At 41.0% G+C, this 144179-nt stretch overlaps 1 long non-coding RNA gene and 2 other non-coding genes across 5 annotated transcripts; 1 reads left to right on the top strand and 2 right to left on the bottom strand.

Moving 5' to 3' along the window:
- Positions 1-36049: 36049 nt before the first annotated feature.
- On the bottom strand, positions 36050-111091 carry LOC124720064. Of its 3 annotated transcripts, XR_007006054.1 has the most exons (8): positions 111027-111091; positions 110689-110937; positions 73413-73481; positions 67211-67279; positions 55911-55979; positions 47427-47483; positions 36551-36690; positions 36069-36123 (listed from the first exon to the last, which is right to left on the bottom strand). It is a non-coding gene; the product is annotated as an uncharacterized LOC124720064 (long non-coding RNA). The 3 variants fall into 3 exon arrangements; XR_007006053.1 differs by having other exon boundaries at positions 36050-36690; XR_007006055.1 differs by lacking the exons at positions 110689-110937; positions 111027-111091 and adding an exon at positions 92287-92333 and having other exon boundaries at positions 36050-36690.
- Positions 111092-126047: 14956 nt separating this feature from the next.
- Trnat-ugu lies at positions 126048-126122 on the bottom strand. The gene has a single exon. It is a non-coding gene; the product is annotated as a tRNA-Thr (tRNA).
- Positions 126123-126510: 388 nt separating this feature from the next.
- Positions 126511-126584, top strand: Trnai-uau. Its single transcript has one exon. It is a non-coding gene; the product is annotated as a tRNA-Ile (tRNA).
- Positions 126585-144179: the final 17595 nt, after the last annotated feature.

Genomic DNA, 144179 nt, shown 5'->3' with positions numbered 1-144179 from the left:
TATCAAGTAACGTAACAAATGTTTGATTCTCCTTCCAATATGACAGTTTTGGTTAATACTCCACATGCCTACAGGACTTTGCAATGTTAACACAGCAGAACTCAGACATCTGTATAAGTGTAGAGAAATGAAAACAGTCATATGAATGCCTCACTTTTGTTCCGACACAGTTCAAGACTCGGGAGAAAAGTTTTACACCTGGTGTTCTACATGGCAACTTCACACACAAGAACTTTTTGCCGACACTACTACCACCTACATAAGTAAGCTTTTCCTGTGTCACTTTCAAGTAATGCACTTAAGCTATTCCTGATTTAACTGGAAGATCTGTACTTCCCACTTTCATATCAACAGCCTCAAAATGCATATTGTAGACTTCGGGATATGTTACAGGTCAGTGTCACACCAAGATTGTGGGGAAGGGGGGGGGGGGGGGGGCGGCATGTCACTCTCCAACAAGTGTTTACCAGTAAATAAGTGGCGGAAAATTACGGGTATAGGACGGCTTAACATGTGGAAAATGAGATTTTTATTATTCACTCAATGTATTTAACATTTATTATTCCTTTAAAATCGCACAACAACTTCAATAAAACACTTTAATCAGTCACACACTTATTTCATAATTATTTCACTTTTAAACTGCAAATCCTCTAAGAGCTGTCTTGAATCTTCACGAGTCTCTCTCAACAGCCTTGATGTGGATAGATATGTACAGCAACCAGTAATCAGTCAGAACTGTGTCTGCAAAAACACAAGGATTATTAAACAATTTTTGCTGTCACTTTACTAGCAATATAATTGACAGAGTAGATTGCTAATATTTGCTATATCACATTTGCTAATATTTGCTATATCACATTCGCAAGAACGATCTCACTGAAGTAATTAAGTCCATCAAAACGCTTAGAAACTAACCTCTCCTCTGACGAAAACGGTCTAAAGACTGGCAATTTCTTCAGATCTGTTGACAATGATATTTTGAATTATCACTTTACTGAGTGACTGAAATGTAGTTCAGGTACCTATGAACATAACAATATGTTAGAATTCATTTTCTAAACACGAACTATTACAGTACTGTGCGGCTACTTACATATTAATTACACTATTAATATTTTCACAGTTGTTTCTTTAATACAAAATTAAAGCCAACGGAAGAATAAACGTAAAACATACTTACCAATGACAGGTTTGTTGAGATGCAATTTTCTGTGTGGACAGATGTAACTTTTTCATACTGTGGTAGTGTGGTACGTCGCAGAAATCGCAGGAGTCACAGAAATCGCAGAAGTAGCAGAAGTCACAGAAATCGCAGAAGTAGCAGAAATCGCAGAAGTAGCAGAAGTCGCAGAAATCGCGGAAGTAGCAGAAGTAGCAGTGGCGGAGGGATACGCGACTTAGGTTCCTTAACTGCGACTCTTAACTGCGACAAATCACAGTTAAGAATAACAGATACTGAAAAGTAGCATTCACAGAAATCACTGATATCGGAAAATCGCAGTTTAGCCCATCACTACAGACCATCATTCACATACATTGGAGTGCACAGACTCTAATGCAGTCTGTGCCTGCCAAAATTTAATTGAAACATGTCAGTAAGGACGACCAGCAACCATACGATTTTTTTTTTTTTTTTTTTTTTTTCTTTATTGCAATTTGGACACCCCATACAAGGTGGGCTGGCAGCGGAACAGTGTACTCCGCTCTTCAGCCATAAGCAGTACAATAAAAAAGAAAGGGAGACAGACAAGTAACAGAATGGCGGTTTAAAAAACAGGAGATACAATTGTTAAAACACTTGATGAAACAAACAAGAAAAACCGTCGGCACTGGGCACAAACACTGACGATGTAGATGACACACGTGAACGAAGGAGCGTGGATGGCGAAAAACACTGAGGCACAGACACGACGGCACAGACACTAAAACGAGGGCGATGATCTCCGGCGCGCGAAAGTTCACGAGGCGTGTGCGAGTCCGGGGACCTGCCAAGAGAGGAGGAGGAGGAGGAGGAGGGGGAGTGGGAAAGCGAGAGGGGAGACCAGGGACGCCACGGGCAGGGGAAAGAGGGGGGAGAGAGGAAGGGGGAGGGGAAGCCCGGAAGAAGAGGGGGGAGGGAGGGGATGGGGGAAAAGGAAAGAGAAGGGAAGGGAAGAGAAAGGAGGGAGGGTGCCGAAGGGAAAGGACACCAGGAGGGAGGGGGGGGCAGGGTCAAAGTTGATAGGAGGGGTAGATGGAGGGGACGAGGACATCATCAGGGAGAGGGAGCTGGCGGAAACCACCTTGGGAGAGGGTAAGGAGGGTGGAGAGATGGAGACCAGGTGGGACGTGGGAGTACAGGCGCGGCAGCGGGCGGGGGTGGGAGAGGATCGGGGAGACGAGCGGGTGAGGAGGATCGAGTTTACGGGAGGTGTATAGGATTCGTATCCTTTCGAGGAAGAGGAGGAGGTGGGGGAAGGGGATAAGGTCATACAGGATCCGCGTGGGGGAAGGGAGACGGATGCGATAGGCAAGGCGGAGAGCATGGCGTTCAAGGATTTGGAGGGATTTATAAAAGGAAGGGGGGGCGGAGATCCAGGCGGGATGGGCGTAACAGAGGATAGGGCGGATGAGGGACTTATAGGTGTGGAGGATGGTGGAGGGGTCCAGACCCCACGTTCGGCCGGAAAGGAGCTTGAGGAGACGGAGTCGGGAACGTGCCTTGGCTTGGATTGTCTGGAGATGGGGAGTCCAGGAGAGGCGACGGTCGAGGGTGACGCCAAGGTACTTAAGGGTGGGGGTGAGAGCGATGGGACGGCCATAAACGGTGAGATAGAAATCAAGGAGGCGGAAGGAGGGAGTGGTTTTGCCTACAATGATCGCCTGGGTTTTGGAAGGATTGACCTTGAGCAACCACTGGTTGCACCAAGCGGTGAACCGGTCAAGATGGGATTGGAGAAGGTGTTGGGAGCGTCGCAGGGTGGGGGCAAGGGCGTGGAAGGCGGTGTCATCGGCAAACTGGAGAAGGTGGACGGGGGGTGACGGCGGCGGCATGTCCGCCGTGTACAACAAGTACAGAAGGGGGGAGAGGACGGAGCCTTGGGGCACACCGGCGGAGGGGAAAAAGGTGTAGGAATCGGTGTTATGGATGGTGACATAGGAAGGACGGCGGGAGAGAAAGGAACCGATCAGACGAACGTAGTTAATGGGAAGGGCGTAGGTTTGGAGCTTGAAGAGGAGACCGGAATGCCATACGCGGTCATATGCGCGTTCGAGGTCAAGAGAGAGGAAGATTGCGGAGCGACGGGAATTGAGCTGTTCGGAAAGGAGATGAGTGAGGTGAAGGAGAAGATCGTTGGAAGAGAAGGACGGCCGAAAGCCACACTGGGTAACGGGGAGGAGGCGGTGCTGGCGGAGATGCTGGTGGATGCGGCGGGTGAGGATAGATTCCAGGACCTTGCTGAAGACCGAGGTAAGGCTGATGGGACGGTAGGAGGAGACGGCGGACGGCGGTTTGCCAGGTTTGAGGAACATGAGGATACGGGAGGTTTTCCACAGGTCGGGGTAGTAACCGGTGGACAGGTCTACATTGTAGAGCCTGGCCAGGGTGGAGAGAAAAGACACAGGAGCTTCACGAAGGTGACGGTAGGTGACACGATCGTGACCAGGAGCGGTGTTACGTTTGGTGCGGAGTGTATTGATGAGATCCTGTGTGGTGATGGGGGCATTAAGGTCCGTGTGTGGAATGTTGTCCAAGTACTGGAAACCAGGAGCGAGGGGAGGGATAGAGGTGTCAGTTCGATCGCAGATATCTGGGAAGAGGGAGTAATCGAACTGGGGATCATCAGGGATGGAAAACACATCGGACAGGTAGGAGGCAAAGTGATTGGCCTTACTAAGGGCGTCAGGGAAGGGGTGATCATCGTGGAGAAGAGGATAGTAGGGGGAGGGTTTAGTTCCGGTAAGGCGACGGAAAGCGGTCCAGAACTTGGACGAGTTTATAGGGAGGGTAGCAGTTAAACGGGTGCATGTCTGTCGCCAGTCCCGGCGTTTCTTGGCCGCGAGCAAATTTCGAATGTGTCGCTGGAGTTGCCGGTGGCGTCGTAGTGTGTCCGGGTCACGCGTGCGGAGGAAGGCACGGTAGAGACGACGGGATTCACGGAGGAGGAGGACGGCCTGTGGCGGTAGGGTAGGACGGTGGGGGTGGATGGCAACAGTAGGGACGTGGGCCTCCACGGCCTCAGACAAGGTCTGCTGGAGAAAGGAGGCGGCATGGGTGACATCATCGGGACGGCGGTAGGCGAGAGGGTGGCTATCGACCTGAGTGGAGAGGGTATCCCGGTAGGCATTCCAGTTGGCACGGGAATAGTCATGGATGTACTTAGGGGGAGGGTCATGACGAGGGTCGGGGCGGGGGGCGACGGCCGTCTGAAACGGTGAGGAGGACAGGGAGATGGTCGCTACCAATAGGCTCCAGGACATCCACCGTAATGCGACCAAGGAGGTTGGGGGAAGAGAGGATAACATCGGGAGTGGAGGTGGATTCGGGACGAGTGTGCTGGGGGATGGGGATGAGGTCGCCTTGAAGGGAGGAGAGGAACCGATGCCACCGCCGTAACTGGGCAGCGGAGCGACTATGGATGTTGAGGTCAGCGGCGATCACATAGGAGGAGAAGGTACGGTCGATGTGGGAGAGAAAGTCGAAAGGGAGAGGGGCGTTGGGGCGGACATAGATGGTGGCACAGGTAATGGTAAGGCCGGGGAAGAAGAGACTAAGGATCAGGTGTTCGGTGGGGTCGGGAAGGAGAGGCTGGAGCCGAACGGGGATCTGGCGGTGGTGGCCAATGGCAACTCCGCCACGCGCAACTGGGAGGGGATTATCGGAGCGGTGGAGGAGATAGGGGGAGGTGTGGATGGAGTGGTGGGGTTGGAGGAAGGTTTCATTGAGGAGGAAGGCATCCACACGGTGGGTAGCAAGGGTGTGCAGGAAGAGGTTCTTGTTGGCGGGAAGGGAGCGGATATTGTTGAAAAGGATACGATGCTGTCGCGCCATGATAAGGACTTATACGAGGGTGTCAAGGCGGGAGAAGGTGAAATGGGCCTGGTTATTGGAAAAGGTGGCGTACATTTTAAGGTGGAATATGGAACGGGCGGCGAGGGAGATCTGTTGTAAGGTGTGGGGGCGCTGAAAGGGATGGACGTTTTGAAGGACAATGGTGAGGAACCTGATGATGTCCTCAGCAGTGGGGGGGGGACGAAGGGAATTGCCAGGAGGGGTGGGGGCGTCCAGGGGACGGACAGGTACGGTGAGTTCAGGAGTGGTGGGAGGGGGTCGGGCTTTGCACTTTTGGGAGTAGGTGGGGTGGGGGAGGCTGCAGGTATTACAGGAGGGAGGGGATTGGAGGTTGGGGCACTGCCGGAGGAAGTGCGCTTGCCGACAATGCGGGCAGGTGGGGGCCTCGCGGCACTCTGCTGTTGGATGTGCATTGTAGCGCAGACATCTCTGGCAGCGCAGGGATTGAGGGGGGGAACGGGAGGGGTCGACCTTGTACCGCTGATTGAAGAGGAGGGCACCCTCCTTCAGGAGACGGTCAATGGAGGGGGCGTCCTCAGAGAAAACCCGCATAAGGCGGGTGGGGCCGGTCGCGTTGAAAATGCGGCGGACCGCCCGCACCTCCAGGGTGGGATGGGCCTTCAGCTCCGCCAGCACCTCCTCCTCCGTGATCGACGGGCTAAGCCGAGTGATCACGGCGGTGAGTGTCGGCGGGCGACGCGGGGGTTGGGGTTGGCGGGTAGGAGATGGGGAGGGAGCAGGGGTGAGGGAGGCGTGAGGACCAAAACGGGTGATGGGGAGGCGGGAGAGGATGTCAGTATGGAGGGTTGGGCTGGGGGAGGAGATAAGAACAGAATCCCGTCTGGGAGTAAGGAGAGAGATGGGGACGCCAGGGAAATGTTGGCGGAGGAGGAGGGAGAGATTCCGGGCCTCGAGGAAGGAAGGATCGGGACGGGACAGGAGATATTTGTAGAGACCGGGTGGGGAGGAGGAGGAGGAGGAGGAGGAGGAGGGAGCGGGGCCTGGTGGGGAGACGTCCATGGCATTTTGGGGTGGGGATGGCGGGCGGGGTGGAGCCTTTTTAGGAGCAGAGGAAGTGGAGGCGCCACTAGGGCGTTTGACAGCGGCAGATGGGCGGGTGGTGACAGGAGGGACGGGAACGATGGGGAGGTGGTGGGAAGGGACAGGTCCCGGCACGGACGCGGCAGTCGGCGCCGGAGATAGTGACTGTGACGGTGCAGGCGAATGTGGCAGTGATGGTGATGGTGACGATGATGACGGTGGTGGCGGTGATGGCGATGGCGATGGGGAGAGCTGGGCGTGGGCAGTGGCCCGACGGGCCACCACCCTAGCCGGAGCTGCAGTGACAGGCTGGGGGAGTGGGGGGAAAGGATCAGAACGAGAGGAAGAGGCGGGAGATGGGGAGACAAAGAGCGAGGGCGAAGGGATAGAGAGGAGGGGAGGGATGGAAGGAAGGGGTTGGGACTGGGCACACCAAGTGATAGTGGTGGAGGTGGCGGAATGGGACGTATACACGATGGCGGTGGTGGTAGTAGTGACGGTGGTGGTGGGGGCGGACATGACGACAAGAAGGAGAAAGAAAAACACAGCACTAAAAGGACAGGACACACACTGGGGGACGACGGACGGCGACGGCGACGGCGACGGCGACGGCGACGGCGACGGCGACGGCGACGGCGACGGCGACGGCGAGAGGCAAGGACACTGCTGCCGCGGACGGGGCCGGGGTGGCGGCGGCGGCGGCTGCTGCTGCTGCTGCTGCTGCTGGCTGGACTGCTGCTGGCTGGACTGCTGCTGGCACAGGAGGGCTGGCTGGCTGGCTGGCTGCGGGACCACTGCTGCAGGCCGGGACCGGGAACTGCTGGCTGGCTGGCTGGCTGGCTGGCTGGCTGGCTGGCTGGCACCTGGAACCCCTAGCACTTCGATTAGCGCGAAAATGGCACTATCGAAGGGCGGTAACCTTGCGGTGTACCGCCGGAGATGCAACCATACGAAGTTACTGAACACTATATAGCATTTGCCACAAACCGTGACAACGAGTATTAAACATTCTTCGAAAAAGTATTGTAAATCTTCATTCATTTACATCAACGTTATTACAGAACAAAGTATATACAGTTGTTGAGATTAGCGTTACTTCAGATACTATCCGATAAGACGTCAAAATTTCCCAGCTGTCTGTTGCTACTGGTCGGGGACGGCGGGCCACACAGCTGTTGCTGGGCGTCGCCAAGAGATGGCAGAGCGGTAGCCGGTCCTTGGCTCGCAGCAGAACGAGTAGTAGTAGTAGTAGTAGTAGTAGTAGTAATAGTAGTATTAACACCTGTATGCAAGAATGTCTACCTCTTTGCTAATACTTTGGTTGGCCAATAAGAGGCAGGCCGACGGCAAATAAAAAGCTCTTCTGTCAAAGTTCAAGCTAATTAAAACGTATTTAGAATTACTTAAAAACAGATGGCTATGACAGATGATTGTTCTTTTAATGCGTACCATACCCAGAAACAATGTCCATATCATCTCTGGCTCTATGCGGAACAAATACGTTTTGACGATCCTCACATTGAATTCTGACTGTCTTTCTCGCCTTCTCCAAATGTTTCTGGAATTCAGTTTCGACACTTCTCATAACACAAGCCTTATTTCTGGCATTATCACACTTCCAGCGCATTTGACATTTCTCAATCCTTTCACTAAATTTGTAGAAGCTGTCTGTTCATTTAAAAATCTTCCACAGTGGGCTACTAAATACACCCTTTGGAAAACGATGTTTCTTTTTTCCATTTGCAGTCTACCTCCATTCACAAAGAATCTCTCTCCAGTCATTCTTCGGAGAAGAAAAATAAGCCACATATAAAAACTGCATAAGACTAGTACAGTTCGGTGCAATGCAAATGAAATTTGTGTTGTTTTCCTCACACAGCCCCGTAGTTTTCATTAAGATGTGAGAAGAGGGATTATCTCTAATAATTACTCTCCGTCGTCCTATCTCTGAGGCAAACAGGAGGAAGTGAGTCTGAAACCAACTGTCAAACAAACTCTGTTCTAGCCACACAAATGTGTTCATTTGCATTCCTGGAGGCAGTGTGCGATTTGCAGGGGGGAGGGGGATTGGGGGGATTTCACTCCCTCTGTATCAGACCATCCCCTCCTCTGGCTTTAATTTATGCATCCCAACCTGGGATGTTCATTTCCCACGCACTGGAGTAAAACTTTACATGTAATTTAAATTTGTGGAGCTGAACACTGAAAGTTTTTAATACAGTCTTACTATTAATACTATTAATGTGTTTCCTTATTAATTTTGAAAAAGTGTTACGTAGTAGTTAACCATTTCAAAACATTTAGAACTAAATCATCATTCCCATGTCGTCATTGTTGATTTCGTCTAAGGTGCGTCATCCGTTTACTTGCGAGCATGCGAGGGAAGTAGTGTGACAGTCATACCGCAGCAGTCGTACCGCAGAGTTGGGTGACCTGGGGGCTGAAATTCCCACCCCGGGCCCTGACACAGTGTGGTGACCGTCCCGGTACCTGTGCGAACATTCACTGTTAGGCCAGATTTTGGCAACGGTATGGCGCGGACTAACGCACCTAGGACGAGAGAACACATTACTAAATACCGCACCATCGTCTGCATCTAGTTCCTGGGATACTATTTCGTGGATCTTCTCTAAGTACTCTTTTCTTCCACCATCGTTTTCTTTTTCTTTGGTTTTCATTTCCGTTGTTAGCCGCATGTGCAAGCACCAAGTAGGCCGACGCTGCGATACTTTATCATCCTTTATACTGCAAGACCGACACACGTGTGGCACAAATTCTGTTGCTTTGGTATAAATTAACCTGCCGCATGCGCCGCAAGATGTTGCCTGTTGTAGCATGCTACAAGACGTCACCCCAGCGTAAACGAGGCTTTAGAGCCAGGTCTGTATTGTATGATGGATGTGAGGTGTTGCATACGAAACTATAACCTACAATCAGATTCAAACGTAGTGGAGAACTGTGAAGAGGTGTCATCCTGCAGCAACATAACGCTCGCCCACATTCTGCCAAACGGACAGCCGACGCAATAAAGGAGTTGAGATTCGAGGTATGAAACTTCCTGGCAGATTAAAACTGTGTGCCCGACCAAGACTCGAACTCGGGACCTTTGCTTTTCGCGGGCAAGTGCTCTACCATCTGAGCTACTGAAGCACTACTCACGCCCAGTCCTCACAGCTTTACTTCTGCCAGTATCTCGTCTCCTACCTTCCAAACTTTACAGAAGCTCTCCTGCGAACCTTGCAGAACTAGCACTCCTGAAAGAAAAGATATTGCAGAGACATGGCTTAACCACAGCCTGGGGGATGTTTCCAGAATGAGATTTTCACTCTGCAGCGGAGAGCACAAATTCTGTATGACACATTAAGAGCAAACATGTGGGTTCATCAACAAACTAGTTAACATACCACAGAAAAACCTAATTTCAGAGTATCATGTCAAGAACTGAAACTTCCTGGCAGATTAAAACTGTGTGCCCGACTGAGACTCGAACTCGGGACCTTTGCCTTTTGCGGGCAAGTGCTCTACCATCTGAGCTACCGAAGCACGACTCGTGCCCGGTGTTCACAGCTTTACTTTTTGAATTCCCGTCGTATACCTGTATGTAGAAGAATTTTGTAAACAAGTTTTACCTATAATGTACTTTTAAAGATATAACAAGGGATGGCTTTTCTGATAATGCATACGTGTGAATAGTGAGTTTCGGCACTAACATCTATTTATAAATAACTGTTTAACCACGGGTAACGCCACTGTCCAAGCTAGTAACATATGTAATTATACTAACCACCTAAGACATCCCCTCTACTGGTAAAAGCACAAATCGCACACTGCGTTGATGTCGTTTTTCCGTGTGTGTGTGTGTGTGTGTGTGTGTGTGTGTGTGTGTGTGTGTGTGTGTGTCAGTCATGTGGATCCCTAAGAATTTGGTGTGGTGAATTCAAGAATTCGACATTACTGTCACTTAGTGTTACTGTTGGAGCCTGGAGAGTTCTGTTCTGAATGGTGTGGAAGGTTAGGCATACTGTCTGTTTTGCACTGAAGTCCAGTCCATTCGCTTCAAACCATGAGTCTAGTTGGATTGTATTCCTTTTTACTGCTGATTGGATAGATTCATCTGTATTTGATGTAAGGACATCACTATAGTCAGCAAATGGAAATGCTTTACTAGTGGATATGTGGGGGCAAGTAGAAGTAATGAGGTACTAAAAACTGATCCTCATGGCACATCATGTTTAATGACTTGTCTCAAAGTGACCACTTCTAGGAGTCGTGATTGATTTTATTTATGTGGACGTATTGTATTCAGTCTTCAATATAACTGCTGAGACAGCCATGGGCAGTGCCCCTTACCCACGCAAATCCAAATTTTGTAAGCGTATGTTGTGGTTTACTACATGAAAGGCCACTGTGAGGTCAAGAAAGACACCTATAGCTGGGAATTTTTCATCAAAAATATGTAGAGCAGTATCAAGAAATTCAAATTTTGTATCAGTAGCTGTTTTATTTTCTTGGAAACCATAATGGGCAGAAGAAAGAATTGCTGCTTAAAAAAAAAAAGTATAGGCATTGATCTGGGAAATACTTGAAAATTTTACACAACTGTGGCCAGAAAGTAGAAGTTAACACACTGATGGACACGCCCGGTAGCAAACACTAGCGATGTTGTTACTAAAAAAGCAGTTCTGCAAGGTATGATTACAACACTGCTCACAGGTGAGGATGCATAGCCTGATAGGCACTATAAACAAATCTGGATACAGATGTGGAGTGATAAGGTGGAATAAAGGGCATTGACATGGCATGAAAACCCATATGTTGCAGTTACAACTGCATAATTATTAAGGAACGTACCACTCGTGTCCTCCAGAGAGACTATGCCAGAGGTGTAAGGAAAGGAGTATAAATAAGGGAGCCCAGAGGCTCAAAGCAAGCAGTCATGTCACCAAACTTTGTGTCTGGAACCAGAGAGAGTAACGATTGTTGCAGGCCAACCGCAACAACCGTCTGCTGATGAATTTCAGCAACTGGTCCTCTGAACGAACCGTCAGCTCTGCTATAGAGATGTGCCACAGTCGTGGCGAGGCAGATCCCAAACTTCGTACTGCAGAGGTGTGGGCAGCAGGGGTCAGCCGTCCTTTGCTCTCTGGGCGATACCGTCCGACAGACTGCGAGCCACTGTCTGCACAGGCGGAGCTGGGATGTGATATCGTGGCCTCCCCGATTTGAGGCTGTCCTGTCACTGAAAGAGCTGCCCTGAGTGGGCGACTGGAGCTGCTGAGGCTTTACTACAGTGACGGATGCCGGCTGTTATACTTCGGTGCTATATGCGGTGAACGCAAGGAATGCTCGAGGGAATAACCAGCCGAGCTCCAGAGAGCAGCCTGGGGATTTCGACTCGGCCAACACGTGCTGCTGGTCGTGCCACCCAGTCCAGGACAGTAGTCATTTCATGACAAGGATGGAGTAGCCAGGTGCTGTAGCAGCAGAGCCAGCACTGGTGTTTGTGCCGACACATGTACACGTACTGCACCATCGTCGTAGGGACCGACAGAGGCACTGTGTATTCTTCAGCAGAATGTAAATCGATGCCAAACTTCTCTGTATACCTCTGCGTGCCCCGTGCCAGTGAGCTGTACATTTTGTAATTTGTCCGGGCACAATTTCCAGTGCGGCAGACCTGTAGTAGCTACTTGTTCTGTGTGTAAGCAAACTGAACATCTGGCTAGTAGCTGTACTCAGTCTAGATTCTAGATGAGCACTGATTCACCAGAAGAATTAATTAGTGGTTAGACTTTAGTGTGTGTGGAGAAGGGTTAAATGGGAAGTTTTCTTTTCATAGCAGTTGGCAATTGAATTGCGGTAGAAGTAAGAGTATGCAAATGGTGGAAACACTGGCTACTACTAGTGTGGATGCAGTTGCTGCTGTAATACAGTGACTACTCGTGTTAAAACATGAATTTGAGAACGAGAGGCAGAGAAAGTTCGAACTTAATCGTGAGTAGACACTGGGGAAGTGTCAGGTTCAGCATAGTTGGAATCAGCCGAAAGTAAGTCTGGGTTGACAGTGCCTTCGGCTCCGTATGACCTGGCACTGTTCGCAGTAATTTGTTGCTTCTCAGACGAGGCAATGGAGGATGTGATGGTTTTTAATAGGACATTAGGGATGCTGTGGAAGTGCACAGGTAGTCAGACAAAAGGACACTGTATGTTGATAGTAGGCATTTGGCAGGGGACACTGAGGCATATGCTGTATATCGTGAGACATCCAGTAAAGCACAAACGTGTAAGAATCGCGTCTCGCGAGCCTGCAGGAATCGCTTCGTGGTGTCGTCAGAAAGCGTGACAGTGTTGCCTGGTATCGAGACCTGTAAGCAGCTCTGTTGACATAACTGACATCATCACCTGTTGGCCACAGCCTTTATACAGACTTGTTTCAGTTGTCGTTTTGGAATGTCAAGCCACTCCAAATTGTTTGAACGAGGCTTCCATAAAAAGAATTAAATGTTGAAACAATCTTTGAATGTGAATAATCTCGATTAAGGTGACATACTAATCCGCAATATCATTGGAGTTACATAATAGTCTTACGTGATTGATTGAAGCCAAATGATTACAAATTATTGGTTGAATGGCAGAGAGTTTTATAGTATAACAAATATTATGCATTCAGGACAATGTTTTATTTATTAAGTGCAGCTTACTAAGACATTTACAGTAAGAATTTGTCTTTGCACCCATACAAGCAGTAGCAAATGTGGGAAAATGGATGAAATGTAAGGGATATGTAGTGAAATGCCTCTTACATTTTTCCAGTTTGTGTATGATATCTGTACTTAATATGCATCAAAACACATGTCGGATGCTTGCTTATTTTCTAATATATGTTTTTGGGCTTGACCTAGTAGCTTTATTTTTTATTATGAAAATGTGTTAGTTATGGGAAAGTGCATTTAAATATGGCGCAAACAAAATATTAGGCAAACACAGATATCTGTCTGTTATCACAACCTTTATTTCTCATCCACTGAGTTCCACAATTCCAGTTATCACTTTTCAACCTAATGTAGGCCTCAGGCTATATTACAATTAAACTTGTTACTCCAGCCAAGCATTCAAGGGAAAAGGGGGCAGGCTGGCATGAAATCCAATATAGTACTCTAGCTCAGATATGTGCTCTTACCCAATCTGTGTTACCGATATGCTTAAATTTAGATCGTTGTTGATCTGTAAACAAACAGCTATATGTCAATCATGTTTTCTTCAAATCCAGTTTATTTTTATGTGATGTTTTGACAAAAAGAGATGAATGAGGGATTTTTAATAGTATCTAAGCAATACTGAGATCTCCAAATTCTATGATTGTTATAGTTGCATGTCACTGATTGTCAGTGTGTTAGGTAGAGATAAATGTGAAATAAAACATTTTAAATAAATCATGAAGCTTTCGGTCAGTTTCAACTAATAGACAGTCACAATTTTCTTCCGTATTTTGATATATATACATACTACACAAACAACCAAATGATACATGGTATAGGGTACCTTGTACCACTACAAATCATTTTCTTTCCTGTTCCACTTATAAGTAGAGTGAGGGAAGAAAGGCTATCTATATGCTTCCATACGAGCCCTGATTTCTCATATATTCTAAATTTTCTCAGTAATGTTGTAGAAAAAGAACTCTGTCTTCCCTCCATTCTCATATTAGTTTGTCAAGCATCTTTATAATACTCGCACATTATTTGAACCTATCGGTAACCTTCGTCGATCCATAATGGAAATTTACCAACAGACGTATGTATTGTAGAAATTTATTTTATTTTATGAACTTCTATGTGCTACCCCCCCCCCCCCCCCATGAACCATGGACCTTGCCGTTGGTGGGGAGGCTTGCGTGCCTCAATGATACAGATGGCCGTACCGTAGGTGCAACCACAACGGAGGGGTATCTGTTGAGAGGCCAGACAAACGTGTGGTTCCTGAAGAGGGGCAGCAGCCTTTTCAGTAGTTGCAGGGGCAACAGTCTGGATGATTGACTGATCTGGCCTTGTAACACTAACCAAAATGGCCTTGCTGTTCTGGTACTGCGAACGGCTGAAAGCAAGGGGAAACTACAGCCGTAATTTTTTTCCGAGGGCATGCAGATTTACTGTAGAGAGCTGCATCAAACCAGTCTCAGGACTGAAGACCACACCAACAACAACAACATGTGCTACCCAGTTTCGGCATTACATTGATGCCATCTTCAGGCCCCATTCATCATACTCGTAAAATTGATATACACGGAAGGAGCCATATAACTTGATCCGTGAATCAATCGTCCTACAACAGCTTAACACCTGAGTCTGTGTCGCCTAGCCACCAAGAGCTGTTGCAGGACAATTGATTCACGGATCCTATTATATGTCTCCTTCTGTGTATACAGATTTCACGACTATGGTGAGTGGGGCCTGAAGATGGCATCAATGTAATGCCGAAAGTGAGTAGCACATAGAAATTAATAAAATAAAATAAATTTCTACAATGCATACGGCTGTTGGTAAATTATTGCATCAAGAAGAATATTGGTAACCTATCTAGAAGCCCATCTTCGAGTCACTTCAACGTGTTGCTTTAATCTGACCTGGTGGATATCCAAACATTAGGTAAGTACTCATGAATGGGTCACACAAGTGCTCTACATGGGTGGTCTTCCCCTCATTCCCAATCTTGCAAGACATATCCATCTTCCCAGAGGAAGGAACTAATGGACCTGAAAATTAGAAATGTTATTTTATTCTAGTGCTGTTCTTATCTCATACTTCACACAAAGCATTTCATAATTTTACAATGAGTATTGTCAGCCTCACATATAGCAGTAACATTAAAATCCTGTTTAATATGAACCATAGTGTTAAACAGCATATGCATCCTTGAGTCCAAGCATTATTTTTAATTATAATTAATTATAGAAGGAGAGGCTAATAAAGTAGTTTTTCACTTTGTATTTTTTTAATATCTTAGAATTTCCAGTTTTCTGCCTGGTACCTAGCAGCAAACTGTTTGACTGTTGTATTAGAATATAAAATTCTATCCTGAATCATAGACAGGGATGTGTAGTCTACATGAACAATATTTTTACTTCCAGCATTTTGCAAGTTCATTTCACTGAACATAGCAAAACTACCCCTGTTATTAACAACAAATACTATTAGTGAGTAAATATATTAACATGTAGGTGAGACTCCCAAGGACACTGAAGAGAGTTTTGTAAGGTGCTGAGCTATCAGTTTTACACAATAATCTGACTCATGTGGCTAAAAAGTTACATTAAACTTCCACATCAAATTTGTATAAAATCCCAAGATTTTCAGATAGCCTCAATCACCGTCAGCATGGACTAAGTCTGACTGTCATAGAACTGGTGGGGTTCACAGTTTTACGCCCAGTGGATGGCACATGATTGGCTAAATTACATCATGATGACAACATGGAGATGGCATATGCTAAGATGACAATCTCTGCATTCATAGGCTATATTAGTGTTGCTGTCCAGCATGGCTTGCAGTGCCATCACTCATATCGGATTATGACTATCATACAGTATAGATACCCAGATATACGAGTGGTTTGAAGACTTCTTATGTAATAGAATCCAGTACATTGTCAATGATGAAACAAGAGTTCCATCAGGAGTGCCACAGGGAAGTGTGATAGGACTGCTATTATTTTCTGTATATGTAAGTGATTTGGCAGACAGGGTGTGCAGCAATCTGCAGTTGTTTGTTGATGATGTTGTGGTGTATGTGAAGATGTCTTCATTGAGTGACCTTAGGAGGATACAAGATAACTTAGACAAAGTTTCCAGTTGGTGTGATGAATGGCAGCTAGCTCTAATGTAGAAAAACGTATATAACGCAGATGAGTAGGAGAAACTGTTGTGGAATGTTCGAAATACTGCATTAAAGTTAAGTTTTTTAAATAATTCAGCATAATGTAGCAAAGTGATATGAAATGGAACAGGCATGTTAGAGTAAGGTATTAATGGTAGACTTTGGTTTATTAGGAGATTTTTGGAAAAGTGTAGTTCATCTGTAATGGTCTCTGCGCAAAGGGCACCAGTGCGACATGTACTTGAGTACTGCTGGAGTGTCTGGGATCCCCACCAGGATTAAAGCAAAGGTGGGCTGCAGATTTTTTATGAACAATATGCAAGTATTATGGAAATGCTTTGGGAACTCAAATGGGAATCCGTGGAGGCAAAGCAACGTTGTTTTTGAGGAATAGTTTTGAGAAAATTTGGAGAACCGACACTTGAAGCTGACTGCAGAAAGATTTTACTGCCACTAATGTACATTTCACCACTAAGATCAGATGAGAGAAATTGGGGCTCTTACAGAGGCATGTAGACAGTCATATACCCCTCTCTCTATTTGTGAGTGGAACAGGAAAGGAAATGAATAAAATATCATCAGTTTCCAAGCCACGTCAATTTGAAAACTCCGAGGCAAGAAAATGACCAGTAGCGGTACAAGATACCCCCTGTCGCACTCCACATGGTGGCTTGCAGAGTATGTGTGTAGATGTAAGACTATGTAAAGTTCTCCTCTGCAATTTTTCTTTCTCAAGTGCATGTTTCCATGTATTGATTTAGTTATACTAGCTAATTTGAAACCGTTTTAAAATATTAAGTTTTATATTCAGATATATTAACTTGTGTGTGAGATTTGATCTGTTCTTGTATCTAGCTAAAACTAAAACCAAGAGCAAGTAAACAAATAAATAAATAGCTAGGTGTGTTACCAGTGTCTCTTGAAGCTGTGACCATACAGTCTAATTTCTACTGCTTCCCTAATCACAGACACAGTTGGAGTCATGGGCCTGAATCCTTGTCTGTACAAACAGCCTGTTTATTCATTAGGCTGTTCTTGGAAACTGCTGCTTTTAGTGTTCCTGTACTTAAGGTGGCAATGTTCAACACAAAAATTAGCAACAGTCTGTATAGAGTGCCCTTCATAACAGATACTGCAATTACAAGTAATTTTATAAATCCTCAGTACTCTGAGGCTAAGAGTATTTTTGACAGATCGTGTCTCTCTAATTTTCCTGGTTGGCCAAAAGATCGACCTGATTCTGTCGCCAGTTTGGACTCTACTTATCTTACTTGTTGTTGCACCACAGAGTGGGAAGCATTCTACATGCTGGACCACATGGCTCAGTTGAATGGTATCAAGCCTTGTTTTCTTTGACAGATTTGACCTAATTACACAGGCAGAATATGCACTGCGGTGGTGGAGGTGGGTTAGATTTTGCATGAGTAATGGAAAGGTGAACAGGCATGGGCAAGGGACGAACTAAGCTAAATAGGAAATAAAGGGGTGAGGGTGAGGGCTTGAGGTGATGAGATGTTCAAAGCCATAAGAGATTATATCACAACATTAAGATAATACTGTGGAATGCACATCCTAATGCATAACTGAAATTTTTATAGCACTGTACTATACGAGTTAATAGCAGCCCCACTTTCTTCACATAATTTGTTAGATAGCCAATACCTATATTACACAACATCTCAACAAATGCAAACAATCTCATGCTTGAATATAATAGAGGGAAACATTCCACGTGGGAAAAAATATATCTAAAAACAAAGATGATGTGACTTATCAAACGAAAGCGCTGGCGCGTCGATAGACACACAAACAAACACAAACATACACACAAAATTCTAGCTTTTGCAACCAACAGTTGCCTCGTCAGGAAAGAGGGAAGGAGAGGGAAAGACGAAAGGATTTGGGTTTTAAGGGAGAGGGTAAGGAGTTATTCCAATCCCGGGAGCGGAAAGACTTACCTTAGGGGGAAAAAAGGACGGGTATACACTCGCACACACACTCACACACATAATGCAAACACAAACATTATTTCAATACTACTCATGAAGATAAAAAAAGTCATTAAAAATAGAAAACAGTAGACAATATCCAAACACGGTGAGAAGAAAGAAAGCCTTCACCCGTCTGCAAAACCACAGGCCAGACCAGTTTCACAAGGACTGTATAACTGCACCCAGCACCTAATGTCTGTCAATACCAGTCATTATAAGACGACCTCTACATTTACGTGTTAGTGTTGGCAAATGCAGTCACCAGTACCAGGAACTTTCTGTTTACGTCTTCCTTTCATCATGCATGATCATTTTCCATTTAATCACCCACAATCAACTCCACCTTTTTTTCTTGCTCCCCTACCCTCACTTGCGCATCCCACCAGTAATCATTGTAAAAATAAATTGATGTGTTTCTTTTAACCAGGATGAGTGATTTGTGTTTAACAGATAGAATAGATGACATCTTATCAGATATGAAAAACAGTACTGTAATTTTAATGCTATTCATTGTGTATTCAAATGCATATCATTTTCTTATATATAATGTTGGAGTACATGATCTCTTAAACTATTGCTTCTCTTCATTGCATTTTTGGTGTTTGTAAATTTTAAGACACTTTATTGTAATGTGACTTCTATAGTGCAGTGGCATTATAAGTCAATAAAGATAAATTTGCCAAGGGCCCAATGCTTCTCCACAATCCTCCTACCTATTCCGGTGCATATTTATCCATGCTTCTTCCTATCCCGACTCGCTCATCGATTGTAAATAATATTATGTGTAATACATACCTATATACAGTTGCGATAATTTAATAACACATTAATGCACTATGAAATTTCACTTTCACCTTATTATGTGTTTTTGCAACACCTGATAGACTTACAGTAGGTCTCCCTCCCTTATTTTAAGTTTGGCAATGCTACAGATTGCTAGCTGTCATTTATACAAGGTGTGAAACTTTGCTTCTGCCATTTTTCCCCAATATTGAGGCTTTAATGAAACAAATTGGTTACACATGTGTCATTCACTGTATTTTCCATCGCTGGCCACTACTTTCTCCCATCTTTTGGGCAATGTACGAATCCCGCATCGAAAAAATTGTTCATCTTTTGAAGCAATCCACGAATTGATCCAATTTGTAGCTTCTTCATGAGATCGGAAGTGTTGGTCAGCCAGGCCATGTGCCATTGATCTAAACAGATGATAGTCAGAGGGAGCAATGTCTGGAGAACATGGGAGTCAGGTAGCGCTTCCCATTTTAATGTTTAGAAGATGAAAATTTACCTTTTAATATTGACAGCCTACAAGACGAAAGTATCAGAACACTCTTTGCAGCCAGGATGGAAAGGAAACTGGTTGAATCATTTGAAGGAAGTACAGAGGAAATATATGACTATATAAAAGCTAATGTGAAAATCATAGCAACAGAGGTGTTGGGTAAAAAAGATAGCAATCACAACCGTGCAGCAGAGTGGTGGTCAGAGGAACTAGAGGTCCTCATTAGAGAAAAACGAAATGCATTCCTTCAGTGGTTGAATGATAAATCAGAAGAAACAAGGTCAATATACAAGGAAAAGAAGAATGAAGTCACGAAAAAAATAAGGATGGCAAAAAATGAAGCATGGGAAAGAACATGTGCCAAGGTGAATAGCAAATTAGGATTTGAGAGAGCAAAAGAAGCATGGTCAATATTGAAAGGGCTTCGACAGGATACAAAAAGCAAAACTAATCTCCAACTGATAACACAAAAGGAATGGGAAGAGTATTTCCAAAAATTATTAAATGAGGACAGAGAAGAATATCTAGAAGAAGGAACAGGGGAAGATAAAGGACATGAAGATGATGAGATCCATATTTTAGAAAGTGAAGTACTTCAGGCGTTGAGAACAGGAAAGAATGGTAAATCACCGGGACCAGGCAATATCAATCTGGAGTGTCTGAAATATGGTGGTGACAAAATTGTGAAACTGATAACACAGCTCTTCAACAAAATGATACATGGAGACTCAATACCCAACGAAATGAAGCTAAGTTACATTAATACAATATTTAAGAAAGGGGATCACAAAATTTGTTCAAATTATCGAGGAATTTGTGTTACAAACACATTAATGAGAATTTTTGCGAAAGTAATTAAACTGGAAAAAAATTTTAGAACCCAAGAAGAACAATGTGGATTCACGGCTGGGAGATCATGTGTAGACCATATTTTCACATTACGACAGATTTTGGAGAAACATAGGGAAAAATCAAGTATAGGATTAATTTTCATAGATCTAGAAAAAGTGTATGATACTGTTCCAAGAAAATTACTTTGGAGAACACTACATATGGCAAACATAAACCCTTCCTTGATTAAAATAATAAAACAGATGTATAAAGATAACATTTGCCAAGTGAAAGTTGGTAATAAACTTTCACAGAAATTTAGAACAAGCAAAGGCCTTTTACAGGGCTGTCCCATGTCACCCTCATTATTTAAAATCCATATAGATATTAGCCTTAGAACATGGTCTCGTAAATGTAATAGTATGGGATTAGAAATAAGAGATGGAGTTTACCTACATCATTTATTATTTGCTGATGATCAAGTAGTCATAGCACAAGATGGGGAGGATGCTAACTATATGTGCAATCAACTAGCAGTAGCATACAAAACTTGGGGTTTGAAGATTAATTACCAAAAAACAGAATACTTGACTAATGATTCAGATGAGCTATACATTGAAGGAAAGAAAATCGAAAAGATAAACACTTTCTGTTATTTGGGATCCATTTTAGAAATCGAGGGAAAATCAGACTCAGAAATCAATAAAAGAATTAGTAGCGGACGGAGGGTCATTGGGATGCTTAACTCAGTCTTATGGAGCAGGAATGTAATGAGCAGAACTAAAAAATTAATATACAAATCCATATTAGAGAGTGTGGTTCTGTATGGAATGGAGACCTGGACAATTAACATGAAGCACATTAAAAAATTACAAGCTCTAGAGATGGACTTTTGGAGAAGATCGGCAAGAATCTCCAGGAAAGAAAAGATAAGAAACACCAAAGTAATAAGGAGAATGAAAATAAAAGAAAAAATATATGACGTAATGGATAGGAAGAAATTACAGTGGTACGGGCATGTATGACGAATGGAGGAAGCCAGAATACCAAAATTGATACTGGAGTGGGAACCGGAGGGGAGAAGAAGAAGAGGACGACCTGTGACCACCTGGCTCCAAAATGTACAGTGCACAATGAGGAGAACGGGCGCAGAGGAAGAGGACACGCAAGATCGAAACACCTGGAGAAATATTTTGAGAGTATAGTTTAAGAACGTTTATTGTTTGTATTGTCATTTCCAGGTAAATTATTATGTTGGAGATAAGCCTCTGTAATGAGGAAAAGCTCAAAATAATAATAATAAAGTACATTTTGACCTCTTTTGCAATGTGGAGTCATGCTGCAAAATCTCTTTATTGTGCCTCTCACTGTATTGTGGCCGTTTGTCTTTCAATGCGCCCGTCATTGTTTCACTTGGTTTTAACACCTCATAGTACAAGACGCCGAACTGGTCCCACTAAATGCAGAGCATGATCTTGGAGCCGTGAATGTTCGGTTTGGCCATCGACGTGGAAGCATGGCCGGGATATCCCCATTGTTTAGGGTTATCGTAATGAACCCATTTTTGTCCCCGGTTACAATGTGATGCAGAAATCCCTTCCATTTTTGCCTCTGATGCAACTGTTCACAAACACACAAATGCTGTTCACCGTCTCTTGGTTTCAGCTCACAGGGGACCCAAGTTCCTTCTTTTTGAACCATGCCCATAGCCTTGAGACATTTTGAAATGTTTTGCTGTGTCACTCCTACTAATCGTGCCAATTCTTCTTGAGTTTGAAGCAAGTCTTCACTCAGCAATGTCTCCAGTTCTGCATGTTCAAAAACATTCTCTCTTTCACCACTATGCTGGTCTGCGACGTTAAAATCACCGTTCTTGAAGCATTGAAACCGCTTGCAACACATTCTTTCACTAATAGCATCCTTACCATACATACTTGAGAGCATTTGAAGAGACTCAGCCGCTGTTTTCTTCATATTGAGACAAAACAGTAACGTATGATTCTTCAGTGTCACCTGGTGTATTTCTTGCTTGAACAGTCCACGGGTGTACTGTTCGAGCAAAATGGTAACACCTCCCACAAATGACGAGAATTAGGCTCGTACATTGACATTTTGAATCAAGAACAACTTTATGATACATACACAAATAGAGTAATGATTGAATGAGGTTACGCTGACCGAGGTCCAAGCTAACTGCCTGACATCTGCGATCTGTTTCTTTCGACCGCTATGTACATGGTGGCAGCCAGTCAAGGAAATTGGTTTAAAAAATGTATTTCAAAGGCGCAGTCAAATCTTTAGAAGTTTACTCCTAGATTAACTTATGCTGTGCCTACGTGACACAAGTCACCTGTCTTTCAAAACTGAGGCAGTTCTGTCAAGTTAAAGCTGCTGATAAGAGACACCCTGTGACCTCTGCTGAAATGTATTCACGCCATTGGTTTTAGCCAATAGTGTGTGTGGGATACAGGTCACGTGTCTGGATGCTAGAGTGTTCTGCGGTGTGGAACACAGTTGCCTCACTCTGTTGCAATCCAGACCTCGAGCAGAACAGACGTCTTTTTGGAAGGCAGAGCCTCTGGCTCTGCTTTTCATGACCAGCCACCAATGTAAGTTAACATGAACTGCTTCCCCTTCCATTGCCCGTATCAATTAAATGTTTGACCTCCTAGACCAGCCATAAACCTGCTAACTTCTGACCGTAGGCGCACCCCTTGTATGCCATACGCTGAAATATTATATCTTTCCTGTGCTGTCATTTAACAGCAGCCCTGGATGCCCACTCTCAAGTCCCGTCCACTCGACCTCCTGCACACTGTCGTCACGAAGCATATGTAACAACCTTCCCCCCTTCCCTGCCCATATACAGTATAGCTACTTAGCGTTGTCGCCACCTATCGGGAAACGGTGTTAGCAAAGTTGCACACGATGTATAATCTGAGATTATTTTGTACTCCTCCCACTGTGTTGTCTTGTCCTTCTGCCTTCCCTTCACTTTCCAAACCACCCTCCCTTACTCATACCACACGTATTAATGATGAACTTTTGTTGGGATGTGATCTTTTGTGCCTTTATGATTCTTAGTTATCATGAAGGAATAAACCCTTTACATTTATTTTATGGTGTTACAGTTGATTTTGTTAACTGTCCATCAAAATTTGACACTAGATCCTAGCACCCCTACAATCATGCTACCTAGTTATATGTTATGATTGCTAATTTTGTAATGGCATAGCACTGTCAGTTGAGCACCAATGTTACAATAGATAATACTTGACATAATGAGATTTTCACTCTGCAATGGAGTGTGTGGTGATATGAAACTTCCTGGCAAATTTGTGTGCCGGACCGAGACTCGAACATTGGACCTTTGCCTTTTGTTGGCAAGTGCTCTACCAACTGAGCTACCTATGCATGACTCATGCTCTGTCCTCACAGCTTTTCTCCCACTAGGAGATGAGGTACTGACAGAAGGAAAGCTGTGAGAATGGGGCGTGAGTCATGCTTGGGTAGCTCAGCTGGTAGAGCACTTGCCCACGAAAGGCAAAGGTCCCGAGTTAGAGCCTCAGTCCGGCACACAGTTTTAATATGCCAGGAAGTTTCAATTCTTGACATGATATTCTGAAATTAGGTTTTTCTGTGGTATGTTAACTAGTTTGTTGATGAACCCACATGTTTGCTCTTAATGTGTCATACAGAATTTGTGCACGTATGGCAGCTGTGATGTTTTTTGACAGTCTCAAGATGGGCATTGCCTAAAATGCATTAATAAGAAAATTTAAATTAAAATTGGGCTCTTCTTGTTAGTGACTCAAAACGGTAATAGATACATGCTCAGTTACTCATATAATCATCATGGGCCTCTTGAGTGACTTCAGCTTGAAAATTTAACTGGTAACTGCAATAAATTATCACTACAATTACATATCTTGCATCTCAAAACAGCTTCTGTGTTCCAGTTACAATATTTAGCTGTCACTTACCTGTTATTGCTTGTTTAACATTTAGTCAACTATCTGGTGATTAAAATTTTACATTCCACCTCATTTCCTCGTGCATTTATTAAAAAAAGGAAATAATTGAAAATACTCACAACTTAGAAATAATAGTACTTCGTTGTTAGAAAACCCACCTTTATTTGTTCTATTTCATGATCCTGCCATTGTTTGTTTCTACCTTTTTTAAAATTCAATCGTTTTACAATTTTTTGCTATCTTTAGTGTATTTAAAAATATATAGCAGGTGATTCATACAAGCTACTGAAATACCAAGATGAGTTGAATCACAGCACTCCCAGAAATTCTATAGAATGAGTTAATACTGTGGTTAAGATCACTTTACAGAGAACTCTCTAAACAATCATTTAAAGTCTCATGTTGCAGTTTACCACTGTATTTGGTGAGATGCCAGTGTTTATTTAGGCACATATATTATTGACTTAACATGAAAGTTCAGTGGTTTTTAGAATATATGAGATTTGAAAATATATTCCAATTATTAGACAAAATTTACTTCCTGTATTTGCTTTTAAAGTGCATCTGAATTCAATTATCCATACTCTTTACTTTCACTTGGTTCTTTTGTTTCACTGCATCAGTTCACTTCCTTGTATTTTATTGTTTTGACAAATGCCTGCCAACTCATCAGACCTAACATATTTAACCTGTAACTAGTACCACCAGATTGGCCATGTTTACAGCAAGGAAGTTAGTGACTACACCATTTTTTGTTTTAGTGTGGTGAGACTGACACCATCCTACTGCTTGAAAGATTGCTCTCCCAGACAGAAGGGGTGTTACATTCTCATAATGAAATGAAAGTAAGTGAACAGATATGTTAATGTTGAGGTGTAACATGAATTTATGAGGACCAGGAAGCTTGCTGTTGGTTGTGTTTCTATGTACAAAAGCTGTTGTATACGTGTGTCCACATAGCATGAAACTGGTTACAGATTGTGACACACACATCACAAACATTTGGAACTGGCCAAAGACCAAAACTGGCCAGTAATACAATGAAGGCATCTTGCACAATAACACAGACAGCCCACAGTGGTTTCTCGAAATGGTTTCGTCGTTTAGAAATGTGACAGATAAATGGTTCTCTTCAATAATAATAATAATAATAATAATAATAATAATAACCCCCGTGGAGGCCCGGGAAAAGGATAGGCCTCCGGTATGTTCTGCCAGTCGTAAAAGGCGACGAAATGAACAAACCACTAATAGGGCTAACCCCCCTTTTAGTGTGATTAGTTGGTTCAGGACAGAACTAATGAAGCCTCGGGCAAGCACTGTCATGGTCGGGGACGACGCTTGAACCCTATGCCCGTCCACAATGGTAACGACACTGCTAGCCACACGGAAAATGATTTAAATCCAAATAGAGGTGTTTTGCAGGATATGCTTCCTGCAACCACCCTAGAAGGAAAACAAAGACAGAGGATGAGATGGTCAGATGAAGTTAACTGACACCTCACATTCTGTTATTACCAAGCAACAAACTTTAGGAACCAACACAACTGGATACAGATCACAAGTATACACAAAATTTATTACCAGATACCCAGAATTAAAATTTTTAACAGAACAACGACTAGCTGATCAGATCCATGTAATAATCAAAAATAACAGGATACCCCAGTCAGAATTAGAAAACATCAAACAAAAAGTACAACAAATACTGGAACAAAATAATGTGCAATCAGAAGAAGAAGAAGAAAATACAGTAATGGACTCAAACATCCCAGAGCAAACAAACAAAGAACAACATGCATCAATTAAACAATCAGAGGAAAACAAAATCTTAAGACAGCCACCAGAATAAGCACAAATAGAACACGAAGTGATGCACATGTTAGATATAGAAGAAAAATTTCAGCTGACATATATAGAATACAAAGACACAAATACAGACATTAGACCATTCTTGCATAGACCACCAAATAACCCACAAGTTGAAACAACAATAACAACTATCAACACAATCATACACAACAAAATAAATGAAAATACAACTACGGAAGAGTTACAACTACTGGTTTATATAGTAGCACTCACTACACTAAATATACACACTAGGCAGAGATCAGAACAAACCAACACACAGAAGAAACCCACAAAACCAGCATGGCAACACAGGCTACAGATCAGAATAGAAAAACTGAGAAAAGACATCGGACAGCTAACACAATTTATAAGAAATGAAATATCAGACAAAAAACGAAAAAGGTTAGGCAAAATCTCACAACAAGAAGCGATAGAGCAATTAGATGAAAAGAAGCAGAAATTACAAGCATTGGCCAAACGACTTAGAAGATACAAAAAAAGTTAAAATAGAGGGAAACAAAACCAAACATTCAACACAAACCAAAAGAAATTTTACCAGACAATAAATAACACACACATTAAAATAGACAATCCACCAAACATAACAGACATGGAACACTTCTGGAGCAACATATGGTCAAACCCAGTACAGCATAACAGGCATGCACGGTGGATACAAGCAGAAACAGACACATACAAGATGACACCACAAATGCCTGAAGTGATAATTTTGCAACATTAAGTCACCCAAGCAATTAAATCTACTCACAATTGGAAAGCCCCTGGAAAAGATAAAATAGCAAATTTCTGGCTAAAGAAGTTCACCTCAACACATTCACATCTAACTAAATTATTTAACAGTTACATTGCAGACCCATACACATTCCCTGATACACTTACACATGGAATAACTTATCTGAAACCTAAAGATCAAGCAGACACAGCAAACCCAGCTAAATATCGCCCCATAACATGCCTACCAACAATATACAAAATATTAACTTCAGTCATTACACAGAAGTTAATGACACATACAACACAGAACAAAATTATAAATGAAGAACAAAAAGCCTGTTGCTAAGGAGCACGAGGATGTAAAGAGCAACTGATAATAGATGCAGAGGTGACATATCAAGCTAAAACTAAACAAAGGTCGCTACACTACACATACACCAAAAAGCTTTTGATAGTGTACCCCACTCATGGTTACTACAAGTATTGGAAATATACAAAGTAGATCCTAAATTGATACAGTTCCTAAACATAGTAATGAAAAATTGGAAAACCATACTTAATATCCAAACAAATTCAAATAATATCACATCACAGCCAATACAGATTAAGCGTGGAATATACCAAGGAGACTCATTAAGTCCTTTCTGGTTCTGCCTTGCTCTGAACCCACTATCCAACATGCTAAATAATACAAATTATGGATACAATATTACTGGAACATACCCACACAAAGTCAGACATTTGCTATACATGGATGATCTAAAACTACTGGCAGCAACCAATCAACAACTCAACCAATTACTAAAGATAACAGAAGTATTCAGCAATGATATAAATATGGCTTTTGGAACAGACAAATGTAAGAAAAATAGCATAGTCAAGGGAAAACACACTAAACAAGAAGATTACATATTGGATAACCACAGCGACTGCATAGAAGCGATGGAAAAAACAGATGCCTATAAATATCTAGGATACAGACAAAAAATAGGAATAGATAATACAAATATTAAAGAAGAACTAAAAGAAAAATATAGACAAAGACTAACAAAAATACTGAAAACAGAATTGACAGCAAGAAACAAGACAAAAGCTAAAAATACCTATGCCATACCAATATTGACCTACTCATTTGGAGTAGTGAAATGGAGTAACACAGACCTAGAAGCACTCAATACACTTACACGATCACAATGCCACAAATATAGAATACATCACATACATTCAGCAACAGAAAGATTCACATTAAGCAGAAAGGAAGGAGGAAGGGGATTTATCGACATAAAAAACCTACATTACGGACAGGTAGACAATTTAAGAAAATTCTTTATACAACAAGCAGAAACTAGCAAAATACACAAAGCAATCACTCATATAAATACATCGGCTACACCACTACAATTTTATAACCACCTCTACAACCCTTTAGATCACATAACATCAATAGATATGAAGAAAGTAAATTGGAAAAAGAAAACACTACATGGCAAGCACCCGTATCATCTAACACAGCCACACATAGATCAAGACGCATCCAACACATGGCTAAGAAAACGCAATATATACAGTGAGACAGAAGGATTCATGATTGCAATACAGGATCAAACAATAAACACCAGATATTACAGCAAGCATATTATTAAAGATCCCAATACCACAACAGATAAATGCAGTCTTTGCAAACGACAAATAGAAACAGTAGGTCACATCACAAGTGTATGTACAATACTAGTAAATACAGAATACCCCAGAAGACATGACAATGTAGCAAAAATAATACATCAACAACTTGCCATACAACATAAACTAATAAAACAACACGTTCCCACATACAAGTATGCACCACAAAATGTACTGGAGAATGATGAATACAAATTATACTGGAACAGAACCATTATAACAGATAAAACAACACCACGTAACAAACCTCACATGATACTTACAAACAAAAAGAAGAAATTAACACAACTAATCGAAATATCCATACCCAATACAACAAATATACAGAAGAAAACAGAAGAAAAAATTGAAAAATACATCCAACTGGCTGAGGAAGTCAAGGACATGTGGAATCAGGATAAAGTTGACATTATACCGATTATACTAGCAACTACAGGAGTCATACCACACAATATCCACCAGTACATCAACACAATACAGCTACATCCAAACTTATATATACAACTACAGAAATCTGTAATTATTGATACCTGTTCAATTACCCGGAAGTTCCTAAATGCAATGTAACATATACCGTACAGTTAAAAGGAAGTCACGCTTGATCAAGATCTGTGTCACTTTCCATTTTTAACTAGACATAACGTCTGAGAAAGAAAAGAAATAATAATAATAATAATAATAGTAATTATAATGACAAGAACTTTATTCATCATCTTATGATACAAGGATAATTTTGCTTAATTCATGAGTTCATAACAAAGGGCTACACATATGGACATTTTTTACAACAAACTTTGATATAATAAGGCTCAGGTCTAAAAGTTATTTACTTGTAGGTGAGCCTTCATTTGAAGGAAGAGAGCCTTTCACCTTAACAGCTAAGATGTGTACCAACAATATAAGGAAAATACAGATTACTAGTCACTAAAAATACAACACATTGAGTTACAGACAGGACAGGCATAATAAAAAGACACTTTAAACCAAAGCCTTCTTTGTTTTAAAAAAGGAAGACAAAAACACCCTCTCTTCCCCCCCCCCCCCCCCCACACACACACACACACACACAGTGAATGAATGACTGTGTATGTGTGTTTAATTTTCTGAATAAGGCTTTGGCAGAAAGGTAATGCTTCGCATCCTTTTGTTGTGCCTGTTGACAACTCAACATGTCTTCTTTATGGTGAGCAGCGATCTGCCTTTTCCTCATATTGTTGTTATTCCAGCCTGAAGTTTCCACTGTTTGATTTCAACTGAGATCTAATTTATTACATTAGTTATTTAAGAAATAACTTAAAACTAATACTGGATAATAAAGCGTTTCTATTAAATGATGCTAAAAGTACATAATGAGGCCTATACAAAAATGCCTTTATTCAGTGTAAAACCGAGATACTCATCCAGTGGCTAATGTGGATTGGCAATAAATATTCTTTCTAGTTTGGCTTTAAATTTTGCAGTGGAGAGTGAGCTGACTGAATTGACAAGCATCAATCCTGCATCTAGTAGGTTTCTCTGATAAAGTGCAGTTTGGTGGCTTATAAGATGAAACTGATGTATGTTTCTGGTATTATGCTTGTTCAAGTCAGTGTTTACATTTAGACTAAGAGCTTGGGGCAACATAATCAGTTTAAAAGTATACACTGACCAGCAAGAATATTATGATCATGAACCTACTATCAATATAAACCCATCCAGGCAATAGCAGCATCACCTGGTGAGGAATGACTGCTGGTGAGACACACACATGGTGCATTGTAGTATCAGTGAATATGCTGTACGTGTATAGAATGGGGAAGACCCATGACCTTTCTGAATTTCACCAAGGGCAGATTGTGATGGCCTGCAGGCTCAACATAAGCATTTCGGAAACGGCACCACTTGTTGGGTGCTTAAGCAGTGCTGTGGTGAGTGTCTTCAACAGGTGGTGAAACTAACTACAGGCATCATGGGGTTGGATGTCGGACAGTGTAGTCTGGGCAGACTGTGGTGGAATGAACATCGGAATTTAATGCTGGGCTGTGTGTGTGCGTGTGTGTGTGTGTGTGTGTGTGTGTGTGAACACACAGTGCACAGAACACTTCTAATGATGGGATGCAGCAGCTGACAATCGGGGCATATGCCAGTCTTGACACCACGACATTGGCAAGTGTGACTGCAATGGGCACGAATCTGTTGTCCTCCAGGGTAACAGCTCCTCGATACTTGTACTGCAGAATCCAACAAGTTGGCTGCAACTCCATTATGCTATGGGCATCCACAGGTCCAGTGGAGCTCGTGCGAGGCACCACGATGGCCGAGGAGTGTCGTACACTGGTTGCACGTGTGCACTCCTTCAGGACAATTGTGCAGAGTGTAATGGTACTTGAATTATGTAACCATTATGGCAGCTCACCTGAACCTCTCGATACCAGCATTATTCTACTGTGTTTCTGTGAAGTAGTTAACATATTTCTGAGACAACATTCAGATTCGATTTCATTAATGTAGAGGTACTTTGATACATTGATATGTTTATGTTGCAATGATATTATTCTTATGTGTATTCTTTCTTTTGTCACTATGATCTTTGACGTACCTGTAAGTCTTGATTTTTGGGCGCGTAAGCGATTATCAGTCAGTTAGAGAGTCGGACCTTGAGAAAGTCAAATCTTGGACATCATGTTGAAAAGACGTATATTGTTGTCAGCTTATAAAATGTGAACAGTGAGGAAGATGTTTTCAAGTATGTTTTGTATTGTGAAGTGATGTTTTGTGTGTTAGAGATATTGCAACAAAAGCAATAAAAAGGAAGTGTAACTTAAATTCAGAGTGCTGATTATTTTTTACATCATCATTGTGCTAACTTTCAAAGGTTGAATCTTCAAAGAATGGTTTGTGAAACACATCTATAAAACTTTTGAATATAGCAGAATAAAACCTAGGCCCTTTTGCATCCGAGCTTGGAATCACCACCACCTAGATTTTCGGCAATTGAGCCACAATTTTACAATGAGACCAGCGTGGGAAATACGAAAAGATAAGTGCCTAGTTTATTCATTATTACATGAAATGACTTTATTAACTGTGCTCCAATGACACCTGCCACGTAATAACTTTGTTGTTGCCCGAAAATGCAGTATTTAGCAGCGTGAGCAACACCACAATCATTATTAAATTTTGACCTTTGTTGTGGTAGGGTTGTTAGAAGAGCCATATTTCAACAAGATAATGTGCCATGTTACAACACCAGGAGTGTGATGGCGTGGTTCAAGGAACACAGTGGCGAGTTCCAATTGGTATGCTGGCTCCCTAAATAGCCAAACCTGAACTCGATTGAAGACATCTGGGAATTGATTGGAAGTGGCATCAGAGCTCATTGCACTTCTCCCCAGAATTTACCAGAATTAGGTGACCTGTGTGTCCATATGGGTTGTCAGCTCCCTTCATAGACCTACCAATGCCGTGACGCATCACTGCTGTTATCCGTGCCCGAGCTGATCGTACAGGGTATTAGGTAGGTGGCTATAAAGTTCTGGCTGATCAGTGTACAAATTTATAACAGTTAATTTCCCAGCTTTAGGGAATTGAACACAGCACGAGTCTCTTAGTTCTGCACTAAAAATTATTCTTACAGCCTTCTACTCCAACTTTACAAGCTTATGAAGATTTGCTCGTGTTTGGCATCCCATACTTCTAATCGATACTTTATACTAGAACACATTGACATATGATAAGCAGACATTATGTGGGTATTGTTTCGGTATTGGCTCTACATATTTATCGCAAATACATTTTAAGCCAGTTTACTTCCCAGTGAGTGAACATATGTATCCCAGTGTTGTTACTCCCATGATTCTGATATATATTGCTTTGATGGCAATATCAGTTCCACAGCACATCTGAATTTCAAAATATGTCTTGTGGGATAAAAATCCATTACTGCTGTTATCTTGAGTTGACAATGAGAGTACTTTCATTTGAATACTGAACTATATAATTTGTAATACAGTTTCATAGTGATCTTTATGCCTGCACACAATGGATGTAGCATCAGTATACAGAACTAGTTTTGAATTTGGGGAGCAGTATTTTGTCATTTACATAAAAAATAATCAACAAACGAAGGCAGCAAAGTACAAAGCCGAGGGTACCCTGTATTACATATCAGTGCACACAGATCTGTGTGTGCCACTCATCATTCTTAAGAGTGAAAACTGATTTTTGTGAGATCAGATTTTCTAAGACTAAAAAGAAGATATAAGATGTAGACTGGCAATGGCAAGGAAAGTGTTTCTCAAGAAGAGAAATTTGTTAACATCCAGTATAGATTTAATTGTCAAGAAGTTGTTTCTGAAAGTATTTGTATGGAGTGTAGCCATGTATGGAAGTGAAATGTGGACAGTAAATAGTTTGGACAAGAAGAGATAGAAGCTTTCGAAATGTGGTGCTACAGAAGAATGCTGAAGATTAGATGGGTAGATCACATAACTAATGAGGAGGTATTGAATAGGATTGGGGAGAAGAGGAGCTTGTGGCACAACTTGACTAGGAGAAGGGATCAGTTGGTGGGGCATATTCTAAGGCATCAAGGGATCATCAATTTAGTATTGGAGGGCAGCATGGAGGGTAAAAATCGTAGAGGGAGACCAAGAGATGAATACACTAAACAGATTCAGAAGGATGTAGGTTGCAGTAGGTACTGGGAAGCTAGCACAGGATAGAGTAGCATTGAGAGCTACATCAAACCAGTCTCAAGACTGAAGACCACAACAACAACAACAAGACTGAACAATTATCAGCATAATTACCCAGCAATTTTCCCTGAGTGTTTACTATCTCTCTCTATAAGCAACTGATGGAGATTAGCTAAAACAATATCTGTACTTGCAGATGGAGGTCTGTCTATATCCAAAATTGTGTGTCCTTTCACAACTACAGTTAATTGCAGAAAGTTCAGTGTCACCTTCAACACTTAAAGAACTTACGTCTTTGGGGCCCTAATTTTTGCCACTTTTGCAACATCACCTTAAGGCTTGATCTCCCTGCTAAATGATGAGCAGAAATGCTTTGTTAATGGGTGCATAATAAGGTTCTTTTTTGGTATACCTGTGCTCTGTAATACCTGAAACATCTGGTTTATTAACACATGCTATGATGTCCAAATCTTTGTGCTTACTTCCTCAGCTTGCAAAGTTTTGGAGGATAATCTTGAAACTGTATTTGGATTGGTGGATCATATCTGCAGATTTAATTCCAACTTGTGTGTTATCTAAATTTGCATAGTCACCACATTTTTTAATTTTTTATTTTTTGTTTGTAGCCATAAATATCCTCATTAAGCTTATCAGATGTACATGTCAACTGGGAAGAGGACACAAAACGGCCACACACAATAATAATAAAAAGAAAGATTTCAAAGGAGATCCTGACAGCTAAATGTAAAAGTCATTTGTTTTTGGATATATTACATCCAAAAGCTTAAGAAGGCTGTTAGTTTAGTATCTTCAAGGCATAATGCTGCTCCACCGAGCATCACAATAAATAGCCTGAGATAGTAGAGTACTGTGATACTACCTAAGAAGAAATTGATGCACCACTGGATGTGAAGTGCACAATTTACTCCACACAGCAGGTGCTCTAGAAGATGGACTCTCACTGTTCTGTGCCATCATGAATATTTCTCTGGTAAATACATTAGTGGTATATTCTACACTGACAGAAAATTGAATAATCACATTTTTGCTTAAAGTTCCTTAAATGGCAATTGATGAGACCATATCTGAAAAGACAGCTATCAACCCCACTTTCCACTGGAGGTATGACTACAAATTACCAAAATTCTGAAATGTGAAACTTGTAAACCTGGAGTTGATCTAGCAAAACAAGTAAGATCTGACATGTGTCCCAGATTGGACAAGAAAACAAAAGGTTACTGTCTTAGCTATAGCACACAAATATGCAGTGACTACCAAGTGGGTGTGATGACTATGTACATTTGTTTAACTCCTGGTTTAAGTAATTTACATCATTTCATTGCTGTGGTTCTTACTGTTATTCATTAATATCAGAATGTCAAAAACTACTTTGTTACTTTAAAATCTTCAATATGTTAGCTGTGGCCGACACTTATAAATGTCAACATAAGCCACTAACCCTGTGCAAAACAAGAAAATTTTTGCAATTTATTTGAAAGTCCTAATTAAGCTTCCATTTTCATGCATGTTTATTTTTAAATATTAAAACTGATGAGAGTTTCATTTCTAGGCCCCTAATTTTCAAATCTGGATGGCATCATCCTTGCACTGCAACTAAAAGTGCACCATGCATGACAGGTTCAATGTAATCTCTCCTGTCCACAAATTTGCACCTCACACATGTTGTTATCACAGGAAACTGCACCAAATATGTCAATATAATACTACAGTTCATTTTCCATATATCTAAGCAAAACCAATTCATGCCCATCCAAGTGTATCTCATCTGTGCACTGCATCTTTCCCTTAACTTTAGTGTGCTTTACAATAAATTTCATACAGAAAGTTTTCTGAGTAAATTACCCATTCCATACCTACAGCTAATGCTTGTGTAACCCAGTGTGCCTTTCAGATGTGTTTACTTGTGTGTCAATACATATGTCAGGTTTGGTTCTCAAGTGTGTCTTGAAATACGTACCCCACATCAATTTTTAAGTACTTAGTCTCAGTTGCAAAATATGTTATGCACTATCAGTGCCATTTCACTGCAAAAATTTTAAATCATGCTGGGGATATACCGATAACAAAGTTTCCGCATTTCTCAGAAATTTAATTTTAGTTGCTTCAGCCAATGAGAACTAGGGAACAAAGTCTTACACTGCCCTGTTTTGTGTGCAGTGGTCTCATGGTAATAACCAGATAGCAGCATTTTTACACTTTATTCTTACTGAGCAAAAATACTTACTTGTATCTGATATTCCTTACCATTTCCAGGCGATTTTTGGGTCTGCAGTATTTTTATTTCAATTTCTACAAAGCAAAACGATTAAATGACTAGAAAGTTGTTTACGAATTCAGTTTTAGATGCATATTTGGCATAAGATATTAACTGTCTAAAGGATAATTGCTCAGACAGTAATTAGCATTCTAGCTGTATCTTTTTAGCCAAGACTATTATAGATGCATATACTTTACTCTCAAGGTTCCTAAGTGCCCCCTTAACACATTGACTACCATGCTGCTGCCACCAGCGACAACAGCACAGCACGCTTAATGCTGTATACCTTACCTGGTGGTGAAACATGTCATTAACCATATCAGTAAACTTGTTAAATATAGAAAAACCACACCCAAGAAAGGCAGCAAGATAAACTCTCAGACAATACTATAATCTAAAAATGTAAAATTACAACTAAATAAGCAATTTCCAATTATGTGTACCAAGCAAATTATGCTTTGAGTCAGTGATTTCTTTTGCCACAATTGATTAAGAAACATGCAAACTGAAGGACTAGTGAATAATCATACTTCACCTGTGAAAAGCAGCAAAGCCATTAGAGACAGCTATGTGCATAGTCCAATTTATGTTGAAATTATCAACTTGGTACTTCAATTAAATTTTGTGAACTATAGGCAACACGATAAAGGAATCAAATGAAAAAAAACACAAAATTAATTTATTTATTAACATTGCTCGGATTTCCACATCACCATAGAGGTACCAAGCTTGATGCGTTACTCATTTTTTTTTTACGTAGCAAGTTTCGCCAGTAGGCCTATAAACCATGAAAAACACAAATAGCTACTTCTTGCTGTCTTCTCTTCTTTGGACTTTCACTTCAGAAACTCTGAAACATCCATTACAAAAATAGGTAACATCACTCACAAATCTGGATTCTGTCACTGCAATTCATAGCAATTTTACTGTAAAAATACTGACTATGGTCACTGATGTCATTTTGAACATTCAGAAATTTTCAAGTGTGAAGGAACATGTTACTGAAACAAAATATTAGAGTGATACTGAAGTTAGAATACAGTTACTACACAAATTCTGACCAACAAACGTTACAAAGATTGCAACTTAAATACCGAAGCCATTTCTCATGATAATATGCTGTTACCACAAATAATCCTCATAGTTGTACTGAAAGAAACTTTACAGGGTAACACAGTGCATCAGAATACTATAGCCACAAAGAAGGAAATTCTGTAGATTTACCAGACACTTTACTTTTCTTGCACATCATAAAATTATTATACGAAGTTACTTACCATCCATTGTCTGGAATATAAACTTTCCTTTCTCCTCTGCAAGCATGTGCTTTTGCAGCATGTGTTCTCAAATTTGCCAAGACGTTGAAAAAAATTGCAGTCATCCTGCAGGCACTTCACAGTAACTTCCATATTTGGCTCTATATGCACACACAAGGAAAATGAAGGATACAAAGTTTTCCATAATAGAAATGCTTTATCGCACATGCAACACAAAATCTGGCACTGTACATACACCCACACAGCATCACAAAGACTGGCTTGGCTCAAAGAATATCTGGGGTTCAAAAACTACCAGCGATACTGGCTAGCGTGAGAGATGACCTCATGTCATGATATAACGTCAAGATTCCTGAGGGCCTGCGAGCTGCTTCTGCAAAGGATGGCTAGGTTCAAAGAAATCCGTGGTTTGAAAACTGCCAGCGATATTGACTAGCGGGAGAGATGACGTCATGATCCCTGGATTACAGAAGTGTCAGATTCCAGCCGTCTGCTTTGACCCATGACATCATCAATATGGCAGAAATTGCTATTCTAAGCATCTCCAATATGGCACCTGTGATGTTACTACATACACATGGCAACAAACATGAAAATATGTATAAATAAGACAATAACATCTCCATCCAAAACTTCCATCAAATTAATGAGACAACTGGGGGAAATTGTGGGTTTTAGGGAGAGGTCAAGCTAAATATAAGAGGTTTTTTTAAAAAAAAACAAACAAACAAACACACACGGGAGGGCACCATGAAACACAACAAGACAACATCTACAAACACAACCAACTCATAAACACCGTGGCGTAATGACATCATCCACGACAACACCCTTACATCAATGCAGACAGGTGGAATCGGACGCTTCTGTTGACCCCATGATTCCTCAGGGCTTGCGAGCCGCTTGTCATTACACCTTCTACAGCCACAAGGCATTATACATAGCTATTTCAACTGGCACCGATGTCTCATTGGTTGGCCGTAAGAGCCAGTTAGTTGTAGCTACCGGTATGTAGATCTTTGAACGCTTCGTTATTATGATTTTCCCAGGAGCTATCTTGGTGTGTGTGTATGTGTTGTGCTTTTCTTAATTTCTCACTGTATGTTACACCATGGCTGATGTTGCACAGACTGGTGGTGTGGCAGGCTTGTGTGACGTATGGGGGTGAAGCATCACAAGAATATACAAGTAGAGCCTAGGAAAGAAATATTACATATTTATGATAAGCTGGTGACAGACGTAAACAAACACATGAAGAGACACAGTTCTGCTTCTGGAAAAGTAGGAGAAATGTTGGTTACCTCTCAGTCACCATTTAAATGCTGTGTTAACCTTAATGTAATAATGTAACACAACTGCCGTAACCAGATGGCTGGTTTATAGTCAAGTGTGCTATATTAGCAAAAATGTTATGGAGATATCACCAGTGTGAACGTCTGCAGTACCCTCTGTGCAGTGCAGACTGAGCAGAAACGTTCATGTATCACAAAAAGCCCACAAATGGGTCCAAGCTAAGGCTATAAATGAAAGGGTTGAGAGGGTTAATTACTATGCAAGTCATGGGAGGCGAATGCCAGAACTGCTGTAAAACTCTTTGACAATTAACAGGTAACTAGTACACTTAAGCAAAGTAAAGTGTCACTTGTGATGTAGGCCCTCTGGATAGAGCGTTTCCGAAGAGTTGGAGGTGCGGCCTTTCCCCTGAATTTTTACAGTAGTTTCATGAAGCACAAATAACTTATTTTAGATATTTAAGTAATGCAGGCCCTAGTTTCTCACTGCACCTTCACTGTGTTGTTCCACATCCCTGAAGATTCTGCTTCATAATTGGCAGTATTAAACATGATGGATGAATAAGTGCATTAATTCTGTTTACACGTTCCTTTTCCATCACAGTATGATATTAAGATATTAAGCAAAAACCCATTTTCTTTGCTATTTAGATGACATTTACTGAGTGCAATATGTTTTGATGCTCTCAGAGGTAAGAACTGATATACCACTTGGAGAGTGTTCACAACAAAAAATGGAGTTCAAAGAAATCACATTTAATTCTGTGGAAGGTGACGAAACTAAAGTGTACTGTATTGTATGTAAGTATTTGCCAGGTAACTAATGTTGTACATTGTTTGTATGTGTAGGTCTTTCCAATGAGTTAATGATATGGTGCAGTAATCGTTATCAGGAGAAAGAAAACTGGCATTCTACGGATCAGAGCATGGAATGTCAGATCCCTTAATCAGGCACGTAGGTTAGAAAATTTAAAAATGGAAATGGATAGGTTAAAGTTTGATATAGTGGAAATTAGTGAAGTTCAGTGGCAGGAGGAACAAGACTTCTGGTCAGGTGAATACAGGGTTATAAATACAAAATCAAACAGGGGTAATGCAGGAGTAGGTTTAATAATGAATAAAAAAATAGGCGTGCGGGTAAGCTACTACAAACAGCATAGTGAACATATTATAGTGGCCAAGATAGACACGAAGCCCATGCCTACTACAGTAGTACAAGTTTATATGCCAACTAGCTCTGCAGATGACGAAGAAATTGAAGAAATGTATGATGAGAGAAAAGAAATTATCCAGGTAGTGAAGGGAGACGAAAATTTAAGTCATGGGTGACTGGAATTCGACAGTAGGAAAAGGGAGAGAAGGATACATAGTAGGTGAATATGGATTGGGGCTAAGAAATGAAAGAGGAAGCCGTCTGGTAGAATTTTGTGCAGAGCATAACTTAATCATAGCTAACACTTGGTTCAAAAATCATAAAAGAAGGTTGCATACATGGAAGAATCCTGGAGATACTAAAAGGTATCAGATAGATTATATAATGGTAAGACAGAGATTTAGGAACCAGGTTTTAAATTGTAAGACATTTCCAGGGGCAGATGTGGACTCTGACCACAATCTATTGGTTATGAACTGTAGATTAAAACTGAAGAAATTGCAAAAAGGTGGGAATTTAAGGAGATGGGACTTGGATAAACTGACTAAACCAGAGGTTGCACAGAGTTTCAGGGACAGCATAAGGGAACAAGTGACAGGAATGGGGGAAAGAAATACAGTAGAAGACGAATGGGTAGCTTTGAGAGATGAAGTAGTGAAGGCAGCAGCGGATCAAGTAGGTAAAAAGATGAGGGCTAGTAGAACCCATTGGGTAACAGAAGAAATATTGAATTTAATTGATGAAAGGAGAAAATACAAAAATGCAGTAAATGAAGCAGGCAAAAAGGAATACAAACGTCTCAAAAATGAGATCGACAGGAAGTGCAAAATGGCTAAGCAGGGGTGGCTAGAGGACAAATGTAAGGATGTAGAGGCTTATCTCACTAGGGGTAAGATAGATACTGCCTACGGGAAAATTAAAGAGACCTTTGGAGAAAAGAGAGCCACTTTTATGAATATCAAGATCTCAGATGGAAACCCAGTTCTAAGCAAAGAAAGGAAAGCAGAAAGGTGAAAGGAGTATATAGAGGGTCTGTACAAGGGCGATGTACTTGAGGACAATATTATGGAAATTGAAGAGGATGAAGATGAAATGGGAGATACGATACTGCATGAAGAGTTTGACAGAGCACTGAAAGACCTGAGTCGAAACAAGGCCCCGGGAATAAATAACATTCCATTAGAACTACTGACGGCCTTGGGAGAGCCAGTCCTGAAAAAAACTCTACCATCTGGTGAGCAAGATGTACGAGACAGGCGAAATACACTCAGACTTCAAGAAGAATATAATAATTCTAATCCCAAAGAAAGCAGATGTTGACAGATGTGAAAATTACCGAACTATCAGTTTAATAAGTCACAGCTGCAAAATACTAACACGAATTATTTACAGACGAATGGAAAAACTGGTAGAAGCCGACCTCGGGGAAGATCAGTTTGGATTCTGTAGAAATGTTGGAACACATGAGGCAATAATGACCTTACGACTTATCTTAGAAGAAAGATTAAGGAAAGGCAAACCTACATTTCTAGCATTTGTAGACTTAGAGAAAGCTTTTGACAATGTTGACTGGAATACTCTCTTTCAAATTCTAAAGGTGGAAGGGGTAAAATGCAGGGAGCGACACGCTATTTACAATTTGTACAGAAACCAGATGGCAGTTATAAGAGTCGAGGGACATGAAAGGGAAGCAGCGGTTGGGAAGGGAATGAGACAGGGTTGTAGTCTCTCCCCGATGTTATTCAATCTGTATATTGAGCAAGCAGTAAAGGAAACAAAAGAAAAATTTGGAGTAGGTATTAAAATCCAGGGAGAAGAAATAAAAACTTTGAGGTTCGCCAATAACATTGTAATTCTCTCAGAGACAGCAAAGGACTTGAAAGAGCAGTTGAACAGAATGGACAGTGTCTTGAAAGGAGGATATAAGATGAACATCAACAAAAGTAAAACGAGGATAATGGAATGTAGTCGAATTAAGTCGGGTGATGCTGAGGGAATTAGATTAGGAAATGAGTCACTTAAAGTAGTAAAGGAGTTTTGCTATTTGGGGAGCAAAATAACTGATGATGGTCAAAGTAGAGAGGATATAAAATGTAGACTGGCAATGGCAAGGAAAGTGTTTCTGAAGAAGAGAAATTTGTTAACATCGAGTATAGACATAAGTGTGAGGAAGTCATTTATGAGAGTAATTAAATGGAGTGAAACATGGACAATAAATAGTTTGGACAAGAAGAGAATAGAAGCTTTCGAAATGTGGTGCTACAGAAGAATGTTGAAGATAAGATGGGTATATCACGTAACTAATGAAGATAAGATGGGTATATCACGTAACTAATGAAGATAAGATGGGTATATCGTAACTAATGAGGAGGTATTGAATAGGGTTGGGGAGAAGAGAAGTTTTTGGCACAACTTGACTAGAAGAAGGGATCGGTTGGTAGGACATGTCCTGAGGCATCAAGGGATCACAAATTTAGCATTGTAGGGCTGCGTGGAGGGTAAAAATCATAGAGGGAGACCAAGAGATGAATACACTAAGCAGATTCAGAAGGATGTAGGTTGCAGTAGGTACTGGGAGATGAAGGAGCTTGCACAGGATAGATTAGGATGGAGAGCTGCATCAAACCAGTCTGAGGACTGAAGACCACAACAACAACAACAACAACAACAACAACAGTAATCATTAGTGTTTATGTTGAGTATTATTAATCTAAATACAGATAAGAAAGTATTTAGGGTAATCCATGACTGGCAATATATTTTCAGAATATAACTTTAAACAACTCTACAGTGTCAGATAGACTTATTAAATTGTTAATCTGGATTTGCCCCAGCATGCTACATGTTTCTAAATTTCATTGTGGTGACAGGCTGATCTGTGGTGCAGCCCTAGGCTGAGGTTAGGTTGGAAGTATGGCATAAAGCATTCTGACATGGATTGTATTTACATACCACAACCATTTTCAGATTATACAACACATGAATGGGGCAGACTGTCTCCATTACCACAATTTCTCCAGCACCTTGCTTATAATAATTATTAGAGAGCGGATAATACTTGCTCCGTGTTATCTTGTGTGTGTTGTTGTGGTCTTCAGTCCTGAGACTGGTTTGATGCAGCTCTCCATGCTACTCTATCCTGTGCAAGCTTCTTCATCTCCCAGTACCTACTGCAACCTATATCCTTCTGAATCAGTTTAGTGCATTCATCTCTTGGTCTCCCTCTACGATTTTTACCCTCCACGCTGCCCTCCAATACTAAATTGGTGATCCCTTGATGCCTCAGAACGTGTCCTACCAACCGATTCCATCTTCTAGTCAAGTTGTGCCACAAACTTCTGATCTTGGCAATCCTATTCAATACCTCCTCATTAGTTACGTGATATACCCATCTAATCTTCAACATTCTTTTGTAGCACCACATTTCGAAAGCTTCTATTCTCTTCTTGTCCAAACTATTTATTGTCCATGTTTCACTCCATTTAAATACTCTCAGAAACGACTTCCTCACACTTAAATCTATACTCGATGTTAACAAATTTCTCTTCTTCAGAAACACTTTCCTTGCCATTGCCAGTCTACATTTTATATCCTCTCTACTTCGACCATCATCAGTTATTTTGCTCCCCAAATAGCAAAACTCCTTTACTACTTTAAGTGACTCATTTCCTAATCTAATTCCCTCAGCATCACCCGACTTAATTTGACTACATTCCATTTATCCTCGTTTTACTTTTGTTGATGTTCATCTTATATCCTCCTTTCAAGACACTGTCCATTCTGTTCAACTGTTCTTCCAAGTCCTTTGCTGTCTCTGAGAATTACAATATCATCGGCGAACCTCAAAGTTTTTATTTCTTCTCCCTGGATTTTAATACCAACTCCAAATTTTTCTTTCATTTCCTTTACTGCTTGCTCAATATACAGATTGAATAACATCGGGGAGAGGCTACAACCCTGTCTCACTCTCTTCCCAACCACTGCATCCCTTTCATGTCCCTCGACTCTTATAACTGCCACCTGGTTTCTGTACAAATTGTAAATAGCGTGTCGCTCCCTGTATTTTACCCCTTCCACCTTTAGAATTTGAAGAGAGTATTCCAGTCAACATTGTCAAAAAGCTTTCTCTAAGTCTACAAATGCTAGAAACATAGGTTTGCCATTCATTAATCTTTCTTCTAAGATAAGGTCATAAGGTCAGTATTGCCTCATGTGTTCCAACATTTCTACAGAATCCAAACTGATCTTCCCCGAGGTCAGCTTCTAACCAGTTTTTCCATTTGTCTGTAAATAATTCGTGTTAGTATTTTGCAGCTGTGACTTATTAAACTGATAGTTCAGTAATTTTCACATCTGTCAACATCTGCTTTCTTTGGGATTAGAATTATTATATTCTTCTTGAAGTTTGAGGTTATTTCGCCTGTCTCATACATCTTGCTCACCAGATGGTAGAGTTTTGTCAGGACTGGCTCTCCCAAGGCCATCAGTTGTTCTAATGGAATGTTTTCTACTCCCGGGGCCTTGTTTCGACTCAGGTCTTTCAGTGCTCTGTCAAACTCTTCACGCAGTATCATATCTCCCATTTCATCTTCATCTACATCCTCTTCCATTTCCATAATATTGTCCTCAACTACATCGCCTTGTATAGACCCTCTGTATACTCCTTCCACCTTTCTGCTTTCCTTTCTTTGCTTAGAACTGGGTTTCCATCTGAGCTCTTGATATTCATACAAGTGGCTCTCTTTTCTCCAGAGGTCTCTTTAATTTCCTGCAGGCAGTCTTATCTATCTTAACCCTAGTGAGATAAGCCTCTACATCCTTACATTTGACCTCTAGCCATCCCTGCTTAGCCATTTTGCACTTCCTGTCGATCTCATTTTGAGACGTTTATATTCCTTTTTGCCTGCTTCATTTACTGCATTTTTGTATTTTCTCCTTTCATCAATTAAATTCAATATTTCTTCTGTTACCCAAGGATTTCTACTAGCCCTCATCTTTTTACCTACTAGATCCTCTCCTGCCTTCACTACTTCATCTCTCAAAACTACCCATTCTTTTTCTAATGTAGTTCTTTCCCCCATTCCTGTCAATTATTCCCTTATGCTCTTCCTGAAACTCTGTACAACCTCTGGTTTAGTCAGTTTATCCAGGTCCCATCTCCTTAAATTCCCACTTTTTTGCAGTTTCAGTTTTAATCTACAGTTCATAACCAACAGATTGTGGTCAGAGTCCACATCTGCCCCTGGAAATGTCTTACAATTTAAAACCTGGTTTCTAAGTCTCTGTCTTACCATTATATAATCTATCTGAAACTTGTCAGTATCTCCAGGCTTCTTCCATGTATACAACCTTCTTTTATGATTCTTGAACCAAGTGTTAGCTATGATTAAGTTGTGCTCTGTGCAAAATTCTATCAGGCAGCTTCCTCTTTCATTCTTAGCCCCAATCCGTATTCACCTACTACGTTATCTTATGTATTTCAACTAAATTATTTTCTCAGAATAACACATAAATGCTGCACTTCCGTTGCGCTACTTATGCAGTGTGATTTTATTTTCGGAGTTCTTTCTGTGGAAGGAACAGATAGAAGCTGAAGAGAGCTTTCATTCTTAAGACCAAGGGAAAAACAGAAATGTGATTATCTCTGAAGATCTCGTAGAGTTAATTGCAAATGAAACAATTCAGAAGGAACTGGAGTAGCCAAACTATGTTTTTTTGCCATATGATTTTGAATGACGTGGAACAAGAAATTATATTTAGTAGAGTACTGGAGTAAAGACAAACTTCTGCGAAGCAATATTTTTGGAGAAGTAATGGCTAGAGACCACTATTCCAAATTACTATGAATGCTGCATTTCAACCATGATGTCGGTTCTACCAATGATTGTTATACAAAATACAGAACATCATCACTGATTTATTACAAAAAAAAAAATTTTGTCAGTCATTTCAGCCATTCCAAAAGCTGTGCATATATGAAAGTTTACTTTTTTTTTTATAAAGAGTGGCTGTCTTTCAAACAATACATCCCGTCAAAAAGAAACAGATTTGGAATAAAATCTTTTTTTCCCTGTGACTGTGAGACAGGATTTGTACAAGATTTAATTGTTTACATGGGATCATCTGCCCTGGTGGATACCAAAAATAAGGATACTGGAAAGTCAGGAGCGATAGTTGAAGCACTTGTAAAGCCCTATTTAGGAAAGGGCTATACTGTTCACATAGATAATTGGTATTTCAGTGCAGCTTTATTTAGAAAGCTACACAATAATTGCACAAATGTGTGCGGACCATAAGAAAGAGAAGGAAAGGAATGCCTAAAACTGGTGAATGATTAAAATGAGGACAGGCAACCTGTCAATCGTGCAAAAATTTAATATTCAAAAAGTGGTTGGATAAAAAAGAAGTCTATATGCTTTCTACCATGCACTCAGATGAATTTGATACAGTAAAAGTTATCCAAAAACCTGTATGCGTATTGGATTATAATAATTCAATGGGTGCAGTGATAAAGCTGACACGGTTATAAGCACTGTGGAATCAACACTCAAATCTCTGCAATGGCATCACAAACATTTCTTTCACTTGCTGGACAATTGTGTGTGAATGCCTATTGTCTTTATAAACACAAAAGGAAAGAACTGGTATCCATGGCAAAACTTCAATTGCAGTTAATTAGGGAGATACTGGAAGAGTATCATCGAAGCATAAAATATCAACACCGAACAGGCAATAATCATCCACTGAGCTTAACAGAAAGACACTTTTCTTCGGTTTACAAACTAGTAGAAGAAACTTAAATAGAAGGTGTGTTGTTTGAAGTGCAAATGACAGAAAATGAGAATCTAAGTACAAGTGTAAAAATTGTAATGTGGGTTTGTGTGTTGAACCTTGTTTTCAAATTTATCATACTGAATTACATTATTAAGAATCTTTCAAATGATCCTAAATGGCTTTTCTTATAATACTTATAAAATCTCCAAATATATTGTTATGTAACACTTAAATACAGTAACCTGCACATCATCTTTCTGACGCGCAATGTGCACAGTTCGCGGTACGCTGCACCGATCAGTGGCACCAGCTCAGCGAAGCAGACTGCTGTAACAAAAGGGTTAATCGAACAACATGTAACAACCCAAATTATGCTATTGTGAGTTAGCACTTTCTTCCACCAGTCCCTTCAATTAGAAGTGATGCTGGCCCAGATGGAACCACACTCAGTTTTTCTTATAACATGGAAATTAATGAAGCTAAAAAAAAGATCTTTGTGGTGAGTAAGCAAAATATCACTGCTCAAAGCTCAGTGAGCAACTGTAACCACCGAATCCTTCACCTACTGATGGAGTAAAATTACATCAAATGGAAGATCAAAGAAGAATATTGCAAGCCAAATCTATCACACAAAGACTGATTTTAACAAGAGAACAAACTTTCTAATATTGTCCATTTTAAGCACCAAGGTAGCTATTTTTAAGGCAATCTTTATACATATTTTAGCATACAACCACTAATTTTAGGAACATAATCCACAGCAACATGTTTTTGGGGTCAAGCTGCCATCATCCGGCTTCAAAATTAATCCTACATAAAATGCACTTCAAAAACATTCAAGGTAAAAACAGAAAAACAAATGAAATTACTAAGCTGTGAAGTCCTTGTCTTACTTGAAAAGTGGTAGCATCAGATTCCCTGCTTCCTTATCCATGTTAACACACTTCCTTCGAAGTGCTGCTTTTAAGGCACCACTTATTTATAAACACGTGTGCAGCTCTGACGTGCACTGAGAGGCAGCTGGTGTGACTGATGTTTACTGCCTTACATAAACAATGTTTTGAAGAATATGCAGATAAGGATGCAGGGAATCTGGTGCTTCCAGTTTTAAAGTAAGATGTTAGTCTCCATGTCTGAATAATCTTATATTTTGACCTCCAGTGCTTCTGAAGTGCATTTTATGTAGGGTTAACTTAGACAGCCTGATGATGAGAGCTCGACTCTCGAAACACATTGCTCTCGACTTGTTCCTAATATTAGTGACTGTATGCTAAAATATTTATAAACTGCGGAACCTTTTCACACCCAGCTGCATAGACAGACATTTCAGGAAAGACCTCATAAAGGCATGTTTGGAATGTTTCGCTGTACAGAATGAGATAAGACACAAGCGGCAGACCCAGACTGGAATATTTGCCTAGGTCATGGACAGTAACGACTGCACCACATACCACTCTCAAGATGAAGGCCCAAGAAAGAAAAGCTTTGTGCCCTGCCGACAACCAACCTGACGATTGAAGAACTAAGAAGAAGAAGACAAACAACAGAACCACAATTTCATTGAGAAAATGAGTTGCAGTCAGGCCTTCTTACTGAGCTTATTGCAACTTGTATTCTAGTCGTAAGTACTGAAATATTATAAAACTCAGTGACTCACCAGATTTATTAGCAATGGGTGACTGCCAACTTCAAAGTCCTCCGGCGATTCATCAAGCTGGAAAAATTTACAACAGATGTCAGATTTATAATGTTTTCGTGGTGTATGAAATTTACATGACAGAAATTATGTTTAAAAGGTTTAATTCTCTGTTTCCTTGTGGTACATTACTGAATACTTTTGACACTTCACTTTTCACTTCAAGTAATCATAAGAAGGGCCCACATTTTTATGACAAGTCATATTTTTTCCTGAACTTCATGGTGAATTTAACAACAATTTATGCATAAATTCAGGTGATATAGTATAGATAAATGTACTTCTATTATACATCCAAAGCCATATTTACATCTTTTTTTTCAGTAACAGGTCATATTTCCGCCAACTTTTGCAAAACTTTATATATTTGTTGTATCTTATATGGACACACGAATAAAAACATGAAAATGTTTCTCACATGACAATGTTTCAGATTATAATGCCACAAATAAACACAACAATTACTACAAAGCTTTATTTATCACGACTTTAGTAGACTGGTAGAAGCCGACCTTGGGGAGAATCAGTTTGGATTCTTGTTGGAACATGTGAGGCATACTGACGTACGACTCACGATTTATCTTAACATAGATTAAGGAAAGGTAAACTTATGTTTCTAGCATCTGTAGACTTAGAGAAGGTTTCTGACAATGTTGACTGGAATAGTCTCTTTCAAATTCTGAAGGTGCCAGGGGCCAAATGGCTATTTACAATTTTTACAGAAACCAGACGGCAGTTATACGAGTCAAGGAACATGAAAGAGAAGCAGTGGTTGGAAAGGAGTGAGACAGGGTTGTAGCCTATCCTCAATGTTATTCAGTCTGTATACTGAGCAAGCAGTAAAGGAAACAAAAGAAAAATTTGGAGAAGGAATTAAAATCCACGGAGAAGAAATAAAAACTTTGAGGTTTACCAATGACATACTAGTTCTGTCAGAGACAGCAAAGGACCTGGAAGAGAAGTTGAATTGAATAAACAGTGTCTTGAAAGGGGGATGTAAGATGAACATCGACAAAAGCAAAACAAGAGGATAATGGAATGTAGTCGAATTAAATCAGGTGATGCTAAGGGAATTAGATTAGGAAATGAGACACTTAAAGTAGTAAAGGAGTTTAACTATTTGGGGATAAAAATAACTGATGATGGTTGGGGCTATAAAATGTAGACTGGCAATGGTAAGGAAAGTGTTTCTGAAGCAGAGAACTTTGTTAACATTAAGTATAAGTTTAAGGGTCAGAAAGTCTTTTCTGAAACTATTTGTATGGAGTGTAACCACGTATGGATGTGAAACAAGTACAATAATTAGTTTAGACAAGAGAATAGAAGCTTTTGAAATGTGGTGCTACAGAAGAATGCTGAAGATCAGATGGGTAAATCATGTAACTAATGAGGAGGTACTGAGTAGAATTGAGGAGAAGAGGAATTTGTGGCACAACTTGACAAGAAGAAGGGCTGGGTTGGTAGGACATGTTCTGAGGCATCAACGGATCACCAATTGAATATTGGAGGGCAATGTGGAGGGTAAAAATCGTAGAGGGGGACCAAGAGATGAATACACTAAGCAGATTCAGAAGGATGTAAGTTGCAGTAGTTACTTGGAGATGAAGAAGCTTGCGCAGGATAGAGTAGCATGGAGGGCTGCATCAAACCAGTCTCTGTACCGAAGATCACAACAACAGTAGACAAGTAGCATTACACACTAGTCAGTTTGCTGATGTAAGACACTGTTGGGTGGGGCCAACAAAACATTCTCAAAACTAACAAAGGCACCTCCCGACATGATAAACATCACACACGTGGTCACACTATTCAGTCAGAATATAAACTCAAGTGGTTCAACAAAAGCGGTCCATCAGCATGGAGTTGCAAGGTTTCGTTCGTGAGTTTGATGATAAGTTCTTTAGCACTGGTGGGGAAATGTTATTTTGTTAATTAAGTGAAGTCAAAGTTAGTGCAGAAAAGCACTTTAATGTGCAATAGCACTGTAATACCACCAAATACAGCAGCTGTGTGAAGAGAAGTGCTGAAAATGGCAGCAGACAAATGCTGTTAGTTGAGCAGACAGGTTCATCTTCAATTGTACAAACATTTAAAGACAGGAGAAATGATGGTGTCTTGCAACATCCCATCTGAGAAGCTGAAGAATCCACATTTCAGACAGTTCTTGAGAAGTACACAAAACATCCTGTTCCAGGTTAATCTATATTGAGAAAGAACTATTTATCAGTGTGCTACGAAGAGTAGCTCAAAAAAAAAAAATGAATTAGTGTTGCTGAACTAAAGATCAACGTCCCTATACAAAGGTACCAATGTGGGGGGGACATTATGTTGCAGATGTTATGGGGTGTTCTGAAAGTTGACAGGCCTGGAAAAATGTTCCTCCTAATGCGTGAAGCTCTTGAGAGAGAGTACAAAATTCAACAGTTGCCATTTTGTTTCACAACTCTGTGAAGCTACTGTGACAAGATGTTGTGAGCAGAGAAAATGTTTTGCTTCTGGCAACAGATGGTGCTTCATACACGGCTAAAGCAGCCAAGGGCTCCAAATTCTCTACCGCAGTATGGTTTATGTCATTTGACTCATTCATGCGTTACGCAGAGTTGCAGAAGAGGTGTGATCAAATTGCTCCGATGTAGGAAAATTAATTACTTGTGGCATAATAATTAATGTGAACGTCCTGCTACAGGTACAGAAATCCAAGGAATGAGCACCTTCACTGCCCCTCCTTCCCCCACCTTGTGCTTAGATGACTGGATTCCTGTCTTAATGCTGCTGAATATTACTGGATGATCCACACTAAAAGAAAGGTAATCTTTTGTGAACTCAATAGCTATGAATCAAGTGCTACCAAAACTGTGAAAGAGGTCTTTACACACACACACACACACACACACACACACACACACACACACACACACATACACACCTTGTCTGGAAACTTGGCATCACCAATGCCAACTTTCCAGTGGTAACAAAAGCCATCACAAGACTGGCAGCTGCTGGTATTCAACTGCATTTTGGAAAATGATGTCAACAATGAAACAGGTCAGCAGTTATTGACCTCTCCTATCACCTTCTTAAAGAGGAGTTTAACAATGGTGTATTTCAGTTTCTCTGGAAAAATGTCTTGACTCAGTTGATGCATTACATATTTCCAATAACATGAGGCTTATTTTATGAGAATAAATCTTTAGTACTCTACTGGAACACCATCAAAACCAGATAAGTTTTTATTGATGAATAAGTTCAAAATGGAATGAAATTTTAATCACAAAATAACTGTTACATGATAAACATCACCGTGAAGGTTGACAAGTATTAGACTGGTGCTTCACGATATGACACTTGCTGTTTCTGTGAGTGCATTTAGTTGATTACACTGTCAGTTTTAAAAGAAAACAGCTGCAGATCCTAAGAACAAAATCTGTAACTGTGTGCTACCAGCCGTTCTGCCAAGTTGTCAGTTACATTTTATGCACAATATTTCGACATCTCATGCAGCCGTCTTCCACGGATGCTATGAGTTTTGCTGTTACTCACTTCCCAGACTCCAACCAGACTGTGTGGAGTGGAGTCCACCCCGCAAGTGCACAAAACAGTAAAACTCACAGCACCTAAAGAAGAAGGCTCGTCCAGTTGTTGAAATATTGTGCACGAGATGAAAACGACAACTCAGCAAAACACCAGAGTGTACACCTTTGATCAGTCACCCTGAGATAACCAGAGGGGTCAACAACAATGCTGTTTAAAACACAAAATTGTTTGTCATGCAGCATTCCATACTCCTAGATTTCTGTAAAGCATCTGACACGGCACCACACTGCCGACTGTTAATGAAGGTACGAGCATACGGAATAGGTCCCCAGATTTTGCGAGTGGTTCAAAGACTTCTTGAGTAACAGAACCCAGTACATTGCGCCTGATGGTGTGTGTTCATCAGAGACAGGAGTGCTCCGGGAAAATGTGAGAGGAAAGTTGTTGTTTTCCTACATACGTAAATGATTTGGTGGACAGTAGTCTGCGGTTGTTAGCTAATGTTGCTGTGGTGTAAGTTAATGCAGATGAGTAGGAAAAACAAACCCACAGTTTACAAATAATGAGATGCTTGACACACTCATGTCAGTTAAATATCTAGGCGTAATGCAAAGCGATATGAAATTGAATGAGCATATAAGGACTGTAGTGGGGAAGGCGAATGGTCCACTTTGGTTTATTGGGAGAATTTTAGGAAAGTGAGGTTCATCTGTAAAGGAGACTACATGTAGGACACTAGTGCAACCTCTTCTCGAGCTCTGCTCGAATGTTTGGGATCCACACTAGGTCGGACTAAACGAAGACATCGAAGCAATTCAGAAGCAGGCTGCTAGATTTGTTACTAATATGTTTCAACAATAATCAAGTATTATGGAGATGCATCAGGAACTCAAATGGAATCACCTGAGGGAAGACAGCGTTCTTTTCAAGGAGGAATATCCAGAAAATTTAGAGAGCCACCATTTGTGGCTGACTGCAGAGCGATTCTACTGCCGCCAATGTACAGTTCCCACAAAGATAAGCTCAGAGAGATTAGGGGCCACATGGAGGCATATAGACAGTTGTTTTTCCCTCGCTCCATTTGCAGCTAGAACAGGAAAGGAAATGACTAGTAGTAGTAGAGCATGCCTTCCAACATGCACCATACAGTGGCTTGCGGAATCTGGATGTAGATGTAGATTCATATGAACATTGTAATTTGTCATGTAGCTAATATGAATTTTCAATTCTTAAATCTACCGATTCAGATAATTTTAGAAGGAATGGCCAACAAGGAATGTTTTCCATTTTCTTATTAACTGCCAAATGTTCCTGCCCAAATATCTTTGCTTTCTGTTTGTAGTATATGTTGAAATCCTTTGCACCAGAGTATGTAACTTAACTCCGAATACTAGACCCAAAGGAACCTGTGCAAATCACTTTTCAGTTGAAGGAAATTTTTATTATAAGCAACAAAAATCGTTGTGACATAAATGTACCAGGAAGTGAGTGTAAGAATTTCGAGATCCGTAAAGCAGCCTCTGCAAGGGGCACCACCATCTATCTACTTTACACAATATTCTTGCTGCTCATTTCTCCTGAATAAAAACATTATTTATTTTAACAATATTGTGAAAAGCCATACAGAGGACTAGAGGATGGACGGACAGATGGACTCTCTCTCTCTCTCTCTCTCTCTCTCTCTCTCTCTCTCTCTCTCTCTCTCTGTCTCTCTCTCTCTCTGTCTCTCTCTCCCCCCCCCCTCTCTCTCTCTCTCTCTCTCTCTCTCTCTCTCTCTCTCTGCCACCTGTGACCACTGTGGCTGAGCTGAGTCGTATATGCGCCCGACAGGAGCAGCTATCCAGTTGTGATGGTAAGGAGGCGGCATGGGGTGCAGAGTGGGGTGGGGGAAGGTGTCGTGCTGCTTGTGGGAGCTTGCAAGGGCGCATTGGGGATAGGGTAGGGTATTTAGCTGCAGTTGAGAGGTTTGTATGTGTGGGGAGTGGGGGGGGGGGAGAGGGGGATGGGAGGGGAGGCAGTGGGGAAAGGAGGAGAGAAGAAGAGATGGGGAAAAAGACTAGTGACTAATGGGTGTGTTAGTGGAATAGAAGACCGTGTATTGCTGGAGTGAGAGCAGGGAAGGGGATAGGTAAGTGGAGGACAGGGACTAATGAAGGCTGAGGCCAGGGGGGTTACGGTAATATAGGATATATTGCAGGCAGAGTTCCCACCTGCGTAGTTCAGAAAAACTGCTTCCAAGGTAGTCCTACCTCTGATTGGGTAGAAGATGTCTGACCGGAGTATGTGGTTGGGAGAATGTACGGGATAGGTCTTACCTCTAGGTCTATTTCAGGGCACAGTGAGAGGTAGTCAGAACTGTTGCTCCAGTCGTACGTGGTTCCGAGGCACGAGATGAATGCTGCTCTGTAGCCAGATGGTGAGTAAGTAGGAGGTGGTAGATGGCTGGAGAGACAAGGTATACAAGATCTGCTTCTGTAAAAGGTCGGGAGGGTAATTTCGGTCTGCGAAGGTCTCGGTGGGATACTCGGTATATTTGCTCTGGCACTGCTCGTCCCTGCAGATGGGATGACCACGGGTGGTTAGTCTGTACGCGAGCAATTTCTCGGTACGGAATGGGTGGCAGCTGTCAAAGTGGAGGTACTGTCGGTGTTTGGAAGGTTTGGTATGGACGGAGGTACTGATGAAGCTATCCTTGAGGTGGAGGTCAGCATTGAGGAAGGTGTTGAGGTTTTGGGGGAATGTGGCTAGGGTGACCTCACCCTCAGTCCAGACCATGAGGGTGACACCAATGAATCTGAAATGGTGAGGGGTTGGACTCTGGGCAGTTAGAAATATTGCTCTAGATGGCCCATGAATAGTTTGGCATAGAATGACCCCATGTGGGTGCCCATAGCTATTTATTTTATGTGCTTTCTCCCAGAGGACAACTCCTTATGAACACTATTGGGGGGGGGGGGGGGGGGTAAGCCAACATCAAACAATGTAAAATTCAGAACAAATGATATATTACGAATAAGTGTGGCTTCAGCTGCCAAAGTCCGCCAGTCGTGTGTGTGTGTGTGTGTGTGTGTGTGTGTGTGTGTGTGTGTGTGTGTGTGTGTGTGTGCGCGCGTGTGTTTCTGACAAAGGCCTTGTAGGTCAAAGGCTTATTTGTGACAGTCTTTTTGTTGCGCCTATCTGCGACTCATCATCTCCGCTATATGGTGAGTAGCAACTTTCATTTTCATAAAACAAGCCAACAATTTGTTTTACATTTACACAGTGGAAGATGCTACGAACAGTGTTACCTTTACTGTATGGCCATTAATGTGTACTTCTGTTGCCACCATGTTTGAGTGCAGTACCCATTTCCAGCATTAAGTGCGGCACTATATACCGTATGGCCTAAACACTTCTTGAAACAGTTCACACATTCTAAGCAGCCACTAATTACACTATAGCTTGGAACATTATGGCGAACTCACTCAATTTGACCTTTCACACAAAATTAGGGTCTCAACACTGCTGTGGCCTTCAGCACAAAGACTGGTTTGAGGCAGCTCTCCGTGAAGTCTATCTTTGGCAAGCCTCTTTCCTGATCACAGTATAGGTACAACAACCTGCATCCACTTCAGTTTGCTTAGTGCAATAAAACCTTGTTCTTCCTCTACAATTTTAACCCTATCCCCTCCATCACCAAACTGACAATCCCTTGATGCCCCAGCATACATCCTCTTTTAGCCAAGATGTGACATAAATTTCTTTTCTTTCTAATTTGATCCAGAACTACTTCACTAGTTATCCATTACCACTTATCTTCAGCAGCCTTCTGTAGTATGACATTTCAAAAGCTCTTCTCCTCTTGCCTGAAATGATGACCGTCCAAATTTCTCTTCCATACAAGGCTATACTTCATATAAAGACGTTCACAAAAGACTCCCAAAGATTTAAATTAATATTCAATATTAAAAATTTCTGTTTTTCAGAAACGATTTGCTCGCAACTGTGGCAACGCATTTGATACGCCAAGCTGGCGGAGACCGTTCCTAGGGCGTGCGACATCTCAGTTGCGAGTGGCAGTGGACGGCAAACTGGACGGCAGCGGCTGTGGTGAATTTGACAGTTCCTGACTGGCTGCTACCATAGCACGAACTTAAATCTTCAGTGTGCAGAGTACTACAGCTTTTCGACTGGCTGCTCGGCCGGGTCACAGAAGCGGAACACAGCCTCAATCGCCTAACGCCAATGCTAACAGCATGCAGCAAGTGTCATTTTGGTGCGGCCACTGGCACTGCCCTCTTAACACAATCTACTTGCCGACTTCTCAGCCCTGCCGTGGTTTGTGCAGCTGGCAGACACTGGGCTGCCAGCAGTCCGTGATAGGTGCGCTGCAGCAATTTGACTCTTACAGCTGCAGTCTTGTTTCTGTACAAGACATTTCTTTTTGCTCCCTGTATTTTATGCGTGACAACTTAAGAATTCCAAATAGTGCATTCTGAGCAGTGGCAGCAGGAGAAAAATATAAACGTATTAAAATCCGCAGGCTTTTGGAATCAGTGTCTTCTCCTCTCTGGTGCCTAAAGCTCACCAGACCTTTTCCTTCACCCCTCTTTCCATCCCCTTCAACTCTTCTGTCAGAAGAATGAGCCACTGGCTCTGTAAGCTTGCAGATTTCAATATCTTTGTACATGTTTCCTCCCGCCGCCACTTGGTGAGTAGATTTTTTACCTATTCAATTACATTATATTTTCAAAAATTGATTAATTTTTTTGATATATTAAATAGTGTATTCCAGTCCACAGTGTCAGAGATTTAACACATCTATCTAAAATGTATGCTTCAATCTATCTTCTAAGATAGATCATGGGTCATTATTGTCTCAACTTAAGCCAATTCATTACCAAATGCAAATGTCTTAATAACAAAACTTACCACATGTTCTTCTTTGAGAAGCACTGGGACAAGTGAGACCAGCACAGGCTCTTCTGCCTTACAATATGCCTGAAAAAAGAATTGAACCTGTATCTCTGTACACTAGATATTAAAAGTGACTAGTTAACATTAACTTTAATCTAAACAAAAGGGAATTCAATCACAACTAAAATAAAAAATGCAAAGTTAGGCAACATACGCAACTACACATTGAGCAACACCCTCAGTCCTACCAACGAACAATTGGTACTAACTGTACACAATTTTGACAGGAGAGTGCGTGATGGCAACCAGCCCACGTCCACAACAGAGTCATATGAACTTACCCTACATTATGTCTTGTAGAATTACAATGGCTGTCTCTAACAGAATTACTTTCTCTGTGTCAACCAGCTCTGATTCCAGAAGGATCAGCAGTGCAGAACCCAACTTTCATTCTTCTCTTATGACATTGTGAGAGCCACAGATTGGGCCAAACAGCTGAACAGATTATTTCTAAACTTTCAAAAAGCATTTGAGTTGGTATGATGCCAATGCTTATGGACAACAGTACAACTGTATGTGATATCAAACAATATTTATGACTTCATTATCCACAATAGGCAGCACGCAAATACGGGCTGTACCTATAAGTATGACACATTATCCTGGTGAAAAGCAAATATCGAATGTAGCCTGCATTACAAAATTTTTGGGAAAGTTCAATTAGACAGTACTTTTAGTTCTATATCTCTCTCTTCCCTTCTTCAAATCCCACATAACTAAGGGTGAACACCCCCCCCCCCCCCCCCGTCCCTCCCAATTTCTTTCTCTCTCTCTCTCTCTCTCTCTCTCTCTCTCTCTCTCTCTCACACACACACACACACACACACACACACACACACACACACACACACACACACACACACTCACTCAACTGCACCTATTGACAGTTGTGTTCGTTTCTAGTAATCGAGCAATTTACAATTTATATTACATCATTTGTCAGTCCTTGAACAATGTGCAAATCATCTTCAAGACTCACTACATTTAACAATAATTTCCTAACAATATGAAATCCCTGTACACAATGGCAACATTTGCAAAGAGCTTCACAGAGCTAGCAAGCTAGCCTACCTGTACACTTATGCACAGTAGGTTGGTTGGTTGTTTCGGGGAAGGAGACCAGACACCGAGGTCAGCGGTCTCATCGGATTAGGGAAGGATGCAGAAGGAAGTCGGCCGCGCCCTTTGAAAGGAACCATCCCGGCATTTGCCTGGAGTGATTTAGGGAAATCATGGAAAATGTAAATCAGGATGGTCGGACGCGGGATTGAACTGTCGCCCTCCAGAATGCGAGTCCAGTGTCTAACCACTGCACCACCTCGCTCGGTTGTTGCACAGTAGAATTTTGACTAAATACAATGTGTATTTTCCAATTCACTCACTATCAACTGTAGTAGATAAGAAATTGCATCCACAGGCTTTCTCTGCTACAGCTAAAGGACATTCAATTAATAGGTATCTCATTAGTTCAGAGTGTAGATGAAAGTCAACAGGGGAGGGGGGAGGGGGGGGGGGGAGAGGAGAAATCAGTCAATAATCTGCCACTGATTAGAAAACAGATTGGAACACCGTGGTCTGATGAAAGAAAGAGACTTCATTCTGAAAGGATGAAACAAATTTGGGCACAAAGAAAGGCCAACCATCAAACGTGACATTGATGGATTGTACCTCGCGTGGTCCTACTGGGCCCATACGTGAGTAATAATTATCTGTCACTTATTATAACTTCATCAATATCAACTGCATGTTGCTGTGGTCTTCATTCAAAAGACTTTTGTTTTACGCTGCACCCCAATGGTACTGAGTATGTTACACCATGAGTGGTCAAATATCTGGTCTTTTTACCACAACGCATTTATCAAGTGCTATAAAACAAGGAAACCCACCAATAAATTACAACACTCTACCTACTGACCTATACTGAAATATTTATGTCGGCCCACAGTGTAATGTACCTCAAAGCTCTTGTGCCATTAGGCGCCATCATCAATAGCAAAAGGCAACAGCAAACATGCACTGTCAAACACAAAACTCTTCCTCGAACATCTCATGTTAGTATGTTATGCTCTCAAGGCACAGTTGTTAAACTAAAACTGCCGCTGTCACCTACCAAAAATAGCACTCGACTGCAAAGCATAAGTCAGAGCCCTCAACAATGTTACTTTCTACAGTAAAATTTATGAAAATCAAAAGTTCTAAAAATTCTAAAAACAATTACTACACCTGTGTTTCATTGTGTGCATCCATATGGAAGGCAACTGAAAACATTAAACCTAATGCCGCTAATTCGAATAAATCTGTTGCTGTTCCCTGAGGAGATATCGCTAAGGTGACACTAATGTCGTCCAATTTAACACGCAAACTGTGCCTCGAGAGTGTAACCTGCCAATATGAGATGTTCTGAGAAGAGTTTTATGTATGACAATGCACATTTGCTGCTGGATTTTACTGCTGATGATGCCTAATGGCACAGAAGCTTTATGGTATGTTACATTAAAGGGAGGTATAAATATTTTTATATGGGTCAGTATGTGTAGTATTGTGATTTCTTAACTGGTTTCCATATTTTATAGCACTCAATAATGAGGTAACATAGTCCCAAACATATTGCGGTAAAAGTATCACATGTCTGACAACTGGTGGCATAACATCCTCAGTACCGATTCACATGCCTGCTGTACAATGGCTTTGCAACAGATAAGCAGCTTCCCACATCAGTGTATCCCGATCAAACCTCTTCTTCATGCACAACTACCACAATCTATATCTTTTTGGACCTGCTTCCCGTAGTTACACATAGGTTTCCCTCTACAATTCTTACCCTCCACACTTACTTACCGAGTGGAACAACACGGCACTGAAAACGGACTACTTCTGTTCTCAGAGAGCTGGCAATGACGTACCACATTTTCCTCTGACACGGTCCACTGTGTGGAGCAGTAGAACCGCCCTTCTGAGGCTCAAATCCATTCACAGGACACAACACTAGCACACTCACTCTCCACATTAAAGGGGTAGACACAGCACTGTCCACGTCCTGGTGCAAGCCAGCCTACCTCAATGCAGGCTACCACTAGACACAGAGCTCCCGCCACATTGCAGCCCTCAACACTGCAAGTCTTCCAAAACAGTGCGGCCCTTGTGCAAACCGATGAGCCACCACACTCCCAGATGGGGCAGTCATTTAGCGAAACCACTCGACCCACCGTCAATCTTGCCACGACTGAAACACACACACCGAGTGAGGTGGCGCAGTGGTTTGGACACTGGACTGGCATTCGGGAGGATGACGGTTCAATCCCACGTCCGGCCGTCCCAGTTTAGGTTTTCTGTGATTTCTCTAAATCGTTCCAGGCAATTGCCACGACGGTTCCTCTGAAAGGGCACAGCCGACTTCCTTCCCCGTCCTTCCCTATTCCGATGAGACCGATGACCTCGCTGTCTGGTGTCCTCCTCTAAAACAACAGAAACACATTACAGAAGGAAACTGTGTTTCCATTTCGACCCAGCAGGTATTAATAGCTCACGTCAGTAAAAACTTTTTTACTATCTAGATCCCGTGCACTATAAAACATTAAAATGTGAAGACTAATTTCAGTTCACCACACAATCATCTTCAGATCACTCATGGTGAAATATGTATCAGCAGATAACATATTGAAAACCCTGCATCATCTAGAGTATTTACATAATTATAAGATGAGGTTTCTTTCCAAATGTGTCATTCAAAAGCTACAGGGTTGTCTTAAATTGGCTGATTGAACTACTTTTCTGAGGTCACCATTATCACATTGTTTAGTAATGTGCACAGTAGTAGTATTACATTTACAGTGGTCATCATGAAGATGAAGCTTTGTGCAATTTTATTTTAAATAATTCTGAAGGGCAGGGCTCGGCAAATGATACATTCCGACAAGCTCGAGAGTTCCCAATACACTGAAGTGCTCGGTACAGTATCGGCGTTACTCGAACGATCACGTGACACTGACTAGTGCAAGAGATACACAAGAAATAATGAACTAGCCACAACAGTCTATTGCTCTGATTGACATTTGACAGTTTGGTGAAACACAGGAGGAAATAGAATTTAAGTCTATCAACTTACAAGCTTTTGTTGTATTTTAACAGGTTTCCAATAAACATTCTCATACATGTATAAATATTCTACACAAACATTAATGCAATTTTTTAAGTAAAGGTAACATTCAAATATAGAAATTTTTGTCCTTCAAAGAACATTAGTTGATTCAGAAACCAGATCAAAATTTTATTTGGTTATGAGACACTGTAATGATTTACTACGTAGATTGCAAATGAGAAATTTGACCACTGTTCATGTATTACAATACCATGTAAAAACATTACCTGATTTTACTCAGCTGTATACCACATTGGTGAAATTCAGTTGAAACAAGAAGGAAAATTAATATAGAATGACGTGGCTAACAAAGGAAGTATATCATATTAAACAGACTGTAATTGTCAAAGCAAAAATAAATTACAGTCGCAAGACCCGTTGTGGAGATAGCACCGACAGACATCAGTAGATCGCGGGATGAGCAAAACTTCGAGAGTGGAACGCAATCTTAAATGCAATCTTTTATTTACATATTAGTTGGTGTTGTTACATATGACCTGCATACTAGCAATCAATAAATGGCAAAAGTTTAGAATAGTTATAAGGTTACCTTTTTGGCAGATACTTTATGTCAATAAAAGAGTTTGTAATTCTAGTTAATCAGAATCTGTTAAAAATAAATTTCTCTCAAGGAGCCTGTCATTAAAAAAATGAATAAATAAAAAAATTTTAAAAATTTGGCCATTTTATATTCAGGGGCGTCTTACACTCAAGTAAATACAGTATGAAGCTGGCAGCGTGCCAGTATGAGTAACACCTTTGCAGCTAATCAAACACTACACTTTGAGATAATAATGTTTTATTAGTCAGCACAGTAATAAGACAAGCAACTGATAACACACGTAATATCATAATCCCACTTGTTACTTTAAGTAACACACATCCATTATCTGCACACACACTGATGCTCGTGCCATGGCAGGTAGCGAGGTACTGACTGCTGAAGCACACCATCTTTCCACCGTCGGTCATTCGCAACATTGCTGACAGACAGGTGAAGAGTGGTGTAAAAGCTGAGGTAGCTACACGTTTTTATTTGTCGTTAATCACTTCCTTAACCTCCTGATGGATCTGTTATTGTGAAAAACGGCAAGTTCAACCACAGTTTGGAGTTGACAAACTGTAGATGAATGAGTTTAAAGGTCAGAGGAGGGCCATGGTGTATGGCCTTGAGTAGGACTGTCCCTAGTAGAGCACTGTGCTGCTCAAAACCACCTTCAGGTTGATGAAAGCTTACAATTTTTTCAAAACTGCTCTAAAATGCTATTCTTGTGGGTGTGTCATCACTGGATTATATGCATCATAAAAATCTTAAAATATGCATGAAAAATGCTTAAAAATGCACAAAAAGTGCAGAAATCTGCAAGATCAAATAATAAAAAAACATAGGAGTTACTGCGTGCATTACATCTCAAAGTCGAACCTGTGCATATCAATTACGAGGAAGAGTGCCAGCCATGCCAAACATCGGTACATTTAGAATGTTGATAATACTTTCTGAATAATTTCTGGTAGAGGTTAGGAAGGGGGGGAGGGAGGCTTTCTGGGATTATTTTCTAAAAATTTGCAAAATGGGGACTCATACTGTATTTCAAGAGTTGTTCCTTCTCCACTATTGTTGTCGGTAACAAACAGACGCGATGTGAGTTGAGTCACGGCAAAACAATCGATACGTACAGGACCAACTTCGAGATATACTGCACGCAGGGGGGGCACACTCAAAAACCTAGTAATATTTTATTTAAAAAACAACACATAATCATGAATTTTTTAACATCATTAACTTTTAATTAATACTATTGGACCAAAGCATCATTTACAATTTATTTTACATTTTTCTAGTATTGTAAATACATACAAACAAGTACTGTTCCAAAAGTTTGGTGGTAAGATTGTGTCTTCGATCACTCAAAACATTTTTATAAGTAGAAAAGGACCGTTCTACATCAACTGAGGTGACTGGGCAGTATTTGAATTTGGATGCTATGTTGGCACTTACCGTTTCTGGTAAAAGTTCACCCGTCCCATTAATAAAACTATCAATATGGTACAAGGGTTCAAAGCCTGGGTTATTGTATAAAATGTTTTCAAATTTTTCTATAAGTTTCCTCGGAAATACCTCCGGCAATGAGCAGTTCACTAGAATAATTTCATTCATTAACTGAATAGATTCATTCAATGCCATACATTGAGTTTCAAGCTTTTTAATACTTGCAGGCATATGGGAAAAGTAGTGCTAATCACAGCAATGTCTTTTTTAATACCGGAATCATTAAAAGCTTCCTTGGATTGGCAAACTGCCAAAGCCTCTGCACTATTCATTTACTACCCTTCTAATGGCCTTGAAATTTTTATTGTAAAATGACACAGCTTCAACCTACGTACCCCAATGAGTTATGACTGGAATAATTTAATGATTATTAAGAATCCGCCTCAATTGCAAATAGAAACCAGATGTTGACCTAGGTCTCGGCGCGGATAACCGTGCCTTCTTCGGAACACACTAAAAGTACAAACTGTATTAATGCTGGGCGATGCCTATTTACGCAGTTTGTAGTTTTAGTGTGTTCCAAAGAAGGCATCATTATCTGCACCGAAACCTAGGCGAACATCCTGTTTCTATTTGCAAACGAGGCGGACTCGTTATAATCATTGCACATTTGGTAGTTTTTCTTTGTAGGTCTTGATGCGAGCAGGAGCCTTTAGAAACACTTTCTCTGTGGGTGAAATCAGTTTACTTACATTCAGCAAGGCGATGTGCTCAGTGAACAAAGCACATCACACGAATCAAATTACGATAAAATACTCTGAGGGCTTTTCCTGCTTTGTTCATATAGGGAGCAGCATCTCAAACACAAACACACTTGCATCTGCAGAAGATTCTGGATATATTTTTCTAATACCCTCAATCACAAATCTAGTGATCGTAGAATGATTTACTTTTTCAAGTTCTTTGCAGATCACTAAATAGGAAGAAGAAGGCTCTTCTTTTAAAACATCACCAATTAAATTTGCAAAGTACAGGCCACAACTGTCTCTGCAGTTTCGTCAACTGAAATCCAGATCATGTTGCCCTCGAGTTCATTGCGTATTTCTTCCAGAACATTTACGCACATTGTCGGTATGTAATTTTTACACAATGTCGATTCATCTGGTATATTTTGATTTAAGCAATATTTCTGCAGGAAGCCTTAGAGGATAGAGTTTATAAGTTTGTGAGGAGGAATATTGCTTGCAATGAATGCTCTGCACAGATCCATGTTAAACAGACTTTTTTGGTTACCTCTGAGAAGTCTTTGCTACTGCAACTTGCTGTTATCAGAAATTTTTGTCATCACCTTTCTTCTGCATTCCTGTGATAGGAAGATTTGTCTCGGCATGCTGATCTACTTGAAACTTTTTCTTTTTTGCACAAAACATTTTTTTCACAGACTTGACAACATAAAATAATTCCGTCATATGTAAATGTTCCGGGACGGTCAGCTATCCACGAAACGACCATTCTTTTTTCGGGTGGTATGGCACACGACATGTTATACACTGCACATCATTAACACGTTCAACTGTGTACAAGTAAGCAGAAAGCTAAACTGAAACAACGGATGTGCGACTAAAAGCTCGCGTAATTTAATTTATTTGTTGTGAACGCATACGGCAGGAGAGTGGGGGGGGATTAACCGGGGGGGCACAGGCGCAGGAGCACTGACGCTGTACGCCTCTTCCTGTTCCTATTCTGTAATGATTTCGCCATGCAGTGGGCTTTCGGTTAGCTATTACACGCAGTTTTAGGTGCAGTGAATGTGTGAGACATAGAAACTAGATAGAGCTAGAGACTACCCATCTCAATTTTTAAAATATTGTAAAAAGAGTGAAATATGTAATGTCACCAGTTTTTATTAAAATATGCAATAACTGGTGAAAAGGAGCGAAATATGCAAATGCATATGCAGCATGCAAATGCGTATAATATGGTCCCTAGTCTTCACCAAACATCCCTCAGTTGGGATTGCGCCACAGCTTCAGCATACGGTCTATAGAGGACTCGTGCATAATGCTCGAGGAAGACATCGTTTTGAAATTTTGTCAACATTTAACTTGTAACAAGTATTAAGTTTGATGTCTGTACTTCCTACAAAAAGTACATAAAAATTCTCTAAGTTGACTACGATTTAGACCTCCGTAGTGCTGTTAATTGTCATTTGGGCCAAGGTTACATTTTTTCTTCATTTAGACAACATTTTCGCATTAAAATACATTTGCTACTTGAGTACCAGCAAGAACAATGATTTGCACAGTGGAACTGCCAACAAGGTTGGAGCCTGCAAAAACAGCACAGGTCCCATTCGTGTATTGCTGGTGGGAGCTGTCAACTGACAACTAATTTATATACAATAATATAATGTTGTGAAAAAGTTCAAATATTACAAATATGCACCAATGAGAGGCTAAAATGACAATATAACACTCTTCTCTCCCTGCACAAGAATCGCAAATTGTGTGGGCATACGGGATGTGACTACACGATATATAGAAGTCTGGATCAGTCCCGGGGGAACATTCAGATCGCCGAAGCAGTTAAGGTGAACGCTCGTAACGAGTGGAAAATTTGAGTTCGAGTCTTGGTCCGGCACAAACTTTCGTGTGTAACAAAATGCTGACATCGATGCAGATATTAAGTAAGTAGATTTATTTCATAATGTTAATACACAGCTTTTAGCCATGCGTGTCTGAAGAGCATTATATTGTGACGATGCAGACACTGTATAAACACAGACATTTTATGATATTGCAGTGCCTGTGTTGTTAAAAGTATGATGCAATGTTCCTTTGGACATACATGCATGCCCAAAAGAATAAGCACTGTGCTGACCACAGCCCACATGGAATACACAAAACATATTTGCAGTTGCAAATATGGACAACCATCAGCTGTATAATGGAATGGAAACAACTAAAATTTGTGCCATACTGGAACTCGAACCTAGGTTTCCTGCTTTACACGAGCGGTCACCTTAACTGTTTTGGCTATCTGTGCACAACTCTTGGCCAGGCCCAAACTTCTATATGTACCCCACGTACTGCAATTTCTCTCTCTCTCTCTCTCTCTCTCTCTCTCTCTCTCTTTCTCTCTCTCTCTCTCTCTCTCTCTCTCTCTCTCTCTCTCTCTCTCTCGTTTGGCAAAATTCGCATCTATTTTTGTTGAGATTCATATTTCTTTTAATGATTAGATGCACCTACCTCAAAGGTTGTCACGTGAGTGAAAATAAACAAAGCCTTATTTCTTTGAAACTGACTGCTACAGAAAGGTGCTGATTGGGAACTTTGTGACAGTAATGTTTGCTTTTGCAAAAACTTCCAAAACCTTCTTCTTCCAAATTAGCCTTTTTTTTCTTCATTTGGCTATATTTAAGAATTTAAAAATGATTGTTCTGTTGAAAAGCCACAGCTTTTTCCTGACAGTGAGCTGAATGCGTCTCTAATTTAAGGTGTTTCTGGACATTATCTCTCTTTTCTACACAATTCGATGATAACAAAATCTACAAACTATTAATTTCTATCTTTTGTGGGCATTCATAGGTGTGCGACACATGCTTTACAATGCTACAGACAGAGCAGACAAGGCAGCTAGCATAGAAGCAGAACTGAACATATCATAATGCTATGTTAACATTAGGAGAAGAATTTTGGCACATAGTGCAGACACTACAGGCTATAGTGACAGATGACCACAAGCATAAACAAACTAGAATTTTGACTGCCAGAGGAAGAAGGGTGGTGTGCAGAAACAAACCCCGCCTCCCTTTCACATGGCAACAGCCAACAGTATTGTCAAAGGGATCACCCATCTCCTCTAACGTTGTAAGGTTCGTACTCGAAATCCGTAACAGATCAGGATTAGTAGCTTCACCTATTCAAAATCAGAAAATGATAAGCAACACGTGACACAAAATATTTGGGGGAAAGCTACAGCTCAACTGCTTGCTGATGTTAGCGGACTATTGTTAACGACTCAGTGCAGGCCTGATATCTAGCAGTATTCGATACAACCACTGCTCAAAACATACTCCACTAATTCGCCACTTTAGAAATGTCCATATTAAACCATATTTTGGGCTTTTTTAACAAACAAATGTACACATTTCTTTGTTATAAATACTAGGTCCCACAGCTGAGTACTACATTGTGTTACACAGCACGTATCTTAAATAGACCATTCAACCGCCCACAACTGGCCTGGCATCAGATCATTTAGTGCACTGATATGTCGTTGCATTTGTACACTTTCATTTTGCAGAAAGGTTCTTATACACATTACCTTTACAAATTGGCCTTCACCAGAAGATGCACAATACCATTAACCAAAAACTGGTTACATTTTCAATATTTTTATGCAGGAATCAAGCTATTTCAAATTATCTCTGATAAAATAGTTCATCTGGATACAATTTACTACAAAATAGCATCTAAAACGTAATTTTGCATTTTGAAGCAGAAACGTAAATTTTTCCAATCCTATAAATTAAGTGCAAGAGTGCAGGTTGTGACGCACAGATGACGACATATGGAAGTGTTTCTTGTCATGACTCCTGTATGGATAGCCAAAGTGGTTATGGCGACCTAACACATAAATCGGGAGATCCGAGTTTGAGTCCCAGAAATCCGGGTTTGAGTCCCAGTCCAGCACGAATTTTCTGCCATCTGATTTATCCTGAAACTGCAGCTATTGCTGGTTGTGTCCTTTCCCAGTAACTGAGCAATGACAGTCTTTTCATCTGTTTACACATCTACAGTACTTCACTTGCCTGTCCCTGAACCACATGCACATCATCATCATCAAGTCCTCTAGCATTTAACAATAATTTTCTAGTTATGTGAAATCACTGTACACAACTGTATCATTTGCAAAGAGTCCCTTAGAAATATCTACCTAATCTGTGTGTGTATACACAGTACAATTGTGGCTTATTATAATGCGTATTCTCCAGTTTGACTTTCTACTATAGTATAAAAGAAATTTTATGTATATGCATTTTCTACTACTGGTAAATGAAATACAATTAAGATTATCTCATTACTTCAGTGTGTAACTGACAGTCAGTATTTCATGAATACTTACACCTTCTTCTTCTTTGAGGAATATCTGGACCGGTGAGAGTGTGGCCGCTTCATCCACTTGGTCATTCATCTGCAAGTGGAAAACAAATTAGTCAATGATCTTCATAAAAAAAAAAAAAAACAACACAAGGAACTTTTATACGAATTTTAAACGAGAAATAACCAAATACAGCCCACTGAACTTGGAAACTGAAGACAGAAATGGAAATATGTGCAAACAATTTCCAATATTTCCAAAACCATTTCAACTACGAAGAACCACAGAAAAGTGGTCTTGAAGAGCTCGACAACCAGCCCTAACTCTGAACCGTCCATCACTGAGGAATTACAGTCATTTCAAATCTCAAAAACCACAAGGTCTCAGAGAGACCGAATCGAGCTGAACTTTGAGGAAAAAATGTCTCAGACGCTCACCACAACTTTTTTGAAGAAATATGAATACATGAAAAACCCCTAGATGAATGGAAGACGGCCCTCGTCCACCCACTCCATAAGAAAGTGTCCCAAGCAGATCACAACTATGGAGGAATCTCCCCCTAGACATAACATACAAGATACTCTCCATAGTCTTACTAAACAGAGCAAAATCCCAGTTAGACAATTAACTTGAAGTATATGAAATTGGCTTCAGGAAAGGAAGAGCCTGCCCAAAACAAACACTAAACCTCAAAAACTTCATGACATACCAAAAATGAAGAGCAAAATGATATGTTATGACTTTCATTGAGTTTTTAAATCATGCAACTCAATACACCAGGAATCCCTTATATATACTAAAAGAATTAGCCCTAGATAACAAAAAATATAAATCCAATCACAGAGACCCTTATCACCACATATTCCAAAGCCAAATTCATGGGAGAACACTACCCCTTTTGAAATAAAAACTGGTATAAGCTAAGGAGATGGAATCCCCCACTGCTAGTTAAGTGCTCCAAAGAAAAACTTGTTGGAGACTGGAACACAGAGATAGCGGAATCTGCCTAGGAGCACAAAACAAAAGGCATCAAAGCCAACTATCTAGCCTTTGCAGATGATATAACCCTACTAGCTTAGACCTGGGAAATAGCCAAAGAACAGACCCTTGAACAGAAAAAACAGATCTCAAAACCCTCAAAAAGACCAATGTAACAACAAACATAAAAAACCCATCACAACATTTTAAAATGGAACAACAAAAAGTAGAGATAATAAAAGAACTCAAATACCTTGGAGAATCCATCGGCTGGAATGGGCTCGAGAAAAAGGCAATGGAAATTAGAAGTAAAGTTGATCTGGTCTTCTATCTCGCAAAAAACACATACAACAAAAGGTCCCTCTCACAGCACACAAAAATAAGCATTGTAACAGTGTAGTAGTCAAACCAGAAGCCCTGTATGCAGCTGAAACACTATCACCAACCATGGCCTAGTTGAAAGACTGGAGATAGAAGAAACAAAGATATTAGAAACATTTCTTGACCCCAGATTTCACAACAATTAATCCGCACCAAAAATGAAACCCTTTACCAAACTACCGAAAAACTCTCAGACACAATTAGGACAAAAAGAATTCATTTTTATGGATACATCTTCATTCTGAATGAAAATAGATCAACTGAATAAATTATGACTACTTCTGCAGGAAAAAAATGGATTACTGAAATGGAAAAGGACTTCAGATAACCCCAAATCACAAGAGCTATGTTCAAAAATAAAATGGAGAAAAAGAGAGAGGAGGAGAAGAACACAATGGGAGAGAGGGAGGGAAGGAGAGGTTGCGGGGGGGGGGGGGGGGGGGGGGGGGGGTAGGTTCCAAAATCAAATCCAAACGAACATCCACATCTCTGATGAAGATAGGAAAGCAAGATCAAAAGAATGAAACAATACTGAGCTGCTAACAGATAGGCACAAAACATTAAAAAGTGATTAATTTAACATATCGCAAAGTCGGGTGAAACAAAAATAAAAAGAAGACTCTGCCGTTATTATAATGTGTGGTTTCTAAATTTCCTCAATATTAAGTGTGTTGTTGTTGATGATGTAGCCTTCAGTCCAAAGGTTGGTTTGATGCAAATCTCCATGCTAGTCCATGCTGAGCAAGCCTCTTCATCTATGCATGATACTGCAACCTACATCCATTACAACCTGCTAGCAGTAGCCAAACCTTGGTCATTATCTCCAATTATTAACCCCCCCTCACCCCCCCCCCCCCCCCCCCCCCACCCCCAGTTACTTTCCCATTACCAAACTGGTGATTGCTCAGTATGAGTATTATTAACCATACCCTTCTTTTAGTGAAACTGAGCCACAAAACTCTTTTTTCGCGAATCTGATTAGTTACTCCATCTATCCACCTGATCTACAGCATCATTCCACAGCACCACATTTCAAATGTTTCTATTCTCTTCTTATCTGAATTGTTTATCAACCATGTTTTATTTCAGTACCAGTCTACACACAAGACAAATACCCTAAGAAAGGACTTCCAAACACTTATACTTTTAGTTTGATATTAACAAATTTCTCTTTTCTCAAAACACTTTTCTTGCTACTAACAGTCTGCATTTTATATTCTCCTTCACTGAGCATCATCAGCTTTTTGTTGCCCAGATAGAAAAACACATTTCATTTCCTAATCTAACTCCCTCAACATCATGATTCATCTACCTTCCACTGACCTTGTTTTACCTTCGATGGTGTTCATCTTACAGCCTCTGATGAAGATATTACACATCCCACACCACACTGCTCTTCTAATTAATTTGTCGACTCTGAAAAAATTACAGTGTCTTCGGCAAACCTCAGTTTTTATTTCTTCTTTCTGAACTTTAATTTCATTTAAGAATTTCTCCTTGGTTACCTTTACTGCATGCTCTACGTACATATTGAAACACATCGAGGATAGGCTACAACCCTGCCTCACTCCATTAACAACCACTATCTCCCTCTCACGTCATTCAACTCTTTGTGACTGCCGTCTGATTTCTGTAATAGTTGCAGATACCTGTTTGGTCACTATAATTTATACCTGTTATCTACAGAATTTCTAAGAGTATATTCCAGTCAACATTGTAAAAAGCATTCTCCGAATCTGCAAATGCTATAAATCCAGGTTTCCCTTTCTTTAACCAATCTTCTAATATAAATCACAGGATAATTTTTTCCTCACATACCGCTACATTTCTCCACAACCTGCACTTACCTTCCCTGGGATCGGTTTCTACCAATTTTTCCATTCTTCTGTAAATTATTTGTGACAATATCATGAATTATTAACCAGAAAAAATTTTCACTCTGTAGCGGAGTGTATGCCATTACGAAACTTCCTGAGTAAGGCTGTGGCTAAACAATGTCTCTTCAACATCCTTTCTTCCAGAAGTGTTAGTCCCACAGGTTTTGAATGAGAAGCTTGGAAGGTAGGAGATATACTGGCAGAGGTAAAGCTCTGAGAATGGCAAAGATCTCTGGTTTGAGCTCTGGTCCAGCGCACAGTTTTGATCTGCCGGTACTTCAGCAAAAAATAACTTGTTTTGGAAAAATATTTTATGCACAGCATCATGTACAGCGCATATTTTCAAATTACAAAAGTATAAATACGAATTCCACCAATTAAAGCACGGTATCTTTCGAAGCACCGAAAACGAGATTGCGATGTGCCATTGCCACCAATCATAGCTCAAGTTACAGTACTCCCCAGCCAATGACAGCAGATATTCAGAGCACAGGACTTGTGTTGTAGTCGGCCAATAGCAACATCACTGTTAAGTAGAGCGAATATGCAAATAGGAAAAGTTAATGGTTTGAATTAACATCCATTCAGTATAGCTACATGAAAAGATAAGCTATCACCTACAATATACCAGTCATCGGAAGCTTTTTGCCATTTTTTTTTTTTTTTAAGGATGCTATGGATCCTTTGACAAGCACTCCAACTTTTCCATAGAAAAGCCAATTACATGGAAAATTGCTCAAGATTTCACCTCGAACTGCTTTTGAAGGATAATTTTACTTTTTGCCACCGTTATTGCATAATTTGTAATCTATGACAGAAATAAAACAGATATGAAAAACTAAGCTTGTCCTTTTTTAGTGTGTTACCTTTCAAGATATATCAAACACAAATACGCTGATTGGTTGATTGGTTGGTTGGTTGGCTGGTTGGTTGGTTAGGGGGAAGGGACCAAACAGCGAGATCATCAGTCCCATCGGATAGGTGAAGGGTGGGGAAGTCGGCCATGCCCTTTTATAAGGAACCATCCCAGCATCTGCCTGAAGCGATTTAGGGAAATCATGGGAAACCTAGCCAATGGCCTTGCTCCAGTCGTTAACAACGGTTCCCGTCAGGTCACCGAAGTTAAGCGCTTTCGGGCTTGGCTAGTACTCGGATGGGTGACCATCTGGTCTGCCAAGCCCTGTGGGCAAGCGAGGCGCACTCAGCCCTTGTGAGGCAAACTGAGGAGCTACTTGATTGAGAAGTACTGGCTTCCATCTCGTAAACTGATATACGGCCAGGAGAGCGGTGTGCTGACCACGTGCCCCTCCATATCCGCATCCAGTGACGCCTGTGGGCTGAGGATGGCACGGCGGCCGTTCGGTACCATTGAGCCTTCCGAGGCCTGTTCGGAGAGTTTTTTTTTATGGAAAACCTAAATCAGAATGGCCAGACGCAGGCCTGAACTGTCGTCCTGCCGAATGGGAGACCAGTGTGCTAACCACTGTAAGGAGTTACTCAGTCTAATATGCTGGAAATATTTAAATAATGGCATAAATGGCTGGTCTTCTAGATCCAAATTTTTTCTACACGGCTGTCCCTCAAAGTGTTAAGTTTTGAGTGACAGTCAAACGTTCTGTGATTTAAGAAATTAATCACAGATTCTCACATGTGACGTAAGTCATCTTGCATAATAGGAAATTTACTTCGTAAATAACGCTTCTCAAACCGCCATCCTCAATATTTTCCCATGACCTGTTATAAAAGTAATCTTTTGTGACATCATACTCATTGAAAGCAGTTTGTTGTTACAAAATATAACACAGTCTTCATCCTAAAGCCTTCAACACATTTTGCTGTTGGCAGACACTTGTGTGTGCACTTTGTTTTGTAGTAAATGGTGCACTTTCTTTGCAACTAAAATTTTATTTTGGTGTTATTCTCTCATTTATGTTTTCTTTCTGCAATATTATCCTGCTTTAGTGGGCCAAAGTAAAATTTTTGTTACGAATATCAGCTCTTACTCGTCAAAATTACAAGAATTTAACTGGAAACTAAAACAATGAAAAATTATCAGAAATCTTAAAGATTCCTGTGTTCTCCCCAGATTTCCCAGTTAGCCTGGGGTATATACACCCCATGTCTATCCAGCAGCCTTGTTTCAACTTCAGTCTTTCACTGTAGCAGATATGATATGAAACTGCATCCATACAGCTTCTCTGCGATAGCTATAAGGAACAGAAGTAATATTTATTCCTTGAGCAAAACTTTCAATACCCAATATTGCATAAATTAGTCTTTATTGTGGACAACCAGTTTTGACAGTTCTGTCATCCTCTGGTCTTCAAAAAAAGTTTGTTATGAAACATGTTCCACTGTGAGCTTGTACCTTATGCCACACTGCTTAAAATGCAGGATATTATACATAATATTGTCCAAAAATAAAACCATTTACAGTTAAAAAGCACCTCGTACATACGAGCACGTTTGCATAAGTAGTGCTCACAGAGGCTTGTTAATTCTTGAAGCACATGATATACAGCAAAATGCACATCTGTTTATGTTTGCAGAAATGTTCCACACATTGTGGATCCACACCTCAGCCGAAGTATATGGTGCAACTACAGTTTGATGTATACTGTACATTTTAAGACTTAACGAGCCTCTGTGAGTGCTATGTATGTGAACATGCTCGTGTGCACAAGCTGCTTTTTTAACTGTAAATGGTTGTGTTTTTGAAAAACCTATGTGCTGGGTTTTATCCATAAGCTACAAATTCACAATGGCACATGTTTCATCACAGAAATTTCTTAAGACCAGAAAACGACAGCTCCAACTGTTGAAACCGTCTGTCAACAATACAGACTAACTTATGTGATCTTTGCTAATGAAAGCTTTTTCCCCCTCACAAAACACAGACTGCATCATCCAAGTTCTCAACATGACAGAATTCAGTCAATATTCACATTACTGCAGTGCATACTCGACAGTCAATGTTTCAGAATACTTACAAACTGCACTTCTTTGACAAATGTCTGGACTGATAGAAGTGGTACAACTCCATCTCACTGGCCAGGTGTCTGAAAGCGGAAAAAAAGGGTCACTCAATTATCTATCCTCTTTTCTTTATTTCCTCTTTTTTTTCCCTTTAAATTAGTTTTATTCGTACAGCCATCTTACAAACGGTTTTGTTGTTCTTTTTTTTCCCCTTTCTTTAAAAAAAAAATCAACATTACACAATATTATAAGGGCATTTAGACATGAAGTTACAAATTCTCTTACACAGTGTTCAATGGGTACAGTGGATAAGAATGACTGTTGTTATTGTCAAAAGTATGATCATATGGTGTATAAAGTGAAACTTGAGACTGGATTGAGGACTTTTTGGTAGGGAGAACATAGCGTATGATCTTGGATGGAGAGTCATCGCCAGATGTAAAGTAACTTCGGGTATGCCCCAGGGAAGTTTGTAGGGACCCTTGCTATATGTGTTGTACATTAATGACCTTTTAGACAATATTAATATAACAATGGAAATAATCAATTATTGATAATACAATGTAATGCCACTGGCTCTGAAAGCTTGCAAAAGTCAAATCCTTTTGTGTGTGTGTTCCCCTGCCGCCATTTGGTGAGTAGGAAATATTAATAGTAACATCAGACTTTTGCAGATGCTGCAGTTACCTATGTTGGAGTACTGTCTGAAAGAAGCTGCATAAATATTCAGTGAGATCTTGACGAGATTTCAAAGAGGTGCAAAGATTGGAAACTTGCTTTAAAGGTTCAGAAGTGTAAAATTTTGCACTTCACTAAATGAAAAAAATGTAGAATCCTACGACTATAACATCATTGAGTCACCGTCGGGAATCAGCCAGCTCATACAAATACCTGGGTGCAACACTTTGTACGGATATGAAATGGAATAATCACAAAGGTTCAGTCACGGGTAAAGCAGATGACAGGATCCTGTGGAAGTTAATCAGTCTACAAAGGAAATTGCTTGCAAATCACTCGTGCAACTGGTTCTAGAATATTGATCAAGTGTGTGGGGCCCGTACCAGAAAGGACTAACGAGGGATAATGAATGTGCACAGAGAAGGGCAGCACAAATGGTCACAGATTTGTTTAATCCACGGGAGTGTGTCACAGAGACACAGGCATAAGGAACTGAAATGGCAGACTCTTGAGGATATACATCAACTATCCCAAGAAAATCTATTAAGTATGCTTCAAGAACCAGCTTTAAATGATAACTCTAGGGATATACTACAACCCACTATGTATTGCTCACACAGGGATTGTGAGGATAAGATTAGAATAATTACTGCATGAACAGAGGCATTCAAACAGCCATTCTTCCCATGCTACTTATGTGAATGGAACAGGAAGAAACCCTAACAACTGATACAATGGGACATGCCCTCTGTCATGCACCTCACAGTGGTATGCAGAGTGTAGATGTTGATGTAGATGTCGATGACAAGTACGACACCTAGTAGTCTGATTGGCAGCATTTAATTGTTGAAATATTCTTCTTATATTGCATAGGTTTCTTCCATCTCATTTTACACTAAAAATCCTGAACTTACAGGACTGAATATTTTAGTTGCTCTGATAAAGGCACTGGCATATCTAAGGCAAGGCTTATCATTCTCATAACAAGCCAGCTGATTACTCACAACTGCACAGTTATTTATTTATGCAAGTCCTCTATTAAACAAATTTTGAAAAGTACAAGTACTGTCTACCAATTATAAAGCAACATATTTTACACGCTCAATGCACTGTAACATAAAACCTGACTATAAACAGTACTTTTAGCTTCCTCTCTGGGAGAAGAATACATAAATTTTTGGGCAAATTTAATTTTACAGAAGCAACACGTTGCTCTCGGAGTCATCAATCTCGACACTGGTCCGATGGACATCTCCATGCTACTTTATCCTGTGCAAGCCTCTTCATCTCATACTAACTACTGCAGCCTACATCTTTCTGAACCTGCTTACTGTATTCCTCTCTCGGTCTCCCTCTATGATTTTTACCCACCACACTTTAGTGATCCTTTGATGTCTCAGAATGAGTCCCCTCAACTGATCCCTTCTTTCAGTCAAATTGTGCCTTTCTGTCAAGTTGTGCCACAAACTTCTTTTCTCCCCAGTACCTCCTCATTAGTTACATCATTTACGCATCTAATCTTAAGCATTCATGTGTAGCACCACATTTCAAAAGCTTCTATACTTGTCTAAACTGTTTACAGTTCATTTTTCACTGCCCTGCATGGCTACACTCGAGACAAATATTTTCAGAAAAGATTTCCTAACACTTAAATCTGTATTCGATGTTAACAAATTTCTCTTTTTCAGAAAATTCAACAATGGAAAATCCAGGATGGAATGTAACAATATTATGAAAAGCAAAGTTGCTACTTACCATATATTAGATATGCTTTATTTACTTGTGACAGTCTTTTTTTTTGTGCCTATTTGTGACTCAGCATCTCCACTATGTGGTGAGTAGCAACTTTTCTTTTCATAATCTTCTTCAGAAAAGCTTTTCTTGACATTGCCAGCCAACATTTTATATCCCCTCTACTATGACAATCTTCAGTCATTTTTCTGCCTAAATAGCAAAACTTATTTACTACTTTCAGTGTCCAGTTTCCTAATCTAATTTTCTCACCATCACCTGATTTAATTTGACTACATTTAATTTCCTCACAATTGCCTGATTTAATTTGATCATATTCCACTATCCTTGTTTTGCTTTTGTTGCTGTTCATTGTATATTCCACTCATTTCGTTAAGCTCCTCTTCCAAGTACTTTCCTGTTTCTGACAGAATTGCAATCTCATTGACAAAGTTCAAGGTCTTTACTTCTTCTCCTTGGACTTGTAATTCCTACTCCCAATTTTTCTATGGTTTTCTTTACTGCTTGTTCAATGTACAGACTAAATAACATCAAGGGTAGGCTACAACATTGTCTCACTCCCTTCCCAGCTACTCCTTCCCTTTGATGCCCCTAGACTTTTGTAATTGCTCTCTGGTTTTCTGTATAAGTTGTAAATAGCCCTTTGCTGCCTGTATTTTATCACCACTACCTTCAGAATTTCAAAGGGAGTATTCCAGTCAACACTGTCTAAATCTACAAATGCTATAAATGTATGTCTGACTTTCCTTAACCTATCTTCTAAGATAAGTTATAGGGTCAGTATTGCCTCGTGTGTGCCTACATTTCTCCGAAATCCAAACTGATCCTCCCCGATGTTGGCTTCTACCAGATTCCCCATTCTACTGCAAATAATTCCTGTTAGCATTTTACAACTATTACTTATTAAATGATATTTTGATAATTTTCGCTCCTGTCAGTAGCTACATTCTTTGGAACTGCAATTATTACATTCTACTTGGAGTCTGAGGTTATTTTGCCTGTTGCATACATCTTGCACTCCAGATAGAGTTTTGTCAGGTGTGGCTCCCCCAAGGCTACCAGTAGTTGGATCTCATCTACTCCCAGGACCTTGTTTCGAATTAGGTATTTCAGTGCTCTGTCGAATTCTTCTCATAGTATAGTATCTCCCATCTCATCTGATCTACGTCATTTTCTATTTCTGTAATATTGCCTTCAAGTTCACCTCTCTTGTAGAGACCTTATACATACTCCTCCACCTTTCAGCTTTCCCCTCTTTGCTTAGGACTGGTTTTCCATCTGAGGACACACCATATAGTTTTTCAAATAAACCAACTTCCCCACTTGATTATAGTTTCTTGTTTAACACAGACCCTGTATCAACTAGATGCAGTATAAATGGAGGTTTGCCTGTGCCTCTTTGTGTTTAGGAAGATGAACAATTTCTCAGAAAATACCACAAAACAAAAAAAGAAAGAAAGAAAAAAGCTTCTACATTTCAACACTTCTAGAACATTCTCCATACCTGTAACTAAAAGTGCAATACATCAGCCCCAAATTCTAAAAGACAATAATCAGGGTTGCCACAAATTTCCAAGGTATTTCCCTGATTTCCGGACAAGTTTTAGCACTTTTCCATGACAAATTTTGAGATCTCAAAGGTACGTTAAGACGTAAGTTGACAATCTGTCTTTGCAGGTATGGTACAATAGTGCAAATGAGGAAATATTTTAAAAATCTAGCAATCAGATGGGGTTTCCTGATGTGAGCAAAAGTCTTAAGTACTAACATCAAACTCTTTTGTAATGAACTGTTTTTAGATCGGGAAACCAAGCCAAATAGTATGTGTGTTTCATTTGGCCCACTGATATTATTTTACTTCAATAAAACAAAACACACATTGTGATAAAAATGCATATTTCCTTGGAGTTGCAAGACAGATTTAAAATACCTTCACTGATTTCAGAAATAACCTCAGGAAAAAGCTGGCCTTTTGAAAGAAGTGTATAAGGTGGGAAAGAATTGTGTAAAGCAACACTGCAGGGGACCCCCAATGAAATATCGATTCTACAATGTTCATTATTGTCGGTTATTACCCACTGTGCTATATCTATTATTTTACAGGTATTCAGGGATTTTTCTTTCGAGAAATATATAAGCACAAACCGCCAGCAACTGGCATAATCTTTTTCTTCTTATTTTCCACGCTTTCTAACATATACAGTACTTTTAAGTGCCAAAATGAACTATAACAAATAAAATGTCTATAAAATGCCACTCTGTACAACATACTTATGACGAGACAGTTGTAATTCCTGAAGTCCATCGCCCACGGCCTCTGGCCTGCCGGGGAACACCACAGTCCTGGGCCCACGGATAAACCGTGAAAATCTGCTGCATTACGTCACACACAAACAGAACCAGCCTGCGGGCAGGTCGGTGAGACTAGATCCGACAGGCAGGGCCTGCACCTCAGTGGGAACCAAATGGCTTTAGGTCGGCAGGCCCGATCTGTTACAGATACCCACAGGAGCAGCCTGCACTTTTGGCCCACCTCGGAAATCCTGCGCACGGCCAGCTCTTCACGAGCAACAGACAGCTAGTTGAAGAAATGAGACCATGGTGATCAATCCGTGCAATAGGTAACTTGCTCAAATACTCTGAGAATCAATAATAATGAGGATAGGTACTACGGTAACTCACCATAATGATGATTGCTGAGGCTCAGACAGACATGTAGAAAAAACAATCACACTCTCACAACTAAATGTTCATCCTAAGTATTTGACACAAAATGAGAGCGCACACACACACACACACACACACACACACACACACACACACACACTCACTCACTCACTCACTCTCTCTCTCTCTCTCTCTCTCTCTCTCTCTCTCTCCACTCAGACACAACTCAGTCACACATAACCTCTGTCTCCGGCCACGGCATCTGCAGTTTCTGAGAATCAGATCCAAACAAACTACTACTCTTGCCTCCTTGGCTCTCGTTGGCAGCTGCTAGGCTAGGGGCAAGAAGTGGTGGCAGCACTGACTGCAAGCTGAGGGGAGTGGTAGGAAGGGAAGAAGCAGTGGGAATGAGGAAGTAAGGAAGCGGCGCACACACTCGGCTGCACCCAGCCGCGATGATGCACGACACCTCAGTAAACAAACCATTTCATTTTCTGAGACAAAATCCAAATATTTCCAGTGTTTTTTTCATATTTCCCTCATGTGTTTGAAATTCCCTGATATTCACTGATTTCCATAATCTGTGTCAACCCTGATAATATTGGAATTTTCAATGATGTTTACCCAGCCCCCCATTTCCTATCCTCCTAGTGATGGTCATAGTAGCCTCTGCACCCATTCACAAACTCACAGCCTGTGAGTTCCCTCCGTGCTCTTAAAGCTCACTGAAAATCAAGTGCTGTTTGTCACATCCTTTTTAAAAACTTCAGAGAACACAGATAGCATAGGAATGGGTCTAAAATTCCCTACATTATCCTTTTCTCATAGAGCAGTTCATACAACTGACCATTCCCAAAGCAAAAATTACAAATGTGGCTGATTAATGGGCTAACATATGTGCCACAGCATTTACATATTCTGCTACACATCCCATTTTAATCCACGGAAATCCTTAGTCTTTGGCAATTTAATTAGTGACTCAATCTCCCCATTGTCAGTACCACAGAGCTGTAATTCGTGAAGCAGTCACGAAAAGCCATTTTCTAAGAGTTGAATTACTCCCTACAGAACCTAAATTTTAATTTAATTCAATATCTGTTTTTAGAAAGTGACTCTGTAAGTGTAACAAGATAGCAAAGCTATCATAGTTGTGGCATTGCTGTCCACTGACCCTGTGTAATGTGCATGAATTTTACTGAGAATTTTCCGAGAAGAGAAGAGGAAACTGATTTCGAAACTTAAGTGCCGAGACAAGTCATCCACCAAGAAACAGTTGCAGTTCTGCACTAATCCTGACAAGATTTGACTGTATGTTTATTGAACAAAAATTTGGAAATTGGTATGATAAAGATAAAGATAATATTTGAATAACACAGTTTGGAAATGGTAGGAGTAAACTTAGTAAAGACTACTACAAATTTTTGAGAACAATTCTCATGGAGAAACATCAGACTGGCTAACAGTGCTTCAAGAATGGATAAAAAACTGTCTCAACCACAATAAAACATTTATTTAAAAGTGTTACCGGTTTCAGTCAGATTGTGACCATCTTCAGACCATTTATATGGCGACGGTAGGCGATGGCGCAGTGCTGAATGGGACAGGTGTTATGACTCCACAAAGTGAGTTTTTGACATTCATGGAGTAATAACACCAGCTCCATTCACTGCCACTACCTAGCATCGTGGTATAAATCTTTTGAAGATGGTCACATTGCAACCGAAACTGATAAACATTGTAAACAAATGTTTTATTGCGGTCGAAACTGTTTTTAATTCATTTTTAAAGTAAGAGTTTTGTCTACTGTGTGTATTCCAGTGATGTAATGATATAAAAAAATAAGAGAGTTTTATAACAATTATGCATGAAAGGAAAGGACGTTTCAATATTTGTAATTAATAATTTTCAATAGTCTATAATTTAAATGTTAAGCATAAATGACTTTTTGCTACCAAATGTGGTTGACCACAGTGGACTTCTGACTAGGGCAGTTTGCTCAGGTGACTTGCTGAGCCGAGAGCATGTGAGGTGTTTTGGGGTCTTTTGTCAGTGGACGCCAATCTGGTAATGTTGTTTAGGCAGCAAAATGCTACTCGTGCACGAGTGTTGAGTAAAGAATTTTGGAAGTTAATGTTTTAATGTTCAAACTGAAACATATCAGTGTTTCGTTCAGTGGTTCTGAGATATCAGTAGATGGCATCCTTTTGTGCACGACTTAACTTTTTTTTTAGATTCACATATATAGTTTATCCAAAGACTGTAAGCCATTTGGCCTATTTCATTTGTTCTTGTTATAATATTGAACAAGTTCCAGCATCTCGATATCATAAGATCTCATCTTTCATTTTATATTTGGTGTCAACGAATTCTGTGTCTAGGTGTTAGAGCTCGAAATCTGAAATATTGTGAATAAATCAAGTGTTTCAAAAGTCTTGTTTACATTCATCAGATTTGCCCTGATTCCAGCTTTTTAAATATATCACTCAATGTATTTTTTAAAAATTCACTGACTGTATTTCATTGGCTACTTGTTTAAAATTAAAATGTGCACTTAAGGACATAACTGCAATGGTGGACAACCACTCCCCTCCGTAGATGAACTTTCTGCTACTCATTAGGTTGTTCAGTCACCCCTTTGGTGGGGAAGTAAAGTTGGTTCCTTTGGTATGCACATGGGGTACTTATTAGTGCATGCTGTTACTGCTTATGTTGCAACTTAAGCACTGTACATATACCTGACTTAACAGTAAAAAAATCAGCAGATATGTAGATGGCACATTCAGAACATATAATCAAATTGAAGAGCAAATAGAAATGTTGTTATGTAGATTCAACAGCTTTCGTAAGAACAGCCATTTCACACAGAGAGAACACTAGAAAGATAACAATATAAACTTCTTTCACATGACAATAACAAATACAAAGCAGACCCTGAACATCAATGTGCACAGAAACCAACACAAACAATCACTGTCACTGCAAATCCCCCCAACACACACACACACACACACACACCAACACATGCAAAACAATCTGCATTCACTGCTTTCTTAAACAGAATACAGAAATTCCTAATTCGTGCTGGCGACAATGACCCACAAACACACACAATCAAATAGATTTCACAAAACAATGGCTATGATGAATATGAACTAGGTGCGCTATCAAAACACATACCAGAAAACAAAAGCAAAAAAACTGACAGGGCCATCAGCCAACATACAAAAACCCAACTGTGTAACTATACCACAATTCAGAGCCATTTTATACAAAACAGCCAACCTGTTCGAAAGCAGAGGTATCAGGATCACTTCTGCCAACAACAACTTAACTGGTTCATGACATCTCACAATCAACAGAAGAACTGAGCAAATTACAAACTTACAGAGCTATATGCAGTCATTGCAACTACTGTAATACTACAATGATCAAATGGACAGAAATTTTAAAACCCATTTTAAAGAACTTGTTGACCGTTTCAGACTTGATGAACCTAAGAAGTCAGCCACAGCAAAACACATGGACAAAACAGGCCACAGTGTTGCTACAGCATAATTTCAAAAAGAGCTGGAAAATGGCAATCTCGGAGGAAATGGATGAGTCATCCACGTTAAAAGTTGAAAAACAAGATCGTAAATGAAACAGTGGAGTTTAAGAACTCACATTTCTTGACCAACTTCAATTCAATAGAAAACATATACACATTAAGATCATATACAAACCTAGGTCCCAGCAACACCTTTGAAATTCTTTAAAATAAAATTTTATAGTGTCATTTCTACAATAAAATTATCACAGTCTCCCATTCTGTAATATATGTTGTCGAGAAATATCAGTGATGTGACAGTATAATATGTAGAATGCATCGCAAGTGACTGCCAACAGCCGGGTAGACATACTGATAGGTAGATCAAAACACAGTCTGTTCTGACTGCCATGTTGCTTTGTTCCAGAGTCAAGTTCTTTTGCGATATCGTGTTTCGAGTTACCTTCAGCAATTTGTCAATGATGGCTAACAAATTCATAGAAATGTTCATAGAAATGGAGGTTGCTGAACACACCGTAAGAAGAGAGCCACTTCAGATGAACAAAGTGAGTTGTTATTTAAAATTTTTCCATGTGAACAGCAGACCAACAAACAAAGAGGCATCGCCTCTTATTAAGCTATCCTTCTGTTTCTCTGCAGGATGCCCACAGCAGCTGCCAAGACTACACACATAAACTTTAACATCTACGCACCCTTGCGCTAAATATTTTTCTACTGCCACTGCAGCTCAATGATGATGCCTAACCTCAAAGTATGTTGCTAATTAAATAATTTCAGTAGCCAAACAAATTTTGTGACTGGTAGCAGTATTCCAAAAACCTTTTCATATTTAAGAAACACGCAGTAGCAAAAAGCCTTGTTGCGTATCATTTCCTGGCCACATACGTGTCCTTGTCGTGTTCGCCATTGTGGGTGCTACACTAGGTTTCCGGTATTCTGGCGATAGGGGATACGGTTCCGCAGGGAGAGGGGTGAGATATCCATAACCCTTCTACATGTACAAGCAGAGCGAGGGAAAAATGACTGTCCACATGCCTCCTTAAGGGTCCTAATTTCTCTTATCTTCGTGGTCCTTACGTGAAATGTACATTTGTGGCAGTAGGATCAATCTGCAGTCAGCTTCAGATGCCGGTCCTCTAAATATTCTCAACAGTGTTCCTCGAAAAGCGTGTCACCTTCCCTCCAGGGATTCCCATTTGAGTTCGAGTTCCCGAAACATCTCCATAACACTTGCAGGCTGATCGAACCTACTAGTAACAAATCTAGCAGCCCACATCTGCATTGCTCCAATGTATTCATTTAATTCTCCCTGGTGCACATCCCTGGCACTCTAGAATAGGTTACTCAAGAACAGATCGCACTAGTGTCCTATATGCTGTCGCCTTTACAGATGAACCACACTTTCCCAAAATTCTCTCTATAAACTCGAGTCAAGCATTTGCCTTTCCTACTACAATCCTTACATGCTCATTCTATTTCAGATCACTTTGCAATGTTACACCTCGATATTTAAACAACATGACTGTCAAGCAATGCACTACTAATAATATAATCAAACATTACAGGTTTGTTTTTCTTGCTCATTTACATTAACGCATATATTTCTACTTTTAGAGGTAGCTGCTTTTCATCACACCAACTAGAAATATAGTCTAAGTCATACTGTATCCTCCTACAGTCACTCAGTGATGATACTATCCCATACACTACAGTATCATCTGCTAACAGCCACAGATTGCTGCTCACCCTATCTGCCAGATCATTTTTGTATACAGAAAATAACATAGCTCCTATTACACTTCCCTGGGTCACTCCTGATGACACGCTCACCATCGAGAACAAGATACTGTGTTCTGTTACTTACGAGCCACTCATATATTTGAGAACCTATTCCATATGCTCGTATCTCAGTTAACAGTCTGTAGTGAGGCACTGTGTCAAATGTTTTTTTAGAAATCCAGGAATATGGAATCTACATCCTGCCCTTCATCCACAGTTCAAAGGATGTCATATGGGAAAAGGAAAAGCCAAGTTTCACATGACACATGAGTGATGCTTTCTAAAACTGTGCTGACTGAAGGACAGAAGCATTTCAGTATTCAGGAAATTTATTACATTTGAATTGAAATTACATTCAGGAACTCTGTAGCAAATCAATGTTAAAGATATTAGTCTGTAATTTTGTGGACCGGTCCTTCAACCTTTCTTACATACAGGAGCCCTTTACGCTTTTTTCCACTCACTATGGACTTTGAGTTGGGCAGGAGATTCAAGCTAAATGCAAGCTAAGTACAGGACCAATGCCATAGAGTACTCTTTGAAACCAACCTGGCGACACTTGTTTTCAGCTGTTTCCCTTGTTTCTCTATGCCAGAGGTACACTACCGCTCATTATTTTCGATACACCGTGCTATTTCATATTTACAACACAAATCGAACATTATTCTTCACAAAATATTATTATATTAACTTCCACATATATAATACAATCGCAATCATTATATTTTACTTTCATTAAAGTACCCTCCTTTGGATTTAATGAATGTCTCACAAAGTCGAAGCATGCGGTCAATCAGTTTTTGTAGGTATCGTGGATCTATATGATTCCACACATCCTTAACAGTACTCCAGAGATATTCCTTGCTGGATATATTAACTTGCATGATATATCTGTACACTTCATCCCAGACTATTTCAGTGGGATTACAATCAGGGCTTTGAGACAGACATACCATATCATTCAGTACTTTCTGTTCTTCCCTTGATGCAATGTAGTTCTACAGTATGCTGACCAATGTTTTGGGTCATTATCCTGTTTTAAGGTGAACCCCTTCCCTATTAAGTGCAATCCACTTCATATTGCCCGATACTGAAGTATGCGGTGGTACTGCTTCTGATCCATACACCCCTCTATTTTCACTACGTCACCAACTCTATCCACAGCAAAACATCCCCAAACCATAATAGAACCTCCACCGTGTTTAACTGTAGGTAGAACACACTTCTGGGCTACCGTTTGCCCTACAAATTGGCGAACAAATATTATCCTTCTGGTTCCAAAAATCTCTAACTCTGATTCATCGGTGAATAACACCTTCAGCCACTCTTCCAATGTCCAACTACGGTGTTTTCTAGTCCATTCAAATCTCTTCTGTTTATCTATGGGCCTTAGAAGGGGTTTCCTTACTGTGAAATATCCTTTCAAACCCATTTCAGTCAGTCTCCTTTTTACTATTGCAACAGATATTGCTGTCGTGTTCACTTCTACCAATTCTGCATGAATTTGGGGTGCTGTTTTGAATCTGTTTCTCTTACTGGTAATTCTGATATATTTATCTCACTTTTAGTTGTTTTACGAGGTCGTCCTGGTCATGGTATGTCCTTATTGCTACCTATTGTCTCCTGGCAGTGAAAGGTGTATTGCACTCCCCCTACAGACACACTACACTGTTTCACAATTTGGCGAATAGAGAAACCTGCTTGGCTAAGTGCTACAATACCAGCCAGTTTTTCTACGGACATCTCCACTCGTGAAGCCATACTAGCAGTGTGCACACTTCAATGTCACGAAGGAACTGAAATGCAGGAACCACATGTTATGTATCTTAGCAACGCTTGCCATTCACTGCGGACATCACATCACTACAGGGAAAATGCAGGTCCACTAAATGCGGCATCTGTCACCAAATAGGTAAACAAACATATCAGATAGGTACATAATATTTATTTATACAACATTGTTTGTTGGATACTGTTGTATCTCTATGACCACAAACAAAAATCATGACATGTGTACAACTGTTGTACTATTCGTTTGCTTCATCAACCGTACCCAAGGTATTAGACCTTATCTACAGAATCTAGATGTCATTTCTTGGGTGTACTGAAATTAATTAGCAGTAGTGTATCTGTTATTGTATCTTCCATATGAGGGACCGCGCAGTGGTCAAACTATCTAACCTAAAGACATCACACACATCCATGCCCGAGGCATGTCTGGTCCTTATACAGGACCAGACAACTTCATCATCACACTCTAATTAAAACTCAATAGAGAAAATATTCTTATCAATGTCTCTTCGATATACGTTCCACGAATTACTGAGCAGTACGTGTTGTTAGTGGGTGTCAATAACAGGCAATGGAAATGCCTGAATTCTGTTGCTTAAATCGATCGGGTGAAAGCAGTTCGGAATTCTTGAAATCGAGGAGTCGACCGATAGCATTTGTAGGGTTTGCAGGAGGAGGCTAGTGCTGTCTGGCGTGGAGCTGGTGTTCCAAAGTATTCACCATCAACAGTTACCTTCCAATCCTGGAAAGACTACAACAATAGGAGGTGTATTTCTGAGTGTGGGTGTGGATTCTGTCCAGTCATTTTGCGAACACACATACACTACATATGCGCATGCCTTATATCACATAGCAGATCCATAAATTCCAACTGTTTTCATGGAAACTGAGTGTGGTATTTTTGTGCAACTTTTTCCTTTCTGACTCTAAACTGTTCACCATTTTTGTCTTTGTGTATATTTTTGACACAAGTTGGTATGAACCAGCTGGAAGTGGTGTCATAAGTGTATGCTATGTACACAATCCAGTCCCACTGTTGAATCTTGGATTTATTCCCGACTGTAGTTAGATATGGGGCTTTCTGGAGACTTCTCACATTGTTGGGAGGTGAAGGCTATTTTAAAATGAAGACTGAAAAAGCCATTATTCAACTGAGATTCGATCCCACACCTCTTGGTTTTTAGGCATGCACTTTACCATTAAACCACCAGGTCCAACATGTACTTGGATAGTTCACCTACAGATAGCAAATATATATATATATATAAAATGTGACATATATGGTGATATCTTTTGATTGCAATTAATTAGAAACTTAAATTATTTACACACTCAAGGAACCATAGAGCTTAGTACTTGACATAACTTTCATTGTCATACCTATACCTGCTCCTGAGGAAAAGGTGTCTTGACAGGCAGGCGAACAGCAGACTGGGGCCAATAAATAGCAAAAAAATATTGTTTTATGTGACATAGTAAGAACTCAACAGTTTCTGGATTTTATTCCTTTACTTGTACTGTGAAACCGTGCTTCTTGCTAAATTTTACTATTGTAAGTCAATGTAATGCACGCTATAGGATTTGACGAGTGGGTTTGTGGGTGTCAAATATGCGAAATAAGTGGCCATACTGCACTGACTTGGAGAAGCTTAAATATTTTACATTGCCAAGGAACCATAGTAGCTGACAAAAAATTTCAACTTGGTACACTTGATACCTGTACCCATTCCCAGAAAAAAGGAGTCTCAACAGATGGATCAATGTTGGGGCCACTCCTGTTCCTTATTTATATAAATGATATTCCCTCTAGTATTACGGGTAACTGGAATTGTAAACCCTGACCTTGGTCAGACACTTAATCATTGATCAGATAATCGAACAAATATGAGGAGTCTTCTATTAAAAGAATCCACCGGTTTGGACAGTCACGTAGAGATTATCCAGGCGAAGACACCATTCGGATACGGTGGGGTGTCACGTAGCGTACAAAGGGGAGTCTGAGCACCTAGCAATGCACTGAATGAACAAACAAGCAATATATTCCACATAAGAAGGTGCTAAAATTAATTCTTTAAGGAAAGTTGATAAATTGAAACATTTAACAGGTGTCTTAGATCAACAGAACATAGTTATCACAGCCCTTCAAGAGTTAACCGAGACACTATCGAATCAGGGGGATATCGAATTTATAAGGGACCACCAGGAGAAAGGGTAATAGAAAATCTTCCCCAATTTGGTGTGGGTTTCTTGGTACACAATAGAATATTTGATTCCATTGACGATCTTTCGTCCAATTCCTCAAGAATGGCATTATTAAGGTGGAAAACAAAAGATACACACTGATAAATATTCATGCTCCAACTAATGTTAAAAATAGAACTGACAAGGATGGAACAGAAAAATTCTGGGATGAACTTGATCAACTAGTAAGGACCATACTAGAAACTAACATTAAAATTCTGCTTGGAGACTGTAATGCGAAGACAAGACGAGAGAAGAAATTTCGAGGTGTGGTGGGGCGATGGCCAGCTCATAAACTTATGAACAGAAATGGGGAACGGTTAATTGAATTTTATTCTACAAATGGATTGGTGTTGAAGACAACAAGGTTTAAGAGAAGATCACATAAGTTAATGACAGGGAAATGTCCTAACGTCAAGCTAGTAGAGTTCCAGATAGATGTGGCCATGGATCAGAAATACCATAAGGAAGTCTATTTTAAGTGCTGCATGGCGTTGATGTTTATTCAGACCACCACATTTCTAAAATTAAAATCTAACTGACACCTAAAAGAAAAAGCAAACCTCAAAAGTTACATACAAAGAGAACATATGATCCTAGTCATAATATTAATAATCAAATATATTACGAGAGATCAAGAATACCTTTAAGTGACAATCTAGAAGCCACTGTCAATTGATTAAAAGCCTTAGCTGAAGAAGTAGCTCCTGTAAGGAAACGCAAGAAACATGGTTGGTGGAATGAGGAATGCGATGTAGTGATTCAATCTAAATGTAAGACCTGGTTAAATTACCAACAAAAGAGAACTGAAAGCTCCAAGGAGGAATTAATAAATGCTAGATAATCAACTGCCAAAGAAATCAGTTGGGTTAAAAGGAAATTTCATAAGGAATTGCTAAAAATCTATTGAGGGTGCTTTCAATCACCACAAAACCAGACATTACTAACAGACATTCAAACAGTACCAGTCGAAATACACTCCACCTACTCTCATGATGAAGGATACAAACGGAAAGGCAGCACACAACAATTATGACAAATCAATGATATTGGCTAAATATTTCAAACAGTTACTAAATAGTTTGGAACCTGAACATCATTCTGAATCTGACCCCTATCCAAGAAACAAAACACATTTAGAAAGACTTATACCACCATTTCCAGATGAAGTACAAGCAGTGATTAACTCACTTCGGAATTATAAAGCAGCAGGTGAGAACCAACTAGTGGCAGAACTTTGGAAATATGCAAATGTACAAATTAACCTGAACTTACACAAACATCTTACTGACATTTGGAATACTGAGAAGTTACCAGAGGAATGGAATGTTGGGATAATCCATCCACTACACAAAAAAGGAGATAGATTGGATCTAAATAATTATAGGGGTATATCCCGGCTGGATATTACTTATAAAATTTCTGCCAAGGTTCTGTATTTCAGAATTCATTAAGAGCTTGATGGTGAACTAGGCGAATATCAAGGAGGCTTTGATCCAGGACGAAGCTGTCCTGATCAAATTATTAGTCTCATATGGATAATGAAACAGCGAAGGGTCAGGGACAAGAAACTAGTGATCACGTTTGTCGATTTTAAAAAGGCCTACGATAGTATTCATCGTGAATCTCTACTGTCAATTCTTAAAGAATTTGGTTTACATCAGAAACGTGTCAACCTCGTTGCAGTCACCCTTCAAAATACTAAAGCTAGAGTAAGGTTCAGAAATGAATTCTCTAAACCTTTTGAGATCCATACTGGCCTATGACAAGGCAATGGATTGTCTCAATTATTGTTCTATTGGGTGCTGGATAAAATCATGTGTAAATGGAACAAGATATGTCCACCACCTGTTAAGACTGGATGAAAGATTCGACTTAACTGCCTTGCATTTGCAGATGATTTGGCACTGTTAGCAAACAATATTAATGAAGCAAAGATTCAGACAGAAGAAATAGAATGACTAGCGGCAAAGATCGGATTGCAAATTTCGTTTGAGAAAACAGAAATGATGCCCAGCTTTCTCGGTTGACACATCCCATATCATACTCCATAATGATCAAAAAATTAAAATAAAGTTTAAATATCTTGGTGAGATTATCAGAAGAGCATCAGTAGATAGTAGAACATTAGAACTTCAGTGAGCGCAGAGAACAACGTGGCCACCTACTGAAAACAATCTCTCTCAATAAATGCTAAATTTCGACATTACTCCTCCATCGTTAAACTGGAAGACACATATGCAAGTGAAACACTATTCCGACTAAATACTCAAGCAACTGACAAATTGCAGAAAGTTGAGATAAGAATACTCCTAACAATTATCAGTAAGAAACATCAAGTTAATGGGCAGAGGAGACTTTTGCCAAATTCAGTAGTGTATAAACAAAGTGAATCCATTTTTTATAAAATGAAAAAAACAATGATTGAATTTTTCGGCCACATATCTCACCTTCCAAATACTAGAATCCTGAAGCAACTTTTTGACTACTTCTGGAACAGTAAAACCAAAAACATCTGGTTTAAAGAAGTACAAAGTGATCTGGATGAACCAAACATCACCACACACCAAATTCAACAAAGTGAAGAGAAACTGCTTCTGAAGAACAAATACACACGGCTGAGATTCAAACCATCAGAATGGAAGAAATATGTCATACCTGCAGAAGAACGAGCAGCCAGATCCCTGTGAATGAAGAAGTTTTGGAAAACGAAGGAATTGCTGACTGCTAAGACCTAAATTTAATCACTGTAGACTCTGTTGTATTATGTTTGATTTTAGTGCTCCAATGTGGGCATAAACTATGTAAATAAATAAATAATTACGGGTAACTCTAAAATATTTCTGTACCTGATAACACTAGCTTGGTAGTAAAGGATGTTGCGCGCAACATTGGCTTGGTTTCAAATAGTGCAGTTCATGACATAAGTTCTTGGCCTGTAGAAAATAAACTAACGCTAAATCACAGTAAGACTCAGTTTTAACAGTTTCTAACACAATTCCACAAAACCTGACATTTTAATTTCACAGAATGTGATTAGTGAAACTGAACAGTTCAGATTTCTAGGTGTTCACATAGATAGTAAACTGTCGTGGAAAGCGCACGCTCAGGATCTTGTTCAAAGACTTAATGCTGCAATTTTTACGATTCGAATGCAATCTGAACTGAGTCATCGCCCAACATGAAAATTAGACTCCTCTGCTCTTCATTCACTTATGTCGTATGGTATTATGTTTTTGGGGTAACTATTCCCATTCTAAAAGGATAGTTTTGGCTTAGAAACAGGTGGTTCGAGCAATAAGTCGTGTAAGTTAACGAACCTCTTGTAGACCCCTGTTCACAGGTCTGGGTATTTCGACATTGGCCTCTCAATATATATATTCCTTACTATCATTTGTTGTTAACAATACTAGCTTATTTCCAAGAATAAGCAGCTTTCACTCAGTTAATACTCGGCAGAAATCAAACCCGCATTTGGATTGGACTCCCTTAACTCTAGTGCAGAAAGGTGTGCAGTATACCGCTGCAACCATTTTCAAGAAGTTACCACTAGAATTCAAAAATCTAGCAGTAATCCATGCGCTTTCAAATCTAAACTAAAGAGTTTCCTCATGGGTCACTCCTCCTATTATGTTGAGGAGTTCCTTAAAAATTAAGCTGATTCTTACGTTATATTGCTGACTGGGTTTACTGAAACTTATGGCTTGACGTTTCTCAGGTTCATACACATTTTATTTTTATCTGTTATTACTTTTATGTTGTAATGTCATGTACTGACATGTTCCAGGACCTTGGAGATTTGCTCCTCAATTTGGTTTTACAGAACTTGACGCATAAATAAATAAAATAAAAATGGCCGCATGGATAGGCAGACAGACGGACGGATAACATAGTGATCTTGTATGGGTTCCATTTTTATCAGCTGAGATAGGGAACTCTAAAAATGAGGGATTGTGCAGTTTATTAATAATGTAAGGCACATAGGCCCACATTTTGCATGTATTGTTACATATTAGTACACATATTTTGTTTGTGTTGTATTATTGTTTATTTGAGGTATTCCTTGGGCGATGTGTGGCATTAGAAATTTGTCAGCAAATGCCTTTATGTCACACCAAGTACACGACAGAGGTTCCAACTCTACATGGATGTCTTAAGGAGCGCCTCAGAGTAAGAGATATCCAACACTGTCAATGAAAGCTACACGCAAAAATGCTTCTGTAAAAACTTGTACAGAAAAGCTGACAGTGAGTACTAAAAGTTGCTCTGATGTATATACAGGGGTAGCATATAACAAGGTACTCTGTTATCTAATTCTGTTGATAACTATTTCCCAGTATGAAGGAATAAATAATAATGATAAATAATAGTAAAGAATATAGTGAAAAGGAAAATACTTTATGAGTAACAAAATTTTAATGGATTTTACATACAGCAGACTCTCTCACATGGCAGTCCTGGAGTGTAACATGAATCTGGAATGGAAGAAATTTGGTTTGACAGTTAAAATAGAAATAATTACTAACAACTTGCTACACATATTTGTAATCAAAATTTACTATATTTTTGTCATCTCATGCCTTGGAGTTAGATATCTGGACTGTACTGAAACTTATAATACATGAGGAGGCTAAGTATTTGCATCAAGAAATTACTACAGGAATTTATTACCCTTTTCTGTATGGACTTTGATCCTGTAGCAAATTTATCAAGACTGAAGATTATTTTATTACACCACTGGCCATTAAAATGGCTACATCACATAGATGACGTGGTACAGGCGCAAAATTTAATCAACCGGAAGAAGATGCTGTGATACGCAAATGATTAGCTATTCAGAGCATTCACATAAGGTTGACGACGGTGGCGACACCTACAGCGTGCTGACATGAGGAACGCCGCCAACCGATTTCTCATACACAAACAGCAGTTGACCGGCGTTGCCTGGTAAAACATTGTTGTGATGCCTCGTGTAAGGAGGAGAATTACATACCATCACGTTTCCGGCTTTGATAAAGGTCAAATTGTAGCCTATCGCGATTGCTGTTTATCGTATCGCGACACTGCTGCTCGCGTTGGTCGAGATCCAATGACTGTTAGCAGAATATGGAATCGATTGGTTCAGCAGGGTAATACAGAACGCCGTGCTGGATCCCAACGGCCTCGTATCACTACCAGTCGACATGACAGGCATCTTATCCGCATGGCTGTAGCGGATCGTGCAGCCACGTCTCGATCCCCGAGTCAACAGATGGTGATATTTCCATGACAACAACCATCTGCACAAACAGTTCGACGCAGCAGCATGGACTATCAGCTCGGAGACCACGGCTCTGGTTACCCTTGATGCTGCATCACAAGCAGGAGCGCCTGCAATGGTGTACTCAATGACGAACCTGGGTGCACAAATGGCAAAATGTCATTTTTTCGGATGCATCCAGGTTCTGTTTACAGCATCATGATGGTCACATCCGTGTTTGGCGACATTGCAGTGAACGCACATTGGAAGCATGTATTCGTCATCGCCATACTGGCGTATCACCCGGCGTGATGGTATAGGGTGCCATTGGTTACAAGTGTCTGTCACCTCTTGTTCACACTGACGGCACTTTGAACAGTGGATGTTACATTTCAGATGTTTCACGACCCGTGGCTCTACCCTTCATTCGATCCCTGCGAAACGCTACATTTCAGCAGGATAATGCACGACCACATGTTGCAGGTCCTGTACGAGCCTTTCTGGATACAGAAAATGTTCGACTGCTGCCCTGGCCAGCGCATTCTCCAGATCTCTCACTAACTGAAAACTTCTGGTCAATGTTGGCCGAGCAACTGGCTCGTCACAATTCGCCAGTCACTACTCTTAATGAATTGTGGTATCATGTTGAAGCTGCATGGGCAGCTGTACCTGTACACGCCATCCAAGCTCTGTTTCACTCAATGCCCAGGCGTATCAAGGCTGTTATTACAGCCAGAGGTGGTTGTTCTGGGTACTGATTTCTCAGGATCTATGCACCCAAATTGCGTGAAAATGTAATCACGTCAGTTGTAGTATAATATATTTGTCCAATGAATACCCATTTATCATCTTCATTTCTTCTTGGTGTAGCAATTTTAATGGCCAGTAGTGTACATGTGGAAGACAAATAAGGAATAAAATAACATCAATTTGTGGGAGCACCTTCCTACAAAGAGTAAGGGTAAGCTATTATCATGGAAAACCTGACAGTCTTATCAACTGACCAAAACGTAGTTTCAAAATTCAGGGTATCTGAGTAACTACTGGCTCTTCAGACTAGGTTTAGGCACTTGGCAGATAAAACATCTGGCACTGCAATGGTTTAAGATTATATTTATTTTGGAAGTTTCATAGATGACAATACATTTGTCTCATTAACTGTAAGAGTCTGCTACAAGATGAGAAGTAGTTAGATTATCACAATGGGAACAAGATGATAACTGGCAGAAAGTTAAGGAAAAGTATTTTAGGCATATACGAACTGACATACAAGATGTAATTGGTATAAGCTGCCAAAAAAAAATCATGTTAGTAAATCACAACCAAATGATTTAAAACATCTAGTAAAATGTTTGTCCATTTCCTACAAATGTTCCAGGAAAAAAAAAAAAAAAGTGTTCGACTCAGGACAATGTTTTTGGAAAAGTTGACACTGGACAGCGCACATGGATTAGATGTGACTTGTGGAAACATTATGCGTAGTAGACTGGAAGAATCCATTAAAGAGAATCAAAAACTAAGGGAGCCTGTCCCACACATCCTCCAACACAGGTATGCTTATGTAAATAATCGGTTCGCATTATTTACTGCTGTGCAGGGGCGGTGGCAAGGGGTTAGCTATGGGGCTATAGCCCCCCCCCCCCCCCCGATGGGGTATCATGTTACACTGGATAAAATGGCTTCAGAAATCAGCAAATACATAACTTCAACAGATTCAACCATTTTTATGATTATATAGCAATATAGGTTGCAATGTATTTCAAACACATTTCAACAAAAGAATAAGAGTAGCAAATAGCTTACTATCTAAACCAATCAATATCATTTAACTTAAAAAGGGCATCTTATTATTTATTAATATACACTGGATGAATATTAATGTACGAATACCACTTACAATAATCAAGGAAGCTAAATAGGCCTATGCTGGGTATGCCTACCAACACAAACTGCTGACCCCAGACAAAAAACTTCGAAATTGCCGGACATCTGGGACAAATCGTATTATTTTCACGAGCACACACATTCTGTAGACATGTTACCAAAAACTATTACCAAAAACTACTTTAAGCAACACCAAATTTTAACAATTGGTAGGTGGAGGACCCCAACTCTCGTTTAGTTAAGTGATATTCCATTCCCCCAAAACCCCCCTTGACCGACTTCTAGGATCACCCCTGCCCCTGCGCATAAAGATATAGCAAGAGTGAATCGGAAACAGGTAGGCAACAACAGATCACATGGTAAACAAAATACTCATCACAGATTGAACCGTGTTTGACTCACGACAGAATAACTAATTTTAATAATGTGCACAAGAGGAATGAACACAATCCATGCCAAGTAGCAGCAACACATTTTCAGTACCACTTTTCTGTAAATGTACGGGCAGGTATAATCGATGATTTAATTATTGGGCCTTACGTTTTACCTGCATGATGGATTCCTAACAATTACCGAAACTATCTAGAGGAGACATTGCTAACAACTTCATTGGAAAATGTTCCATTAGCCATATGTCACAACACATGGTTCCCCCATGGTGGTGCTCCACCCCACACTGGTCACACAGTATGGAGGTTGTGAATGGACGATTTCTAGGACAATGGATAGGATGTTTTTGTGCACATTGATGGCCAGCATGCAGTCCTGATTTAAATCCACTGGATTTTTTTCCTTTTCGGGCCCTGTGAAGGGAATTACTTATGTCCAGAAAGTAAATAGTGTGGATGAACTTACACAGAGGATTTTCGATGCTGCCAATACCGTGAAGGCAAATGAGCACACGTGTGAATGAGTGTGACAAGACTGGGTTCACCATCATGAAGCATGTGTTGAAATGAATGGCGGGCATTTTGAACACTGGTGTAACACTAAACAAAGTAATGTGGGTTTCATTACAGTACTATTGTAGCAAAGGGAAACAACCTGCATTTAATTTTCATTGCAGTTTTATTGTAAAAAGAGAAAACAGTTGATTGTAATTAATGCACAACAAATAATAATTTGTTCATTTTGTACTACGGGAAACACATTTTATTTTATGTAGCTTTTCTTTACTACCATGACCTCCTTTACGGTAATGTTGTAAAAGAGAAAAATCTGGTTGTACTTAATTCATTGATTATGTAAAATGGATTATACGTTGTCAACCACCCAGTGACTGTTTAAACTGCTTGTTTCAGTAGTATTTTAATACCTAGACACCACGCAGCATTCTTGTACACGTCCAATGCTTACATTGCTCTGGTTCATCCATTACCTTTCTCTCACCACTGTGTCAATGTCTGTAATAGACAAGAAACGCTGTATGCCGTTAGATGACAATGTAAACAGAAGTGCATCAACTATCAAACCCACAAATATCTGCCTTTTAGTAATACAAAAATAAAGAATGTGATACAGTGATACCTCAATAGATTTTTTTTGTCAAGCACAATGACATGTACTTGCTATATAATTATGGCAGCTTCTATCATTTACACCCTGTATAAGTGTGACTGGATGGTGGCCTAAGAACTTTGTACCCTGATTAGAAGGTACCATTTGTTAGGGTCTATTATGATGAACAAAATGATGTAAAAATTCATGACGAATCTTAACATTAGTATTGTGGTCAAGTAATGTTTCTTCTTCCTTCTTTTCATTAAAAAAGGATGGAGGGGGTGAGCACCTACCTGGTGTAGATTAATGTAGTGCGAAATCTTTCTCCCCTTGCTACAAGGAAGAACCTACGAGGGTAAGTTAATTATTATACACAAAGTAATTACAAAATTTTATTGTAATCAAACAGGAAACTTAACAAGAACATCATTTTTCGACATGGCCTCCTTGCGTTTCAACACACTTGGTCCATTGTTGTATAAGCCTCCTGATTCCCCCATAAAAGAAGGTTCTCAGTTGAGCTGTGAACCGGGAATGCACCGCTTCTTTCACTGTTTCATCCGAGGCAAATCGACGGCCCCTTAATGCCTGTTAGATTGGACCAAACAAGTGATAGTCAGAACAGGCAAGATCAGGATTATATGGAGGATGATCCAGTACTTCAAATTTGAGTTTCTGGAGCGTTTCAGCAGTGTGGGCAGCAGTATTCAGAAGGGTTTTGTCGTGCAACAACACAACACCTTTTGACAGCAGTCCTCAGCATTTGGGCATTTGCTTCGAACTGCAGGCTTTAGCCTGGCAGTAAACATCTCACTATAACGTACATTGTTTATTGTTGTGCCGCTTTCCCCATAATGTTCCAGTATTGGGCCTTGTGCGTCGAAAAAAACAGTAAGCATCAGTTTTCCTGCGGACGGTTGTCTCTTGAACTTTTTCTTGCATGGCGAATTTGGTTGTTTCCATTCCATACTCTGCTGTTTACTTTCCGGCTTGTAATGATGCATCCATGTTTCATCACCAATAATGGTCTTGTCTAAGAAGTTGTTCCCTTCATTACCATAGCAATCCAAATATTTTTTGCAGGTGTCCAAGCGCATTCGTTTATGCAACTGTGTGAGTTAATTTGGGACCCATCTTGCACAAACTTTATGAAACACAAGTCTGTTGTGGATGATTACATAGGCAGAACTGTGACTAATTTGTAGACGATGTCCCACGTCATCAATAGTTAATCGTCCATCTAAGAGAATCATTTCACATGAACGCTCAGTGGTTTCTTCATTTGTGGCGGTAAACGGTTGTTCGGCTCCTTCATCGTGTGTAACACTTGTGCGACCATTTCAGAATTTTTTCAATCCATTCCTAGACACTCCGTTGTGGCAAAACACTATTCCCGTACTGCACTGAAAGACTTCGATGAATTTCGGCTCAATACGCCTTCTGACCACAAAAAACGCATCACTGAATGTTGCTCTTCTTTGGTGCAAATAGACAGCGGAGCAGCCAATGAACAAAGCATGCGTCATCAACATAAAATGACGGTACTACCAAAATAAACAAAAATATAACTAAATTGTGGATAACAATTGACTTACCCATGTATCTAATAGTAATTAAACCCTTTTTTCTCTGCAGAGACACAATTCTTTTCCTTTTTTCCCCCTGCTACAGACACTGGCTAGTTTTTGGCTGGAATTGCTCAGAAGGGAGTATCCTCCAGAAATGGTAATGCTAACAGTAATCAAAATGCTTGAAGAAAAGGAACATCCTCTAAGTCATCTATGAGAGGTAGTTATAATTTACTGATGTTGGTGCCTTAACAAGTGTAGGTTAAGGTTATTATGTGAATAAATGATTAGGTCTCTCCAACAACAAATTACATAAGAAGTTCTTATGTTGTATAAGTTAAAATGGGTTTTGTATATTTCATCTGCTACATGACAAAACTGGGTTTATACTGTTTTATACTGGGTGGCAGTAATATTAATTGGTATGGATTTTCGGGGGAGGTTAATTTAACTTACTTCACGTAGTTACATTAATTGCTTAACCTGGTTTAACTAAAGGATTAATGATTAATATATCTAAAAACAAAGATGATGTGACTTACCAAACGAAAGTGCTGGCAGGTCGATAGACACACAAACAAACACAAACATACACACAAAATTCAAACTTTCGCAACCAACCGTTGGTTCGTCAGGAAAGAGGGAAGGAGAGGGAAAGACGGAAGGATGTGGGTTTTAAGGGAGAGGGTAAGGAGTCATTCCAATCCCGGGAGCGGAAAGACTTACCTTAGGGGGAAAAAAGGATGGGTATACACTCGCGCACACGCACACATATCCATCCGCACATACACAGACACAAGCAAACATTTGTAAAGGCCTAATTTCTAATTCTAATTTCTAAATTCTAATTTCAATTTTCCGCCGCTCATACCTCACCTGTCTTTCAACATCATCTTTGCCTCTGTACTTCCGCCTCGACTGACATCTCTGCCCAAACTCTTTGCCTTTACAAATGTCTGCTTGTGTCTGTGTATGTGTGGATGGATATGTGTGTGTGTGTGAGTGTATACCTGTCCTTTTTTCCCCCTAAGGTAAGTCTTTCCGCTCCCGGGATTGGAATGACTCCTTACCCTCTCCCTTAAAACCCACATCCTTCCGTCTTTCCCTCTCCTTCCCTCTTTCCTGATGAAGCAACGGTTGGTTGCGAAAGCTTGAATTTTGTGTGTATGTTTGTGTTTGTTTGTGTGTCTATCGACCTCCCAGTACTTTTGTTTGGTAAGTCACATCATCTTTGTTTTTAGATATATTTTTCCCACGTGGAATGTTTCCATCTATTATATTCATAGATTAATGATTAAGCAAGACATGCTAACAGCTAATTGGCTCTCTTTGCAGTGTAGTCCACAGAAGTAGTGAAACAATGTCAGTACAAATAGTTTAGATCAGGCTTATTGCAGTTTTACCACACTTACTGAAGTCAAGGAAAATAATCAGTTTCTGACCTTAAACATACTTTCTTCAATTCCTTTTACTTAAACTTTCATGTTAATTATGTCTGCTTTTTAAAAGGCATACGTTCCTGATACATAAGGTAAACATATGCATTTTTTTTCTTGCTATTATCATTTCTTATTATTTTCCTCATCATTACTATCATTTTCATTTTATTTTCAAAATTCACATAACCACTTGAGTCTTACGGAGAGCATGTTGTTTGTGAGCTGTTTGCATCATCATAGCTGTTTCCGCTATGTTCTTGACAAGTAACGGAAACAGATGTGATGATTAAAACAACGCACAAACAACATGCTCTCAGTAAAACTCAAGTGTATAAACAATTTTCTCAGTTCAAAATCAGAGAAATGGCCACTGAAGATCTGCCTCATTCCAATCGCCCCTCGACTGCTCGAAGCGAGGACATTGTGAGCAAAATGCGTGATCTGATTAACAAAGATCTATGCAGGCAACTGACCAATTTGAAGACATGCTAGGGTTGTCCTGGAGCTCAATTCAGTGCATTTTGACTGTTGATTTGGGGAGGTGTAAAGAGGCAGCAAAGTTTGTGCTGAAAATTATCACCACAGATCAAAAGGATCATCACGTTTGAGCCTGTCACAAACTGAAGGATACATTCAAAGACGATCTAAACTTTTTCAGCAAAATCATCACAGGTGATGAGCAACAGTGCTATCGGTATGATCCAGATAGTACGCTATAGTCAATTCTGTGGAAGTTAACTGGCCCACATTGTCCAGAAAAAGCTCGGCAAGTGAAATCGAACGTGAAGACACTGTCACTTTTTTTATTTTTTTTTTTTTTTTTACATCAAACGGATTTCACACTCATAATTTGTCCCTCAAGACCATACAGTGAACACCAATTCTATATGGAAGTTATGAAAAGTCTGCACAAGAGTTTGGTGTGAAAACGTCCAACTTTGTGGGATTCCAGCAATTGGTCCCTGCATCTTGTCAACACTAACACACACACACACAGCTATCAGTGTTCACCAGTTTTTGTCCTCAGCAAAGTTGACTACCTTGACCCCCTGCCTTATTCGCCATATTTACCAGCCTCTGACTTCTTCCTGTTCCCGAGGATAAAAAGAGACTTGAAAGGGAAGTTTTCCGCTGATATCAAAGATGTAAGACACAGTGTCACGAAGGTATTAGCACTTCACAAAGAGGACGATTTTAAAAGGTATTGCCAACGCTGGAATGAACATTTGGACAAGTGCATTAATGCTAATGGAGTTTACTTAGAAGGAGGTCAAGGTTGTGTTTGAAAAACAATAAAGTAAATGTTTTCTACAAAGAAATTCCAGTGATTTTGGGTCCCCCCCCCTTTTGTATTCACTAGTCCCACCCACCCCCACCGTGTCACATAGAACTCCTAGAAACAGCTTCCTGAAAATGTTTATGCACCCCTCTAAATGCGAGTTATTACTGCCAACACTAAGGCACTCTTTCTCACCTGAAATCTTGATTGTGGTGGGAGATTGCTAAGCAATACAGCTAGGGATATAAGTCAGGTCAAATAGCAACAACATGGTTGAAGATAAGTTGAGAGACACTACAAATGTGGATACCACACTAAGAATGTTTACAATTTGAGCATGAAAAACTTTGTGATTACTGAAAAGAACAGACCGCTTCCCATATACTCCATTCTACATTACACAAAATGTAATCAATGTGTGTGTGTGTGTGTTTGGTGCTGACAGGTGAAAATGTAATTTCACTGATTAGCAAGGATACTGCAATGGGGTTTGTCACTGAGTGAACACTATTTGATCATGTGGTGCAATACAGTGCTATTTTTCCCCATTCTGTTTTGTCAGCTTTTTGGAACAGCAGATCTAGTGCTGTCCATCACTTTATTGTGATCTTGTCCCCTTGTTACTATTTAATACAAAATGTCAATTCCTCTTCTTAGTACTATCGAGGCTTAGGACTATTATTACATATCTTATCGTAATCATTATTAAACGTGATATATGATACCAATATGGATAACGTGGAAATTATCACCTGTGCTTCTGGTACCTGTGGGCTAGTTTATATCAAATCGCCAAAAGATTTTGACACCAGAGTGTCAGGTATTTATTATTTTTTATTTACAGTATATACCCACAGAGTAAACAAAAAGTAGGCCTAATAAATTTAATATTCTGTTGAAGCACAGGTTATTTGTTTTTCAAATAACAAGAGAAGCATTTTTTGAGATTGCCATGAAACTTCAAAACTACTGTTGCTAGAAATCTGAAAGTGATGTTAACATAAATGACTTAGATCGAAATAAATTCACCGAATCCAAGTAACTTGACATCAGTTGTTACAATACGGATGTCCTACCAGATGGTCACGTGATAATTTGTGCCCAACGGAGACTCGAACCCAGTTTTCCCACTTATCACATGTGCTCGCCTCAGGATTAGGCTGTCTGTACTTGCCTCCCAGACCGACCAGCACCTATGGTGTCGGGATGAAGACAACGTAATGTATAGAAGTTTGTGTCGATCCAAGAGGTGTGCACAGATAGCTTCATTCTAAGGCAACCGCTCACGATAAGCAGGGTATCTGGGTTCGAGTACCAGTCCGGTGCAAATTTTCAAATGTCACTAACAGGTAAAACATTAGTACCTAAAATAGCTGACACCAAGTAATTCACATTCAGTTAATTTATTTTGATCTGAATTCAAGTGGCTGTTAATCATTATTAATGTAATACTCCATATTGGTGCAGGCCCTAGATTATAATGAATAGGTCTCTATTCTATACAGTCTTATTCCCACTAATGCAGGCATACAGAATTAAGCTGCAGGCATTCAGTGATGAAAGTAAGACTACAGTATAGCAACGCAGTGTTTGGATCGGTCCAGGAGGTATGAACAGATAGCCTAATGGTAAGAGGACTCCTTGCGATAAGCGGGAAATCCGGGTTCGAGTCCCAGTCTGTCACATATTTCCATATAACACCAGAAGGTACAACATCTGTACCTAATACAATGGCACCAAGTTATTCCTATTTAGCGAATTAATTTCAAACAGTTGTCAATTACCATCAACATAAATAATGTAAATGTCTAGGTTTGAGCTTTGATTAGAAATCTAAAGTGATGCTCAATTTTTTATTTTTTTTAAAAAAGTTTGGTAAGTGTCAAAAACAGTCCTTTTGTTTACATACAATGGGTTAAATTTCAAGATAAAGAAAGCAAGGGTATTTGAAATACAATGTTAAGACCATTCTATTATGTACATTTGAAGTTGTTTAAGTAACAAGCCGTGAAATGATGGCTTTTCTTCAGGACTGATAACCTCACTGTTTGGTCCCCTCTCCCAAATCGACAAACCAACAACTTTCCTCCAGAAGCAAAGCTATGGTATCAGTCTTACTAAGAACTGAACTACATGTTTATCAATCCTATATATAGTATGAATATGATGATGTATTTAAGTAATAAAAGTTACCCACCGTAGAAACAAAGGCTAATGATGACTTTAATGAACATCATTTGCATTTTGTTTGGAAAGGTTTAAGCAATCCTTTTCTCCCACAAGAGAATAAAAATGAATAAAATAAGATTACACAAAGCAGTCACTTGAGCTATGTTACCTAAAGTCTCATTTGTAAGATGCCTTTTGTTTGGATTTTACAACAAATTGTAAACAAGAACAAACAAAGTGGTTATTATGATACTTTATCAAACATCAAAGTACAGACTCTCCCAGTGGCCGTACTGGGCTCAGCTTACCCTAGAATACAACCAGTTAAGATGTGTAAGATACTTCCAGATATAGATAAGGAAAAGCAATGAAGCAGCTGATCCTTTTGGGCACAGAACACTAACTTTTAATTTCTTTGAATGTTTGCAAGCAACATACCATCAACTTTGAAAAATGGTGGGCTCATCTTGGTTCAAGCAGATGCAATCAATCGAGGTTCAATGACACATTTTCTGTAGAGGTCTTCTGTTTAGGAATGGTCTATGGTCTGTGACCTGATTTATCATTCACAGCATATGGCTTAAATGCAACCTAAAATTAACACATTGGAATGAGAGAGGGAAGTCCCTGGGATGATTTCTGAATCGCTTGGTTCTGACGGTATTCCTTTGTTCAAATCAGATTCCGACAATGGTTTCTTGAGCTATTATTGCACAGCTGTTGGTGTGTCATAATTTCATTTTCAAATCAACACCGCATTAGCAGAAAGTCTGTTGTCACTGGCCCATAAATACGCTATAAGCACTTTTACGATTTGTTATGAGAAGACAGTGAATTCTGCTTCATTATTGTTGAAGTCTAGTGAATGCTGCCATTTTAAGATAGGCTGTTGAATGGAAAACATTAAATATCACTGTGTTGCATTTTACGCATTCTAAAATGTCTATGTGTAATACATGTATCCGAGTTCAGTATTATCCTCATTACAGTATGCAACCGAAGGACACATTGTGGATTGGCCGACAGTCCACCTGTAAGACTGAATTTCATACATCAAAGCACAAATGCGTAATTTTCAGCAAAATTATATGTTATGAGAACTTGTGAGTCATCTTGTATCATAAGAAAACTGATTGCCCCTTAATAACATTAGGGAACCATGACCTCAGCAGTTTGGTCTCATAAGACTTTACCACAAATTTCCAAAAAATTTCTCCAATAACATAACAGCGTAACTATCATCTAAAAGTAGAATAGAAGCTACACCAAAACTTCCACTCCTCATTATTGATGATCCTTTGTAACTTAAGGAAAATCAATGTAGTGCAGTAGACTTGTGCATTTAAAAATCAATTCCCCTTTCTATTCATCCTCTCCTCACCTTCAAATTTTATCAAAGGCAAACAGAAATACGGCAGCAATACATTTTTCTTAGACAAATAAAAAGTGTGTTTTTGAGATTTTCAAATAGATTTTGTCTTCAGTTTTTGCAAGGAAAATTTAATCTCACAGTAATTAACGCATAGTTCAGGTGCTTTCAATTGACAAGAGTTAACTATCTAGCTTCAATAGTTATAGAGCTATATGCAGAAATATTTTCCAAAAGGTTTGGAAAATCACGCAGTTTCTCACGATTTCAAAGAAAAAAGTCTAGGATAGGGAAACGCTGTTGGAATTCGCGGTGTTTGTTAACTACCTGGGTATTGTCAGATGTTCAAAAAATGTGACACTTAAGGGCCATTCCGTGCCAAGTGGTTTAATATCGAGAAACGTTCCCACATGAACATCATGGATTTTGATGAAATTTTGTATGGACATTCACACATGTTCTCAATGAACACTGGTAAAGTTTCAGTTTCAGAAATTCAATACTCTCGGAGATACAGTCACTTGTTTAAGACCATAGCACAGCTTTCTATAGTGCGTCCTTGAATTTTCAGCAACTTTGAGATGAGATATCTCTGTAAGTGTTTGCATGAAAGAAACATCTTATACAACTTTCAGAGGTCTTTAAAGTAAAATATTAAGAAAAGGATTTCTGAGCAATTTTCATATAGATAATTTGAAGCAAAGTTGGGCAAAAAAATAGCTGTTTAAAAAAAAATGCGAAATTTAGTTTTTTATATCTCCAAAAGTAATTGTGGGATGTACATGAAACTTTGCACACCATAACTCACTAACACAAGGTCTTAGAATATAAAATTTCATTCTCCTATTGCTTTCCATTATTTCACAAATCTAGGGTGAATTTGACGATTTTTCAAAAAGTGCTAAAATGGGTATATTTAGTCAAATTTTTCAAAAAAGTGTTTTCTCCAAACTCTTCTAAACTATGGTCATTAGAAAGAACATATTCTAAACTATCTAGAAAAGTGGATTTGGTTTTGAAATGCAAGCATATAAGGCCCCAAAAAGTAGCATCATCAAAGAGGCACACTTGAAGTTTGAACACATTTTTCTGGCACTCAAATTATACCTGAAACCTTTTATTATGCCTAATAAATGTTTATTAGTGCCTTGAATAATTGAAATAAAAAGATCTGGTAAGTAGGCAATGGGACTGTCAGAAAAACTTGAAAACTACGAGAAGTAGGCCTTCTGCTTTTATCGTAAGTGTTCATCTGCATGAAACTCTTCTCATTTGAAAAAAAAAAGAGATCATAAAGAATACAATGAATAATAGCTTCATATTTTTTGTACTTCTCAAAATTGTAAATATTTACAAGTGGAAAATGAAGACCTAATTTTTGGATTCATTTGTATAAAACATTTTTCCAAAAAAGAATCGGTTTGCTTGGATCATGCAAGTGATGAAAATTTTCCAATCAGTATTGCAGAGATTTTAATAACTAGGCGTTGTAACCTGTGAATTTTTGTCTTAAAGTTATTAGGGAAACATTTGAAATTGGTTGGTTAAACATCTAAGAGTTTTAATTTTGTATTTAATCACACTTAAATGTAGCCTACTACCTTCGTAAATACGTAACCACTAGTTTCACAGAGAAAATTCACAAGATTCACTGTTTATAGAAAATATAATGGCAACAATTACTTTAACAATCAGATTGTTTCATTATTGTGAGCCTTGTTTGAACAATCAGTATTTCAGTGGTGTGTTTGCAGAATAGTGAGTGGGTTCTCTTGACTGAGTGTGGCTTGTTAAGTGATTCGTAAGACCATCAAAGTTTGTAATCTAATTTACAAAAAATTGTTTTGATTGTGTCTTTTATAGCATAAATCTCTTATTAGATTTTTTCATTGGTATTATACATTGTGTATAATTTCATTCAGTAGCAATTTGTCTGAAATTTTAGCAGATTATAATTTGCACTTAGAGGCCAAATACATTATTTAGTTACTGATTAGAGATGGATGCAGAAGGGAACAGCATACCTTCCTGCTCAATTAGGCAAGGAGATAGTGGAACAAAGTGTCATGTCACTTTCTTTGCCAAAAAAGCTGCTTTAAAATGGTTTGCGGATTTTAGCGATGAGGAAAAAGAGTTGTTGGTCTGACGTTCTGAAGCAAAGCTGGACAATACCTCTCAAGTTTGCCTACACCAAGAAGCCCTGTTATTGACACAATATGAGAGTTTACAAAAAAAAAAAAAAAAAAAATCCTTCAATCCCTTTGGGAAGGTGAATCATAATGTTAAGGCAGGAATTCGCACTCTTGATACTGAAACAGCTAATAAGGCTTCTGATATGTTGAAGAAGCAGCTTGTTAATAACATAAAGCCAGGTCAGAAAATTTGTCCGGATTGCAGGACTACCTTAAATAAACACTTGGATGAAGCTTTATCAGCCTCATCATCACATTCTGATGAGGACTTTACACCAAAAGAATTAAATAGTAGCTTATTGTCTATGGGTATTTCACCCCTGAAGGGAACAGCAAGCTACAGAGATAAGCCCCAATTTGTGAAGAAGAAAATTCAAAAGGCTCAAAATGTGATTAAAAACAGAATTATAATTGCAGTGGAAGTAAACCGACAAATTGAAGATGCTAGTGAAATTAAGGAATGTGGAAACTGTGCCGACTATGCATATTTGCTGACTGATCTGAAAGTCAAGATGCAGAATGCAATTCATAAAGAACAGATGCAAATTTTAACCTTGGCACCTGTAAGTTGGACAGTCAGCCAAACAGCAGCTCAGTTCAGCGTGTCCGAAAGAATGGTGAAGAATGCTCGGAAGCTTAAGGCAGAAAACGGCAGTCAGGCACTCCCCAAAAATAGGCAAAGCAGGAAATTACCAGCAGAAGTTTTTGAAGATGATGAGTATAGTACGGTGTGCCCTGGAAAAAAAGATAGTATTTCAGTTAGACTTTTAGATAGAAAGACATACATGCAGAAAAGATTGTTACTTTGCAATTTACGGGAAATGTATGTTATCTATAAGAATATAAATGGTCCAGAAATAGGGTTCTCAAAGTTTTGCGAACTTAGATCCAAATGGCGTGTAACAGTAGGATCAGCTGGATGCATGCAGTTTGCGTCTGTGCAATTCACCAAAATGTTAAGCTTGTGCTTAGTGGAGCTGGTACACGTGAAAATTATAAGGAGATTCTCAGCAAGGCAGTTTGCAGTTTGAACTCTAAACAGTGCATGCTACATCACTGTGAAAGGTGTCCTGGGCCCGAAGCTATAGCGTCTGAAATTGCCAGCTATTTCCTAGATCATGAGACACAGGAAGTTATTGTGTTTAAGCAATGGATACATACTGATTGGATCACACTGGACAAAATGGTAGTGGATGAATTTATTGAAGATGTAAAAAATAAAATATGGAGTCTGTCATGCCATTGTTACATTCCCTAAATGTCATCTGAAAGACGAAGAGCTTGTTGTCCTAATGGATTTTGCAGAAAATTATTCTTTTATCATTCAGGATGCTGTGCAAGGTTTCCACTGGGACAATAGTCAAGCAACAATTCATCCATTTGTTATCTACTTTCGTCAAAATGAGACAGCAGAATCTTTAAGTTTTTGCATTATCAGTGATTGTTTGCGGCATGACACTATTACAGTTCACGTTTTTATCATGGAGCTCATCAAATATATAAAAGCACGGTTTGCACAGATATCCCACATTCATTGTTTCAGTGATGGCTCCAGTGCTCAATATAAAAATTTCAAGAATTTCCTAAATTTGTGCTATCATAAGAGTGATTTTGGAATGACAGCCGAATTGAATTTTTTTGCTACTAGTCACAGGAAATCACCTTGTGATGGGATTGGAGGTACAACAAAGTGGTTAGCGGCAAGAGCAAGCTTGCAACAGCCACTTAATGGACAAATTCTTACTCCCGTAGATCTGTTTCACTTCTGCTCTGAAAACATTAATGGAATTAAATTTGTTTTCGTCAGTTAAGATGAAATTGAAAAAAAATATTGTGTCTCAAGAAGAGAGGTTTAAACTTGGACAAACTGTAGCAGGCACTAGAGAAAATCATCACTTTTTACCTATTGATGAAACAACAATTCAGGTCAGCAGAGTTTCAAATGATTGTTCATCTTTTCTAGCTAAAATGGGGTCACAGTAATGAAGGAGGCATATTAATGTCTGCTCTCCAACCAGGACAATAAGTTGCATGCGTCTACGAAAATGTGTGGTGGATTGGGAATATCTGTAAGACCTCCAAGAGCAAAGGGATGCATTAATAAACTTTATGCACCCACATGGTCTAGCAAATTCATTTTATTGGCCACCAAGAAGTGACAAGTGCTGGGTTCTGGAACACCACATTATTGCAGTTATTCCAGCTCCATCAGTAAATTCGTCTGGCCGGCAATACACCATTCCTCTTGATATTCATCAGAAAATTAATGGAGCATATCAAAAATTGAAACAGGTTAGAGGAAACAATCTAAGGATCCCAAGAGTGCCTTCTAATTTTACACAGGTCACTTAAATAATTTTACTATCAGGCTTGGGAACATGTGTAAAGAAAACCTTATCAGGCTTGGGATCTTGTGGTAAAGAAACCCATCCGTGGCTGTTGTTGCTAAGCTATTGGGCATGGCCCCTATGGCAATGGAAATGCTGGTTTTCTCAGGTGAAATGAAACTAGCAGTGCTTAAACCACCGTGGACCATAGCAACTCATTTATACACTTCTTTTCATCAGTAAGCTGGTGTTGTTCATTAAACAGGCAACTAATAATTAGATGATAATGCAAAGAAATTTTACGATTTACATTCATTCTTAATAATAATTGTGTGTGTGTGTGTGTGTGTGTGTGTGTGTGTGTGTGTGTGTGTGTGTGTGTGTGTGTGAGAGAGAGAGAGAGAGAGAGAGAGAGAGAGAGAGAGAGTGGTGGGGGAGGTGACAATTAAGAAATAACATTGTTTCTATTTTTATTCTTTTGCTATTCGGACTTAAGCTAGATCCTATTCATCAGGACTTCTTATTTCACTTATCCCAGACATTGATAAACATGAATAAGGCAAAATACAATATGAGTGCCAGAAAAATGTGTTCAAACTTCAAGTTCGCCTCTTCGATGATGCTACTTGCATTGCAAAACCAAATCCACTTTTCTAGATAGTTTAGAATATGTTCTTTCTAATGACCATAGTTTAGAAGAGTTTGGAGAAAACACTTTTTTGAAAAATTTGACTAAAAACATCCATTTTTAGCACTTTTTGAAAAATCGTCAACTTCACCCTATATTTGTGAACTAATGGAAAGCAATAGGAGAATGAAATTTTATATTCTAAGACCTTGTGTTAGTGAGTTATGGTGTGTAAAGTTTCATGTACATCCCATAAAAAACTAAAGTTAGCATTTTTTTTAAACGGCTATTTTTTCGCCCAACTTTGCTTCAAATTATCTATATGAATATTGCTCAGAAATCCTTTTCTTAATATTTTACTTTAAGGAGCTCTAAAAGTTGTATAAGATGGCCAAGTTTTGTTTCTTTCATGTAAATAATTACAGAGATATCTCATCTCAAAGTTGCTGAAAATTCAACGACGCACTATAAGAAAGGTGTGCTATGGTCTTAAACAAGTGACTGTATCTCCGAGAGTATTGAATTTCTGAAACTGAAACTTTACCAGTGTTCATTGAGAACATGTGTGAATGTTCATACAAAACTTCATCAAAATCCACAAGGGTCATGTGGGAGCCTCTAGACCACTTGGCATGGAATGACCCACAACTGAGACATCAAGGTCCAAAACATAATCAAATTTGTCTGATCTAGTATAGCCTACGCTGGGTACAAAATTAAGGCAGTGGAAGAAGCGTTAGAATAGTGGTATGAGTGAGATGAAGTTCAAATGTATATTATGAGCTTCAATTACGGCAAAACTGAAAGCATCTGTCTGCCAATGCTTACGCATTTTTCAATGTAACGTGACGTACCTAACATAGTTTCAAAAATAAACGAATAACAAGGATGATAAATACTTGCATTGCATTACATGCTCATTCTTCAAGTTACTGTACTATTTGTTCACAGGCCTTGATTAACAGCAAAAGTGGTACACTAGTGATGTAAAACCACTTACAGCCATATATTAAAATGTACAAAAACTGGAGATCTTTGGTAACGTTTTCTGAATTCAAATCGTGCATGACTGAACACAGTAATCCCGTTACCACTCTATTATTAATTTGTTTTTGTTTGTAACCAATAACAAACATATCGCTCCACATATTATTACGGAATAACTGTAAAACAAATGAACAGAGACCAAAGCTACCAACGTACTACGTAGCTTTGGCGACAAAAACCAAATTATTGCTTACCCAACAGTTGCAGGCAGATCAAAATCGCGAAAGTATCACTACTCCCTCCTCAATATCACAGTTTTTTTTAATTGTTTCAATCATTAATTCTATTTCTAAAGGTGTTTAATTTACGTGAACCTGTTGTATCTTCATTTTAGTTCATCGAAAATCACTCTCACTGACACGGAAGTGAAAATTTTTTTATATCCAGACTGCTTTTTCAAATTCTTTCGATCGCCCATTTGCTGCATCAGTCACAGCTAGAATCTGGAACGAAAAACCAATCTAATCTGGGTGAAGCCGTGGGTTTTACGACACGATAAAAGCATTCAACAAAACTTGTTACGTGAGCTTACAGTGGAAGACGTCAAGTCGTACATCAATTACTTAAGAATGGATGAGCATACATTTCTGTATGTGCTCAGTGAAGTGTATCCTCATATCACAAAGCACAATATTCAGTTAACAACTGCTACGTCTTCAGAAGACAGGCTCACTGTAACACTCCGATTCCTTGCTACAAGAGAGGGTTATGTTAGGTCAGGTCTCGTCTCCGATCTTCTTAATCTATTTTTGTATTCAGGGTGCCTTACGTTGTAAAGCGCCTCATCAGCTTCATACAACTCTATTAATTTTGTAGTTGTCAGCACACACCAATTGCATTTACCGGCAATGTTTATAAAAACACTACAGACGACAGAACGCTGCAGCGATGCTAGTGCTCCATGTGGTGGTAACATGTCACATTGCAGCGAACAGAAGACAAGCGATTTCTTTGATCAAATCTACAGCGAGGCCCTAGATTTGATCGAATATTGGACGACATTTGACAAAGTCTCTATTACACCATCAAATATCTTTGACAAAGATATTGGACAAAGAAATTTGATAGTGTAATACCGGTCTTAGTGAAATGAGGGATGCTCAACTACCGGACCTACTGATAGATGTCTCTAGCGCGTGCCGGCCAAAGATCATATCATTGAGTGTCCGCCAGAGGTTACTGGTGCCCGCAATATCTGAATTTGGCAAAAAAACTGTGTCAAAACACGGATGAAAATGTTTTACGTTCTGCACCCTCATAAGTCTTTTATATTGGATGTTCTAGATGTCTAAACATCAACATAATGAAGTGTTTCTAATCTAGCGAGAAAAAACAGTGACAGTTCTGCTTTGAAATTCATAAATTCGAGTGTGTTTTGGAAGTTTGACAAGCTGACCTATAAATCGTTTACTATTATTTTTATGAGTGCTTTACTTATTTGCCCGTTTTAAAACCCTATTTAAGATTCAATAGAGGTCAACAGATTAGCTTACTTGCCAAAGCTTTTAACTACAGGTATAATTCGGAAAATCAAGTGTGGAAAACAGTGAAGACGTCTCTTGAAAAAAAATGTTGACATAGTTTGCTTACGGGTATAATTGCTGACAACAGAAATTACAACTGAACTATTAAAGTATTACTTACGTATAAACGGAAAAAATTATTATTTTTCGTTATCTGTAGTGATGCATTACCGATCTGCATATATGCTGACACTTTAATTGCTACTTGCACTTACGAATTTGGCCCTCTCTTTGATCAAAAATTTAAATGCCACGATTTTATTAACGCATGGTGTATTTTAACTGAGTGATAAGGTAGAAGCAACAGTTTTTGACAGTGCTTCAGCCTTTGATAGAAGACAAGAAATACTTTTAAATGAGACAAACACAAAGGCCAACGTTAAGGCTCTTCTTAAATGCATGACTTGTACCATTTGGAAGTTAAATCAGGTAATAATATTATATTGGACTGATCCATAATGATGTAGTAAGTGAAGGAACTTGTTGAAAATAACATCAATCACAGCTGTTAATTTTAAGGTTGGGGTGTCTTAAAACTGTAATTTTCCAGTCTCACACCCAAACAATGACTGGTACCATGGTTTTATTTTAAAACCAAAATTAATTACACTGTGAATTACAACCATGGAATTTTATTTCTGTGAATCTTGGTTCCAGTCTTTGACATGGTGTCAATCACTTGAATGACTGGTGGTCATTATAGGGCCCAAGCAGAAAACAAACCTGAAAGCGAAAGCTGCAGAAGCTGGCCAGACAGGCACCCCAATGGCTGCTACAATCTGTGTGAGACAAGGGTGACATTATATTGCAAATTTAGTGTAAAAAGTTCCATATTGTCTGAATTTGTCCTATACTGACAGGACATTCTAGTCCAGTCGATTTTCTTATCTGCAAAAGTACACTAGCCAATACCAGTGGCACAAAGGTAGTGCCAAATTACAAACTATCCCATAACAGCAGAAGTATTGCTGGACAATGTACAGTAGTAAATAATATGTAATAACCTGAGAAATTCAGAATTGGTTTGAAGAAATAGAACAGTATTTGGAAAGAGAGTAACATTTTGAAAATAACAAATGATGCAAGTAGAGTTTTCAGTTCTTATGAAAGCTTGCAATTTCCCCCCCCCCCCCCCCCCTCTCCTCCATTCTCAAGGGAAACATGTGATAACATAAAAGTGCAAGAAAGTTGTGTACAATGTTGGAAATGATGAAAAGGAAAATCTCACTATGCTTTTTACAGCATATGCTGTTTTAAAGCTTGCTGCTCCTAAGAACATGCTTTTCTCCCTCCCCCCCCCCCTCTCTCTCTCTCTTAGCATACATAAATGATATCAAGAGTCCAGTAAATGGTACTCATATAACCCTGTTTGCGGATGACACAAACATTGTAGTAACTGACATAAACCGGGTATTGTCAGTATTTGGAAAGAGAGTAACATTTTGAAAATAACAAATGATGCAAGTAGAGTTTTCAGTTCTTATGAAAGCTTGCAATTCTCCCCCCCCCCCCCTCTCCTCCATTCTCAAGGGAAACATGTGATAACATAAAAGTGCAAGAAAGTTGTGTACAATGTTGGAAATGATGAAAAGGAAAATCTCACTATGCTTTTTACAGCATATGCTGCTTTAAAGCTTGCTGCTCCTAAGAACATGCTTTTCTCTCCCCCCCCCCCCCCTCTCTCTCTCTCTCTTAGCATACATAAATGATATCAAGAGTCCAGTAAATGGTACTCATATAACCCTGTTTGCGGATGACACAAACATTGTAGTAACTGACATAAACCGGGTATTGTCAACATCTGCAACCAGAGTTATAGAATATTTGCAAAATTTGTTTGAAGTGAACAAATTAACCATAAATATCTCTAAAACTAATTATATCCATTACAGGAAAGCAAAGTCACACTCTGATCTAGATCTCAGAATACAAAATAAAGAAATTGTGAAAGTTGCTACCACAAAATTCTTAGGTGTACATAGAGATGAAAATTTAGACTGGAAATCCCATATCCTGTATGAATGTATCAGAGCTGTTTACTTTGCTTATATACATTCTGCTATTACCTATGGCCTCATCGTCTGGGGTCATGGTAAGAAAACTCTCAAAACCATCTTCACTCTACAAAAACGAGCTGTTAGAATAATTACCAACAGTTCAAGGCTATCTCCTTCAAAGCAATTGTTTAAACAGCTGAATATTCTACCCCTACCGTGCCTCTATATACAGAAAAGCGTAATTAATGTAAAACGAAATATTAACAATTTCCAATCCAACTCAGATCTACATACTTACAACGCAAGAAAGTGCAATGACATTCATATAAAAAGAGTTAACAAGGCTTTGGCGCAGAAACAAACAAACATACAAGGAAGCAGATTGTGTAACAAACTACCGGTAAAGATAAAAGAAATAAAAAAATTGTCTTCATTTAAAGAAGCAGTATTCAAATTTTTAATGACCAACTGCTATTGTAGTGTAAAAGAATACCTGGAATAGCTTCATACTAAACAATTATATTTATGTACTCTGTGCCAATAGTAATTTTTATCTGACTGTTGCTATGATCTAAATAAATAATATGTACAAAAGTGCTAGAATTGTATGTGTTATATCTAAATATCAACTGTGTATTCCATGTAAAAAGCCTTTCTCATACATGAATGTAAATAATCAAAGTTGTACGTGCTATTTCAATGTGGTCTGATGTTATGTAGTCTACTATGCACATGTGTATTTTGTATAGTATTGTTCACCCTATATGTGTGTATATATATACTATTATATAGATGAGGTGACTTACCGAACAAAAGCGCTGGCAGGTCGATAGACACACAAACAAACACAAACACACACACAAAATTCAAGCTTTCGCAACAAACTGTTGCCTCATCAGGAAAGAGGGAAGGAGAGGGGAAGACGAAAGGAAGTGGGTTTTAAGGGAGAGGGTAAGGAGTTTTTAGAGATGTCAGTCGAGGCAGAAGTGTAGAGGCAAAGAAGTTGTTGAAAGACAGGTGAGGTATGAGTGGCGGCAACTTGAAATTAGCGAGATTGAGGCCTGGCAGATGACGAGAAGAGAGGATATACTGAAGGGCAAGTTCCCATCTCCGGAGTTTGGATAGATTGGTGTTGGTGGGAAGTATCCAGATAACCCGGACGGTGTAACACTGTGCCAAGATGTGCTGGCTGTGCACCAAGGCATGTTTAGCCACAGGGTGATCCTCATTACCAACAAACACTGTCTGCCTGTGTCCATTCATGCGAATGGACAGTTTGTTGCTGGTCATTCCCACATAGAATGCATCACAGTGTAGGCAGGTCAGTTGCTAAATCACGTGGGTGCTTTCACACGTGGCTCTGCCTCTGATCGTGTACACCTTCTGGGTTACAGGACTGGAGTAGGTGGTGGTGGGAGGGTGCATGGGACAGGTTTTGCATCGGGGGCGGTTACAAGGATAGGAGCCAGAGGGTAGGGAAGGTGGTTTGGGGATTTCATAGGGATGAACTAACAGGTTACGAAGGTTAGGTGGACGGCGGAAAGACACTCTTGGCGGAGTGGGGAGGATTTCATGAAGGATGGATCTCATTTCAGGGCAAGATTTGAGGAAGTCGTATCCCTGCTGGAGAGCCACATTCAGAGTCTGGTCCAGTCCCGGAAAGTATCCTGTCACAAGTGGGGCACTTTTGTGGTTCTTCTGTGGGGGATTCTGGGTTTGAGGGGACGAGGAAGTGGCTCTGGTTATTTGCTTCTGTACCAGGTCGGGAGGGTAGTTGCGGGATGCGAAAGCTGTTTTCAGGTTGTTGGTGTAATGATTCAGGGATTCCGGACTGGAGCAGATTCGTTTGCCACGAAGACCTAGGCTGTAGGGAAGGGACCATTTGATGTGGAATGGGTGGCAGCTGTCATAATGGAGGTACTGTTGCTTGTTGGTGGGTTTGATGTGGACGGACGTGTGAAGTTGGCCATTGGACAGGTGGAGGTCAACGTCAAGGAAAGTGGCATGGGATTTGGAGTAGGACCAGGTGAAACTGATGGAACCAAAGGAGTTGAGGTTGGAGAGGAAATTCTGGAGTTCTTCTTCACTGTGAGTCCAGATCATGAAGATGTCATCAATAAATCTGTACCAAACTTTGGGTTGGCAGACTTGGGTAACCAAGAAGGCTTCCTCTAAGCGACCCATGAATAGGTTGGCGTACGAGGGGGCCATCCTGGTGCCCATGGCTGTTCCCTTTAATTGTTGGTATGTCTGGCCCTCAAAAGTGAAGAAGTTGTGGGTCAGGATGAAGCTGGCTAAGGTGATGAGGAAAGAGGTTTTAGGTAGGGTGGCAGGTGATCGGCGTGAAAGGAAATGCTCCATCGCAGCGAGGCCCTGGACGTGCGGAATATTTGTGTATAAGGACGTGGCATCAATGGTTACAAGGATGGTTTCCGGGGGTAACAGATTGGGTAAGGATTCCAGGCGTTCAGGGAAGTGGTTGGTGTCCTTGATGAAGGATGGGAGACTGCATGTAATGGGTTGAAGGTGTTGATCTACGTAGGCAGAGATACGTTCTGTGGGGGCTTGGTAACCAGCTACAATGGGGCGGCCGGGATGATTGGGTTTGTGGATTTTAGGAAGAAGGTAGGGGTGCGGGGTGTCGGTGGGGTCAGGAGGTTGATGGAGTCAGGTGAAAGGTTTTGCAGGGGGCCTAAGGATCTGAGGATTCCTTGAAGCTCTGCCTGGACATCGGGAATGGGGTTACCTTGGCAAACTTTGTATGTGGTGTTGTCTGAAAGCTGACGCAGTCCCTCAGCCACATACTCCCGACGATCAAGTACCACGGTCGTGGAACCCTTGTCCGCCGGAAGAATGACGATGGATCGGTCAGCCTTCAGATCACGGATAGCCTGGGCTTCAGCAGTGGTGATGTTGGGTGTAGGATTAAGGTTTTTTAAGAAGGATTGAGATGCAAGGCTGGAAGTCAGAAATTCCTGGAAGGTTTGGAGAGGGTGATTTTGAGGAAGAGGAGGTGGGTCCCGCTGTGGCGGAGGACGGAACTGTTCCAGGCAGGGTTCAATTTGGATGGTGTCTTGAGGAGTCGGATCATTAGGAGTAGGATTAGGATCATTTTTCTTCGTGGCAAAGTGATACTTTCCCACGTGGAATGTTTCCTTCCATTATTTATATATATATATGTATATATATATATATACACTATGTATTTTTTGACAAAATCCATGCAATGTAAATTGTCTCTGGATGAATAAACTACTATTACTACCAAGAACATGAGGGTGTCACAGTGGAGATTTGTTTTCTGGTACAGACGTCTGATACAACTATTCCACAGCAAAGCTTACTTTCAATAGGTGCAGTACCAGTGCACTCCCATAGGATAACAGAATATTATGTCCTCCAGGAATCACATTGGGTACACCACATAAACTGTAGAGCAACTACAATGTTTTGTGAGCAAGTTATACCAGTCAGTATCTTTAATTTTAACATAATTCTTGACTCCCATAATTACTTGCTTATATGTGTGCTTGTACTACAGGTTATTGGTAAAGCAAATACTAATTGGATAGGTCTTCACAATTTAATACTTAGCAGAAATTCTGAAAAAAAGTGAAAGTGTTTTATTAGTGTATCACCTCTATGGTGAATTAAGAGGTACTGACTGGTTTCTTTGAACATTTAATAGAAGCCTTCTTTTTACCTGCTATTGATTAAGAGCCATTCCAAGTTCTGTACAGAACAATCTTTCGCATTTTTCATGATGTTTGTTATTCTGTACACTAATATTTCTTCTTCTAAATGGTAAATAATGCATTCAGACATTGTTGGTATTAAAGGTAATTCATGAAATAAATTATATTTAAACCAGAAAATTAAAGGTTCCACATGGCACATGAAAAGTACCTGACTACACCCATGTATGTGCAGATTCCAAAATGTCTGTGAATTTGAGTTACAAACTTTTTTAAATAGAAATATGAAGAGCACAATACTTTGGGTCTACAATAACTCAAATGTAAAATACTTTATTTTTCTATGGGGAACTTTGTTCTTTACAAGACTTGTGCAACTGCTTTCACTCTGAATGGAAAACTAAATGGTTTATGTTAAAGTTAACTAGCAAAAAGTGTAACCATTGTTACATATTTTCTGTGAAGTAAGATTCCTTAATGTTAATTCCTTCCTTTGGCATCATAACTTGATAATTTCAGTTCCTTATGCGACATATGAACTAATAAAATGAAATGCTATGACAAAACAAAATCTTTTAAACATGTACTACACAGTTCAAATCAGCAAAAAGTGTAACCGTGTAATTAAGGTAAATGTTGATGAAAATTAGGCATGTAACATGAATACTGAAATTTCCTAGATTTCCAAGTGTAACTGTAATCACTGTATTCTGTACTTTGTAGTGCTAGAAAGATAATTACATATGATTATTTGCATTCTCCCCCCCCCCCCCCTCAACACAGGAAAATATAACAGAAAGACCTCCTAGCAAAATAAAGACAAAATTCACAATATTAGGTTTTGCCTGACTCAGGCCCCCTTATTCTAGAATGGTTCTAAAGTAATAAGAATGCTTACAATCAATTGGAACATTGTGTTCATTCTAGGAAGTATTAAAACAAAAATTAACAGAGTAACAATTTTATTGCTCTTATGTTGCAGAGTATCCACAAACATTACTTTTTGAAACATAGGGCCACTGCATACTCCACTATATCACACCCATCCTATGATTAAACTGTTTTCTTAAAGTGATAAATTCAAGTTAACGTAGTTATTGAGGTAAATATTTTCTCACACTGAAAGCCATTTGTCAAATAAGTCCCAGTACATAATTTTTTCATTAATTTCACACAAATCACCTGTTTTTAAAGCAAGTGCATAATTTGTAACACCAAACATCTTAAAATAAGCTTATATAATAAACAATTCTAATTTTGTTACAATATCTACACAGGATGTAAAGAGTTAATTTTACTTCAATGTGATTCATCCTTTCAAGTTCATCATTGCACAACCACAAATCTATGTACAACATAGTTTTAAGAAATCTGTAAAAATGTCACACCCATCTGCATGGAATGTCCCATTACATAATCTTTTCCAATTTGAGCGCTATACATGATTAAACGATATGAGTTTATTTAACTTCTGCCTTATACTTGATTTGTTGTTTAAAATTTTCTCACCAAGACATTTTTTTCCATATGTTTTTAAGCATATGCTGGAGTACAGGGATGCAATCTTACAAATAAGTTGAGTCTGATGTAATCCTCAATCGCAATTTTATAATGGTAACCATGACCAAGAGCAGCAGATAGCTAATCTACAATTTTATTTTTAACACAATGCAAAATCTTGGCCTGAATATACTTCTGTCACATATCCCCAGCAATCACAAACATCTGAAACAGTTTCTCTGAATATTCTACAACAGGGTACACGCAGTCACTTGTTTCAACCAGTTTTCCCCAGTTAACAAAATTCTACAAATGCATTTTTATTGGCCATATTGGCAAAAGCATAGAGAGCATCACATTCTAAGGCAGATTTAACTACTGGTGGCTTCTGTATGTGAAGACAGTCTTTGTATGTGATCTGCCTTGACAGGTGCAATGATACATACCCTGAAATATAATATAATATTTTTTGCTTGTAAAATGAGAACTTAATCTTATCATCAAGAAGTGCACACCACTTCTCTACTTCATTTTCTGCAGCACTTTCATCACTTTCTACTACATGCTTTCTTGCATGAAAATCATAAACAGGTGGCAAACAACACACATTAAAATTTGAGCAATTCCCATTCATTGCAGTGACACTGTTACCTAAGACCAACTTTCTCATGGCACATTTGAACTGGTATGCATTTGGAATGTTGTTCCAATCACCTCTGGACAGAATGCAGGAAAAAAAAGCCCTTTGTGGTCTTGTGACAGTTTATATGTTAGCAAATACTTCAGAGGAGACTCAACACAAAGCATACTTGCCAGAGCTATGTGCCTGACTGATTGCATATTGAAAATTATCCCAAAAGCAAAAGTATTTCTTGCATGGAGCAGCAATGGAACACCAATGATTTTTAAGCTTTTGATATAATTTTCAGTGCCTCTGAAAATACCAAGCCAATAAGATTTGTTGTCAAGTCTCAGGGGACTCTTATACCCTTTACCTAATGGATTTCTGGAGTTCAGAATATCAAAAATCCTGTCAATATAATAAAAAAATTCTACTGTTGCTTCACTTCCTTTAAGATTTGGATCACCAACCCTCCTCAAAAACTCTATACTATCTGCCACGCTAGAACTCATAGTCTGTGCAGCTAATGAAACATTCATTTTTCTATTTACATAACTTACATGTTGTCCTGATAGTTTGTTGGCAAATGTCATACCTTCTTGTTGTACCTTGTTCAATTGCTCAATGAAATGCCATCTAATAATGGCAGTTGGAGACTCAATAGCAGATACTTCTGCTAGAGCATTTCTGGCTAACTTAATCATATGACATGTCCAAGATACAATAAACATTGTATTTTTCCACAGGATGAGGAATGCGGTTTTTAAAATCACCGTTGTAAAAGTTTAAAGTACAGCCATGTGAATGTAAAGTGCTTACATTTACCTTGCAGCCATCACATGTAACACCAAACACTAATGCCAGAACGATGCAGCCTCTCTAAAGCAGATTTTATCAGTGTGGCCTGATTATTTGCTGTGCACCATTGATAAAGAAATATGCAATCGGGCATTTAAATTTGCCATTAATAGAGACAAGCATGAAAACCAGAGCCTCAGATGCCTCTATTACTTTTTTTGACTGAGGCACTTCCCCACCAAAGTCTAAAAAATCTGTGTATAGCTTAGTTCCTTGGTCCCAAACTACTTGCTTCCTAATTGCCATACTGTCTACAATTAGACATGAATCACTAAACTGGTCCCTTACAATTGGGTTCAAATCAATGGACTTAAAAACACTTGCCTCCCATTTGGAAATCAATGATTTATGGGGAAGAGGCATTAATTTTTGCAGGTATTCATATGCTGCTGGTAATAAAAGTACACATCCATCGCAAACATTTTTCACGTTAGTTGTGTATCTATTACCCTTTGACGAGAGAGAATTGTTCACTAAATTGCACACTGATTCCACTTGTGTTCCTTTCTGATGATGGAGGAAGTTATGTAACTTCTTGGGATGATGGCCCTTCTCCTTCAATGAACTTATGATGTCATCCATGGAAAACACTTTCTTCTCTCTTCTTCGAAGTTTTTCACGGACGCACTTCAGTTTAGGTTTTAATTCGTGCATAATGTCTGAGAAAAAATTGCAAGTTTCGGTCACCATGTCTTCCATTTCTACTTTCGACTGTATACCACAATCAATTACTGAAGAACCAACTGCACTCTGAAATAAAGAAATAATTTCGTTATATATGAATGAAATAACTCAAGGCTTGATGAAAAAATAATATAAGAAAGCTTTGGGGATGTGAAAACATCATAATAACGTTTTCGACACAATTCGCAGCTTCTGCATTGGATAAATGGGACATGCTTTCCACGGAAGAATTCTCATTGAGAACATTCTACACGAAATCAGTAGCTCCTGCAGGGGGCAAATCGAGCACGGATTCCATGACAGAACGCTAAAAACAAAAATATGGACCTGGATTACAACATTGCTTAGACCTATGTAGCCCATTTGTGTCCGTACGAAATAAATTCACAAAAGTAAAAAGCAGACACATAGCAAGGAAATTAATTAGCTACCTCAAATGGAGAAGCATCGTTGTCACTCAAAACTCAAAATCCTAACAACATGTCGTCGTGGCTGTTTATTTGGTTGCATCAAATATGTCGGAAAGTCAAAAACTGATGGTACTGCTTCGGGTTTGAGACGTTTCTTCCACGTTCCAGGGCTCAGTACATAATCATCTTGTCGGAAATGGATTCTGCAAAGAAAACTGCAAGACGTAGGATTAAAACCTTTCCGCTTCACGGAAGTAATCCACTTCTTTAGCAGCTCTGGGTGCTTTAGAGGAAACCTGTTCAAAAACATCGAACTAGCAAACGCACTAAGTCTGTTTTTTTATCGTATTGTATCGGTAGTCCTATTACCTGTGAAATGGTAAGTCACTTTCCTTATTCCATCGCTTCGTACAGTTGAAATTGGAACAAGAAATCACCATTTCGATATTCCTTATACACCGTACAGACCGAGAGAAACTTTTTGCCAAATTCGAATTTGGTGGACAATACAGACGACAGTGATCAGCTGGTAGAGCCATCTATCGGTAGGTCTGGTAGTTGAGCATCCCTCATTTCGCCATCTTTAGACGCCTGTGATCAGGAGCATCAAAGTAATTCTGCTGTGGCAGAATTGCTTGCTGTAGAAACATCATTTTCAGAAGGCGAAATGTTTAGTTCAAGTTGCGTCGATCGCGGTGTCACCAGCAATCCACTTTTTCTGTTTGTCTGTCCACTCGGTAAATAAATTCATAGAAAAAAGTGAACAGCGAGATGAATGAAGTGCACAGAAAACTAATATAGGTGAACTTGAAAGACGTAATCCATCTCCAGCGGTATCCCCGCAAGGTTACCGCCCTTCGATTGTGCCATTCCAGCACTAATCGAAGTGCTAGGTTTTTCAGGTGCCAGCCAGCCAGCCAGCTGAGCAGCAGCAGGGGTCCAGCCGGCAGCAGCCAGCCAGTCCTCCTGCAGCAGCAGCAGCAGCAGCAGCAGCGGCGTCGGTCCAGCCAGCCAGCCAGCCGGCCAACCAGCCAGCCCAGGAGCAGCAGCAGCAGCAGCAGCAGCAGCCCCGGCCCCGTTTGTGGCAGCAGCAGCAGCTGCGGCGTTCCTGCCACCCATCGTCACTGTCAGCACCAGCGCCAGCAGCGTGGGACTCTGGTCTTCATCCGTCTTCGTCTTCCTCTGTCTTCGTCTTCCTCCGTCTTCATCTTCATCTGTCTTCGTCTTCCTCTGTCCCCAGTTATTGTCCTTTCTTTTTCGTCCTGTGCGTTTTTGTTTCTCCCTGTCGTCGGCACCCACCACCACTACCACCACAGCCATAGTTTATACTTCCCCCTCTGCCGCCACCACCACCATAACATGGTGTGCCCAGTCACACCCCCCTCTTTCCATTCCGCCTCTTCTCACTCTCCCTTCGTCCTCGCTCTTTCGTGCCCCCTCTCCAGCGTCTTCCTCCCGCTCCTCTCCCTCTGATCCTTTCCCCCCACTCCCCCGGCCTGTCACTGCAGCTCCAGCTAAGGTGGTGGCCCGTCGGGCCACTGCCCATGCCCAACTATCCCCATCGCCCTCACCATCACCGCCACCACCATTACTGTCGCCGTCGCCTTCACCGTCACCATCTCCAGGGCCGACTGCTGCGTCCACACCGGGACCTGCCCCTTCCCGTCACCTCCCTATAGTTCCCGTCCCTCATATCACCACCCACCCTTCTGCCGCCGTTAAACACCCCAGTGGCACCACCACTTCCTCCGCTCCCAAAAAGGCCCCGCCCGATCTTCCTTCCCCCCCCCCCCAGGATGCCATGGATGTCTCCCCACCAGGCCCTGTTCCCTCCTCCTCCTCCTCCTCCTCCTCCTCCTCCTCCTCCTCCTCCTCCTCCTCCTCCTCCTGCCCCCCTCTTTATACAAATACCTCCTCTCCCGTCCCAATCCTTCCCTTCTCGAAGCCCGGAATCTCTCCCTCCTCCTCCGCCAACACTTCCCTGGTCCCCCATGTCTTTCCTCACTCCCAGACGGGATTCCATTCTCATCTCCTCCCCCAGCCCAACCCTCCATACTGACATCCTCTCCCGCCTCCCTATCACCCGTTTTGGCCCCAACGCCTCCCTCACCCCTGCTCTTTCTCCGTCTCTTACCCACCAACCCCAACCCCCGCGTCGCCCGCCGACCCTCTCCGCCGTGATCACTCGGCTTAGCCCGACGATCACGGAGGAGGTGTTGGTGGAGCTCAAGGTGCATCCCACAATGGAGGTGCGGGCAGTCCACTGCATTTTCAACTCGGCCAGCCCTACCTGCCTTATGAGGGTTTTCTCCGAGGACGCCCCCTCCATTGACCATCTCCTGACGGAGGGTGCCCTCCTCTTCAACCAGCGCTACAAGATCGACCCCTCCCGTTCCCCTCCTCAATCCCTCCGCTGCCAAAGGTGCTTGCGGTATAATACGCACCCAACATCTGAGTGCCGTGAGGCCCCCACCTGCCCGCATTGTAGGCAAGCGCACTTCCTCCGGCAGTGCCCTAACCTTCAATCCCCTCACTCCTGCAATACCTGCAATCTTCCCCATCCCACCTACTCCCAAAAGTGTAAAGCCCGACCCCCTCCGACCACTCCTGAACTCACCGTCCCTCTCCATCCTCTGGACGCCCCCACCCCTCCTGGCAATTCCCTTCGCCTGCCCCCTACCGCTGAGGACATCATCAGATTCCTCACCATCATCCTTCAGAATGTTCATCCTTTTCAGCGTCCCCCCACTCTCCAACAGATATCCCTCGCCGCCCGTTCCATTTCCTAACTCAAAATGAACGCCACCTACTCCAACAACCAGGCCCATTTCACCTTCTCCCGTCTCGACACCCTTGTCTAAATCCCTGACATGGCGCGACAGCACCGTACCCTTTTCAACAATATCTGCTCCCTTCCCACCAACAAGAACCTCTTCCTCCACACCCTTGCCACCCACCGTGTGGATGCCTTCCTCCTCAATGAAACCTTTCTCCAATCCCACCACACCGTCCACACTTCGCCCTACCTGCTCCACCGCTCTGATAATCCCCTCCCGATTGCGCATGGCGGAGTTACCATTGGTCACTACCGCCAGATCCCTGTTCGGCTCCAACCTCTCCTTCCCGACCCCACCGAACACCTGATCCTTAGTCTCTTCTTCCCTGGACTTACCGTTACCTGCGCCACCATCTATGTCCGCCCTAACGCCCCTATTCCCTTCGACTTCCTCTCCCACATTACATTGACCGTACCTTCTCCTCCTACGTGATCGCCGCCGACCTCAACATCCATAGTCGTTCCGCCACCCAGTTACGGTGGTGGCATTGGTTCCTCTCCTCCCTTCAAGACGACCTCATCCCCATCCACCAGCACACCCGTCCCGAATCCAACTCCACTCCCGATGTTATCCTTTCCTCCCCCAACCTCCTTGGCCACATAACGGTGGATGTCCTGGAGCCTATTGGTAGCGACCATCTCCCTGTCCTCTTCACTGTTTCAGATGTTCGTCGTCCCCGCCCAGACCCTCGCAACTACAGCTCCCTCACAGATTTTATTCACAAACAAATCTCCTGGGCAATTTCATACTCTCTCCCTCTCGTTAATGCAGTCCTCAATTACAAAAGAGTGACGACGGACTCATCTTCGTGCCCAGGACCACCCAGGCCTCAAATGCTTCTATACTTACAACATCTACATACACACTGCTCAAATCACTGCACAGAGCACGAAAGAGGGTAACTTTTACCATACTAGTAATTTCCTGTACTAATCCACTCGCAAATAGAGTGAGGAAAAAACAACTGCCTAAAAATGTCAATACAAGCCCTAATATCTCACATCTTATTGTCATGGACCTTGTGGAAAATGTACTTTGGGAGCAGTGGATTCATTCAGCAGTCAGCCTCAAATATTGGGTATTACTTTATGAGGCCACACCTACAACTTTTTCAAGTTGAGCCCTGAAATGGGATCCTCTCACACTTATATCTTTCTCGCACCAACCAGTGTCACCTTCTAACACCCTCCTAATCTCCGTACCATCCTAGTCAGACTATATGACATTCCCAAACCATTACCCGCACTCCAGTGTTCCTGCCATTGGGATTGTCATAGTGTAAATCCTTCTCCGTGCAGCCCACTGTGTTCTGTGAGACGTGAATTGATGATCTTTTCTGCCAGTGTGATAGATGTCTTGAAATTACAAGAACACCCTTAGCTGCTTACAGGCATCGACATACGTCAACGGGGACAGATGAAAATGTGTGTCCCGACCGGGACTCAAACCCGGGATCTCCTGCTTACATGGCAGACGCTCTATCCATCTGAGCCACCGAGGACACAGAGGATAGCACGACTACAGGGATTTACCTCTGGCACGCCTCCCACGAAACCCACATTCTCAACGTATTGTCCCGCACTACATTCGTAGTGCCCCCACCCATTATACTCATTACTCGCGGCGCGTTGCCGATTCCCGTAAGAGTTCGGGCACTGTTTGTGCATTCGCACAGAAGAAGTTAAGGCTCACCGGCCACTTGACCATCTTCGTCTTCTGTGCAAATGCACAAACAGTGCCCGAACTCTTACGGGAATCGGCAACGCACCACGAGAAATGAGTATAATGGGTGGGGGCACTACGAATGTAGTGCAGGACAATACGTTGAGAATGTGGGTTTCGCGGGAGGCGTGCCAGAGATAAATCCCTGTGGTTGCACTATCCTCTGTGTCCTCAGTGGCTCAGATGGTTAGAGCGTCTGCCATATAAGCAGGAGATCCCGGGTTCGAGTCCCGGTCGGGGCACACATTTTCATCTGTCCCCGTTGACGTATGTCAATGCCTGTAAGCAGCTAAGGGTGTTCATTTCATTATAATTTCATTCTAATGAGCTGCATGGTATCTGTTCTTTCGGACATGTCTGAAAGAACAGATACCATCTTAGTATATATATAGGTGTCTTGATTTGTTAGGTGATTACTTTTGAATGGAACCATTACATGGTCCCATTGTAGTGGGCGTTCAGTTTTTATCTGTCAGCCCTTTGTAAGTGGTTGGAAATAAAATTTCTGCTGACTGCTGATAATTTTTTACCAGCAACTGTTTGTGCTGATGCAGTGTCTTTCTTAAACTGAAGGTCTATTTTCATCCTAACTTCTCTTAAAACTAGTTCTTTCTGACTTTCCTGTCCTAAAAAAATGTGCTGCTGTGACACCAGTAAGAACTAGTGTTTTGCCACTCACGAGAGTGACCCCCCCCCCCCCCCCTTTAAGTCCCCTGTCACTAGTCCAGCCAGTTTACCAGCCAGTTTACCATTGAGTTTCTATCTGAGGCGAAGGCTGTACCCAGTATAATCCCATCTGTTAACAGACTCAATTGGATCCACACCAATATGTGACAGAGCACCTGCCATAAGCAGCTACTAAAACTCCAAGGATGTTTACTATTTACAGTATACAATCAAGATCTACCGTATAATGCCAGTTGCTCTGTGAGACTGTTTTTAGATGATGCTGTTCTCTGTAAGAAGGTCGAAATGCCAGAAAGCTGTAGTAAAGTGCAAGAAGTCTTGCGATGAATCCGTTATTGGTGTACAGACTTGCAGTTGGCCCAGAATGCAAATAACAACATGCTGTGTGTAAATAGCTAGAGAGATTCACTACTGCCCAATTACACTACTGTTGACAAACCACCATATAAATCAACAAACTTGACATACCACAGACCAAACATTCACAATGACCTAAACTGGATTGACCATATAAAATTAAATGTAGGAAAGCCTGATGCCAGGCTGAAATTCATTCAAAAAATAGTAAGGATATTTGATTGATCCATGAAAGGAGTGGCTTATAGAACATTTGTACAAGCAATTCTGGACTATTTTCTCATCAGTCCCAACAATACGAAAAAACTATTTCAATTTTTTTCACAAAATTAACCTTTATCGTTGTCATGACCAACAAATATGACAAGAAATCGGCAAATGCAAACAATGAATTGTTTTCAGGAGGTGGTTTGACTTTGGAATATAATTTTTAAACATTTTTCATATAATTAATCTCTATTATCATAGTAATCAATGAGTATAAGAAGAAATGGGTAAAAAGTAAACAGTCAATTGTTTTAAGCAGGTGGTTTCACTTTGGAACCAATGGGACATATGATTTTAATCACCCATTATTTTAAGTGATATATTGAAAGCAATATCACATTTTTCCTAGACACGATCCGACATTCCAAACACCCATGATCTCATAATGCCTAAAACAAACTATAGTCCAAAATAACAATAAAATTAGGCATAAAATGTAATAAATTCATTTTGAAACCACTTGTGAAAGCAGGAGCATAAAATTAAATTTACAGTACAACAATATGGAAGGAAAGTTGCTACTCACCACATGGCGGAGATGCGGAGTCGCAGATAGGCACAACAAAAACACTGTCACAAATAAGCTTTCGGCCAGCAAGGGCTTCATTGAAAATAGGCCCTACACACACACAAAACTCTCACATATGACAGTGTGGCTTCAGTTGCTAGAGACTGCAGTCATGCGTGTGAGTTGCATGAGAGAGACAGAGAGAGAGAGATACAGTTTGTGTGTGTGTGTGTGTGTGTGTCTGTGTGCGTGTGTGTATGTGTGTGTGTGTGTGTGTGATAGAGAGAGAGATAATGTTACATTATAATAACTTAAGAGATGCAATCTCCTACAGTCCCAAAGCAAAGCTCAATCTGTGTGCTGACTGGTGCTTTAAATTCTGTGTAATGCATAATTTTCAGTTTCAACATTTTGTTGATACATGACGAGCAATGTTTTTTTTCAGTATTTCATTAAGTGTTTAATAACAGATCAGTCACAGTTGCAGTACAAAGTTTGACAACTAGTTTTAAACCAGATGGTTCATACTCAAGCCTGACCTACTGAGACTGCACTGAAAGTGCTTGATCTTCACAACAAACATCGCCTGTAAGTTTGATTCTGACATGCTAAGTAGGGGCACGTTGAGTGTGAGAGTCATCTGCGATCACTTTGTAAAGCACATACTGCGACTCGGATGTGTCTTATGAAGATCAGGAACTTTCAGTGTAGCCCCAGTAGGTCAACCTTGACAATGAAAAAGTTGGTTGAAAGCAGTCGCCAAACATATGAACAGCAAGTTTTGTTAACACAGTGCCTACCCATACTTGGGAAAAAAATCCATGAGAATTTCAGGTATGGGGGGAAGATGGTGCCATAAGAAGTTCATGATAAATCAATGGTGAGCAGGAGGGAGGGAGGGGGGGGACACACAATAATGATGTTCCTTTCTTCTCAGCTAATATATATTATCTGTTGTTCGACTGCAGTTTTTAAACATCGATAATTTATATGGAATAATATTCATATAATTAACACATTTAGAAACAACTAAGTATTTTAAAATTTGTGTTTCATATAACTCAATAAAATTAAAATTCAGTACTGCATAAAAAAACGAAAAAAAGAATTCCCCAACATTTTACAAAATTCCATGAGATGCCTCAAATTTTTCCCTAAGAATTCCAGGGTTTCCAGAAGAATTGCCACTTTGGTTAATAAACACCGAGTGATAATGCACTATATTTGTAGAAGCACCTCAGTATACCATTAGATTTCTCCATCTTGCAATAGCAATGGTGGTTTCTACTGATGTCTCTATCTTACAATAGCATTGGTGGTTTCTACCTCAAAATGAGAGAGAGAGAGACTGGGGGGGGGGGGGGGGGGTCTAGAATAAAGCTTTTGTGGATCATGGAGGTGTTTACTGTTGAAATTGTGAGAGTGTATATTCCAAGAACAGCCAAGCATTGAATTACTTACTCCCAAATGCATGTTGTGAAATGACCACAATGAGAAACTTAGAGAAATGTGAGCTCCTACAGAATTTTATTGAGAGCCATCCTTCCTTTGACTATTTGCAAATGGAACAGGTGGAGGGACAATTGACAGTGGTCCCAGAAGTACCCTCTGCCACACACCACTGCAAGGTGGCTTGTAGTGTAAAGAATTAAATGCAGACTTGGTTCTTTCTACACTTCTTCCTTCCAGTTTCACTGGACTGACCCATTACTTTCTTGGCAGTTTCTGTTCAGTCCTTCCCATTTTTATTGTTCATCTACCAAATGCATTTGTTCTGCGTATCAGTTTCATAGTATTATAGTTGCATTTTCTATGCAACCATGTAACGTGGGATGGTACAGGTAGTGGCCTCACTTCATGTTAGACAGCAATCATTGTACCATCTCTCATAATCTATTAATGACAATATTTTCTTTACCTAACTCTACCTCCTGTACAGATTCATGAACCAGTAAAGCACAGTTACAGTGAGACATCAGTTATTTAGACTAGGTGAGACCATAGGCCATCAGGATTATCAAAAAACCAGATAATCCAACCTCATTGTATGGAACTAAGTAACAAAGTTGGTATCCTTACCTCACCAAGGAGTAAATCTACCAATGTGTTGTGTAAATCAGGGGAAACTTTTCGAAGTATCTCACCGACACTTCTATTCATAATCATGGAGGAAGTGCCAGTTTGGACTTATATTCGCCACGGAGAAACAAACGCAAAACAGTATTGCTCATAATGAAATAAATTTAAAAATGTTACTAAAATATATCTGTTTAAAAAGACAGTATAAACATTCTTCATACGTAATGCAAACTACACACGTGTGTGTGTGTTTGTGTGTTTACTGTAGCACATTTCCTTTCTTTTTGTGTGTGGCTGTACCGGGTGAGGTGGCGCAGTGGTTAGTACACTGGACTCGCATTTGGGAGGACGATGGTTCAATCCTGCGTCCGGCCATCCTGATTTTTTTTTTTTTTTCTGTGATTTCGCTAAATCACTCCAGGCAAATGCCAGGATGGTTCCTCTGAAATAGCACGGCCAACTTCCTTCCCATAATCTGATGAGATCGATGACATCACTGTTTGGTATCTTTCCCCCAAACAACCTAATCCAACCCAACTAAGCGCTTCTGATTTTTGGTGAGTGGTCTTCTTTAATCTAAAAGTATGATCACAATATAATGTTTTTGCAAGAAAATCATGTGCCAAGATCTACAGTGCTTCATAGTAATATGTTGTCACTCTCCTGAACTCAACTTCTCTTTCATCATCGGGGGTCCTGACTCAGTTTTTCCAGGCATACTGAGATTAGGATATGAAGTCATGCAAGGGGCATACATGTTTGTTTATGGCCTGGAGCTAGTGCAAGGGGCATAGCAGCAGTTTCATGGTTCAATGCAGTAACTTCTTTCTTTCTCTGAACTAAATGTATTTTCATCTTGACAAAAAAAAAAAAAAAGAAAAAAAAAGATATGAGCTTGCTGCAATTTTAAACTTGATGAAATGTGAACAGCCTGTACGGCGGATGTAACTAGGTTACTTATCTTGTTTTCTTGCTCATTATCCTGGAATTCTTCACAAGAACTGGATTCAGCTCTAAAGTTCATTTAGTGTGCTATGTGGATTAAGTAACAGATGTCCCTTTATGCTTTTCATTACATTTTCATTTCTCAAAGTGGCACAGCTAGTCTGTTACAGATCCTCTGATTAACAGTGCTGTCTAGTGAACGAACTCACACTCTGGCAGTTGGTTTTGAACAATTACTCCATTGTTAACAGTACAGACTTTAGATATTAAAATTAAAAATTATCACATCAAGTTATTTTGACATACATACAAAATTGTTTCAAACACTGTTATCAATTTCAGGCATATAATTCAGCCAACAAACAGTTATCACCCCAAGTTTATGCCAAACATGCAGGACAAGCAATGAATTTTATACTTACTTTATTATTGTTATTATTATTATTTATTATTGTTATTATTATTATTATTATTCACATACAGGTCCAATAAGACTATATGAGGTACAATCCATCTTTGGCACTTTTTATGGTTGGCCTTCCTTTATGTCCAAATTCGTTTGATCCTTTCAGAATGATGTCACTTTCTTTCATCAGACCATGGTGTTCCAATCTGTTTTCTAATTTCCCTCTGACCAGCTTTCCAATCAAATATCTTTTGTCTGAATGTTTTTCTATCTTTATCATATGCCTGAATTATACTGGCTTCTTTAAGATCCTTAATTACTGTGATCCATTTAATTGGCTCAAATCTGGCCTTACTTCTGTTTTCATAGAATTCTGCAATTTGCTTTTTTTTGTCAACCTAGTGTGTGCTATTCTTTTAATGCGCCCATAAAATTTAAGTCTTTGTTATCTCGTGCAGTCTTGTATTTCCTTATTACTTCTCAACCTATAAGTTTCTCCATCAGTAACTGTGGGCCTAATATTTTCCTAATACTCTATCTTTCTTTCTTTCTTTCTTTCTTTTGAATTTCTTCAATATCCCTCTTTCTATTTAAATTTAAAGTTTCTGCTCCATTAAGTAAATGAAGTACTTGAAACTAGGGGCAAGGACTAGGTGTCAAGGACAGTAGGAAGACCTCAGATAGGTGGGAATCAAAATGGTTAGTCTTACTGAGGTTGTCAGGGAAGGGGTGATTATCATGGAGAATAGGGTAATGTGAGGTGGGATGGCTACCAGTAAGTTGGTGGAAGGCTGACCATTACTTGAGGACATGACAGGGAGGATGGAGGTATGTGCATGTTTGGCGCCAGTCCTGGCGTTTCTTTGCTGTAAGGAGGTTCCAGATGTGTCGCTGTAATTGCCAGTGGTAGATAAGTGTATCCTGGCCATCAGTGTGGAGGAAGGTGTGGTAGAGCCTGCAGGATTCACGAAGAAGGAGGACAGCTTGTGGAGGAAGTGCAGGACGGTAAGGGTGGATGAGTTTGGTAGGAACGTGGGCCTCCACAGCATCAGTGATGGTCTTCTGAAGGAAGGAAGAGGCGTGGATGATGTCAGCAGGATGGGGAAAGGTGAAGGGGTTGCTGTCATCCCGTGAGGCAATGGATTCCCAGTAGGCATCCCAGTCAGGGTGGCAGTAATTGTGGATGAACTTTGGAGAGGCAACTTAGCAGTGGGCTGTGAGGGGGGATCACGGGCAGAGGAGACAGTGAGAAGGACAGGGAGGTGGTCACTACCAATGGGGTCGAGAACATCTGGGGTGGAGTTACTTTCAGGACAGGTGTGTTGTATGGATGGAGCAAGGTCACCATGGAGAGTGCCAAGGAACTGATGCCACTGCCAAAGGGTGGCAGGGTTACAGCTGTGGATGTTGACGTCAGCTGCAATCACATAGACGGAGAAGGTATGATCAATGTGGGAAATGAAGTCATAAGGGGGGGGGGCTGCGGATATAGATGGTGGCACAGGCGATGGGGAGGGAGGGAAGAAAGATGCCGGGGAAGAAGGTTTTCAGTTGGGTCACTGAGTGGGGGTTGTGGCTGGTTGGACAGGGAGATGCTTAAGGTGGCCAACAGCAACTCCACCTCAGGTGAGGATTGTCAGTGTGGTGAAGAGGATAGGAAGAGGTGCAGACAACATAGTGAGGTTGGAGGAAGGTTTCATTAATGATGAAGGAGTCGACCTGGTGCTGGGATAGAGTATGCATGAAGAGGTATTTGTTGACAGGGAGGGAGCGAATTTTGACATAGAGGAGATGATACTGTTGATGCACCAGGATGTGGGAGGGGGGAGGAGAGAGGGACTTAAACGAGGGTGTCTAGGCAATTGAAGGTAAAGCAAGCCTGGTTGTGGGAGTAGGTGCCGTAGGTATTCAGATGGAAGACAGAACGGACGGAAACGGAAGTCTGCTGAAGGGTGTGGGGGCATTGGAAGTGGTGGATGCTCTGCAGGATGATGGTCAGGAACTGGATTATGTCTTCAGGCATAGGGGGAGGGCGTTCGGATTGTTGGGGAGGATGGGCTGGTCAATGGGGCGAATGGGGATAGTGAGCTCAGGGTTGGTGGTAGTGGGTTTGGCTTTCCATTTGGAGGAGTAGGTGGGGTGGGGGTTCATTGCAGGTTGAACCGTAAATTTACTTTCAAAACCTTTTCTTAAGAATTTACTTTATTTACTAGCAATTCATCAAGAACATTAACACATTTAATCACACTATGTGAGTGTGCAAGTAGTTGCCAATGGTAACTCAAGGCACAAATTAATTTTTTTTAATCAATGGAAATTTTATTCCTAAAAGCCTTTTTTTTTAAACAGATTTAAAATTATAATCAGAAAGCACCCTGTAAATATCAAGTTACAATTTATTCAGAGGCAGAAATAACATTTTTTGTTTTTGATAGTATGAGCTTTTGGGCTGAGAACCTTGCCACTCCCTTTTAACACAGCTGTAGTCATGACCACTCACAACAACCTATGAAAGACTACATTGGTGCAAATCTGCAACACACCAGATTAATTTAAAACTAAAAATTTTAACAATTCACACAAACACATAAACTATGCACCTGGTAAAAGGGATGGAAATGGTACAAAATACTAATAAAAATTATTTGCCACTGAAAGTGCAACTTGTTTTTAAAAGAACTCTTATGGTGGAAGGGTGGCAACTTTATATACTAAAATGACCACTTAAATAAAATCCATGAAATGCAGTTTTACATAAAATGTACCAACATGCTCTACATTACACATATACCACCTCCCAAGATGATAGGCAAGATAAAAACATATTTCAAGAATTTTGCCTTTACACATTAATTCTATAAATTCGTTAACATTGAATCTGACAAACATGACAGACGCAGCTATTAACGTATGTCAGATTGACAGGGGGATTACTGAACAACTCGAACTGCAGCTTGTTCTAACCCGCCCCAACTCTGCAAGGGAAAACGGACAACCACATTCATAAATAACCACCTTCCTGCAGGTGGGCAAATGGAGAAGAATGGTGGGACAACCCCAAAACAAATAGGCTGGTAAACTCACCGAGAAAGCAAGTAGAATTTAAGAAGAAAATGAAACAACATATCTCCACTCACTCAACTTCTAATAAACTGTGATTTCTGTCGAAGACCTGGCGCAGCACCCCCAACACTCTCCCGAATCGTCCGCTGCCAGCCGCTTCAATGGATGCAGGAAGGCGCACCGATCTCCCATCTCATGGTGTCGCAGCTCGCCCCAGCCAGCTCAATGTCATGGTTTGACTCTTGTTGCTCTCGTGTCGACCACGAAGCCACTACCCCTTTCTATACGGCGCGGCCCACTGGACTCACGTGGGGACCTCACATGCACTGGCGCTCAAGGCGGACTAGTCATCTTGTGTCTCAGTGTGTGACCAACCAATCGACTGATCCAACCACCAATAACTGTTGCCCAAGCAACTCGAGCAGACTGGCAGCCTAACACGCAGACTCAGATGCAGGAACACAACCCGACCGGGTGACCACTAGCTGAGTTCTGTTACTGACGGAGTGTCAAGACTCTCATTTTCTGGCTTTAAAGTTTGATCCAAACTGCAGCCATACCAGCACTCTGACGACAGACAGACACTGACTGCCCCACGCTGACCCGGCTGACCAACTCCAGACTCCTGAGACTGACAGACTGACCGACTGCCGAGCTCATAGCACCCCTTAAATGCACGTTAACAGGCAACCTTTCCCACCAGAGGGAGACACCAAAGCTGCGATTGCCACAGCGGCGCCACCGCCAGAAATGGAGGACGACTGCTTCACACTACGTGCTGTGGCGTGCTACTAAAAGCAGCAAATTTTACCACAGCTCACAAGTGTTGCAGGAAGGAGGAGAGGCGAGGCTGGGATACTGTTTAAGGAAGTGGCAGGCCTTACAATGGGGACAGGTGGGGGTGGGGGTTCTTGCAGTTTTTGGTGAGGTGGTCATTGTACAGGAGACAGCATTGGAAGTGGTAGGATTGAGGAGGGGAATGGGACAGGTCAATGGGGTGGTAGTGATGAAAAGCAGGGCTCCCTGTGTGAGGAGGTGATTGATGGAGGAGACGGACCCAGTACAGATATGCCTATGGAAGGTAGTGCCAGAGAAGTTGTTAATACGACAGGCTGAGCAGATTTCCAGGGCGAGATGGATCTTTAGTTCCGCCAACACCTCCGCCTCGGTGATCACAGGACTGAGTTTTGTGATCACAGTGGTGAGGGTTGGCGGATGACGAGGGGGTTGGGGGTGCTGAGGAGAAGAGGATGTAAAAAATGGGGTGAGGGATGTATGGGGGCAAAGGTGATATGGGGAAGGTGCCAGAGGAGATCAGTATGGAAAGAGGAAGTGGAGGATTTGATGAGGAGTCTCTGTGTGGGATAAGTTGAGTAATTGGGGCACTGGGGATGTATTTTCAGATTTCAAGGGTGGGGGGTGCGGGCATCTACGGATTTCGGATCTCAGTTGGTAAGGATGAAGATATGCAGGGTGAAGGCTCGGGAGGCAGGAGGAGGGGTGGCATCCATGAAGGGATCAGAGGGAAGTGGGGCGGGCATTGGTCTTTTGGAGGAAGGGGTGGAGATGAGGTCACCACTTGGGTGCTTGGGAGGTTTCTTGCTGGGTGTGGCCTGGAAGGTGAGGTGAGTGACTGGATTGATGGGGTGGTGGGAGGCATGCCCCTCTTGTGAGATGACAGAACTGGGAATGGACGTGGGGCACTATGTGGTGGCGACTGTGGTGCTGCAGGTGGTGACTCAGGTAGGGGAAGCATGAGTAGTTGTAGCAGGGCAGGTGGGGGGAGGAAGTCGTTTCGGTTGGCGATAGCAGTGGGAGGGGGGAGAGCAGGAGCAGGAGCAACATATTGATGGTGTTCCAGGAACGAGGAGGAGATAGAAGGGGAGGAGAATGAAGAGGGGAGCTGGAGTAGAAGGGTTTGGCCCATGAGATTACAGTGAGCGCAGGCGAAGGGGAGGTGTAGATGATGGTGGTAGTGGGGGTGTCCATGATTGAAGGCAGTGTCCACTGGTGACAGGAGTCGCCAAAATGGGAAAAGAACTAAGACAGGGGCCAATGGTGGCGAGCACAGAGCGGCGGCAAGTGTCAGGTGGCAGGTGTTGGGTAGCAGCGATGGTGAGCGGACGGACAGATGGTAGTGGCCAGCAGACAGATGGCAATGGTAGGGGCTCTTCCAAAGCGACGATTAGACCCTGACTGTAGCCCAAACAGCGTAATTCTACTCTTTGCAACTGAGGGGATCCAACCCTCGTATCCAGTAAGGGATGTTTTTTCATATGTGATATATTACAATACAGCATCATCGGTCTTTCGAGGTCTAACTGTGTTGGTGAGGCAGTAAATTTATCCACACGGCATCACTGCAATACACTTTGGAGGTGTGATGGTGGGACTTACTGTACCACCCTCCAATGGTGACAGTACTACATCAGTCAGGCAGAAAAACATAGCCGGACATTGGTGGGTAGGGTGGGAAAGCATTGGGTTTAGAATTGGGGCTTGTACCACCAAAGAATGTAGCTGCAGTGGGTGTGCCAGGTCTATTATTAGCCAAGATCAGTATCCGATTCTTCAAGGATGGTTAGAGGAACCAGATATTGATGCCAGCGGTGTATAAGTGTGGTCCGAACATGGCATAGCCCATGGACAGCGTACCGCAGGGCATTCACTTTCTCATAGAGTCACTGTGCATTGTTGCATATGGTTGTCTTGAGGGGGACAATATCTGCTTCCTCATGGAGAGTCACAATTCTCTTGAGTGGTGGAGCATGCATGCTGCATCTGAGAACCTTGTTCTACATGTGCTGCAATGCCCGCACCCTGGTGACACTAGCTGTGGCTTATACAGCGGAGCCATAGGTGTGGGCAGGCAGGATAACTGCTCAGTAGATGCGGAGTTTGGTACGCGAGTTCCCTAATGCGAAAGAGGAGGTACAAATCACTGGTCAAATTTTGCCCCTTGTTGGTTACATACACCACATGTCAGTGGAATAGTAACTTGTTGGTCGATCCAGACCCCTAGATAGGGACCAGTGCACCTGCCCGCCTGCAACTAAAAGATTGAAGTGGAGGACTGGGCGGCGTTTCATGTAATAGACAGCCATAGTTTTGGTGACATTAAGATCTACTCTGTTTTTCCGGCACCAGGTGATGGTGGCATCTATCTGTCACTGGAGGCGGGCGATGACGGCATCAATGGCATGGCCAGTGGCATATGGTGCTATGTCGTGAGCATATTGTGCCAGGTGGCACTCAAGGGTGACTGGCATATCACTCACATGGATATTAGAAAGAATGGGAGACAGCACTGATCCTTGTGGAGTGCCTACCGACAATTGGCGAATGCTGGAATGCATTCCCTGTTGAGCCACTAGGGAAGACCTACTGCAGAGGAAGTCATCTACAATCTTGACATAGATATCCGGTGTAGGGGTCTGAGTCAGCATCTTGTGCACTTGGTTGTCATGCCATTGAGTGAGGTGGCGCAGGGGTTAGTACACTGGACTCGCATTTGGGAGGATGACAGTTGATTCCCGCGTCCGGCCATCCTGATTCAGGTTTTCTTTGAATTCCCTAAATCGGTTCAGGCAAATACTGGGATGGTTCCTTTCACAGGGTAAGGCCAACTTCCTTCCCCATCCTTCCCTAATCCGACGAGACCGATGACCTCGCTGTTTGGTCTCTTCCAACAAATCAACGAAAATTGTCATGCCAGAACTTGTCGCAGGAGTTCTTCAAGTCGAGAAAAATGGCAGCTGTCGACTTGATGGTGTTGAAACCTTTGGTGACTTGTTCAGTGATTCGTAGGACCTGAAGTTTGGCAGAGAGGTGCGAAGTAAATTCGAACTGTTCAGGTCGAATCGTCCCAAACGCCGCGAGAGATTGGGAAAAGCGATGGAGGATCACAGATTGATGGACCTTCGCCCTGGTATTTAAGAGGCTGACGGGCCTTTTGTTAGTGGCGACCGCAGGGTCCTTGAACCACTTGGGGATCACAATCAGCTGGGCATGATTCCACTGAGGGGGGAAAAAGCCCGACGTGAGACAACCAGTTAAAATCTTGGTGAACAAGATGAGAGGTGTATGCGGAAGGCGGCAATAATGTTCATTGAAAATTCCGTCCAATACAGGGGCTCACCGGCCACATTTCCGTCGTAGGATCCGCTGCCATGGGCGTCAGGGGGCAGACAGAGGTGGACGGTTGCGGAAAGCGGCAACAGCTATCAGGACATTGTCTTCGTCGTGTAGTTCGTCTGGGGAAAGGTTGGGGCAAGTATGTGGTTTTTGAGGGGATCCAACCCTCGAATGTGTGGTAAATGTCTGCTGCGTAAAGTATTATAATTCTCGTAAATTGTATTTAGGAACTGCAACTGTCAATACCTATATAGGGGTCACAGCAAGTGGCCATTAGTTTTCTAAATGTTATCGACTACATAATGAAACAGGGACCAATCATGAGCTATATTTCATCCAGTCTCTTTACGGTGAGAAAAGTGAACATGAATCATGAAACACATGGAAGGATATGTCACAAGCAAAGTGGCCATTGGCTGCCGCTAGCGTGTGCCACATCCAGGTGGGAACACAATTCCTCCAGAAGATGCGTCACCACAAAAAACGGTTGCCGCTGTCGTTGCTGGGAACTGACCTTAATACATACGACGCTAGTCTGTCATCTTTACCTATCGGACACGTCGAAGACCCTAATTCACGCATTCAGCTCGGTTTTTTTTCCTTTTTAAACTGACATTAAAAACTTCACTCCCACGAACAAACAGTGCAGTAACTGCAAGAGCAGCTAACGCTCTGCCATCTGTTGGTGGCGCCAAGCAAAAGTGCCGTGGCCGTTCCACTGCTCGATAATAGCCTATTGTGGCAGTCGAGTTTTTTCCGCAGTTCAACGTTTCAAGGGAGAGTAGTTGAATTAAAGCTCAGGCTAATAGGTATATACTTTTAATTATTTGATTAGCTTCCTATGAATCATCTTGCACTTGAGCGATTTACGACAAGAATATATCACACTCATTGATGAATTCTCTGATGAATGTTGTATACAGTCAGTAATGGTTGACCAATGTGGCCATCAGTGTATCGTGTGTGCCGTCATGTTTAGTGTTCAGTGTTTACCGTCACACTCCATCGTTCACCAGTGCCATCGTCTCCTTCAGTGTTTGTGCGTCGTCTCAACAGTTTGCAGTGTGGCTTATCGTCGAGTGTGAACGGCTCCGTGTTTGTTTCTCTGTGTCTCCTGTTTTATTGCCCACCATTTTGTAACTTTTATGTTTTTCTCCTGTTTTTGCTGATTGTACCTTCTATGGCTGAAGAGCAGCGTAGTATGCTGCTGACAGCCTGCCTGCTGTACAGGCTTTAAAATAACAATAAAGTAAAAAAAAAAAAAGACCAATGTGGCCATCCCCCCCACTCCTCACTCTCCCATCTCCCTCACTATTTGTCACCCCATACCTGGCTCCTCCCTCCCGCGCATCCTCTGATCCCTTCCCTCTACTCCCTCCCACTGCTCCTTCCGTTTCCGCGGCCCCCACTGGGGTGGTCACCCGGAGGGCCACGGCCCATGCTCAGCTCTCCCCTTCGCCTTCATCATCCCCGTCGACTTCGCCATCGCTCTCACCATCTCCGGCGCCGAATCCAGCATCGGGACCTGCCACTCCCTGCCACATTCCAGTTCCTCCCATCCCCCACACCTCCTCCGCCGCTGTCAAACGCCCCAGTGGCACCCCTGCCTCCTCTACTCCTAAAAAGGCTCCGCTTCATCTCCCTTCCCCAGCCCATGATGCCATGGATGTCTCCCCACCTGTCCCTGCCCCTCCCCCTCCTCCTCCCCCTCCTCCTACCGCTACCTCCTCTCCTGTCCAGATCCCTCCCTTCTTGAGGCCAGGAACCTCACCCTCTTCATTTGCCAGCATTTTCCCGGTGCCCCATCTCCCTCCTCACTTGTCGCCGTGATTCAGTCCTCATCTCCTCCACCAGCCCTACCCTTCACACAGATCTCCTTTCCCACATCCCTTTCACCCGATTTGCCCTAATGCCTCCCTCACCCCTTCCCCTTCCCCCCCCCCCACCCTCCCGCCAACCCCAACCCCCGCATCGCCCGCCGACCCTCACTGCCATGATCACTCGGCTTAGTCCGATGATCACGGAGGAGGAGGTGTTGGCGGACGATCACGGAGGAGGAGGTGTTGGCGGAGCTCAAGGCGCATCCCCATCTGGAGGTGCGTGCAGTTCGCCATATACACCACTCCGCTGGCCCCACCCTCCTCATGCGGGCCTTTACTGAACACGCCCCTTCCATAGACCGTCTCCTGAAGGAGGGTGCCGTTCTCTTTCACAATGCTACCAAGTTGACCCTTCCCGTCCCCCTCCTCAATCCCTCTGCTGCCAGAGGTGCCTGTAGTATAATGCACATCCGACATCTGAGTGCCATGAAGCACCCACCTGCCTGCGCTGTAAGCAAGCCCACTTCTTACGGCAGCGCCCCAATCTCCAGTCCCCCCTCCTGTAATACCAGTAACCTCTCTCATCCTACTTACTCCCAGAAATGTAAGGCCCGACCCCGTCCTGCCATAGGTCACCACCGCCAGATCCCAGTTCGGCTCTAACCTCTCCTTCCTGACCCCATCGAACACCTGATCCTTATTCTCTTCTTACCCAGCCTTACTGTCACCTGCACCACCATCTATGTCCGCCCTAATGCCCCTATTGCCGTCGACTTCCTCTCCCGCATTAACCGTACCTTCTCCACCTACGTTATCGCCACCGACCTTAACATCCATAGTCGTTCCACCGCCCAGTTATGGCAGTGGCATCGGTTCCTCTCCTCCCTTCAAGGTGACCTCATCCCCATTCCCCAGCACATCCGTCCCAAATCCAACTCCACTCCCGATGTTATCCTTTCCTCCCCTAACCTCCTTGGCCGCATAACGGTGGATGTCCTGGAGCTTGTTGGTAGCGACCATCTCCCTGTCCTACTCACAGTTTCAGACGGTCGTCACCCCCGCCCCAACCCTCGTACTGACGCTCCCCCAAAGTACGTCCATGACTATTCTCATGCCAACTGGAATGCCTACTGGGGTACCCTCTCCACCCAGGTCGATAGCCACCCCTTCACCTACCACCACCCTGATGATGTTATCCATGCCGCCTCCTTTCTCCAGCACACCTTGTCTGAGGCTGTGGAGGCCCACGTCCCTACTGTCGCCATCCATCCCCACCATCCTACCTTACCCCCACAGGCCATCCTTCTCCTCTGTAAATCCCGCCGTCTCTGCCGTGGCTTCCTCCACACACGTGACCCGGACACACTATGACGCCACCGTCAACTCCAGTGACATGTTCGAAATTTGCTCGTGGCTAAGAAACGCCGGGACTGGCGACAGACATGCACACGTTTAAATGCTATCCTACCTACAAACTCGTCCAAGTTCTGGTCTGCCTTCCGTCGCCATAACAGAACTAAACCCTCCCCATACTATCCTCTTCTCCATGCTGATCATCCCTTCCCTGACACCCTTAGTAAGGCCAATCAATTTGCCTCCTACCTCTCCGATATCTTTTCCATCCCTGATGATCCCCAGTTCAATTACCCCCTCTTCCCGGAAGTCCACGATCGAACAGACATCTCTGTTCATTCCCTCGCACCTGGTTTCCAGTACTTGGACAACATTGCACACACGGAACTCAATGCCCCTATCACTACACAGGATCTCACTGCCACACTCCGCACTCCGCAGTCCTGTCCACTGGCTACTACCCTGACGTGTGGAAAACTTCCCATATCCTGATGTTCCTTAAACCTGGTAAACCGCCATCCGCCGTCTCCTCCTACCGTCCCATCAGTCTTACCTCAGTCTTCAGCAAGGTCCTAGAATCCATCCTCACCCGGCGCATCCACCAGCATGTCAGTCAGCACCGCCTCCTTCCCGTTACCCAGTGTGGCTCTCAGCCGTCCTTCTCTTCAGATGACCTTCTCCTTCACCTCACTCATCTCCTTTCCGAACAGCTTAATTCCCGCCACTCCGCAATCTTCCTCTCCCTGGACCTCGAATTTGCCAATGACCGCGTATGGCATTCCGGTCTCCTCTTCAAGCTCCAAACCTACGCCCTTCCCATTAACTACGTCCGTCTGCTCGGCTCCTTTCTCTCCCTCCGTCCTTTCTATGTCACCATCCATAACACGGACTCCTACACCTTCTTTCCCTCTGCCGGTGTGCCGCAAGGCTCCGTCCTCTCCTCCTTCTGTACCTTTTGTATAAGGCGGACATGCCACTGCCATCACCCCCCCATCCACCTTCTCCAGTTTGCCGATGACACTGTCTTCCTTGCCTTGCCCCAACCCTGCAGCGCTCCCAACACCTTCTCCAATCCCATCTTGGCCGGTTCACCGGTTGGTGCAACCAGTGGTTGCTCAAGGTCAATCCCTCCAAAACCCAGGCGATCATTGTAGGCAAAACCACCCCTTCCTTCTGCCTCCTCAAATTCTATCTAACTGTCTATGGCCATCCTATCGCCCTCACCCCCACCCTTAAGTACCTTGGCGTGACCCTCGACCGTCGCCTCTCCTGGACCCCCCATGTCTTGACAATCAAATCCAAGGCACACTCCCGACTCCGTCTCCTCAAGCTCCTTTCTGGCCATACATGGGGTCTGGACCCCTCCACCATACTCCACACTTCTAAATCCCAAATCTACCCTATCCTTTGTTACGCCCATCCGGCCTGGATCTCCGCCCCCCTTACCTTTTATAAATCCCTTCAGATCCTTGAACGCCATGCTCTCTGCTTCACCTATCGCATCTGTCTCCCCTCCCCCACATGGATCCTGTACGACCTCATTCCGTTCCCCCACCTCCTCCTTTTCCTTGAAAGGATACGGATCCTGTACACCTCCCATAAACTCGATCATCGTCACCCGCTTGTCTCACCCATCCTCTCCCACGACTGCCCGCTGCTGCACCTGTATTCCCAGTGCTTATTGCCACCCCCTGTTTTAATTCCCTTTGTACTTCGGCGTCTCCTGTCAACCATGAGGACTGCCTGCAATCATGGACACCCAAACTACCCCCATCATCTACACCTCCCCTTCACCTGCCCCCACTGTAGCATCATGGAGTGCTTCTTCTGGGATTAACCCACCTCATCCACCTCCCCTACACACAGTCTCCTCCCCATCTATCTGCTCCTCATCACTGTATCCCCACCTGCATGTCACTCTTGCTCCTACCCCTGCACCTGCTGCTGCTCCTGCCCCTGCCCCTGCCCCTGCTCTGACCCCACCTTCCGCTCCTGTCGCCCACCAAGATGACTTTCCCCCTCTCCCCCCTGCAACTACTTCTGCTTCCCCTGCTCAAGTCACCATCCGCTGGGCCACAGTCGCAGCCACAGAGCGCCCTACCCTCTCATCCGGTACTACTGCCTCGCAGGAGGGCCCTGCCTCCCACCACCTCCCCATCCATCCAATCCCTCATCCCTCCTCCCAGGCAACACCCGCAAAAAATCTTCCAACCAGCCC

The sequence above is a fragment of the Schistocerca piceifrons genome, chromosome 11 (assembly GCF_021461385.2).
Source record: "Schistocerca piceifrons isolate TAMUIC-IGC-003096 chromosome 11, iqSchPice1.1, whole genome shotgun sequence".
NCBI lineage: Eukaryota > Metazoa > Arthropoda > Insecta > Orthoptera > Acrididae > Schistocerca > Schistocerca piceifrons.
The sequence above is the reverse complement of the archived record's forward strand: the minus strand, read 5'-3'. Positions and strand labels throughout refer to the sequence as shown.